The 144,179-nt window shown below is 37.5% G+C and overlaps 2 protein-coding genes across 8 annotated transcripts in view; one reads left to right on the top strand and one right to left on the bottom strand.

Moving 5' to 3' along the window:
- Positions 1–967, bottom strand: part of HDAC9 (histone deacetylase 9) — a 440,456-nt gene extending 439,489 nt beyond the window's left edge. For both annotated transcript variants that reach the window (XM_015853723.2, XM_015853724.2), the window contains exon 1: positions 710–967. The gene's annotated coding sequence lies outside the window, so the exon portion shown is untranslated. The remainder of the gene's footprint in view (positions 1–709) is intronic.
- A 48,040-nt stretch (positions 968–49,007) lies between these two features.
- Positions 49,008–111,116, top strand: SNX13 (sorting nexin 13). 6 transcript variants are annotated; one of them, XM_015853807.1, is made up of 26 exons: positions 49,008–49,275; positions 66,884–66,996; positions 71,550–71,652; positions 73,338–73,427; positions 73,804–73,925; positions 76,204–76,325; positions 76,478–76,579; positions 77,233–77,321; positions 77,749–77,832; positions 81,650–81,788; positions 82,409–82,497; positions 83,582–83,681; positions 84,646–84,839; positions 87,241–87,345; positions 89,016–89,148; positions 91,354–91,391; positions 94,062–94,131; positions 96,721–96,860; positions 98,850–98,957; positions 99,852–99,962; positions 101,126–101,287; positions 102,451–102,522; positions 103,940–104,085; positions 105,311–105,379; positions 106,476–106,588; positions 107,524–107,994. In XM_015853807.1, the coding sequence occupies exons 1-26, from the start codon at positions 49,264–49,266 to the stop codon at positions 107,769–107,771; spliced, it is 2,874 nt and encodes a 957-aa protein (XP_015709293.1). In that variant the 5' UTR covers positions 49,008–49,263; the 3' UTR covers positions 107,772–107,994. The 6 variants fall into 6 exon arrangements, 5 of the variants coding, with proteins under 5 accessions (XP_015709293.1, XP_015709295.1, XP_015709297.1 ...); XR_001553114.2 differs by having other exon boundaries at positions 49,035–49,275; positions 96,688–96,860; positions 106,459–106,588; positions 107,524–111,116; XM_015853806.2 differs by having other exon boundaries at positions 49,036–49,275; positions 96,688–96,860; positions 107,524–111,116.
- The last annotated feature ends 33,063 nt before the right edge of the window (positions 111,117–144,179 follow it).

Genomic DNA, 144,179 nt, shown 5'->3' with positions numbered 1-144,179 from the left:
TGACAACACTGGAAGACAGATATGTTTAGAATTCCCTGCCTTCTCTGCTCATGCTTGTCCTGTGCTGTTTACGACAAACATTCTCAGCATCTTTTGCACTAGAAAAGAACACTCACGTTTTCACGTGTCAGAAGGGCTCCACAATTTGCTTCCGTACTTCAGCATCAACGCTAGGCTTGTTTCAAACGCTCCCTCCCTACTTCATTTTCATGCAGTTTGTCGATGCTCTGAGACCTCCTCAGAGCACTTAAAAACACAAACAGCGGCAGTCTTTCTAAGACGAGTACACATTTTGCGCGCCGTAAGGAGCATCTCTCTTTTTTTTCACGTTATAACGATAAGCACAAGCGATCAGGTCCTTCACCCCGAACCACCCCACGCTGCTGCCCTGAAGTCCCCCTGCAGAAAGTCAACACGCCGCTCCGCCACCCTCTGAAACCGCCGTTCGTAGAACCACGGCTCACACCGCCGCGCTGCCCCGCTCCCACCTGCCCGCGGCCCCGAGGCGCAGCGCACAAAACTCCCGCTACAGGCACGTTGCAGCTAAAGGAAACTTGCCGGAGAGGGCTGCCCGCGGGCTCCCACCTCCGCAGCCGGCAGCTGCACGGGATGCCGGCACAGCGCAACTTCCCCGACCTGCCGCGAGCAGCGGGGCCGAGAGCCGGGCAGGGCCGGGAGCGGAGCGGGGCAGCAGCCCGGTGTCACTCACCTTCCCTCGCCGCCTCCTTATCTCTTCGCTCTCGGGCTGTAACTTCCAGTCCTTCCCCCTGCTGCCATCTTCCGCGGGAGCGGACGGGGAGTAGGAGGCGAGGAAAAGTTGGCGACGTTGGCGGTGGGGTCAGGGGGCCATCCGGGCGGCGGGCAGGGCAGGGCAGGGCAGGGCAGGGCGCGGCGAGCAGCCGGCGGGGCGAGCCCGAGTCCGAGCAGCGCCGTGCTGAGTGCGGCCGGGCGGGCGGGGCGCCGCGCCGGGGCGGCGGCAGCTGACGAGGGGCTGAGCGCTACGTTCGCAGCCCGTGGCGACACGAGGAGGATTTACTAAAAATAGCCGCCCGGCAACGGGAGGAGGCGGGAGGGGGGGGGGAGGCCGCCGGGCTGCAACGCGCTCCCCGCCGCCGCCGCTGGGGGGGCCAGCGGGCCGGGCCGCAGCGGGCGGGTAGCGCCTAGGCCGGGCGGCGCCCGAGAGGAGAGTGGGGCACCGCGGCCGACCGGGCGCTGCCAGGGCTGCGCGGGGCGAGCGGGCGGGGTCGGCAGCGCTGTGGCTGTAGAGGCGGCCGGGCCCCGCCTGGGCCCTGCTTCATGCTCAGCCCCGGGACGGGCTCTCGCTCCGGCCTGAGAGGGCAGTGCCCGCGGGCTGCTGTGGTCGGGCTGAGCCTGGCCCCGGTGGGGCTCCCGTGGCCTGTCTGGGGGGGGACTGCTGCTGGGCTGGGTGCGGGAGTGTCACAAGGTGGCACTTTCCAATTGCGACATCTCACAGCATCTCTAGGGGGAAGGTGCACCTGCGAGTTGCCTCTCCGATAAGACAAGGGAAAGGTGTGCTGGAATACCCTGAGGTGGTGTCACCCGCTATGTCCACCAGGCCTCTGGCGTTTCCCACTGGGATAAACCTTGAGGTCTTCAACAAGAAGATTCAGCCTGGAGAAGAGGAGGCTCAGGAGAGACCTCATTGCTCTCTATAACTTCCTGAAGGGAGGTTGTAGTGAGCTGGGGATTGGCCTCTTCTCTCATGTAATCAGTGATAGAACTAGAGGGAATGGTTTTAAGCTGCGCCAGGGGAGACTCAGGCTGGACATTAGGAAGTATTACTTCTCAGAAAGGGTAGTCAGGCATTGGAATGCACTGCCCAGGGAGGTGGTGGAGTCACCGACCATGGGAGTGTTCAATAAACGTTTGGATGTGGTGCTGAGGAATATGATTTAGCCGGGAAGTATTGGTAATGGTTGGACTAGATGATCTTCTAGGTCTTTTCCAACCTTGATAATTCTGTGATTCTGTGAAGATGCTCATCTTTCTGAATCTACATGAGATCTCTCCTCTGGGAATGCTTGATAGTCTCCAGAATTCCCTTTATTCTAATGCTATTTTAGAGGACGTTTGAAGCACTTAAGTCTATGGAATGTTTTAACAGTTGTAGATGTTAAGAAAGAAATCTTCTCAGAAAGAATGGGGAGGTATTGGAGCAGGCTGCCTCAGGAGGTGGTGGAGGCACCATCCCTGGAGGTGTTCAAGAAGAGGGTAGATGTGGCACTGAGGGCATCATGTGGATGGATCCATGATCTTAGTGGCTTTTTCTAACCTCAGCCATTTTATGATTCTGTTTCTAATCTAAATTTGTGAATGGATTCATTTATTGGGAGAGAAGGGAGTGTCTCCTTTTATTTTACCCCTTCTAGGAAGAGGTTATCCCTAGCATAGTTTTGTTCTTGGAAATCTAAACAATAAAAAAAAATTGCTATCTTCTACCTAAAGTCTTCAGAGTTTGTATTTGCATATTTTCCACTTAATGTTGCCCAGATTTCACTTTGTTTTTACTCAGTGCCTTCTATTTTTTAGGTCTTGACTGTCCTTATACTTCGCACTGTATTGTTTTCAAGCATTAGGTTAGTACCAGGTGACAGGTCTGAGTCCAAACTGGCCAGTGAATTCACACCATGCTGTAACAAATTGATGCTCTTCAACCTGATACATCATTTTTCTCATTACATTCTCTTCTCCTCTGTCTACTCAAAGGAAGCATGAACACTGTAATTATATTCCATAAGAGTAGTAGAACTTACTCTGGAAAATGAGAGGTGTTTTGAAGTCACCTTCAAGTTTTGGTTACTGCTATATTTGCCCTACTTGTTTCCACTCTGAGCTAAGAAATAAAGTGTTGCATGGTAATCTTCAGGCAGTCTTCATCTTGCTTTTGTTAGATTCAGCGTTCCTATTCCATTCCTACATTATCAACTCCTAATTTTACTGACCAAAAATGATTTATATGCCTGGCTGATTTGCTGAAGTGGATATGTGTAGCTGTTCTTCCAAACTTAGTGTTCCCCATTTTATCACTGTCTTTCTGAGTTATTGCAAACATTTACTGAAAGTCATGGGGGTGAGAAAAGAATGCGGCAGGCCTGCATTATAATTTATAAGTTTAATTGATAAAGCCCAAGGTGAGCTGCTGAATCCCTTAAAAGATTTTTGTCCCTAAAAGGAGACTTGCAACATCCTTGTAGCAGCTATCCCTGCACGTTGTGTACTGGTGTCTGCCAACCATTAGAGCTCTGATGCCCATCATATGCACTCCAATTTACAGTAACTGGGGTTTTGCATGGAATAAAGCTTGTATATTTATCACATAGAAAATGAGTAAGGTCGTTTTTGAAAGGGCCCCAAAGAAACAGAAAAATGTGTCTTCCTTGTGGTCCTCATGAGATCAGAATACTTTTATAAGGGACTGAGAGAAAGGCCATAATGAAAATGTCATGCTTCATCTTACATTCAATTTTATGCTCTCTCCAACTGTTTCCTCACCAGAAAAGGCTGAAGGACCCATACATGGAAAAGAACAAGCTTTTATTCAATTTGAAGCACTGGGTAAAAGAACTGTAAATAGTGGAAAAAACAATGCATACAAAATTTTGTACCTTTCAGTAAATTATTTCTGACAGTGGCGCATTTTAGTATCAGTAGCATGGAAAGTATTTGTCTGAAATTCCTTTACATCACTGGGAACCACCTTAGGTATTAAAAAGCCACTGAGGAGGAGTGCTTAAAACAAGGTGAGAGCTGACAAAAGCAGTGACAGACTGAACAAATCACAGGCTCTGTCCACACGATTCCCTCTCCATAATACCACAAGGAAATGTGTGGGATATTCTGTACTCTGCAACCACTAAAATTAAGACAATACTCAGCTATTCCAATCCAGTTCATAGTTCATCACTTCACAAAAAGCAAAACCCTGATTTTAATAAACGAACAGAAAATAATCTGTAACATTTTAACAAGACCAAACTGCTCTCCCATTGTATGAATGCTTGCTGATGTGGACCTAAAAATGCAGTAATGCTTGCCCATGCAAATATGTGTTGAGGAAAGAACAAAAGCTAAGTTTGATGCATTCTTTGCTATTGTATGCCAGCTCTTTCCTGAAATGGTTAGTCTTTCTTCGTGTATTTCTATTCCTTGACTGTAAGACAGTAGAACCTTTTCTTCGACAGTCAAGTCATTTTGGTTATTCATCCCTGGTGCAATCTTGCAACACACCTGTGCTTGTAGTCACATTCAGAGCAGACTAACAGGATATATATTAAAGAGATGGCTCTTAAATTCAGCATGAAGATCAAAGAGGCAGCCACTTACTTAGTGAACAAGATGAATTCGCATACCAAAAGTTAGCTGATGTCTATTCTTTAAGTTCAAGTCCAGTTTTAAATTGAACTTATTGCTCTGCTTTTTATCTTCAGAGTCCTGAGAAGTTCAAGTCACGTTGCACTCCTCTGTAGAAATCAATACCTGCTGCCTCTCACCTGGCCCTTTTTTGAGTTATATCTTTTCAGTCACTTCTTTGTGGGTATTTTCTTTGTATTTTAAGGGATTTAGATCTCTAAAAAGCAAAAATCTACAGGTTCTTCACATTTTGTAAAGAACACCCATGCATCACGTACATAAAAACTATAGTCACTTCTAACCATCACTGTGCAGTTCTCGATATATTCTTTGCTGCTATAGTCATGCATGCAAAAGTATCTGCTGTTGAATTTATTTGTATTTTACAAAAAAAAAAAAAAAAAAAAAAAGAATCAAATAGACTGGAAATTTTCTGAGGGTCTAAATTATTGATGATGTCTGTTAGTCTGACAGAGCTAGTTAAAAAGGTCTTCTGAGTAAGATTGTTTGCCTTTTAACAAGTATCTTGTTTAGTGGCTCAGAAAGATGAAAATCGGATTTTCAGATTGGATGTAATTGTCAATTCTGTTTACAGAAAAAGAACAGTGGTTTGGCTGATCAGGGAGTTTTACCTGATTAGTAAATAACCACTCAACTGCTGCAGAAGTGGGCAGTGTGAAGAAACCAGCCCCAGTGCCAGCATTTTAAATATAACAGATTTTTGTATTGACATTGAAAAGAATAGTTTTATACACACTTAAATGTCTCATGAAAATGTATTTCTTGCACAATAGAGATAGCTGAATGTGTGATTAGTTCTTTCATTGTGGGAACCTTCAGGAATGTATACACATACATACATTTGATAGCTTTATTAAGGTGGTTAAAATGAAACATGTTATTACCCCCTTTTTTTAGGGCCAGTGGTTAGCCAGTATTTGGAAGTGTGTGGGTTGTTTCTCAGAAACACGACAGAGTCAAGTATTTTTTGATCCAGACCTATTTGCATGCAGAGAATGTAAACAAATCTTGTCTCCTTGAACACAGTAAGTATGACATGAATGACAGGATGCAGCCATTTGTTCAGAATGCCAAACTCTTACATCACCTGAACAGAGCAGTGCTGTGCCCCCAAAGCACTTCTTTCACTCACATTAAATAAAGGCCTTTAAGCATCCCCTAAATATGTGGTGAACTGCGCAGCTCTTTTTGTATACAAAGAAGATCCATGTCAAAGTCTTGGGTGTCTGTTCAGAGATTTCTTGGTAGCATTAGTCTGACCAGTGCTGAACCCTTTCCTTGCTTTTCAATGCTGTTCATTTTTGATCCTGATTCCTCTTCTTTTCTGATCCTAAGCATTTTCTGACTCTAACAATTTTGCATGCTTTTTGTCCAGATCCTTATTCCATTCTTCTGCTGCTGAGATACTGTATTTTCTAAACTTTGTGTTGAAAATATTGGCATGTCTCATTATTTTGATGCAGGTGACTTCTAGGGTGTTCTAACCCTGACCACACCTCTTTCTCATTCCAAAATGGTCTTCTCTGAAGTCCTTTGATGACAGAATCCAGCCATTGTCTTTACCTTCAGCCTTATTCCTACCCAGCAGCAATTTCTATCATTCTGTTTCCTGTCTGTATTACCTAGTGCTCTTTTCTTCATGATTTTCTGATGTCCTCACTTCCTCCTGGCATGCAATGTACATTTCCGCCAGAGGAGTACAGCTGGATTCACACTTCATTCTCAAAGCTGAGTTTCAAGGTCTGAGCACCAATTTCATCTTGCAGTGTTGATCCATGCTTTGGAAGGTGGTTTCTATTCTTTCTTCCATTACTAAGCTAGGAGACATTAAATTAGTCCTTTACCCTGAATAGAAAATGGATTTTATCCAAACAAGGACAGATCATAACTATATAAAGAACTGCCCACAGATCATAAATATATCTAGCTTACAAAATTCCAGTATGCATCAGTCTTTGTAAAAGTACATAGTACTTAAATAAAATAAAATAAAAATCTGGTCTTTGCACTTGGTGTGTCTCATTTGACACTTCCTAAGCACTGTTAGAAGACAAATGATGTTGTACATGAATTTCTTTAGTTCTTAACTGAACTGCTCTTTCAAAACACAAGCTGCATTTAAGCTAAGAGAAACTCTCTGAGGAACAAATTGACATTAAACCTGACCAGATCATGCTTCTTTCGGTGGACAGCTGCATCTGTTCTTGTCATGAGCTTACTACAATTAACTGTATTAGCAGATTTAATAGATGATACTGAAGGAGTGAGCCTGAAATTATACATATCTTTCTTACAATAATGATTCATTAGGTAGGATTTGTTTCAGCTCTTTGCTTAATCATTATTTTTATATTATCCCACGCTCTATAGTGATGACACAGAGTTGTGATGAGGAACAGGCAGGAGTTACTACCATGAGCCTGTGTCAAGCTTTGTTCAGACTGCCTGGGCACAACGGTGATTCACTGATGATCAAGCACATCAAACAGCTGTATGTGAATATTTGAGCAAGTTTTTTGCCATTCTGGGTGAGAAGAACAAAAGAATTTGATGATATTATTATTCCTTCCTATGATTTCATGCCTTTTGTTCTGAAACACCAATACTGTTTATATTCCCAGAGTTCCCATTGCTCAGGATGAAGGCAACGTGAATCAGGATGTTCACAGAAAAAGAGCTTTTCCTGCACAGTTATCAGCAATGGGGAGAGACTACTGTTGATGTGGTCTTGGCTCTTCTAGATGAAGAAGGTGAAATGTGCAATAGACATTGCTGATAGTTAGAGTCACCTTGAAAGACTTCAGTGTTAAACATTCCCTCTTAGATCACATAATCATAGAATCATTAAGGTTAAAATGACTTCTAAGATCATCTAGTCCAACTGTCAACCCATCCCCACTATGCTCACTAACCATGTCCCTCAGTGCCACATCTCCACAGTCCTTGAGCATCTACGGGGATGGTGACTTACCACCTTTCTCAACAGCCTGTTCCAATACATCACCACTCTCTGAGGAGAAAATTTTCTTCATATACAACCTGAACCTCTAATCACAGAGACAGAAGATAGGACAGTTTTGTAATAGCATTTGATATTAAGATTAAAATATGTATTTTATATTATCACTTGACTTCCATAACTATGGAATGGAAGGCTATTAATTAAATAAAAATGCCTTGTCACTGCTGGGCAGGTGAACATGAATGAGAGAGGCTTAGCGCTCTTCATCTGTTATGAACTTTTGCAAGTGCAGTATGTAGCTTCCTCTCATAGGTATTGATGTCAAGCTGCATAGATACCCTTTCAATTTAAGGTAGAGCTGCAGGCAGCCTGCTGTTATCAGTTGCTATCTAGTGATAACCTTGTCAGCTCCTTTTTGGTATTCACATATTATCAACCAAATAACACTGGTTTCTGAAAATGACCAGTTCCATTTACATTTCATAATGTGTTGAAAGGAAAAACGTTTGTGACTGAGTATGAGAAGGAAGGAGCTGTCAACCCTGTTTTGTGATTACTGCCCACAAATGTTCTCACATTTTACTTCAAAAAAGTGTTCTGACAAAAATATTAGCACTAATAGTACAGCATGCATATGTTCTCATCGTATAAATAGTGCAACTTCATCTCATGAGATAGCTGAGGGCTGTATCCAATGACTTCAGTGAAATTTGAGGTTGCTCAGCACCTCACAGGAGGCACTTGGAGTGCTCAAGAAAGGCAACATGTTGACCATGCAGCCACATCAGGTGTGAAGAACCATCAGTTTATGTGAAACCCAACAGGAGGCACAGAGCATCAGTGCCTACAGCATCAAGACTCTCCCCAACATACAGCAAGAAGTTTTTCTTGCTCTACCACACTGTATCAGCATCCACCAACAGACACATCCTACAAACAGCAATCTGTATCATCAACTTGCTTTCTTTCACAAAAGGAGTGGAACTCATTTTCCACAACTTAGCAGACTGCATTACCCTAGGTTCCCTCTTCAGGCAATAAAGAGAAATACTCTTCATTAGGTGCCTAAAATGAGACAGAATGAATCCCACCCAAGGCATTTGCTGTTTTTCATTTGTTCCTTATGAGGTTTCTTTTTATTATTTGAAGTCTGGTAGGGGAACTTTTGTCTATCTAGTGGTCAAAAAACAGATCTTCTCACCTACAGAAGTAAAGGGGACTGTAAAGAAGAGACATTTCTACTCTACTGTGCAATCTGTATTGTTGAAATAAATATGCAATTAAAAATACACATACCATTCACGTTTGTACGAGATTCAGTGTTTTGTACAAAACTATCAAATGGCCGCATTTTCTAGAATTTCAGCATTTTACAATTTTAACACCTGAATATGATCTCCAGACAAACCCTAGAATGGCCAAAATTATTTCAGTGAATAGGGGTGTCTTCTACAAGCAACAAAAGAATCCTGTTAGCGATTACTTTAAATATTCCAGTCTAATTTTCTGTGTCCTCCATTCTATATCATTCTTTTATTTTTTCTTGTTTTCCACAGTTACTATTTCTCAGCTAAAGGAATTCATGAAATGCTGCTAACAGGAGGTCCCCATTTAACTTTTATCTACCTACCATTTCTTTTGCACCATTATTTTGCATAGATGAGTACCTTTGTAGAGGTCAAACTTTTTCTGTGTGAGTGCTTGGTTTTGAAGAATTCTACACCATGTTGTACCCTGAAGAGAAACATGTACTCACTTACTGAATACCACCAATTCTGTAGGGGTGAAATAGTCAGTTTTGGAGGTTTTGTTACTTCTTTTTTGATAATGATTATTAAAGAGAATATTTACGAATTGAACAATGTAGACCTTACAAGGTCTACAGTGTGTGTTGTATGTCTGCAGATCTATTACCTAACATATACACATATCATAGGTATATCATGTATACACATGTATGCATTATATTTATACATTATGCATATGCACATTGAAAGTTACAGTTGAGAGCTGGAGTGCATACATGTCTATATTAAATGTGAAATTTTATCTCAGCTCACTGTGATCTTTTTCCTGGAAAAAAGGGGATTTAAGAGTATAATAGAATTCACCCATACATAACCTCTCAAACTCCTCCTCTTCCACTGAGATACAATAGAAGAATTACAGAAGCAGAAGAAATAAAGAAAATTTGTTCTTTCAATAGTTCTGTCCTTTACATGTAAGGCAGAGGTTCTGCTTTCTGCTATAAATCTTCTCTTCATTCAGTATAGCTACTAGAGAATAATCAGATCTTTTTGGAAATAAGATTAAAAAGTAACATTACTGTTGTTTGTTAAATAACTCATTTTACACACACAACTATTTGTGTAAGCTTGTTTCAATGGGAAAAAAATGGTTTGGGTAATACAACTGTGCAACTTCAGCAGTCGTTCCAACTAAAACTCCAGAAAATCTTAAACTCATCTGAAAAGTTTTGTATTAAGTGGAGATATCTTGATTGGAAAGTTTCTATTCAATTACTCTTATTTGTAAATAAAAAACACAATTATTTGTCCACGAGTGTTCAGCTTATATAGCTTATATATTACATAAATTATCAACACTACTGCTAAATATAACAATGATTGTTTTGCTTTGTTTGTGGTGTATGTATAAAAGAGAATGGAATCTCTTCAGTTTTTAGTATTCCCTTCAGCTGCTTCCCAAATAGGTTTGGATTTGTAGAGTCCTACAGTCGGACACCAGGAAGAAAAGTTCCATTCTGCAACAAGTCACCTTTTGGCCAACTGCCAAAGCCAAACACAAGTATTTACAAATTTGTTTTACAGCTGTTTTATTTTTCGTATTCTGATAGTATGATAAGCATTACAGTTCTAGAGTACAGACACAGGCAGACTCAGCATAAGAAAAATATCTCTTTTCATAGGATGGTTGGAACTCAGAGGGCCCTAGATCCAACACCTCAGCAAAGAGGACTGACTGAGACTCCAAAATCAGAAGTACAATTTTAGCAGTAACTGAAGTTTAACATCAGGTTTAGCATCTCTGTACTTTTTCATATTACAGCCTGCTGGCTACCTCTGATTATTTGTGAGAAAATTATCAATAATAATCTCTGTAAAAACTAAGCAGAATGTACCAGGTCTGCTTGTGCCTGCTGGCTGAAAAAAAAAATAAAAAAATAAAAAAATCAGTTATTACTTTGACCACCGTAAGTTCCAATTAAGTTGTGCTTTTTTTGTGGTTGTTTTGTTTCTTTGTTTGTTTGTTTCTCCCTGTTCTGTCTAAAATCAAACTTCCCAAATACATTCTCCTGTGTTTTCCCTGTTGCTCTTTCTTACACCGAGGTGACCTAGCATCTTGACAAGTTTAAGATGTACCTCTATCCTAGAACAATGCAAAGACAAGGAATGGCTGTTACACTTTCACCCAGAGCCTGAAGAAAACTAGCAAGCTACTCTTAAAGATCTGATTACATAACAGGCATGAGTATCTACAAGCACCCTATGTATTTCTGGGCCCACTCTGTTGGCAGTGATGTAGAAGATTCCATTTACCAGCAATTACAGGTAGCTTTCAATGGCAGGCTGAGAAGCTGAAATAAAAGCATCCCCCAAATCTCAGCTGTGGGCAGCTAAAGGGTGAAGAATTACACAGCTGTTTCTTCAGTATTGGGTACTGCTTTTGTTTGCAACAAATCCATTAAGATGCTGGTACACAGCAGAAAGTATCCAAATCTACACCAACACATTTTTTGTCTTGATCTCATTGAAATACAGAAAGTTTAGATCAGATCTCTTCTGCTCTTGGTTTCACAATTCAGCCCATGTGAATTTCGCTGGAAGTAGACGTGATTGCTGGAGATATAATCTCTCATTTTGATGATGCTTCACCATTCAGATTCCTTTACCCAAAGGATGGCAATTTTCAGATCAAGTGAGGTGGGAACTGAGTCCTGGGAAGAAGGGGCAGTAAATCCTGGCAGTGTCCTGGCAACGTAAGAGGATTTCTATACATCCATGCCTTCACTTACCTTAGCACTGACATCAGGAAATGAAGTGAGGGAGTTAAACTTCTGCTTCTCTTTGAAAAATTGCTTTATTTTATTTATGAGGGCTTTGTCCCCATCTTGACATTAATAGCAGAAATAGTGACAGAATATCATTACAGCCTTTCCCCTCCCTGGCATCAAAGACAGCATCACTATCTATGACCTGGCACTTTTTTAGATGTGAGAATTTGGAGGTCAAGATTTTGAGCAGGTACAGTGTAGGGATACATATTACTGTGTGCTTTAAAAATGTCTATTTAACCTGAAGGACAGACACTTATTGAAAGAAGCCTTAAAGATCCCCTATTTAAACATGAATGTTTTGTCATTGCACTCACTCAGTAGCTCCATTATGTAGATTGAAGAATATGTTATTTATTTTTTCTTTATGAAGAATATCATTTTCCTGTAATTAGAAGTGACAGTCCTGAAGATTCATTTTCTGACACTAAAAAGGGCTGAAATTGTGGGTACTTCTGATTTTCTGTGTGCTTCTCACAACCCGAATTACTGCATTAAACTGTAAAATAAGATGGTGTATTCCCATCACAAACTGATTATTTGAACACTATCTTCTAAAGTTACCAACTCTTTATATGACTCTTCCTTTCTTCCTTCAAAGTATTCCAAAATACTTTTCAAATAGGTAAACTTTTTGTAATATTTTATTACCAGAATGGTTTCACTGCTCAAGTGATTGAGGAGAAAGATTGTCAGGCAGAATTTATTCACACACAGTTAAGTCGATTTCTGAAATCAAGAACAGACATAAGAATTTGTCTGTTAGGAACTGAGCAAATAAAAAATATTGTGGCTATGTTGTATTTAATCAGCTTGCAGGTAAACTAAGGCTGCATACTTAAGACATCCTACAATCCTTTGTCCCCTATTTTTCATACAAGTGAGTAGAGGGGGAGATATAGTGCTGTTCACAAAGAGCTCTGAGATGCAAGATGCTGGTCCCTGTCTTGAAACACTGTTTGGATAGAGTATAAATGAACCAAGTGAGTCCACTGATTTCACAAATGAGCCAATAAGTGTTGATAGAAACAATACATTTATTTTCACATTTGTGAAATAGCAGGTTTTATTTGGATGCGTGTCATTAGGGCTAAGTGAATGGTCTGTAGCCAGACAGAAATGGGAGAGCTACCCCATTCAGAATTCAAGGGCTTAGGCTGTTTTACTCAAGACAGACTTTGACAAATATTTCTGAGTATTTTATCATCACAAGTTCATCTATCTGCTAGTTACATAACACTGTCACTCTTACTAAAATAGAAAGTACAAAAACTTCAGCTCTGCAAAAGGTAGAGCTGCCCACAGTGTTCCAGTTTACGGGCTCAGTCCTCCAACACAGCAAGAACTTTGGTCCCAGTCCAGCAAGCTCAAGTATCTGCCTAGCAGCATGCACATGAATAACTCTGCTGTGCTAAACTGCTACTATAGCTAAATAGAGGAGCCACAAGGTCCTGATATCATAGATGACATCTTTACTGTCTCGTTGAAATGCTAGAATTACTTAACTCACTGGGTTTGCATACACCACCATTCATAAAAATTAGTCTATAGCCTGCCGTATTCGAGTGTGGGAGGACTACAAAATGGGCAAACAGATTTTTTCTTCTTACTAGTTTCTTCCAGGAGCTTGAAAGGCTTATTAGAATTTGGAGTGAGAGTTACAGCAGATATAGCTTCCCCCTCTCCACTAGCTGCATACAGAGTAGCATACGCTGTACATCGCCCATCTGGGAGATGCTGCCAAGCCCTTTCCCGCCTCTATTGAGCTCTGCAGAAAGGGTGAATGCAAAGCTTGTCACTGTCTGTGCTGGTTAGCTGGGTGAGGCTGGTACAGTCAGAAAGGCTTATGCTGCACTCAGAAATGTGACATTTAGGCTGCAGCAGCACACTCTCCAAAAAAGTTCTGTCTGACCGTGTCAGGACACTCCTCCATGGCAGCATGATTTCATTTCCATCTTTTCTCTTTATGCAATTTGTGCTGTTAACATCAGGAGCACTTTAATATCTATGTCAGGCTTGGCTTTAATGGCATCTGTGCAGTTTGTCATCACATGAATTGTACTTCGTGATGCACGTTATTATTCTTAATACTTCATCAACATTTTACGTGAATCATGATGAATGTGGACTACTGCATTACCCCTTTTCCTGTGCGCATCATGAAGCTGCTCCCTTCAATCACTATCGTTACTGTCTACGTTATTTGCTTTCTTACTATCTATCCATCCGTGTACAATATGACACATTTCCATCTGCAATCTCAATACAAAAACATGAAGAGCTTTAAAAATTTCATGCATCTCCAGAGCACTGAAGGTTACTTTTTACCTAAAACAATGCTCAGATGGCTGTCACAGGGAAAGTTAAAGTGAAATGTCAAAAGCTGTAAGGATGAAAAGCTGCACATGGCAGATATAAGATTCAGCGCACAGTAACTCCCTCTTAATAAACAAGCAAAGATCTATTGGAAGGAAAATTTCCTTGCATTTGAAATTTAACTGCCAACCATCCACATCCTACACGTAACTGTCATAAAGGATGTCTAAATCTGTCCTCGTTTATAACATGTGTTGTGACAAGATTTGACAGTCTCCGAAAGAGCTATAATTGCTACCTAAACATCCAGCATTTTGTCAACTGCGATCGTGTTTAGGGAAAGCATTTATTTCACTTAAAAAAAAAAAAAAGAAAAAAAAGCATCTTTTTCTTTCTGAATGAGATGACAGATTTGTTTTTCTTTTCTCATTAGAGGTTGCAAGTCAGATTTAAAGGGGTTTTTTTTTGTGAGTGTGTGTGTGTGTGTTTTGTTAATCCTTTTTACTTGTCAGTAATTTTCCAGTGACAGAAGTTGAAACTTTTCAAATTGAAAGAATAATGATTAACTTGCGGAAACCAATAGCAATCGAACAGAAATGCTGTAAGCACATCTACAAAGATGTTGACACCATTGAAAAGTCCTGAATGTCAAACTGATTTTGATAGATGCTCTTTTGAATATCACCACAGGAACCAAGGTGAAGAAGAGGAGCAAATATCCCAGTATTTGCCAATTCTGTTACTCTCAACAAGTGTTACGTCAATTTCATCCTCTGCCTGTAGGCCTTCTGATGCACACACAAACATCGGTGCAGGATGGAGATGGGAGCTGTTGGCCTAAGAGCAAGGGAAGCTTTGGGTGAGGGAAACAAGATGCCTCTGGGCTTTAACAGCCTCCACAGCTGGGACTGCAGGTAAAGCAGAACTTCTCATTCCCTGTGTGGTTCATAAGCATCCAAAACCTCACCAGGCCAAAGAGTTCACCTTAATTGCTTTCTTGAAGTACTGAACATTAAGTCACTGCTACTACATCAAAAGCTCCCCAGAAGCATTTTTTTCATGTGTCTGGCAGCATTCGTGGTACTTCTGTGTTTATTTACCACAAACAATCCAGCAATCAAATCTGATTCACAGGAATGCTTACAAGAGGTAAACAACAAGCTGTGCTTTTGAGAGCTTTTGTGCCAGAATTGGCACTTTTTCCACATGCAGTTGGTGTCACGGTGACAATATAGCAGGAAAGCACACAAAGGGATATACCCAGACCCTAGACTGAACTTGTATGCCTATACACTTGCCATGTGTACCAGGGCTGAGAAATGTGTCCCTGGGTCTTGTCTGTGCTTTGCAGAGATAGATAGGTCTCTAAAGATGCTCAGGGCAAGCTCTGTCTCTGCCGGCTGGAGGGGTCAGCAAATGCATGGAACCTTCCCTCCTCCCTGGTGTGCTTGACTTGGGAGTGCATTAGGAAACCAAAAGAAAAAGGGTTGCTGTTTTGTTCTTGTTTTGCACCTTTCTCAGTTTATGTGTAGGTTGCTCTGAAATTAATGCCTCCTAATTATTTCCACAGAAACTACAACAGATGCAAAGAGAACAATAACTCTACTTAACAGTGCAAATTCTCATCTATAAAAAGTCATTTTTCATTGTAGTCACTACCTTTAATTATGCATTTTCAGCAGCCTTGAACAAGAGCCTGAATGCCACACTCATAAAAATTTGCACCAGCAGAGGTGACCAACTGTCACTGCATCCACTACTAAAGCACACCTCTATGCACTGCCTCAGTGAGCACATAGCCACAGTTTGGTCTCCATGAACATTCAGCAAACATTAATGAATGTCAATGGGTGCCATTTTTTTTCTGCCTGAAGGGATTCAATGACACACCTTTGCTTCATATGCACTCCCATGTCAGATGTCAGACTGTCCTTCTGCTGCCATCTGTCACATGGCAACAACATGTAAAGTAATATTGGTGGGAAGGTTTAATCTCTATTGTCATACTACCAACATCCGACTCTAAAATCATGGGCCAATATTATGAGGCATTATTTCCTCACTGCTGTGGCTGCTGTGCTCAGTGGAGACTGGAAGAGAAAATTCGGCAATACAGTACACTGGTGAACACGCTGACAATGTGCTCAGATATCCATCAGCTTCAGGTGTCTGTAACTGGAGACAGATGAATGCTTCAGTTATTTGCCAACTAGTAACACCTTCAAGAGAAACAATGGGTTCATTATCTGGCTACTGCACTGTAATATGCAGTTTTCAAGCATCCCAAATGAACTAAAAAACTGAGCAAGGTAGAGGGAAACTGGTAAAGCGAAATTAGCGTAAGAGGAGCAATGAAAGAGCTTTGGATGAGAGTGAGAACAAGGGGCCTAGAACATATACAAGAACTTTGTCAGAGGGGAAAAATAAAAGAAAAAAGAAATAAAAATTCAAACACTGAGATTCTGGGAATAAGGGTAGGGTGCTCTCCACAGGGCTGTGAACAGGAGGCTGCATAAGAGTTCAGGAAATCTTTAGAAAGGATGGGAGTAGAAAATGGCACACTGAGACCTTAAGAGGATGCAAAGTGTCTCTGATGAATGCTCAGCACCTACTGCAACTAGAAAGGGAACGACGGAACCCTTTCCATTTTAGAATTCAATAATTCAGATTTAATGTTCAGAAGTACTGTCAATGAGTATGTATAAGGAGAAATGATAAACAATACTTTCTGTATTCTAAACAGGCTTCTTTAGAAGAGAAGGAAAGAATATTTCTGCTCTTTACTGGTAAACAACAGCTTCAAAATGATGTTAAGTTCCCCTGTAATGGGAAAAAAATCCAAGAGATGACAGTCTGCAGGAGGACTTCTTGTTAGGTCCTTTCTGAGAGCATCTCTCACATGGCTCTGTTAGAGCACACCATTAATATCCTATATCATACTTCCAGACCTTCCAGGTACTTTGGCATTTTTCCTGGGATACCTGTTTCTGGTTAGCTGAGTACACAGAAAGTCTTCGGTGTGTGAAACTCTGAAGCCAGGTCAAAGGACACTGCTGAAAGAAATTCTACCTGTCCTAAAATAATGTCCTAAAAACTTCTGAACTTGTAATGGGAACTTCCATCAAAAGAAGCCTTACAAATATAAATAAATAAATAAATAAATAAATAGAAATGGAAAATTCCACTCCCTACTCCAGGGAAGATTTAATGGCTACAGCCTTCACAGTGACAAGGTAACTGTGTTCCAATGTAATGTTTATGTTCTTTTTATTCCAGTGTAAGAGACTTCAGTAATCACTATTTGCATTTAGCTTTCTGGATCAGAAATGCATTATGCCATTTCTTTGGAGTGCACTTTTTTCCTCACACCGAACAGCAAGCATTTGGTTTAAAGAATAAGACTAAAAAAGCTGTTTTGATGTTTAAATGGATGGAGTTTTGTGGCTCTGAATGCTAATCAGCTGCAGGTAAAGAAAGTTCCCTCTTGTGAAAGTTTGCTAAATGTGCTAGCTGGAGCTAAAAATAACCAGCTGACCTGCCTCCATCACTGCAACCTTGCAGAACTTGTTTCTCCTTGTGTGATTGAAGAACAGGTGACATAGTCACGTACTCTAAGGCAGAAAGAGGTCATTTTGCTTATTTGGAAATTGGTTTAACATTAGAGCATATTTATGTACCTGATGTGGGAAACCTGTGGGAAACAACATTTTCTCATAAAGATCTTTTAAATGTGAGAGTCAGGAATTCTCCAATTGTCTTTGTAGCAAAACACCACTGTATTAAATATGCTTAGCATTCTTGTATGTTGCTATGGTAGAAAGACACTAACTTTAAGCAAAATGGGGCCGGGAGGCTAATGGCCATCAGAGCAGCACCCAGGCCCTGACACAGCTGTCTGCTAGGAGGTCCATGGGAAAGTGTTCTAACACTTGTCAGAGGCCTCAGCTAAGTGGCCCTGCAAGAAATCTTCCTCATGCAAGATAAAAGCTGGTCTTGATGGTAAGGGAAAGACTTGCTCTCTAACACCCACAAAGATGTTGCAGACAACCAAAAGAATTAAGAAATATATAAAAGAGACGTCAATAAGATTTTCAGATTCAAACATATATACACTAGAATGAGCCAGTAATAGAGTAACAAAGAATAGTTATAGAATCATAGAAAAGAATCATTCAGGTTGGAAAGACCTTAAAGATCATTGAGTCCAACCACAACCTAACCATACTATCCAAACTAACAGCCCTCTGCTAAATCATGTCCCTGAGCACCACATCCAAATGGGTTTTAAACACATCCAGGGATGGTGACTCAACCACCTTGCTGGGGAGCCTATTCCAGTGTTTAACAACCCTTACTGTAAAGAAGTGTTTCCTGATATTCAACCTAAACTTACCCTGGCACAACCTGAGGCCATTTCCCCTTGTCCTGTCACCTGCCATGAGTGAGAAGACACTTGCCCCACTCTCTCTGTAAGCACCTTTCAGATACTGGAAGAGAGCAATAAGGTCTCACCTCAGCCACCTTTTCCCCAGACTAAACAGCCCCAGTTCCTTCAGCCTCTCCACATAGGCCATATTCTCCAAGCCTCTAAATATGATTACATTGCTTCCCTTCTACTTCACAGCTTACTAAACCCTCCACCTAGTGTGGACTTGTCTAATGGAAGCTTTACTCTGATGCTTTGCAGAAGGACCTGTGCAGTAAGATGTCTGACTGCAGCCTAGAAGAGGCCATTGCCTTACGCCTAGCAGAAACATTGCAAAGCCACCGTCAGACTGCACAGCCTCCATGGTGAGACTCTGAAAACTTTCAGCAAATTCTGTGCTTTCTCAGTTTATGAAGCATAACCTCTATAGCTTAGCTCCTTCTATACTGCCACCACTCCATTTACATACTAATTATCTGTCTCCATGAAGACAGATCACAATTAGTTTTCCGGTTGTAACACAATCCACTCACCGTGTTACATAAGGAAAGAAAGAGGTGATGGTAAAACCATGTAAACAATTGCACACCATTCAAAGCTGAAAAACTGAAACTCAGACTGTGCTTTGAAGGAATGAAAATAAATAAATAAATAAATAAATAAATAAATAAAAGAGCACGTAAATTAAACAGAAAACAGAGCTGACCATAGATATAAGAATACCATCTTCTAGTTGTACTTTTGACTTCTGCATATTTCCATAGGAAATACAGAAATATGCAGAAAATATAGAAAAAAGATCCCAGTTTCCATTTTCCATAATGTTTTGGATTCAATCAGGTAAAATCTTAAAATTATTTCAGGTATTTAATATACCACTTGCTAAATATTATAGAAAATATTAATTCTAGATACAACTAACCCTGACATCATCGGCGCATCCTTTGCAAAAGAACAAACACATCATATTTAGGTCCCCTGTAATAAAAGTTACCAGATAGACTTTGTCCAGGCACATTTGTGAAGAGAAGCTCCTCCTCCCCATCTTTCAGGTAGGCACACATTTCTGAGACGTATCTCCCTTATGTTCTACGCCCCAGAATTCTTGTTCAGTCACCAGCAGACATAAAGAACAATGCATTTCTTTCCTTTATGTGAGTCTTCTACATCTTCATAGAGTTCAGCATCCAGTGATTTCTGAACTTCTCTATTCTTTGCAGGTTTTAATAATTCTAGCCATTTTTTCACCTAAGAGGCCTCGATCCTTGATTAGTTAAGAATTATATTCACTAAAATCAGGTGTCTTGAACAGAGAGACTATGAAGTCCCTAAATCAAGTTCCCTGTGAACAAAAATCCTTCTCCATCTTTCTCTACGTATTTACCTGCTTCATATAAAACTGCACCTTTTGATTAAATATTACAGGCTTATTTGAGTTTGACATTTTTTCTTTCCCAAGCTCATTTCTGCACTCTTCTGAAGACTAGGATTGAAGCTACTGGCATTTTCTTTTCAAAATTATAAGGGCAAATAACAACCTTGACCACTCAGCAAGCATGCCCTGTTCTCCTTGATCCATTCAGACTCCACAGGGATTGCCTCTTGCCAAAGACATTCAAGATTTCTTAGAAGGAATCTTGTACAATGACCTGTTTAAGTGTGAACTCTTGCAGGAAAGAAATAATATAATTCCCAGACTTAAACTGGAGCTTTCTGCAAACAGTGCAAATGTTAAAGAGACTGATTGGAAGAAAATAACGTGGTGGAGATGTTGTGGTTCAGTTTTTAAACTATTTGAAAGAGAAAAGCACCTGCCTTCCACAGTCAGATACAATAGTGTCTCTCACTTGACATGGAGCTTAGTATGCTTTGAATTATTTCTGTGAAGAGAAACATTTTTTAAATACTGCAAACACGTATTCTGATGGACTAATTAGTCATGCAATACAGCACAGCTCTTCCATAGTTTATCTTCATCAGTAATATTAATCACTGCAGAGAAGATATATTAAGAATGACCTGAGGTTGAAACAAAGAATGCAAAATAACGAAGCAGAGCAGTATCTGATAATCTGTGGAACTTTCCAATTTATAATTCTGAGAGTGGCTGTGGGTTTCTGCATCAATGTTCTGCAAGTCTGTTTCCCCTTTAATCGGCCTCTGATCATGGTGATGTTTACTTTGCATTAATTTTATCTGCCTTTGGAAGTAATCTAGCTCTGATAAGAGCCAATTAGTTTTGCACCATCAAGAAGGACAATGAATTGTGACTTGGTAAAACAAAGACAAAATTAACCATTTGCCTAAATGATGCCATTCATTGTTGTTTTCTCATAAGACTTGTTCTGTTATGTTCAGCTCTGTGAACAAGATAGCTCAGGATATGCAAGTTTACCTAAAGTAAAGCATGTTCTGAAACAAACACTACACTGGCGTAGCACCAGTGCCCAGTAATTCCATGCTTATTTTCCACAAGCCATTGGATCTATCTACAGGTTGTGTTTCACGCACATGAATAAGTGATGCAGTGAGAAATAAGCTAGCATTTCAGTTCTTGTGGCTAAAGCTTTTTGTCTAACAAGTAAGAAAAGTTTGCTTGGAGATGCTTTTTCTACATAAATGTAACATTGCCTTTTAAAAATTATTACTGCGAGCCTTTTGCAGAGGAGTAAGCCAAATTGGGTGCTGGAGTGAAGCAAACTTGAACCTATGGACAGAAGATTTTCAGACATTTTTGTATAGCAACATTTATGGAGCAATCTAATGCACAAGTATCTTCTCAGAATTATAACCATAGCTGTAATACAGGTAAGATGTTATTCATATTTTCAGGAAAAGGACTGCAATTGAGAGGTTAATTTAGGGCAGTGTCATATTTACAAACCACACTGGGGGAGGGATACTGCAAAACATAGATTTCCTAGCAAAGTATGGGAATGTGTTTCAATGGTTTTTTAATACAGGAAATGGAGAAGACAGCTGAAGGGAGATCCTTCCAAATGTAATTCAGACTAATAAGAATACTAAGGTTTCTCTCCTCATTAAATTGGATGGAAAAGATGAAATTGAAGAGTTCATAATCCCTAGAAGAATGGAAACTAACAGCAACATATATGTCCCAGTGTATGCAGAGATGTGGCTGATAAAATTATAGTGACCTAAGGAAACGTAAAGACAGATCAGCCTAAAGATTAAATATAAATAAGCATCTAAGGAAAAAGAAAAAAGAAAAGCAGAACAAGTGCTTCCTCAGATAAATTATATTAAACCCAAATATAACCACACACACATATTACCCCAAAGCAGAGGAAATACAGAAAGGTAAGAAAACATACTAGTCTAAATAATGAATTCTTTGAATTCAAAAAAGTGAAGGGAGCGTACTGTGTAAGAAAGGGAGAAAGTGGTAAGTGTGTTACTTTGTAATTATCAATACTAAAGTGCACTGATATGCAGGGCAGAAACTAGGAACATAAAATGGAGGCAAATAAATAAAAAGAGAAAGCCAAGGTTACAAGAACTAATAAAGTGATGAGCAAGCACCGTAATATTATTATGATGAGAAGTTCAAAATATTTTAAGTCTTTTTTAATTAAATGTTTTTACTAAGACAACCAACTGATAAAGGCCTAGGACATTAATACCACTAGCAGAGCAGTAAGTTTTCTGTTTTAAAAGAAATAGGTACTTTAATGTAAAAAATTTCAGATTAGCTCAATCTGATGAACTTCATCATCTCATCAAATGCATAAAGATCTGATCAACATTACTGCAGAATTTAACACAAGTATTTAGAAATGCATGAAAAATAGAGTATTTCTCTATACTGGGATACTGGGAAAAGTATGCATAATATCTATGTTTAGAAAATAATAATGGAAAAGGCTGATAAACTCTAGAACTTAATTTAACCTCACTGCTCAGAATAATAATGATATAAAGCAGGAAAGTAAACTTTAGATACAGAACTGTACTTTTAAAGCCACACAAAAATCCAGAACAGAAAAACCCCACAAAATTATCTATAACTGAAGCTTTTATAAACAACTTATATCAAACCAACCTGTTTTCCTTTATAACAGGCATCATTTCTTTAATAGGAAAGGAAACCAGTTTCCTAAACCTTGAAGCAACAAAGTAATCACAGTGCTTAGCACAATTTTATATGGAAATGGGAAACATGGTCCTGGTAAAACTGCTATGAACTGGTGCAAATTGGGCACTATACCTAAAGATGTGTTTTTACCTGGCAAAAGGGAAGTAAATTTAAAGGTTCCTGTCTTTTGTTCTAGTCAGTGTTCTGTGCAGCTTTGATGTTTGAATAAAGTATATTGAGAGCTATTTCACCTGAAGAAAAGACAGAAGGAGCAGTCTGAAGTCATAACTCATAGAGTTTGACAAATTACTGAGCAAGTCTGGGGGGAAAAAGTTGGGGGAGGTGGGGAGGGGGGCGGAGGGAGGAGAAATACAATGGTGAAAGTGAAAATATGATGCTTGGGTGAGAGATAAAATATTACACAAATTTTTTGTAACACTACTTTGAAACAAGAGCTAAGAGATATGTACTTTGAAAAGGATGAGTTAGCAGTTTCACACTGCTGTGAAAAAGCCAAATATCACACTGAAATCAATTAGCAACAACAGAAGCTATGGGAGAACTGGCACAACATTCCTACTCTGCTCAGATAGATTGATTATATTACTTCCCCAGGATGTATCTATTTCTCTTCATAATACTACTGGGTGCTCTGCTATAATGCTTGCTTATTTCAACAGAGTAATTTCCCTGTAAATCTTTGCAATTGTGATTTAAGGCTGAAATTGTCAGAAAGGCCTAAAAATTACCAGCTACAACTGAGCACAAAAATGTTCACATGCTGATGGTTACCAATAAGTTTCCAGAAGAAAAGATCTACTTTTGAAACAGAATCAAAATATTTCAATAACTAATATCTGCTTTACTGCAGGGTTTTTGTTTGTCTGTTTGTTTGTTTGTTTTTCTTAATTAGTGCTACTAGGACTAGAGGGAATGGCTTCAAGCTGTGCCAGAGGAGATTCAGGCTTGATGTCGGGAAGTACTACTTCTCTGAAAGAGCAGCCCAGCAGTGGAATGGGCTGCCCAGGGAGGTGGTGGAGTCACTGACCCTGGAGGTGTTTAAGGAGCATTTGGACTTAGTGTTGAGAGACATGGTTTAGTGAGAACTATTGATGATGGGTGAATGGTTGGACTGGGTGATCCTGTGAGTCTTTTCCAACCTTCGTGATTCTAAGATTCTACTTCCGATATACTCTAACCAAGTTCACAGCCCATTTTTCTCTTTTGAGAATCTGTTTTTGTGTAAGAACACAAAACTGTGTTTGTGTAACTATATATTCAGGCAAGTTCTTTTCTTTTTTTTTTACATAAAGCTGACATTTCTCCAGTAAATCCCATTGCTTATTTCTTTATTTTCTATATTAGTAGCAAGTTTGGAAATGCCCAAGTCCATCATTGTTAGAAGAGCTGATGTTTAGAATAAGTTATTTTTCAGAAAATATTTTGGAATTAAACTTTTTCATATTTTCCTTGAATTTTTATGTATTAGAAACTCTCATATCTTCCAAATAGTTCCAAGACCCTTCAAAGCTTTAGCTACTAAAAAAAGTACAGTGAAATTCCAGAACAATTATTAAATATAAGTAACTAATTTACATCATAAATAGCTTTATAAATGCAAAAACCAATCCACGAAACTATTATAAGCTTTTTGACATAAAATATTTTTATCTAAAGATAAAAGATAACCGTCTTTGCTTAGTCACAGAATCACAGAGTAGCTCACGCTGGAAGAGACCCCAAGGATCATTGAGTTCCATCCCCCTGCCACAGGAAAGGCCAGCAACCTCCAGATCTGGTACTATACCAGGATGCCCAGAGCCCCATCCAACCTGATCTTCAACGGCAGTCCTTCCATACTGAAGTTTCAGCACATAAAACTGTGTCAGGTTATCAACTTCAGTACATGTTTCAGAAGAAATACTATTGTAATTATTTATTTTTCCCAATTTCCATCAGAGCCATGGAGAATGAATCTGCTCAAAAAATGAAGTTTTTTATTAGCACATCTGGAAATCTATTTGAGGATGTGAACCTTGGGAGGAATTCTGCAGTACGGGAAAAGGTGAGTACAGAGTAAGAAAAAGAGGGACCTGAGCTAAGTTTACATTCCATGTATTTCTGTGTATCAATGGCATACTCCTAACGCGTGCTTATATAGCAGTGTGAAGTTAAGGACATCCCATGTTAGCAGAATGACATATAGGGGAAAATGCATGATAGAGGAAAAACAGTATTTCAAGTAACAAAGTAGTTATTTAAAATAATAATAATAATAGCTTTTATTAGATTCATTAATAGATTCATGCCTACTATGAAAACAAAATTCACTCTGTTCTTCATGCGGTAGCAAATGTACTGCATCTTAAGTTGTCGAACCATCACTGCTGTGATGTGACACATAGTAGTGATAGAGAAAAAAAAAAGTTATTAATATTAATGCTTAGAATTGTTATGACCTGCAACTACAGTGCTTTAAAGTGAGACTGCATTAAACTAAAATAATTTTGGGCCCCCTACTGTATTCATATTGCAGAGAAATCTGGCCTATGATAAATCACTTTACATTCATGCTTTCTGATGAGGGCAGAAAGTTTAAAGGACGTTATTATATAGATGCATACCTGCCAAAACTGAAAAGACACCACTTCAGACTTGCAGTCAATAGTCTGAATTGGCTCATAGTCTTTCTTAGAGCATGTCTTTTGGAGAAAAAACGTGAGATGACAATGCATATACTTTTGTGAGAGGGCATTCTTCTAAGGAAGCTAATTGAATTGAGGATAAGAGATAGAAGAAGCCTTAGTAATGAATCCTTTTTGAGCCAGAAGCCTGTGAGTTTGGATTCAGGTATTTTTGTGGCAAAAATAGAAGAACAAAAATGGAGAGGTCAGTGAACTCAGAAGTGTTATATACCATATGAAGGTCTTCAAAAAGCATTGGAGCTGAACTTGCCAACCCTGAGATTCCTCACATTTTCTAATGACTCCAATGCAAGAGCCTCTGTGATTGTACTTAACATTCTTACTGTCAGATAGTTTAGTTGGTTATAATTAAAAATAGGATTTGGAAGAGAAAAGTAGGTAGCACATAAAACATTAATGACGAAAGCAGACTGTACATCCTGCCTTGATTTAAATTGTATTAAGCGAGGAAAAAGGCAGGAAAGCAGAGCTCATTAGGATGAGTTTTTGGAAGTATTTCATCACCTGTAGGATGTCTTTAACTGTCTTTTTTTGAGAAACATTTCATTTACTTGCACTCTTAAGAACTTCAGCAGTGACACAGTTTCTTCAGCAAATGACCGACGATGATACTTCACGTGTCTACACAACCTTATCTCCTGCTAAGCAAACCCACAGGGCAACATACCACAAGGGTCTAAGTTGCTTTTTTATCAGCAAAGCTTATCACATTATGATCTACAGTTTTACTCTGGGTACTGAGACATATACCCACTTGCTGTGGGGGAAAGAACTTTCAGAGCAATTTGCTAATAAATATTTTGTTAAACAATGGACTGAATTTCTTAGGAAATTTTGGGGAGAATAAAGCATGTTCCACAGATCTATCAGAATTCAGGCATCATACACTCATTGTACAGAATTCAAAGAAGGCAGAAATATAGCTAATAGTTAGAGAAAAGAACAAAGATTGGGTAAGATTTTAGGTTCTTAGTGTGTTAGCTTGGTGTGAGTGATCCACAAGTTAATTAAGGTTGAGTACAGTTCTACTAGGCTTTATTCAAAATCAGTATTCATTAAAGTGAGAGTATACATTACTGTACAAAGTCATTAAATAGAGAATGCCCTTATTTAAAGCACTTGGATTACGTGCCTGAGATAAAAGGATTACAGTGGTTATCTACAGAGTTTCACACATGAAGTGAGAAAAGCACATACCCTTGGAAGGCCTCAAATAGGCAGGGAACTCTAGAGCGATACTCTTGCTTCCAGTGCCAATCTTTATTTGAGCTTCTATAAATACAGAATACAGAAGTCTTTTCCAACTTAGGGACTATCATGTATATCCTGGTGTTTAGGAAGTCTGCCTGAAAATATCAACATTCCACATTTTATGCAAATACTTTTTCTTTAAATTAGATATGGCCAGATTTAAAAACTTATTGCTAGCCTGCCTACAAGTAAAGCAGTGCTGTTGTTTTGTCAGTCACCCAACAGAGCTCTGCTTGTCTTCATATAATAGTCTGAGTACTATTGTACTAAAATGTACTAAATGTGATATAGCATCCCAGTAATCAAACACCTAAAATTACCCACACTCATCTAGGCTCACAGGAAACATCAATTGGATCTTTAGTATCAACAGTAAAAACATTCCAGCAGGTGTAAAACATTGCACAAAAAGAATGGTTAGCATGACAGTGACATTTAAGTCTAACCTGGGGACTTTTTCCAATTAACTCTAAGCCAAACAACTAGCATATGGTACACCCTGCACAAGGATTAGACAGAGCACACACATCTGTTCCCACCTCATTTACAGGTGCTGCAGTTAGTGAGCCTGATCCGGACACAGCTGGCGCCACTGAACTTTTTTCACTGTCACTGATAGCAGCAGGACGGGTTCTCTTGTTAGTGAATCAATAAAAGGCAACACAAAGAAGCGCATATGGTTTCCTTCTTTGTATACTTAATTCCTTCTCCAGTCTCTGCTTTTAAAGTATGCTCCTCAACCTGACACTGAACATTTTCTTTTAGCTCTACTTCTCGCCTTTCTAAGCTCTGTACTATTTATTTCTTCTTTTTCCCTCAGATATCATCTGTTTAGCTTATTCCCTTTGGTGAACCGTAACAAGATTTTGACTATTTGCATGTAGTTTCTGTGAAAGTAATGGTTAATAATCTATAACCACGCACACACAAAAAAAAATATGTCCAAGTAGATCTATATATTTTCGTCTTACCAAATGTTTAGTGTTTGAAAACACACCACGCTGTATTCAGTTCCACCCCTTGGTAAGCAAACAAGGTCTGAAGCTCATTGACTTTATTTTATTTTATTTGTTTCTTCATTTATTTATTTGGAGTCCAGAAGAGACCATCTGGGATGATCTTAGCTGTGCCAAAAAACACTTTGTGTCCACTTTGCTTACATTTTATGTTAGTTCGTGTCTTCATTCAATATCTTGCTTAGCAGAGAGGTCATAGCCCAGTCCGTCCACAGCAACTGCTGTAGACTTGTTTCTGACAGGTTATGCCTTTCCTGCTTCTTACCCGTCTGTATATCTCCTATTGAACTTTTCCAATATCATGGTTTCACAAGGGAGGTCTGTAGTGAAATTCTCAGCTTTACATTTTAGATTTTCCAATCAAAGAAAAAAAAAAAAAACAACACAAAACCAACCACCAGCAACAAAGAAAAGTTCCAAACGATGGTCCTTGCTCTTGCTGCCTGTCAAATATTTATGCCTGAAGACATCACACGAGACACCAGAATTCTGTTGAGGTATATATGGCCGTGAATAAGGGTAACATTTTTTCCTTGTAACACCCAGTAGTGCCCACTGACTCTAGAAATTACAAGGTATTATGTCAGTCTCAGAAATAACTTCCTGCCAATGTGAAGGATGTGCCTTCCTCTCCCTTGGCTTTCGTTGCATCCGTAATACAACACTGATCATCCTGCAAAAAGAACCTCTTGGCAGAGATTTGAATAACCCAGTCCGACTCCTACCTCCTGCTCAAAGCAGAGCCAGATGGGACTAGAACCCCCCAGAGCTCTTCCCTTCCAACCTGAACATTATGGTGTTATGATTCTCTTCTTAACATGAAAACGTCCTCTCTAAAATCACCAGCCCACCAGTGCTTCTACAAAACCAGATTGGTGGCAAACCTCTGAGACTGAATTAAGCATACCAAGCTACATGAAAGGCTGTGGAGCTTAGCATAGAATATTTTTGGCTTTGCACATACGTTCAGTGACTTAATTCAATTGTGCAACCCAGACTGATTAACTCCTTAAAAATCTAACTTTGAGCAGTAATATCTGCAGTGAACTAAAACTCCAGAGAAAACCTGAGTATAGCTTTCATCTACTACATCAGTGTATTAGCATTGCTTATCCAAGAATATCATCCTCAATGGGCTCTGAAGACTCTGCCTGTTAAATGATAAATGCTCACAATTGCCCCTCACAGTCAAAAGGCAAAGAGCAAAATTGAAATATCCAAAATTGTGCTGAAAACCTATTATCTTTTGCAATTCTAGTGACTGAGGAATTTGCCAATAACTTTTCAGAGTGCTTACTTATTGAATCACTCCAACATGCTCTAACAGTTATCCACTTTTTCACACAATATGGGTGTCAAGATTCAATAAAACAGATCTGATTAGAGCTCCTGGAGACCTGCACTGGTTTAACTGCATATGGGACCAACACAGCATTACTAAACTACTGCTTGTTGATTCTTCTTTCACTCGTGTTTAATTCTTTATGAATACTCCATATTGTATCTGATTTATTTTGAAGAAAGATCGGGAGGTCATATACTTAAAGGGGAAGTAGTTTTACACAGAGTTCAGCAAGTGCAAATTGAAAAAGGTAGCTTGCTGTGAATGCACAGTGTTGGTGCAAAAGGTTTGCAGAAGGCAGAAGGGTTGCGTTGCAGCCGCAGAAGTCTCAGTGTGGGGCAACAAAAACAGCTGTGGTCTGCTCAGAAGCAGCAAACATCAAGCACTTAACACGGCAACAATAAGAATATTGGAGACAAATTATTAAGTAGCTACCAACCAGTTTGACACCACATTTGGTAAAAGAAGCTTCAGAGAGTTTTTAGGATCAGGATCAGGCCATTTCCAATCATCTCAGATTTAGTGATAATTGCAATCAGTTGGAAGGTAAAATTTCTGAGTCATACCCTCTAAAACTCATTCACGCAATGATCTGGTTCTAGGAAAGAATACATAAAAATCAGGATAGCTGTTATCATAGCTTGACTTGCTTTTTCCTTCAATATTTGTAATGATGCATTTAGAAAACCTTGCTAATCAATATGCTGCTGCTAAGCCTACATTTAAAAAAATAAAAGATGGAATAAACTGCCACCTAGAGTTAAAATTTTGATCTTAATGTTGGTTATATTTATAGAAAGCTTTAGTATTTCAATATTCAGGACCTAAAGAGCACCTGTCAGAATAGTGCTCGAACACTGACAAAATAGGTACAGATTTGTCACAGATTACAAGCGGGATGTGATTATGTGCATGATTTCTTGACAGATATCAATCAGTTTAAAATCAGTAAGGAACTGGAGATCATTATTAGCATGTTATTCTCACTCCATTTGACAGGAATATTCTGAATATTAATGGAGATTAATAGAATGAGCAAGTATAATAGAAAATAAGGAACTATTTCTTATTTCTTGACAGAATTTCAGTCCATCAGGACTGGAAATGCACATATAATAAGCTTCTACAATTTCATTATGTTATCTAGTAGATATTTTATAATACCTACTGCCCCCTACATACTGAGCTGAATTTTGACATATATGAACTGAACTATTGTATTAAATAAGTACTGTAAAACTAAATTATCCTGTAGAAAACTGATCTCTACATGGAGCAATTGTGACAGCTGAGGGCAGCAGTTAGTCTTGCACACTGTCCAAACAACACAGACTGATGAGTCTCAAGGGTCCCTGGATTCTCTAAACATGACTTTCTATAGCACTTCACAAGTAATTCATATGAGCAAATTAACTCCTTGATAGACATGCAACAAGTCTGAGACAGAAAGCAAGATGGAACTAAGTAAAACTTCCTTTACTCTACCACCTGTCTCCTTTAATGTAGGACAGGTTTATTATGTGTTCTTTTTTAGACTCCAAAAGTAATGCCTCCTATTTCACTGTGTTGACCTATGATGTCAGAAGTTAATATCAGTGGTATAATGGTAGAGGTTGAACCATCCCACCAATATGAAATTGGCTTTACTTTCATGTCACTGTCACCACTGCTGAAACACACTACCCACCAGCTCACTGTGCTCAGTTCCACTGTTTGGTCTCCATAAACATTCAGCAAGCTCTAATTTGCCAGTAGTTATAAGCACACAGACTGGATAATATTATCCCTTTCTCAAACACATCAGATTTTTTTTCTTTAGCTTCTTTTGAAGAGTGCTAAGCTCTTTTGGCTGTTTGTACCACTTTATTTAATATCTATAATCCTGACCAGATTGCGAATCCTCCCTTCCAACAGTGAAACTTAAACCACAGGGAGTTTGTTTTTAAAGTTGCATAGATATTAACTACTTTAAAGTAGGCTCATTTCTGCATATCCTCTGTACAACCACTATATGTTGGAAGTAGTGTCTCTTCTACAATAGCTTACAGTAGAACTTAATGTCACCTATAAAATCCATTTCATATAGTACTTGACTTGTTATAACCATGTTAGCTCCCCTTATAAAGCTGTTATGCAGCCTTATGTCTGTCACCAACGCTGCATAAGTACTTGCAGAAAACATGGTCTTTCTGTTGCTACATCCATGGTTATGATTTGTGAAGAACTGACATCATCAATAACAAGGCAGTTACTACAAGTCATTAGATGTTCAAAAAGTTGTACCTGCTTTCACAGCTGATGTACCGAGCTCCCACGGTACAGGAAAACTGTGCAGTTCAACTCACATCAAATAATTATTGTTTATTGAGCTGCAGTTATGCAGTAAAAGTAAATGTTTTCCCTGCCTTAAGCCTACTCTGCTTTTAAGCTTTTCCTGCCTACTTCGTATACCTTCCTTTACTTTTAGTCCTTTTAGTTTTGTATTAATCTGGTAACACTGAACAGGCGAGAGTACATGCTAGCAGAAAACCTTTTTCACACACTGGAAGTGTTTGCTGGGTTTCATTATCAATATTGTTTTCAGTATCACTAGCATAATTTTTAGTATCAGTAGTATTTTTAGGTATTACTAGAAGGAATATTTCTTGTCTCCAGTGATTAAAGGATCCTATTCTTCCTTCTGAGTATACCCTGTATATATTCAGAATTCTATCATAAATCAGTATTGTATGAGAGTAACACTGTGTAATATTTTCTGAGAGGTTATGAATACATAATTTTTATTAGAAGTACAGTTATCTTTGTATATGGTCTACTTGGAGGTCAAGCTCATACCTTACTTGGTTACACCACAGCAGTCAGTCCTGAAGGCCCCAGATTCCTAAGACATAAAGGTAGAATACCTGGACTATCCATAAATGCATGATTCTTCCCTCGAAGCTGGTCAGCATCAAGATCTCAACTGCAGAATTACTTTCATCTGCAGTATTTGCATACATGTTTCTTCAAGTATATGTATACTTCTATACTTAACCCCAATGACAGACAGCTATCTAAGTATTTAAAAGCACAGTGGAAAAGCGTATTTATTTTTCTTCAGATAACTGAATCCCTACTAAATATCATTTTCTCCCTGGTAATCTTCCTTTAAAACAAAACAACACAAAACCAGAGGATGCTGGGTACCAGCTCTACCAGTAGCCCAGGCAGACTTTGGTCAATAAGCAATCCAAGCACTTTCAAGATGTAAAATATCTTTTAAATTGCAATGCCTCAATTCTACATTAGGGGAGACAAAACCTACAACCAACTCAGTCTGTGAAATTTTGAAACTGAGTCCCATTTGGGAAAAAGAAATGGTGAAATATCCCTGCTTTTTCTTGCCAAATACAATCCATGCTTTGCTGTGTATTTAGCTATCAGATATGGACAAAAAACCATTAAACTTTTATTGCAAGTCATATCAAAGGAGTAAAAGGGAAATAAAATAAAAAATACCAACAAAACTACCATTAGGTTAACTTTAACAGCTGTCGAAGTTGTAAGCTGTGAGTTGATTCACAAGGTATATACACTTTGCCAGCTTCATCTAGGAAGAATGATATAATTTGAGTGACATTTGAGACAACACTGCACTGAACAGAAATGCTTGTTCACTATGTCTCTGTCTGCAGAAATCCTCTGTATTGTTGGAAGTCTAATTGCAGAACTAAACTATAAGCATCAGTTAATAACCTGTTCTTATTCCAGGTGTCACTGAATGGGTAAGAGATAAAGACTACAGTGAAGGAAACAATATCTGAATACATACAGCTATGCATCCCTTTGAAACATTCAGAAATTCAGACACTTTCAGTGCACGTTTCAAAAACAGATGGAAATGCAGGATTAAGTTGGACAGAATCCTTGCTTAAGGACAGAAGTTCTTATATGTTACTTAATAAGCAAAGTCAAGCTTTGTTTCTCCAGGCATCAATGAGTAAAGTGTTCCTGACTTTACCAGGCCAATAAAGCACGCCTGAGTTACCTTGACCTGGAGGAGGAGAGGCCTGGAGAGCAGAGGCCCAGGAGGCAGAGGAAAAAGAGGCAGAGGGAAGGCTGGGCAACTCAGTCCATGGCTCCAGTCCTGCTGATGCCCAGCACCCATTGGTGCTAGCAAAGGCCATGGCACTGTCTGGGCTGAAGAATGGAACCAAGCCATTGGGAACAGTGTTTAGCAATAATTAAGCTAGATTTCTAAGAAACAGAGCAATCATGTTTCCCAGCCCTTGCCTGGCATTTTACAGGTTCAGAATTGCTGCACACAAAGCAAACAATTAAAAGACCATTGTAGGGAGTTACACTATTCCCTAGAGAAGGGATGTGTAAAACACCTTTTAAATTATAATTCATGGACATTCAGCTGCAGTTCTCAGCTGCACCCAATCAAAACTTTCCTTTCAGGTCTTAAAAGTCCTTTTCCATTTCTTTTAACCTTTAAGTTTCACACTAGAGTAATCCATCTGTGACAGTGATTATCTTTGGTATCTACAGAGCCCTTCTGCAGGAAGTAGAGCTCCACCCTCAGTCACATCAATGATTCATAGAATCACAGATTGTCTTAGGTTGGAATGGGCCTTAAAGGCCATCTAGTTCCAACTCCTCTGCCATGGGCAGGGTTGCCACCCTGCAGATCAGACAGCCAAGGGCCTTGAACTCTTTTAGATCTATAGCTTATCTGGGCAGCCTGCACCAGCGCCCCACCACCCTCTGAGTAAGCTAGGCTCAGCAATTTCATTTGCTTTCCCAAAGTGGTAAATCCATCTTATGTTCTAGCATATTCCGTAATAAAAGCTTACAGTGTGTTCTCTAGCACTTCTTGCAGTACATAAATATATCAGTACTACAAATCATATCCCTAGTATAAAACCAGCATCATCTGTCAGTGAGTGACAAAGTACTCAAGACATTTTGAAAATACAAGGAAGCATCCAGTACCCTTAATTTTCCCCTCAAGCTGTGGTCTTTCTTGCTTTAGTCACATTGCTTTCTTCTCCCCACAGGTGCTGTGGTAACTTAGGTCATGCAATAAATTTGTCACACACTTCTACGGAGAGAAATTGTTTTATTAGCTCTAATCTGAAGTGTCAAGCAAGAGAACTTCAAGAGAAATAGGCTGGTAGCATGCAGAGAGAACTGATGATTTTGGCATAACTGGGCATCTAGTACAGTTAATGGTAAAGGAGTTTAGTTTCAAGTAAGAGATGGGACAACATTATGCCAAGTTTTTCTTTCAGTGCTATACACACTTAATGAAGTCAGCAGGCCAAAATGAACACTTGCTGTTTCTGGCATATAGAAGTTGTACATTATGCAATCACTCTGCTGGAAAATACTTTCCAGCTTGTTCAATATATAGTAATAGGCTTGAGAAAAGAAACACTCTGTACATTAAAATGGTACTGAAATAAATAGGTGAGTAATCATTACTGAGTAAAGGTTACTGGCTAAGTCTACTAAGATTTCTATGTGTATTAACAACTTCTTAGGTAAGCAGAAAATTTGCAATACTTTTCCCAAATTAGAAGTATGCCCCCTCTTCCTATTCTTAAGTGGTATAATGAAATCAAAGAGGAAGGTTTAGCACCTTTTCCTTTTATAGATGGACTTTGTATTCTAAGAAAGGAAAAAATGCAAGCCAGGAAGTTACAGTCAGCAAACAGAGCAATAAGGTAAGAAGCAGTGATAACAGGGCTATGCCGTGAGCCAGGGAGCTGAGGGTGAGCACAGCACAGGCAGTATTTCACCCACAAGGCATGGTCCAAACATTTCACTGCAAGGCAGGCAGAGCAAAAAGAGGAGGAAAAAAATAAAACATCTCAACAAATAGAATTGTACTTGCAACATAACTCAGGCAAAGAGATTTAATGGCCTAGAGCTTAAATGAAGGGCCTGGACCAGCAGCAGCTATGTAGGTAAAGGTCCCAGGTGAGACCTCTCCTGGCATTTGCAGCCTCTTATTGCACTCACGGCCTGGATATGGAGTATGTCTGCATTCGCCAGGAGAACTGCCCTGGTTAAAGAATTACAGTTATCTTACTAAAAAAAAATAACTCAAAAATGTTGCCTTGAAAGGCTTAACTGATAGAATTAAAGAACCAAAAGTCCTGTGATATCCTCTCAGTAAGAAAACTATCCTAAAATGACAAATGAATGTAGATATTTATTTGTAAACAGTGAGACTAGCTGGGCTAATATTTTGTCACTTCTTCCCTGCTAGGTATTATCTGCCTTGCAGCAGAGTTTAGCCTTTAAGAGAGCTTGTACCAAACAATTATCTTGAAAACATTTTGTCCCAGAGTTTATAATGATTGTGCTATTTTGTTATTTTTGTCAGTTTGGTAGCAATTGTAATAGCTATACTTTCAGAACTTTAAATAACACTGTGAATGCATGCATCTATTAGTAGCTTACTCAGAATTTTATCTTGAATTTGTAGTAAATTTTTAATCTGAGCTTGAAGGCAGAGCCATCCCTGTGGAAGATATCAAGTATCAGTTAGGTCTACAAGGCTTCTATGGGGAAGTGAAAGAAGATAATGTGATTAAGAAAGGAAATTCAGATGGATTGTTATAAAGTTGGCAAAATAACGAATCTTAAGGTATTTCTGCACTAATGTTAGAAGGTTGGGAGAGCTGTAGAAACCGCTACAGATTTTCATGAATAAACATAATTATAACTGGATTGACAGAGGCAGTGTAGAATAAACTTCACAATTGAAATGCTCACTGCTGACACCCCACACTCAAAATCCAAGGACAGCATTATGGTGGAAATGGAGAGCTTATTGTATTACAGCCTTGCCTCTATACATAAGGGGTCATCCCTGAATACTAATCTGGGGGATATGATCTGACTTCACATTGGAAATATTGATTCAGAAACTTCTTCTGCATTTGTTGGCCTACTTTTGTACTAATTCAGAATCATGATCTGGGATCACTTAGTGAGCCAACACACTATGCTGAAATGTAAGGGCTTTAAATAAAAAAGATGCTCAGAATTACTTGCATGTAATTGCTTGTGTTTTCTCTACAAAGTTGCATAAGAAAATGCAGAAGAGAATCAAAGGGTAATCTGAATATTTTAAGCTTGAATTTGGCTCTTTATTGCATGTGTCCTTTCCTCTAAAAATGAGGGTTGTGAAATTGTTCTGTTCCCCTTCCGGTAACTTGCAATCCAGTAAAAGCAACTACAGAAAAGATGCTGAGGTTTCACAGTCAGTGTATGTCCCCAGTTTTAGAGGAAAAAATGACACCCAGAGAAGAGGGATGCTACTAATGGTACTTCCAAAGACAAAAACAAAACAAAACAAAAGACGTGAAGAATGTTAATTACAAAACTTGACATTTTGTAACTCTATGTTTTATGGACAGGCCCTATAACATTTTATTTTGAAATTTCATACATATAGTGAAATAGCAAGAATCTGTATCTTCAATAAGGCCTCTTTTTGCCATAGTAAATTTTAGCCTTTGGGTTTAAGTAGATGCATATTCAGTTATGACACAGAAGTTTTTACGTTTTCATAATCACACTATGGAACGTATTCAAGGAACCTTGAAGTTTTGAACTGAACCCTGACTTATATATATCACCAGTGGTCTTTTGTATGAGTTTCTGCAGTATACTAGTTTAAAAAAATCATTATCCCATAAAATATACACAGAAATTAATTACAATTCTTATACAGGCAGGTGATAATAAAAAGGCAAAATAACCCACTTATTTCTTACTGCTATTTACATTTAAGGTGACATTTTAATACAGGGATGGTGATTATTTACCAAAACATCCTCTATAATTAATTTAAAAGGCATAAATATGTAAATATCTGATGTTTTCTTAGCCTTCTAGGACCTGGAAAATCTTCTGCAAATCAAATGCCTGTCAATTAAAATAGGAAAACAATAAGCCAATCTCCCAGTTTCTATTCTAAATAGCTTCATAGAGAAGAATGTTAGTTCTTCATCATGCATTCTGAATATATTTACATATGTAATAGCTAGAAAAGATCACATTACAACTTAAGATACATTTTTATCATGGAGATATATAACCTATGCCAAAAGGAGGCAAGACCTTTCATAGGCAACAGAAAACAAACAAAAAATGAAAGTAGACTGTAGTGCTGTCATTCTTGTGGGTATTCAGAGTGGCCCCTTTTGGCTCCTTTGTCAAGTTAAAATACACTGTTACTGTGCAGGGACAGTACAAAGACTTTAAAATCATGAGTTAAAACCATGAGAGTGGTCTACAGTTTGAGATTACTGTTGTGTTTTCCTTTTTTATTTTGTTTTGCTTCTTGGTTACTAGATCACATTTTCAAGGTTTTATTGTCAATCGCAAAATTAATCAATCAAGGTCAAGTAAGAAGAAGTAAATTTAAGAACTTTGACAAAAGTACATGAGACCTGTGAGACTCATGAGACAGGATAAAGTTTTATAATGCCATATAATCCTTTTGATGGAGTATCAAATTAATGGGGAAAAAAAAAAAAAAGTTACAAAATATCAAGTGGAACATATCCTATAATTTCATGCACTTCAGGTTCATGTAAGCCATGCAGTCCAGTGCAGCACTATCTTGTTCAGGTGGACTGATCTGTGACTTCACCTTTGAAAATGAAAAGCAAAGCTTTTGCAATTTTTTCTTGATATATTTTGGTTAGTTGTCTGATTACAGAGCATTTCTACAAACCTGGAGGGACCGCAAAGGGTGGAAGACAGGGTAGCAGGGCAAGATAAAAGTTTCCGCAGCAGGCTTTTCCTTCTGGCCCTACTGTCTGCAGGTGATAAGCAGCTACACAGGCTGGCTGCAGGCGCTAAGTATCCTTTAACACTCTTCAAAAAGTAGTTTCATGAAGCTGAGTATTCCAAAGCCATTTGTCTTTAACATGAAGTGTAGCATCTGAATGGAGGATTTGGAAATACTCCTGGGAATGGCAAAGAAAGAAAACATAAAACCAGACAGCTGTGAATGTTGAGTATATCATAGCATGCACCATACAGTTTAGGTATTGACCAAGAAAATGCCTTTTTTCCCACATCTGAGACATTTATGCAGGCTGCCCTGTAGACAGACTCTCCAGTGTCAGTGTATGCACTTACAATACAACCTTTCCTATAATCAGGACACTGACTAGATTTCCTTCTTTTACTTGGCTATTTTCCAAGCCTTGTAGGAACATATTTATTTTTAGTACTCTGCTCCTAAGTTAATTTGGTTGGAATTAGCCTAAGGGCTCAAAGTTATTAATGGAAAACAGAAAGATAAACATGCATGCATACTCACACACACTCACACATGCACCCCTACACACAACTTCGATATCACATCAAAATGAAGTTAAAAATACAGTTTAAAACAAACCCTTCACTAGTAATATGCTTGTCATCCAACAGCAAGTATAAAAAGATCAGCTGACTATTTATTTCATTTGGAAAATTTCCCTATGGCTTCTGAAAAACAAAGTTTGACTATAGCATTAACCTACAGGAAGAAAAAAAGAGTATTTTTGCAGTCCTAGCAATGAACTTTGATAGTACACAAGTCCAATTTACTTCACTTGCCAGATAACATCATGGTGGTCTGTAATAAGCACTAATATGACACAACATGCCAAAGTTCAAAGCCCCAGCCCTAAGAGACTGAAGTCTCATGAAATAAGCTTACCTAAAGCATTGAAAAGACATTCTAGCATGTCAAATTCAATAGCTTTCTAAAAGCAAAATTGGAAATCATCTTCTTCTCTGTCCTTTACTCTTAACTTTATGGCACACCTATTTTTGATATTGTATAAAAAGCACATACACGACATACTATTTCCCCCATCACAGTTTACCTTCAGTACTACTGTCAGCTGTACCATATTTAAGTGAAAACAGACACATTTTTTCATATGCCTCCTGTTTTATACTTTGTATCCCATAAGATGATTAAAATGTGCAGCCTTTCAAGATGCAAAACTTGAACTGACAGTTCTGCAGAATCAGGTCATGATTATACCGCCAGCTTTATGTGACAAAATGCCGCTGCCAGGAGGGTGGCCTGCAATCCCAGACTCTCCTGACTGCACCCTCCTGGAAGCCTCAATGCTCTTACCAGCAAGAGGAAGATGATGGGATTGAGCAGTTGTGCAAATGGGAAGGCAGAGTCAATTTGTGCTAGGTTAACTTAAGTGTGTAGCCATTGCTGCAGGCCTCTTATTTGCAAGATGTTAATAATACAGATGTAGATTTACTTATTTCTGTGAGATATTTCCCACAGCTGGAGTAGTTTAAAGAATTTGGCCTACCTGAAATAATATTGAAGTCTGAGAAAAAACTAAAACCTACAGCTTCCTCAATAACCTGTGAATATGTAAAAACTGGAACCATGACTAATTTTGGGGTTGTGTCACTCATCACAGTAAGCACAGGCTTATGCATTAAAGTTCTGAGCAGGTAGTCAACTCTGTGCCTGAAATCCTGAAAATTATAGTTGGTAGTCACAGTAGTAGGCAAATACACCAAGAAAAATGTTATCTTGAAAACAGTTCAGCTCTGAAAATTAAATGTCATTCGTAACTGGAAAACAAATCACAAATTGCCACTCAAACTGTTTCATTCTATATGCTTAGAAGGATGTTTTCCATGTCTCTCTTTCAATCTTTTAATCAACACCTGTGTACTTTACACACATGATGAGAATAGTAAGTACAAAAGGAAAAAAGAAAAGGAAATGTTCAGTGGAGACAGATGTAAATTCGCTTTCTCTAGCTCCAGTGCAGCAATTCAGCTCATTCCAGACTCATTTCAATTAATTGTAATTCATTCACTGAACATTATTTCTGCAACTAATGTAACGATTTAAGGAGTTTACAAAATATGACATGTTCAGTGTAATGAACCCAGTACTAGCTATGTGCATCCCTGTGAATTAATGCAATTCTGCTCATGCCTCTTACCTAAGGTAAGAGAAGAAAAACATATTTCTTTATTATCACAGAAATAAATGTTCTGTGGAACAGAACTCCATCTCTTTATAGTTTGTTTTGGAACAGAGTGTGATAAAGAAGATACCTGCATTCTGGAGATCTCCAGACTTTCAAGAAGACTACTGATGATTTGTCCTTACAAGTCACAATCTGTTTATAGAGCACGGCTGGAACTGGAGCTATACAACCCCGGTTGATAGGGAAGTGTCAGAAGACAAATGAACGTGTTTTTGTCAAAACCCTACAGGCACTTAAACACATTTTCTTTAGTTCTATGTGTAAAGCAATTGTACAAGTTATTCCAGCAACAAGTTTGACTGATACAAAACTGTTGAGGAGTAGCAAAGAGAGGATTTAAATTATGGGGTTTCTGTATCACAGAACAAAAATGTGTTTTCTGTCCTTCCCTGGTTTTCTAAGGCTGTAGGATTCACATGTGTAAGCAATTCTGTGTCAAGAGGAAGGAAGAAAACTTGCTGGCCTAATGCAGAATCTTTTATCATCACATGGCTTAAACACATGACTGCACGGCTGGTGAGTTTAGGTACAAAAAGAAAACTAATCAGAGGACCGGCTGTAACAATGAAGTATAACATTTATTTGGTGTGTCTAATTAAAGCTATTTTACAACTATCAAAAAAAGCTATACAGGTTAAAGATGCAGAGATGACATTTCCTTTCCCCCATTAGCAAAGTATATTAGTTCCAGGAGTGCTTTGTGTAGTTAGAGTCAGCCTTATCCTAGAGAGCCTTTTCTCTTGTAGAGAGAAGCTCTTTGGCTTGAAGGAGATCTGTAAGATGGACAGCTTGCTCACCTCTTGAGGTGAGAAAAGGAAAGGTAAAAAAAGGAAAGGGGAAGGGTAAGCGGAAGGGAAGTAAAAAGGAAAGGACGGTGCTAAAGCCAGCAGTCACATATATGAGTAGGACAGAATATATTTTCTTCTGTGATTTTCTTCTCCTTTTTCACCTCCAAAGCACTAGTGAGTCTGGAGTAAAACAGGCTTTTTCTAACAGCTATTTCATCTCTCAGCCAATGAAATTTTGATCCTCATGGGAATCTAGCAAAAAGTGGTCTGTAGAATGCTGTTAATCAATCTGCATCAATCCAAAATCTCTTATCAGTATGATGACTTGGCAGTTCTGAAACTCTACTCAAAACTGCATTGCAGACTTCTGTGCAGAGCTTCTTGCATTAATTTAGCTGTCTGTAACTTTGCAGTCTCAACTTTGACTCCAGAGTAGTCAGGATCAAGTGATGTTTATATTCAGTGTTTCCAAATAAAACCTATGTGATCCTATGGTAGGTTTAACACAACAATATAATCTGACAGTAGCATCTGTACTGTTTGTAATATGAGGCACAGATAGTACTGTATGCATAGCCAGAAAAAGATGCGATATCCTTTGCACAACCAACTGACGTCAAGGAGGAAGAGAAAGAGGAAACAAGCATTTTAGGCTTATAAATCCTTTTTCAAGTTAACATTTAAAGAGGATCTATTTCAAGAGAGAATGGAAATTATCACAAAATTATGAGATTTTATATGGAGAATTTCACTGTCCTACTTTAGGATATGCCTTTTCCACATGGATTAATACTCACGTGCGTAAGCCACTGCAAAAGCTCAGATTATGCCCTTAACTCCATGACCTTAGGTGTATTGCTGAAGTAATCACGTCAGTGGCAGTGGGATAAGCTGTTCCAGTTCTTTCATAATAGAGAGTGGATACTTGTCTCTCAGGAAACTGGATGTAAATTATGAGGATGGACAGGTGGCAATTATTCCTCATAATAAAGAGAAAGAAGAACCCACATGGAGACCTGGGTTCCACCTCACACCTCCCGGTCTCAGTTTGTTAGATGAAATGCTCTTACATTAAAAGGAAGTATTTGCAACATTTGAGTAAGAATTGAAGATAACAGTGTAATGAGCCTTGATTTAATCCTGAAGAGCTTGCAGTGATCTTGCAGAAAGCCCTCCAACTTATAGAGGGACTATAATCAGAAGGATTTTATTTTTTTTTTTTCCCCAGAAATAATGATTTAAAATAATAATTTTAAAAAGTGTTTGCTAGACCAAACAAATCCTAGAACTATTTCAAGACATCCAATCTTTCATCAAGGACATGTTTTGTATACAAAATACAGCCAGCAAAAGATTCTTCATAATGGCCTCTCTGACTCTGCATGCAACTATGAGGAACACGAGTGCCCACAGAACAGGTTTTTCTGGTGTAGGAAGGACCTGGTAATTATTGTGCTATATGAAAAACAGTTTGGAATTGATATAGAACCAACCCTTCTCCAGGGGAGCAGCAAACAACTTGTGCAAATTATGTAGAAGAGAATACTCTGAGTATGAACTTAACAAAACAGAGAGAAATGCTGTCATTCAGAAGTTATGCCTGCTGTACACCTTGGTATTATCTTCTTCCTAATGTATTACCAGCAGTGCTTCATTTCAGGAGTTTGGATTTCCTGATTGAATGTCTACATTATATATATATAGTGCATATATATATGTATATATATATATATACATACACACACATATACATATATATATATTTTTTGCATCAGTCTTTTTTATAAATGTTATCAATAGGCAGCAAAACAAATAACCTGAAAATTAAGCCAATGTGCAAAGCAACCTCAAGTGTGTGAGCAGTGAGAGCTTCAGCTATGCGAGCATGCACAGTACCAGTAAACTTCTCCACATGTACAGAAGATGCAGAGAGCAGTGATGCACAATGGAAAGTATGATAAGCTCACAAGATTCCTCACGGTTTTGTCAAGTCCAAATTTTTTGCCTAATTATTCAAAACCTAAAATGTTTACCTTCTTGTATTGAATTTGTGGAGCCGTGTTATAAAACATACATAGAAATACCTTTTAAGAGTAGCTTAAATAGCTTTTAAGAAGAGTTTGTAGTCTTTATGATTGCAAAGAAAAGCCAAAAATTATGAGTTTGCCTGCTTCTTAAGTGTCCAGGAAACACAAAAAATGTAAACAACTTTCATTTCCAATGTCAAGATTCTTACAGCCTGGCTAATGCCTCTGAACACCTAAGATTGGAATACAACAGTCAGAATATTTATTTCACTCATAACAAGCCCATCCTTCTCATTTTCTCCCTATGCCCCCATAAGCAGATTATCTGTTTTAGAAAAGTAGTTGATTATGGATTTGGCATTTAGGAATTAATGTAAAACATCACTTGCACTTAAAAAAGGAAAACGTTTTAAGGTCACTTCTAATTCCCTTCACTATCCCTAAGATACTGCACTGAACTACAACAATATTTATCCTCTATCCGGCTTTTGGTTTTTAAATACATTTCCTAATTAAAGAACTTCTCACGTCATCTGTGAGCTGCACATAGTCAGATTTCTCAGACTTATCAGGATGATCTTCATCTAGTTTTATGTGAAGAAGACCTGTCAATCCCAGTTTTGCAGCACACACACACTCACACACACACACAAATACAGTAAGCAGAGCTAATTTTTGTACTGCATGGTGAATTGTTTTGATTCTTATTTGGTTTTCATTCAGTAGTTTCTAATCTTATTAAGTGGGTAGTATCCATCTAAATGTATGAGATATAGATCATTTTGTGATCTTCACTGGATATCTTCATTTGGGCCTTCATTGGGCCTTCATCAGAACAACTGGCGAAGTTCAATATCACTGTAAAATTTTATCACAAAGTCAGTACCACTTTAATAATGTTTAAAGCAGTACATTACCTGAACATTCAGGCCTAAACTCCAACTGATTGTGACAAGAACATAAATGCCTGGAAAAATAAACATAATACAACAATAAAAACAGATTATTCATAACAGAAGCATAAACTGAGTCCACCAGGTCTTCAGCACTGGGGAAAAAAAGGTAAAATTCATAGATACAAATTCTGTTTGCATTATATTCTGAAAATATCTATATTGCATGCTTAAGAAGATAAAAAGAATAGCTACTTTTCAAAGCTGAGGGCCCTTCATCTGAACTGATTTACCTGTCAGTCGCATTCAGGAGTTCAAGCATCAAAAAGAAACCATTTAACAAACCCTTTCATAATTGCAGATGCTGACACAGGTCAAACAGGAGTAATAGCAAATCCTTCAAAGAGCAACAGAAATATCTTCAACACATGGATGGACATATGTTCTCATGACTTCTGACCCAATTGAAAGGAAGAAATGGGATTGTTTAGCATATCGCAGGATCAGTATTCAGTTACCAGTTTTATCCTTGAATTAGTGCATAATTTAGACAAAAGTTTGGATTGGTTGCTTCCAAAAGATTTTTATGAATTAAGCTGGCTTTTATAAAAGTGCTGTTTCTTGCTTCCCTCCTTAAAGGCAGTGTGTAAACAGCATAGGAAGCCATCTATTTGTGTGCACTATTTCCACAGAACATCAATGGCCAGAAGCTAAAAAGCTGATGACTAACTTCTATATTACAATTCTGAGATGACGCTAGTCATCTCATTATAGACTTCTGAAAGAGACACCAGTATAATTTTGAGGCTGTTTCTTTTGTATTAAGAACTATACTTTATTCAAACAACTACTTAGACAGAATTAAAATGCTAAGGCAAAAAGCATCTAATCCAGCTGGAGACAGCTTTTTGAATAGCAGAAAGTTCCCTACAGTGAAGAAATGTAGCAAGAACTTTAAAATGAATTTCAGGGTCCCATAAATAAATCTGAGAACCTGAGCAACAGGTAGATATTGCATTGGTACCACAAAAGACAAAGCAGGAATTGGATATGATGCTTTTCTGGTAATTGTCTGTCTAATGCCCAGTATTCACATAATATTGTTTAGATTGGCCCTTTTGCATATACCCTTGCATTTTTATCTGTGCTACACTAAGCATATGCTGAGAAATTAGGAAGTGAATGAGACCTTTAACTGAATGTTGTTGAACTATGATTCTGACCAGAACCAAATCTTCTGGAAGCTCACATCAAAGAGTATAGAAAAGGCAATGTCCTAAAATAACACAACATTCAAATGTTATGCATTAAAGCCACCGAGTTCCTCTTTCAATTATGTTGCCACGCAGACTTTTGAGGTCATTTGGGACTACTTGAAATGCAATAGAATTCAACTACAAAGACACAGAATTGCTTTTAAACAATGCAGCTGAACACCTGAAACATTTAATGATTACACATTCCTCAGATCTCTTCCATTCCACTTTCTTACCCCTCAAGAAAACAATTACAAACAAAAAAATCCATAAGCATACTCCAACCATACTGCCAGGCTAAACTATAAGCAGCTAAAACAAGAGAACAGAAGCTAAAATTTGGTTTACATCAGTTGATTGTGGACAATGAAAGCTAATTTACAGTATACAGAAACTATGGTATAAAGATCTATTACAGGCTTTAGCAAAAGATGTGAAACATTAGACTTGCTGATGAACTTGGAAACTGTCTCGTAACCATTCTAAAGAACCTGATTGGAAAGCAAAATTGGCCTGTTCATTCAGTCTGTTCCTCCCCCATTGCTGGCTGTTGCTTCTTTCTTCCTTAGTCTTCACTTGTCTCCTGGTACAAGCCAAGAGGACATATTCCTTTCCCCTCCAAATGGAGGTTGCTCCTTTCTCAGAGGATATCTTAGTGCCAATTAGGTCACTGATTTCACATTTCATTAGCCAGTGTGCTAATAGTTATTTAGGGTTGGGACTGCCCTCCTTTCAGTAACAGAAAATAATTGGTGTTCTTTTGAGCTTCTCTGTTAGTCAGCAGAGTTGCTCTTTTTCTGCTAAACCTTGCCTGTGCCGCTTCTTCTGCGTGTTGCATCCACCCCCTCAGAATTATATTGTTGTCTCTGAACCTGCCTCTCAACTGAGCATACTCACTGTTGCACTTTACAAAAATCTTTACAAACGTATAGCTTTCTCCTCCTGATCTATTTTTTGTTTATAATACTGCATTCACTCATAATTTCAGTAGATACATATGCAGTGTCCAGTCTCTGCAGCAGAATTTCAAGATGTAGATCCAGACTGGTAAGACAACTGACCTAGTTTATAGTCAGTGAAAACTGTAATCATTGTAAAAAGCACCAAGAAATTTGGTAACAGGTAGAAGCTTAGTCATCGGCCTTAAGGTGCTACAACTCCTTCCTTGAATTAAGCACTTACAGCGCTATGAGAAAAAAAAATCTCCAAGTACTTTAAGGAATGACTGGTTGCAAAAGCTTCCTGCCAGGTTTGAATTTGATTAGAGATATATAAACTTGCTGTAACACAATTTTTTGCAGTGTGTGTGCAAGTTTGTGGAAGTGACAATAAAAATAACGAGCATAATGCTCAGCCTGAATAAGCATGGTGCTAATGGGGCTACAAAGCTTCCGGTAGGTATGCAAGTTCATTACATGATCATTCCCGTGATGTATCTGTAAAGAATGCAGAAGAATAAAACACAGGGAATATGGCTCCATATAGATGAATCATCAGCTTTAATAGCACTATAGTCACTTGAAGATAGGCTCAAGAAAACAGTAAATGTTCAAATGTTCCTGGCCTACCAAGTACTATTGGTAATCCTATCAATCACCACTGAAGCCTTGTTTCCAGACCTGCTGACACTAATTCAGAAATATCCTCTTCCACAGAAGGAAAAGAATTTCTTCCTACAATTTTTCCAGTTTATTCCAAGAATGGGAATAGACAATGTAACTGTTTAATTCCTCAGCAATGGAGAATTTCTTTTCCCTTGCTCATTTGTGCTACTCCCAGCAGAGCATCACATCAAGAAGTCCATCTTAACCTCTTTCCAACCTGCCATCACATGTCAGTTCTCCTTTACAGTGCTGCCTTCTCTTCTGCCTCAAGTCTAACGTGCATGGTTCTGTCCTTTTTGTCACAGCTTTATTCCTGCTGTTACAGTTACACCACCTTTCACTTTTCAAGATAAATGGTTCTCACCTCAAATTAAAATAATGGATTACACCATTTATAACTATTTTTGCAGCAACACTGAGATTATATCAACAACTGTGAAAACAGGCAACAGTTTTCAGTGCCACCATTAGTAAGTTTATTCCAGAAACATAAGAAAGTGCCTCCATAACTACTTTCCTGTAAGAGCAAAATTTTTGTGTTTTGTAAAATATTCTCTTCTTCTTGCAACTATCACATTTGGGATATACCCAGTTCTAAAGTAAGTTTTAAAAGCGGATTATACTTCTTTTGAATACCTCACCTGATGTGCTTGAAAGTAACGAAATTCTATGCTTAATGACATTTCCTTAGCTATACAATCATCTTAGTTCAACTACAGAAAAGTTATCATTAATTTATATTCATGAAAATCATGAGACTTCCGCATCCTGCTTACTTCTTTCATATTGTAAGCTGGGTAATTTATGTTACTGCTCTTCCTTGCCCAGAGAGTGCATTTAAGACTAAGTGACGTGGCAAATGGTAGATGTTTTATATTTTGATTCTACTCATGCCTAGGTATGTGTTTTTGCATAATTACACGACTGATGATTTACTGAGCTATATTATGGATTCCTTCAGGGTTTCCTCTACCACAGACCTGAGCACACAGTGCCTTTTGGCTGAACTACAGTGTGATGAAAGCCATGCATAGAGAACCATAGTTACAAATCTGTGTGCTTTCTAAACAAGCATCCACAGAATCACAGAATTGTAGGGGTTGGAAAGGATCTCTAGGGATCATTGAGTCCAACCCTCCTGCCAAAGCAGGTTCCCTACACCACGTTACACAGGTAGGCGTCCAGGCGGGTCTTGAATATCTCCAGAGAAGGAGACTCCACAGCAGGCTTCATTTCTGTATATAAATACATGTCAGGGGCCCAAAGCAATACAGTAGGTATTTCACAGTTCTCATTGATCAGTGTTTCCAAACAACTTTGAATTTACCAAGATGGTGAAATACTACACGGAAGGCCACTGCGTGTTAAACTTATTGTTGCAAATAGATGTGTCTGCTGTGAAATTTGGAATTTCTCTTGGCAATACATTTGAAGAAAATTATAATGCTAAAAGAAAGCATTCAAATGTGCAAAAGTAGTTCAAAAATACAGAGCTTATAAGATACTTAAAAAGAAAAAGCTGATATTTCCATTCTTTTAGAAAAGGCAAATAAACTACATTGAATATCAAGAGTCTACTTTATTATTATTTTTATTTTTATTTATTATTATTATTATTATTATTATTATTATTATTATTATTATTATTATTATTATTATTATTATTATTATTATTATTATTTGGAAAGTTCAGTTCACATGACAAACAGCTGGGTCTCCGACGGGGGAAAAACAGTCGCATGAGTAAAACTGAAACTTGGTAATTCTCATGAATAAAAGTAAGAAGTGGGCAACCTTGAACTGACAAGTATTTAAAAATCCCTGGGGAAATGAGAGAACTTCTACAAAGCCCCGCAGCCGCAAAAGCAGTCAACCTCCCCACCCTTGTAGCTTTACAAGAAACAAAAGAGCAGCTTGGTGAGAATATGAAGTTGTTGGCTTTTCTTCCACATCATAGTAGTGTTGTTGCATTTATTTCATCTTCACTGTTAACCAATATATTATTTTTTTTTCCTTTTTTTTTGTGCGTTTTCTGGTATAGGTAATGCAGGAAAGAAATGTATCTCGGTTCTAGTCCTATCAAAGTCAGGTGCCTAAGTATAAGTCAGTAACTCCGAAACCCAGTTAAGCAACAAGACCAAAAGAACAGTGTTTAAAGGAGAAGAAACAAACTTCAAACAGGAGCCTGAAGATGCATTGTAACACTGAGCTTCTGGAGAGTGCTGGCTCAAGAGGGGGATGGGCCAGTGCCACACAGGCTCAGCTTCTGAGACGTATTCCACAATTTGTGTCTTAACAAGGACATAGGTAGCAAACATACAGATGTCTCTTTCTAAATAGCTCAAGCAGGAAAAGATGTACAATGCTGTACACCTTACTGGTACATCAGACATGATGCTTAGTCAGAAACGTAAGAAAGCATTTAAATGAGCATTTGCAAAACTGTTGTACAGAGCTCGAAGGAAAAAAAAAAAAAAAGAAAAAAAAAAAAAAGGGAGAGAAAAAGCAAGAAAGAAAAGCTCCGAGTCTCGGCAGAGACGAAGCCAAAAGCTGCCTTGAAAAACAACGCCCCAAGTTCTGCGGCCCTCAGTTTCTCCCTTCGGGATGCACAGTAGTGCAGGCCGCTCTAACCAAGGCCTTGCTCTGGCACCCGAGCCCTCCCGACCCGGATTCATCAGGGCCGGACCTTGGTAAAAGTCTGAAGGCGGTCATGCCCGCCCCGGCCCAGGTAGGCAGCGCAGCACCAGGCGTAGCGAAGGGCCTGGCCGCGGTTGGGCGGGGAGAGGATGGATCCGGCCCCGGTAGAGGCGGCCCCGGGGCCCGCGGCCCCAATGGGCGGGCGGGGAGCGGCGGCGGCGCACGTAGCTCTCCCAAGATGGCGGCCTCTCCGGACCGAGCTGCCAGGGCGGCTGCGGGGCTGGGGGCGGCGGGCGGCCGCTAAAGGAGGCGGCCGGGGGCCGGCGGAGCTCGCTTCGCCTCCCCTCCCCTCTCTGCCGAGTAGGGGGAGGTTTCCGCGCGGCCGCCGGGCTTCACCATGCTGCGGGGCTAGAGCCGCGGAGACGCCGCAGCGGGGTAATAATGTTAGCAGAGGTAAGAGCCCTGCTGAGGCCGGAGTGCTGCGGAGGGGTGGGAGCGGCGCTCCGCTTGGCCGTGAGAGCGGACTTGGGCCGAGGCCCCACGGGAGGAGGGTCTGCCCTCAACCGGGGCCTCCCAGCTGCTTCGGTAGCGGGCAGCCCGCCTCGCAGCCGTGCAAGGGGCAGCGCCGGGCTCCGGTTATCGCCCTGCTCCTCCCCAGCTTGCGCCCTTCCTTAGCCCGGGGCCGGCAGGGCGGGAGGGGCAGCGCTCTTGAAGTGCCCCCGGCCCTCCGTGCTCGCCCCGCGCGGCGACATCGAGAGGCCAGCCGGGCCGGGCCGGGGTGGGCCGGGCCCTCCCGGTACGAGGCCGCGGGGCCGCTCCTCCGCGGTGGTTCTGCGAGATACCTGGGCAGTAGGCCTGCCTAGGCCTCGCAATGGAGGGTGTGCCCGGCTACCGGCTCCTGCTTCAGCCCCCGGCCGAGGGAGCATGGGGCAAAGCGCTGTAAAGCCCTTCTGTCCTACCCCTCGTCAGTGGCTTTGCTTAGTGTTTTCTTTCCTCTTAAAGGGCTGAAGCAAAGCAGTTTTGCCTCTGCTGGGTGTAGGCATTTGTAGAAGTGAGTTGTGTCTCTCTGAAGGGTGTCAGTCCTGAAGCAGTGGGACAGACCTGAGAGAATGAGTCCAATTGTGTGTCTGAAGGTCTGTGTGGATTGAGAGAGGCCGACTGTCAGAAAATGGTCTGGGGAAAGCTTGTGTGGTGTCAGCTGTGGTAGATGGGACTTTCCCTTGTACTTAGCTTTGTCTACACAGGCTGATTGATTTTCTATTTTTAATGTGTCAATAAGGCGCCTGGCATACAGACACTTCTCAGACATGGTGATTACATTGCCTGCATTACGTGTTTTAGGTTTATCATTATATCCAGCAGTGAAGGTTATCTGTCCAAAGTTGAATTCTCTTAAGCCCTAAGAGTCTTAAGGGATGAAGACTTGCATTCTGACACCTGAGAAATTCAGCTTTGCTTTCCTTGATGACAACTAAAAAAGGTATCCTGACACCTTCAATTTGCATCAAAGTTTCAGAGCATTAGACTGGTTATTCTACATTGTGCTGAGCTCTCAGTTTCCCCAGGACGATAAAATTTGCCAAGTGAGTTAAACATGTGAAAAATACAGGACTCATTTTTGCACACAGGATGTTTATTGAGTGGTCAGCATTAATGATCTGCTTGAAGTGTTGATAGGAGTCATCCATTAGCAGTGCTAATTTAGATTATTTTAAGGGTAGCATAGAATGTTCTGGGTCATTGCCTCATTCATCTGTTCATTCTGCTTGGTAATGGCTGTGTACACCTTGTCAAATGGCACTGGTATAGCAGCATGGATGATATTTCACCCATTGGCTTTTGGAGATAAAGCCTTGAGCTTATGCATGTAATAACCAGTGGTAAATAGCCTTGATACCTATGTGAAGAACTGGATTCTGGTGTCCTTCTAGCTTCCGTATATAAACTCACTGTAAACGTGATGCTTTGAGATGAAGCATTCCAGGTTTGGTATCTGCCAAGAAGACAAAGTTCTAAAATTTTGGGGTGTCCAGCAAAGTCGCAGGCCAGAATTTGGCTTTGATTGGCCAGAAAAACAGTTGTGGGGAGGAGTTCTTTAAACAACCAGGCAGCTGTGCAATGGCAACAGTAATGTTGGCAATTTAAAAATGAACAAGAAAAACCTTCTGACATATGAACTGGAAGGAGTCCTTCTCATCATGCTTTTTTTGGCTGTTCCAATTGTGGCTTGGAAGCAAAATCATCTTGTGAAAACTGTGTACATGCCTGCAAACTGTTTCACACTTCGCAGGGAGGTGCAGATTGTTTCAAGCCTACTGATGCACATACAGTATTCTGTAAACTCTTAAATCTCTTTCTTTTTAATCACTTTATCAGTGGAAAAATTAGGTGGAGTAAATGGTGGGCTTACAGGTAGCACAATTGTGAGGACTGTGTGAGTTGAGGCCAGATAAATCTGTCTGAATATCTTAATGCAATGCCTCCTAAAATCTAGAGACTATGTGACTAATTTTAGGGAGGAGGAACACAACCATTAAGTCTTTTTGATTTTTATTGTTTTCTCTCAAAGTATCTAGTTATTTAAAAGCAATACACAGTAGAATATCAGAAAACCTCATTTGTTGGATGTTTGTGGACTTGTATAGTTTGCTGCCTAAAATGACCAGGATTGTTTCTTGTTTTGAGTCACTAGAAACTTGGAAAAAAAATCCTGCAGTTACTACTAGTTTCATAAAGTAAATATTTAGGAAAAATATTGTCTGCATTGCTGAGCCTGAAGAAGAGTCAGAATCTGGTTCTACGTGTACTTTTATGTAACGTAGTTTCTCAGAATCAGTTTCCTACATCCTTGGACTGTTTCCACATATGCAAACTCCAGCAGGTTCAGTCCAGTTCTGATACAATTAGGATATAATCAGTAATTTCAGGGGAAGATCGCAGTTCCTGTCCAGAAAAAGTGCAGGGTTTTATTTTTTGTTTGCAATTTTTTTTTTTCTCCTTATGTACATCCTATTTTAGTTGCATCAGAGATCTCGCTGCTGGGTGCTAGACAAATGTATTTGTTTACCTACCTGAAGACCACTTCTCTGTTTTTCATCTTGGCCACTGGAACTCAGTTCTGCAGTCATATTGAATACGTTCTTTCTGTGGCATTTAGAGTGCTTCTGCAGTGGCTGCTTCTCCAGTTGGCCAGAGTGTTGACCCTTGTGACTTTTCACTTGTTTCCTTTTGCTTGTTCATCAGATGTCTTGTTTGCTTTTCAAGACCTGCTGTGTCTTGTTTCCATGTGACTTCCAGCTTCAGTACTGGTTTTCTTCTCTGATGAAGCTGTGATGGACGCAAGTTGCCCTCATCCAGCTCTTGTGTCTTCACAGCTGTCTTCACTAATCTTGACTTCTGGGCAGTGACAACTGTACTGCCATCGCCACAGCGAGGCAGCTGGTGTTCAGCAACGCTGGTTAATGTTACCTTAAATTCAAACAGGGAAAACATTAAATTGGCTTTCAATGATACTTAGTTTACAAAGTGTATTAAAATTAAAAGTGGCAACTTGCAACCAAGTGGCCGTCAGTATTGCCTCTGGAAGCACAAGCTTTAGAAAAATGAGGATTATGTTCCATCTCCAACTACTTATTAAACTGGCAATTGCATCCTTCTGAGTTTGTCAGCATTTAATTCTTAGCAAGCGAGGACTGTGTTGTGGTCACTGTCTATTGACAGTTGAGGAGCTTCAGAAATTTGACCGAGTAGGAAAACTTAGTGTTTTTTTTCTTGTCTAAAACTGAAAATGAACCATTCAAAATAAACTCTGAGATGGTGGTTATTTCTTGTTGCTGCAGATAACTCACTAGCAACAAGTAGTATGTTTCCGTCCGGTGAAACTGTATTTTATAAGTAGAAGTTGCAGAGTGAATTTGTGTTAAACTTTGATAGCTGCTAAGCCCTGAGAGATGTTTTCAAGGGAGGCAGCAAAGTGGCCTGACTTGTAACAGTAAACATTGACCCAGCAGCTTGTTTTAACTTGCTTTGGAATAATAATGAATTAGCCTGATTGAAACAGTAGCACATTGTAATGTATATGTTTCTTTGGCCCTGACAGAGGTAGGACACAGTGAACTATACTATAACATTGTTATTTTGTTGTTGTTCTTTGATAAGTAGCTGTGGAAGGCTGCTCTGATGCTCTGTGTAGCTGAACTGTGATTTGCCAGTAGGGACAATTTGCAGTGTGCAAGCAATTAACCAGGACACAGAATTAAATTAGTTTTCTGTCTTTCTGTGAAACTTTTGTGTTGGAGTGCCTGTGGTTTGTGACACAAGATCTATCTGGAGGGTCAGTTTGCCTTTGGGAGGTAAAAATCCTGCCTTCCTCCTTATTATTATTCTGTAAATGAAATCTTCCCTGTCACTGCTCTGCTTTGGGTCCCTAATTGTTGTTATGAAAGCTACTTTGATAACTGAGTTCTGTGGAGCCTCAGTTAAATTTAGTTCAGGAATAGTAAAGCTGGGAAAGGTAACATTATAAAAAGAATGGGTGATGTGTGTTCCTAATATAAGTTTTTAAATGTTTTGTTAACTATTAGTAGAAGATAATGTTTAAATTCTCAGGACTGTTCTTCTTTAGGTTGAATGCAGAGTTGTGCAACAGTTCTAAAATGTCAGTCTGTACAATTCCCCAAAGCACTGTGATAAAGGAGAAGTGTAAATTTCCTTAGTTCAGTAAAAATAGTAACAGCTTGTCTGGTTAGATAGCTGGAAGAGCTTCAACGTTGGTAGTGCTCTCAGGGAATTAACTCTGGTTTAAATGTGTTTGTTCCTTTATCTCCACCCTTACAAAGATGACAAAGCATGTTTTCATTTGTACTAACATCAGGAGAATAGCTATTATTAGAAATGAGAAACCGGTGGTGTAGCTTGTAAGTTATTGGTAACACTCGAGAATTAATATTTCGAAGTCCCATTAACACTTTTTACTGTCACTTGGCTGAAAGCATCAAGGCTGAAATAATAGAAAAATCAATTGTAATTGGCACTTCCAGTTACATGAGAGAGAAACTTCAGGAAGTGCAAGACATCATGATCTTGGACTTAATTGCTTGTTCTGTCTTTAAAATTATTGTTCCATAAATAGTCTTTTTGATTTCAGAATTGGAGAAATGAGGCATTATTTCATTATGTAAACATATTAGAGTGTTTTGACAGGAACATTCTAACCTTGTTTACATAAGTTCTACAGTTTCACCTTAGAATGATGACTGTGTAATTATGATTTTATTTATGAGCCTTTTTTATGCATTTACTTCTAATGTGAGTAAGTGTAGGTGGTGGGTATGTTCAGCCTGGGCATTCCTTTATTACTGTCATTTATTTTGGATATATGTCAATTTGTATCCTCCTGGAGTTTGGAAATATCTGTCAAGCCCTTTATTCTTATTCAAAAGCAGAAATAGCCATAAAAACCTTGGAGATGGGAGGTAGATTTCTGAAGACTTTGGTGTTGATTGGTTTGTTGAAGGGGATATTTTGCAGGGAAAACACTGTGGACCAACTTTATCTGTGGATTTAATCAATTGACATACCATGAACATTTTAAATGCCTGATGATTTTTTTGACTAGTTTTATTCAAGGGGGACTTTCTGAAAATGCGGGGACTTCCTACAGCAGAATATGGAATTTAACCATAGTGGTCAGTAATATGTTAGTTTAAGGGGCACTGATAACATGGTTATCTTACAGTTCTGTGAATTCTGGTGGTCAGGAGACCAGGTGCCAGCAGAAGAGAAAGCCTCCTCTGCTTGCTCACTTCCTATTGAAGTCTCATCTTTCATCGAGAAGCATGGATCATACACATGCAGCATCTTGATGGGACTGGAAGAATTTTTAGTGTATGGAACTATGAAGTATCAAAACCTGATTTTTGTTTCACAGGTGGGAGAAATTATTCAAGTGAGGCAGCCTAGTAAAAGTTGGCAGGTACCTGTTTTTGGTATCACTGGTGTCAAAAGTATTTAGTTCAGTATTGCTGATAGAGCTTTGGGTCAGAAGATGAACTAAATGCATTTTCTCTAAGAGTGCTCATGAATTTGGAATCTCTGACTTAGTGGAGAACAAGCTGCTTGAATGCAGTTCTATTCTTTTTACAGTGTGATTTATCTGGATGCCTGTTCCTGTGTCCTTCTTGCTTTAATCCCATGTTTCTGGGAGGAACGGGGTGATCTGAATTCTGTTTCGTCTAAGTCTGTGTCACAGTGCTATTATTCCATAAACACTGCCATCTTAAAATCATTTATTTCTATTTTTCCATAAATGTTTGCAATCCTAAGAATTAACTCTACTCAGCACTTGTGCTGGTGCTTTATAAGGTGGTGTGTTTTAGTCTGTCTCCAGCAATACAAGCAACTGGACTCAAGCAGGAAGTCTGCATTGCTACATATCTTGTAGGATGTTCTGCACTTCCACTTTTCCTGTTGACACTGTCAGACAGGAGTAAAGTAGAAAATACTCTAGAAGCTGATTGTGTATTTCTTCTTGCAGCTAACCGATGATGAAGCAGTGCTTTGGATTTGGGATATTGTCTATCATAGCTCTTAATCAGCACTGAAAGCTTGGAAAGAACGTGCCTGATATTCCTGGTCATCCTATAGTTAGAAACAGACATTCTAGATCATGAGGATGAGTTAGAAATCTGGTGACATATGGGCCTGAGGAAATAAGTATCTGTCTTGTATAGCTGTAGAAAGAATGATTGCTTTAAAGCTTTGCTGATTGTAAGAATGATCTTGGAACTGTTTGACTTCAGGGTGTGATGAAACCTTGCTCGCTGCTATTCTAAGAACTGCAGCTGCAGGCTGAGGAGCAGTGTCTGCAGTTAGTGCTGGATCCATTCTTCTTGGAGAGACTGACACCTCTTTGTTTAAACCTTTCTTTCTATTCTATTAAAATAACCCCTCACCTTGTTTATTTTCAGGGTTTTGCTCCATGCTGCAGTATAATATTACGTATGCTTCAGGAAAAGACATTATATAATCATTTTTGTGATGTCTTGAAAATATTATGTTCAATAATGCTGAAATAGTTCTTCAAGCAGATACACATTCCTTATCCACCTGCAGTTGCACCTGTATTTTCATGTGTGTTTTTTTCCCTGAATACTTTGCTGAACATTTTTTCCAGTGTAAGTTCATATGTTTGTCACTGGTGCATAACTTGGCTTCTAATACTGAAATCTGCTTGTGGTAGCTAACCTCATTTCACATCATTTGAAGGAATATGCTCTGGGTAGTGTTTTGTGTATTCCAGTTTGTATTTCTGATCACTTACAATGAAACGTCCTCATCTTCTGTAAAATGTAGACTTTTAATATGGTAACGTCTGTCTTGTGATTCAACACTTCAATTACAAATCTAATCTGACGGTACATGCAGAGCAACTAAAATGGAGTTATGTATCTATTATGGTTCGCTTATTGCTTATCTGTGATTTTAAGTTTCTTGGGGAAAATAAACGTTTTGGGATGTGTGTGTGTGACTTTCATTGTTTCAATAAGAAGGTATTTCTTTACAGTGCTACACTGAAGGAAGAATAAGGCTTTATTTTAAATTTTTATTCTTGTCACAGATTTCCCTTTCACAATCAAGATTCATTTTTCTAAACTGAGTTCAGTTGTTGTGTTAAATAGGTACACATAGAATCATAGAATCATAGAATCACCAAGGTTGGAAAAAGACCTAAAAGATCATACTGTTCTCCTATTACTAATAGCTCCCACTAAACCATGTCCCTCAACACAACATCCAGTCTTTCCTTGAACACTGTGAGTGTACAAGTATTGAGTAGTGGTGCCCTGCTTTGTGACAATATACACTGTGTTTCCTCTTCTGTGTTTCATGCTTGTGTGAGTAAAATTTATTTCAAAAGTTTTATATGTTCCTTTACGTTATTTTTAAAGTTTGGACGTTGGGTAGCATTGCTCCTGTGTCTTCAGTTGGCACTTGGCCTACTACAGCTTCTTAAAGAATTCTTGAGAAGATTATGAGTTAGAAATAGAGACCAAAGGCCAACTTAGTTTAAATAAATGTTCCTAAGTGCTTCTTTTACTTTATTGGGTATTTTCCTTTATTGAATTGTCCAATTAATGTTGGTTTGCTCTGGCCAGTCACTGTTTCTTTTAATTTTGCATTATTTTACTGATACCCTTTTTTCTATTTGAAATTGTTTTACTTTAATAATCTCAACATGTTAACATTGGCTTGCTCTCTTCTTAATTTTTCTCTTGGCTTTTCAAGGTTCACCCTTAAATGTGTTTTCCAGGGACTAAAGTAACCACATTATCCTTGTATGGAACAATATGAGTTGGTCTTTATTTCATACAAATCACAGAATCGTAGGGGTTGGAAGGGACCTACAGAGATCATAGAGTCCAACACCCCAAAGGCTTCCATCTTGCTGCATAGCACTTCATTTGTTTATTACTTGTCACTGATGTGTTTATTCTTCATTTTTCTTCCTTATGTATTTATCTTTGTGTTCCTGCAGGTGTCACTGAGTATTCCATATATTTTTCTCTAGATGTGCCTTATGCTTATAGAAATGTAAGACGCTATGTGTTGTTTCCCATTAGAACTGACTAGATCTGGTCTAGGTTGCTGCTCAAGGGACTGTTCCACTCCCCTAGTTCAGATAGTGTGACACTTCTCCTTGTATGGGGTCTGGCAGTTGAACAGCATCCCCATGAGGAGTGGGGTCTTCTAGAGAGAGATGAGGAGGGAACACAGAAGTTCCCCTGTCAGTGACTTCATGATCCAGAGGGAGGGAATTGCCCAGGGCCTGCCTACATTTACTTCAATTTAGATTTAAAATAGAACTAAATCCCTAAAGAATTCCTGTCTTTTTGTAAATGGGGATCATCCCTGTTCCTTAAGTGCTTCTGTATATCTAAAATCGTTACTAGCTAGATCCACTTTGCTTAACATTTTCTTTTTCTTGATGGTGAGCAAGTGACAGTGGCTAAGGTTTGTAGATGCGTTCCATAAACTTGCACTGAGAGCTCTATACTCCAATAACTCCTTTTCATGTGCTGGAAATATTCCATGCCCTGATGCTTATTTGAGAATGAAATGTTCCAGCAAGTTCACAGAATTATCCCTCTGTTATCTGCAGATTGTTATTTGCTGTCCTCTACAGTACTGCCGTCTGTGCACCAGGGAGCCATCAGGGATGTAGCTGGCACAGTGACTCTGGACCTACATTGTGTATGAGAAAGGAGGGTGAGATTGAGGCTAAAATACTCATCAGGGTGCACAACAGGCTGTTTGCATAATCAGAGGCCAAGTGGACAGAGGGTATGGGGTAAAAGAAATTGGAAGAAAGTGTTGGAGGCATTTCTCTACTTGCATGTAGGTTTGTTTCTGAGCTATATACTGCAGACTGCTAACATAGCAAACCATGGCACATCATTTGGATAAACCTTACGAAGCTTGAACATTTTGAATACAGCAGGCAAAATGGTTTTGTCAATGATGACATTCAGGAAAAAGTGAAAAGTGCACAGTCAGGGAAGAGATGATCAGAGTGACCATGGTTTACCAAAAGGGTTTGTGAATCAAATGCTGCTTGGAATTAAGAAGGTAAAGCAGACGAACCATAAGGACTGAAGGAGGGACTGGAAAAGAGGATGCTAAACACGTTGGGAAGAAAGATTGGGAATATTTCAAATCGGCAATTCCATTATGTTAATCCCACAGAAAAAAAGTCAATAATATTCAAATACTTTATTTTATTCTCTCCTCTGAAATAGGGACATTTTTGCCTTACCCTAAAAATGCTGCTTTCCCCTCCTCCCTCCCCCACCCCCCCACTTTGGTCAGGCACTTTCCATTCTGTATCAATTGCCGCTTAAAGAAATTGCAGTCTTCTTTTGATGTTGAAGAGTGCTGAATGATTTGGACACACGGATCTGATTTTTTTTTTTCTTCTCTTTATGCAGCTGAATTATATCCTGTCCAGAAAAACAGTTGTAAGGAATTGAAATTTTGGACAATTGCTCAGGCTTTGTAATATGTTCTGTAAAGCATCGCTTTTCACAGCTATTTTGTCTTCATCCCATAAGCGTCCTTCATATGAAATTTGGTCTTGTAAGAGATCAGATGTAATCTCAGAGACTACTGGTAAATTATACTGCTTGTATCTGTTTCTTTTTTGTAACTGGGCAAGAAAATGTAGGGCATTTGAAGAACTACAGTAAGTTTGAGCTTTAGAAAGGAATAGTGATGTAACAATAAATGTTTAGGGGAAGGTTCTATTGCTCAGTGGATTTAAGCTGCTGTTTAAAAATGCACTGTATTTGCAGCTGTTTGTTATTTGTGTCTGCACACTGTTTATTTGAAGTTCCTCTTTGTACATCTGTTCAGTATTGCAGTTTAAGCAAATATCATCTTAGTGTGAAAGCAGAAAAAAGAAGTTGGGGGAATTAGTTCATCTTTGAGAAACAGTTTATGTTGAATGTTCAGAGGTTTCATCCACTGTTTTCTGTGGCCTGTCCCTCTGAACAGCAGCACTGCCTTCAACTGTGTTGTGCACTTAACTCCATTTGGTATTGCAGGAGAACTTGCAACCCAGGCTGTAAATCAGAGAATCACAGGTTTGGAAAAGACCTACAAGATCACCTAGTCCAGCTGTCCTCCCAATATCATTGCTACCAGAAGCCACTAAACCATATCTCATAGCTCCTCATAAACACAGACATTAAACAGTGCTCTCCTCATATTGAACTCTGAAAGTCTACCCCTAGCTGCTGATATTTACTGGTGCTGGACTTTGCACCACTGATGACATCTTTGTGTCCCAAAATCTAGTCAGTTTTTTACCAAGTCTGTCATCCACTTACGAGCTGCAGCTGATTGGTTTGGTAATAAGAAGACTGGGGGGGTATTCTGTTAAAGGCTTCACCCAAAAGGAAGATATACAGCACGTGAGGCATTCTCTTGTCCTCTGCATCACTAACCTCACCATAGAAAGCAGTCAGGCACGATCTGTCCTTGCTAAATCCGTGCTGGTTATTTACAGGCTAGACAGAGACTGAGATGAGGCTGACTGCCCTGTAGCTTCCTTCCTGGCCCGACTGTTCTTCTTGAAGGTGCCTGTTCACTGCCAGTATAATCTGAGAAATCATCTGTGTTGGCTTTCAGTTGAGCTTTGGCATTTCTGACTTCAACATTTCTTGCAGTCAAGGTGCAATTTGGCATTACAGCTCTAGCTCAAAGTTTTCCCAATCTGAGCCATATATTACTGTTTATGATTCACATCTTCTTTAATTTTATTTATTTATTTATTTATGAATTGTGATGGATCTTTTAATCACATGGTTTCCTTTAAGCAAACAAATTCCACAAAGATGTGACGTGAATGATGGTAGAGGTAGCAGCCCTGCCCACCAGGGACAATATAGAAATTAATTCTTGGTCTCATTGTGTGTATCTATTTCTGGAGGAATCCTTCTGGCAATTACAGTAGATAATGTGAATTATCTTCTTTTGCTTGTGTTCCTTCACATCCTTAACCTGACCTAGTAAGGCCATTAGAGTACCTCATTATATTTAGCCCAGCCTCAGATATAATACTGTAAAGTTATGTTACTAATTTAATGTTTTAAAGTAACTTTTCTCATTTTGATAAGGAGTGTTGCTTATTTTGGAGCACTAGATCGTATTATATAATTTTAAAATAAAAATAATAATTAAAAAAAAACAACAAAACATCAAATACAATAGTACAGTACTACACTGTGTCCAAAACAGCTCCATCTCAAAATAAGTGTTGTAAGTGAATCTATTTTAGTAGACTCTGACAATTGTGTTGCTAATAGCAGATACAGAACAGTATTACTAGATAAACAAAAAACTCAGGTGATTAATTCTATACCCAGGGTACTAATAACTCTATTGTTCTACAGTAAGCAGAAAGAATTGGATTGTATATATTCCCCTATATAGACAAATTCAGTATTTGCATATATGAAGATTACAAATACAGTAGTTTAAACATCAGGAGACAGCCTGTCAAGAGATACATTTTCTGTCAAGGTATACATTGAGAATCATAAGTGGTAGAAATTGTACTTGAAGCAAAGTTGATGATTCTTTGAATTCATTTAGTAGGATCAGAATTCTTCAGCAAACGAAAGGGAACATTCTAATAACTCCTTGCTCCAATTTTAGACAAGAAAGCAAAAAGTAGAAGTAAATTCTGCTTGAGCAGTATTCAAAACTGAAATATGCAATAAGATAGTTTCTTGATGTGTCGCTTCATTGCTTTAGCCACACGGGACAATGTGTGTCTACTTGTATAAGGCCTCAGACTCTCTATCTCTTCCTTCCACAGAGTTTTGCACTAGCAACACGTGGAATAGAGGTAATCTGTTAATCCAGAAGCTGAACATAGAACAGTCTAGATTATCTCATTGGCTTGAATTCAAGCTTGCGTTAGATGGATTACTTTATTTTCTTACTTTGGATCACCTAAGATGATCCTGTCAATCAATAAGACTTCCGTTTGACTGACCGTCTTTGTCCTTTCTTACTTGTTTTCTGTCTGCGACTTTGTTTTTGATCACACGTGACTTTTTTATTTTTTAAAGGAAGTTAAAAATGAGTTTGAGAATGTCACTTCTTATTAGATATAAGGAGGTAGCTGGAAATGTTCTAGGATCTTCTGTTTCGCATTGGTATCCAGCATGGTGAAGTGCTTCCATTAAACACGAGCATGATTCCCAGATCTTTTAATAGAATATGGTTTAAAATTGGGCTTTCAATGTGAGCGCATGATCAGAAAACGTTTGTGTCTATGAAGTTGGCCTCTTGTTTTTCCTACTCAGTTATGTATCTGTTCCACTTTCAAAATCTGGTTGTGAAATATGACTTTCTGTCCCTTGCAGTTAATTCCAATGTTAATAAAAGGTTTTAAACTTTTTAATTACAGTCTATAATTAAATTTGACTGCAGTATCTACTTTAAGAAAGTGTCAGGATGTATTTACATTTAAAGGTTTGCACTTTGAAAAGTGAACTTCATAAATCAAGTGAAGAGGCCGCACAGTAATTGTGCTTTCTGAGTATAACCCAAAAGTTATCACCCGTTCTGAGGCAGTTGGTTAAACCAGCTTGTGTAATGGAGCGCAGTAGGGGAAAGCGTTACCCAAAATTCTTCTGTCTTGAGCAGAGTGAGAAGCAGCAGAGAAATCTCAGCTAAATGGAGTTAGGCATGATTGCTCTTGCATTCATACAACTGTTAACCAATTAAACCATTTGACATATAAAGCATGTCTTGAGCTGAGGTGGAGAGGGGACAAATGGGATCATGGTTTGCAGAGAAGAGGAGTTTCCAGCTGCGTAACCAGGAAGAATCAGCAAGAATTCTGCAGTTACTCAGGAGAAACCTAATGGGCCTAACTTTTGAAAACTTAATGTTGCAAAATTCTCTGTATTTACAAGGTGATTTGTTTATGTCCTCTAATATTTTAGGCTTGTTTTGGGAAAGAAAAACAAACTTACTAACTAAATTTAGAACAATAAAAGCAAAACAGACTGCCCAAAAATCCTTCTCTTTAAACCTTTCCCAGGAGTTTTCTTGTAAGTACTACAACAGAGAAAAAGATGTCACAACGATTATTTCTTTTTTACATAGTCTGAGAAGGAACGGATTGTTGAGTATTGCTTTATCTATCCAGTTGGGCTGAGGTGGGCAAAGGGCAAAAAGATAAGGTGGAAAAAGTTAAAAGACATTTAGTGATATGCAGAAGTCTTTTCAAAGCTCCATGTACTATGTCTTTCACTTGGACTGCTGTAGTTTAAGCATATGGTAAGACTGTAACTGCCGTGATATCAGTGGTTTGTTTTGCACTTGTTAAATATGAGATTGGTACTCCAGTTGATGCTGCTTTCCCGTCCTACTTGTCATGCTAGTGAGGGCACGTTAATTTGAATCCTAAAATAATGTTTTTAATCACTTGACAAAAATGACACTTGCCTTAATTATAGAAAGGTCTGTACGTGAACACATTCCATTTACACTTAAAATTGAAGTGAAAGTGCAACCTGACATCTACTCTTGACAATTTTTTAATGTGAGCCCACAGATGACATTGAATACATTTAGCAAAACATCATATTGGGAAAAAAAAAAATAAAAAAAAAAAATGGAAGGGAAAAAAAAAAAGATATTAAAAGTGCCCCAAAGACTGGTTTGCTTATCAGTGTCTAGCTAGTGACATAACAGCTGCTGCCATTTGAACGTTGCTACCAGACAAATACATTTGGATTTACACAGTAAAAGAACCATGGGTGAGGAAGTGTGATTTTCTTTGGAGTCCACAATATTATGTTGTAGGACTTCAGTGTGAAAGCAGTCACAAAGGGTGCTCAGCAGCAGTGGTACAGCATCCGAAGTGGCCCTTTGGGTGCTGCAGCTGTAAGATTTCAGAGTTCTCTGCTGAAGCTTAAGATGCACAAGTAGATGATTGCTGAGCCCACGCTTTATATCTTACTGTTCTGTTCTTTCTCCCTTCCCTGTCCCCAGACTTGGCAGCATGCTTACAGTTATTCTGGGTCTGCGAGGCCAAGTGTAAGGAGTCAGGTGCTTGGGTTCTGCAGGGGTGCCTGCACCTATGGTTGTAGGAGTGTGGCTGCTTGGGGGTGAGGGGAGAGCTGGAGAAGGGGAGCAGCTGTTTGAGGGGACACCTGGGGCTGTTTTTGCATGAAAGGAGAAACTCTTCTGTATCTGTCAGTTGCTGTTGCAAACAACAATTGGCAGCACCAGTTTGAGTCCAAGCAGAGCACAGCTGTACTTTCCTCAGTGTACGTTTCCAGTGAAAGCAGTATCAGGGCTGAGCATTTTGCTTAAAGATGGGTTAGAGGCAAAGCTCTGACAGCTTGTCTGCTGGATTATGTGAAGGAGAAGCCTACTGAAGCTACTTCAGTAAGGCGTAGTTAGTTATTGGAGTACCTCATTGCTGTTGTGGCTGCTGTGTTAAATCCTTGCTATGTTCCTGCTGACTTGTCTGCAAAATAATCTTGCTAATTCATGAGTAGTAAGCTATAATACCACATGTCTGTCTGGCCTATAAACTGCACACAGTTTCAAGGTAGTGAATTCTGTGGATTTACATAGGATCCTGTGTGAGTGGTGATGAATCAGTCAGCTCTGCTGCATCAGCCAACAGCAATATGCAACAGAAACCATCAGAACGTGGTGTTAATTAGACAGCAAAAGCCAAAGAAAGGGAAGGCAGAGGAATGTAAGAAAGCAGATTTTTAATGTGTTTCTTTTAGAGTCTGTGTATTGTGAAGAGGAAAAACAACCTGCAGTAGGAAACACAAAAAAGCCTACTAAAAAAAGAAATAAGTGTCATCACGAGGTGATATCTTGTTAATTCTGTCACCAGCATCAAGCCTGTAAATGTTCACCACTAGTAGTTGATGAGGCTTTTCACTGTGCTGTTTCAATTTACTGACAGCCCTATTCTGCATTTAATACTTTGCTAAAGCAGTTCCATACCATGGGAAGAAGGCTACTGAATCTTATGTGGTGCTGCCTTAGCTCTTCATGTTTATGGCCTTACCAAGAAAAACTTCGGCAGTGTATTTGTAGGACTCGAGGCATGAAAAATGGATTGTAGTAACAGCAAGTTAAACATATGACATCTGAAGTGATGGTAAAACTAATGAGGTGGAACCACTGCTTGTCTGGAATGCAGAGCCTTCATCTGTGAGTGTGTCTGTATACATTATATACATCTGTGCATCCTACAGGACTGAGGCCTCTTTGGTCCTGAATCACTGACCATAGTTGCTTGGAATTCAGTAACCATTCAGTTTGGAAGTTCGTCTTTTAAAAGGTTTGGGCAGCTGCTACTTAAATGCTGTTATGCCATCTCTATGGGATAACTGGCTTGCAATTCATTTCAGTAAAGACTGAAATTTGCTAGTTTTAAAAATACAGCTTATTTGTCAAAAACCTTAAAGTGGTAGGCTTTGATTTGATTGATAGTTCCACATTCCTTCCTAGTAAGTACTAATTAGCTGCATAGTCATATTTAAGTAGTAGTTGGTCTTTCTTTGCTTTTTTTTCTGATATGGCAGAGGAGACTTAGTTTTCAGCTTCGTCCAGGAATTGTACTGCTGGAAATTTTAAGCACAAAATTACGGGAAGTCTTATTTACAGCCAGCCTGAACTGAACTGTTCTGATCACTCCATCATTCCATCCTTTTGAGTGTCTCTCTCAAAAACCTAAGATTATAAACCAGAAGCATATAAGAATTGGGCCAATATCTGTTGTAGTTACTGCAATGTGCTGAGTTGTATGAGTTTTAAGAAATCCTATTAAAATACCAAATGAGATTTGAATCTCTGTAGCCATATGCTAAATTGCAAAACTAGAGTGTAGGACAAAAGGTCACTGTTCTATCTGTTATGGAACTTTCTTTGTTAATTATGCATTCACCCATCTCTGAATATGCATCCCGCTATCTAGTTTAATTAAGTTTTGTTAAGTCATTTAGAGTCCTTATCCCATATTTAGAATTTCAACTTTTTTTTTTTTTTAATTATGCTGGTATGTAGTGGTATTTTGATATAAGAAGATAGTGATTAAATGTTATGATCTGTGTGCACGTCTTGTTGTTGTGTGCAGTATTCTGTAGAGGTTTCATTTCCGAGGGCATGAATTTGAGGACTCATCTTCTGTATTAGGATATAGACACACACAATGAGAGCTCCTGCCACTTCCTTATTGTATATAGCTGATATAGATTACTTTTCATTGTACATAGAATTCTTAAAACTTTTTTGCTATTTTGTAGGGTTTTCTGAGTTCTGTGCCTAAGAGGAAGAGCTGAAATTTAAACAGTCCCTTCAGAGGGATAAGAAATGTAGGCAGGTGCCCCCCATTCCTCACATTAAAAACTAAAGAAGAGCTCTCTGCAAGTATGGTGCTTGATCTTTGCTTGTTTTCTAAATGTCAAACTGCAAGACAAGTTTATTTAAATGCTTTCTTAGTGTTACTTGTTGACATTGCAGTTGTCTGTGTTTCCATCAGGGTGTCATTTGATCACTGGTAAGAGAGGCGTAAATTAGACCAAAAGAAAAAAAAAATAAAAAAATAGAAAAGTTGAGAACCTTGGAGCTGGAACAGTTTTCGTGGCCTATAAATTCCTGTCAGCTTCAGTTTCGCACTTTTGGGATTTGGCTGAAACACACTTTCCTTATTGAACTATAGAATAGAATGAATTAACATTATATAATCTTTGTTGGCTGCATTGCAGCATCGTGAAGGTCCAAAACTGTGATAGCTCAGTGCAGTCAGGTTGTCACTATGTTGCTTTTTTGTTACATGTGCATGCGTGCATACACACACATATATATGTGTACACATATGTCTATGTTAAGGTACTTGCACTGCAATGTATAGCAGCACAGTTACCTGCTTCCTTCAGGCTGTTTTATTGGCTGAGTTATGTGACATCTCAGCTCTCAAATCCACCAAACCCACTGCTGCTCTTTCAGTTGACTTCAGCTACATGAAGTACTTTCATAACAGTGTTTGTCTTCCTCCCCGTCATGGAGAGAATGTTAATATGGGATTTCTGTCATCTTTTTCACATTAAATTTCTGGATTTTAAGACTGCTATATTTAGATGTTATTTTACCTATTCTGTTGTTTGGTTTGGATTTGTTTTTTTCTTTTTGAAGTAGTGGAGAACTTTGTAGGGAGAATGTGTTTTAGGAAACAAAAGTGTACAAAAAAGAAGAAAGCAGTGGCTTTTTTATGGGTGATAGTTGCATCTGAAATGAGGAACAATGATTAAAAGAGGTAAACTGCTAGCTCACAGCATAAATTGATAGCAAAATGTGTTTTTTATATTCACAAAGTTTCTATTTCATCAAGGAAACATCTGTTTTCTGCCAAGTTAAAATGCATCAAGCTTTTGAGTAACTACAAATACTGCTTTGGAGGTTTTCAAGCTGTACATGTATTAATGACTCTTTTTCTATGTGTTCTTGTTTGCAGACCAGTCTTTCCATATGGGGATGGGGAAGTCTTGGTGTTGTGCTTTTTCTAATAACTTTTGGACCCTTCGCTATATTTTACTTTGCGTTTTATATCCTCTGCTTTGTGGGTGGGTAAGTATGCTACTTACTACTTGTATATAGTTGAGGTAAAATTTTTACATGTCTGTTAGCAAATTGCTCTGAAATTCTGAGATGACTTCTGTGTAATTATGTGTGTGTTTAAGCAATTTCTTATAACCTAAGTATTTTTTCTTGAGATCTCAAGTGTATTAAAGTTAAGATTTATTTTATTTTATTTTATTTTATTTTATTTTATTTTATTTTATTTTATTTTATTTTATTTTATTTTATTTTATTTTATTGATGTCATTGACTTGTCATTTTCGATCTTTAGTCTTCGGAGTTTATTACCCCTATGTTAGATTCGTTTGGTTAAATGGTGCTTATGGTATCTTTGCCAAGAAGGAAAAATGACTGATTTTTAGTAAACAGATCTAAGTATTTTTAATAGCAACTAGAGGATGATATATATTCATATAACACTGATGTTATCTTCAGTACATTACTTTCTATTATTGTATTGGTTCTTATCCCAGGTACTTACTAAGAAATTATGTCCTCCTTCCTTCTCACTAGCTCATTTTCCTACATAAGACACTTCATTCATGAGGAAAGTGAGCTGGTGTTTTTCTGCATATATAGAAATGTCTTCATAAGAGCTCCTTTAGTAATTACTTTGGAGCAAAGTAACATATTTGGATCTGTTTGTTGTTTTTTTTTTAATGCTAAAATTCTAAATTGTTAAACCAATTTGGCATCCAGTTTTTTAGCTTCTTGCGCTTATTTGTGAAGGTTTGTATCAATGGTTTGGGATTTCAACAAGCTGGAAGTCTGCTTCTGTCCCATTTTGCAGTTCAAATGGGAGGAAATGTTGAATTGTAGTTGACTGCATCCTGAATACCAACCTGAGTGTTTGTGGTGTGTGCCAGTGAGTTGTGAAGAAGAATGCTGTAGCTCTATCAAGATAATCTGTTTCTACCATTTTACTTTGGTTTTGTGCTATTTAGCTAATTTTTTCTCTTCTTTTAAAATGTACGGTTCTTCCTACAAGCACAGTTAGCTTGTAGTAAGTGTGTTATGAAACTGATTTTGTTATGAATAAAAGATTTAAACCAAAAGTCATCTTTGTTTAATTCTATTATTTTTTAATCAAGACTGATTTCCAAAATATTAGTTTTTGTTGTTTGTGTGTTTTGTAATAACCTCTTCCTTCAATTTGGGATTTGGAAACTGATCTCTTAGGGAATTTGCTTAGCTCTTTCCACCAAAGGAGAAGAGAGATTGTTTCTTTAACCTTTACAGTCAATACTGTTACAAGGTTTTAAGCTTTGCAACATGTTTTTTTTGTCTCTGCTTCAAGTATTGTTGCAATTTCATTACAGAATCACAGAATGACCCATGTTGGAAGGGACCTCAAGGATCATGTAGTTCCAACCCCCCTGCCTAGCAGGGCCACCAAACATACACCTTTACCTAGAATCGGTTGCCCAGCGGCCCGTCCAACTGGTCTTGAACACCTCCAAGGACGGGGCAACTCCACAACCTCCCCTGGGCACTGTACAGGACCTAACCACTCTCCTAATAAAGAACTTCCCCCTAACATCCAACCTAAATCTTCCCTCTTTCAACTTAAAACCATTTCCCCGTGTCCTGCTATTGTCAGCCCTTTCAAAGAGTTTACTCCCCTCATGGGTGTAGGTTCCCTTCAGGTATTGAAAGGCTGCAATGAGGTCACCCCACAGCCTTCTCTTCTCTAGGCTGAACAAACCCAACTCCCTCAGCCCGTCCTCACAGAGGAGATGCTCCAGCCCCCTGATCATCTTCGTGGCCCTTCTCTGGACCCTTTCCAAAATCTCTCTGTCTTTCTTGTACCGAAGGCTTCACAATTCATTAATGTTAGTGCTGAGCCTTTTACCTGTCCTCTCTTTGTACCATCTGTGTTTCTTACCTTACCTTACTCTTTCTCCTTCTGCCTTTGAAGTAGTAAAATAAAAACTATGTTATTTGCAGTTCTGCCAGCAGCCTTAAGCTTCTGATGTTGTCAGAACTAAAATTTCTTAGACCCGCAAACATTGACATTTAAAGCAATTTGCTCTGTTGTAATAAGTATTATTATCAATACTTAATGATATGCATGTGTATGTGTCTGTCTGCCTACACTTAATTCCTGGCCAGACTGAGAATGACAGACTGAGAAGCTGCATTTTGACTTCCACAGAGCATTCAGCTGAGGTTGTTACTTTTCACACTTGATGGGAAAATGATAGATCTGTTGCCTTCATTTTTCTGTCTTTCACCATTGTTCTGGTGTTAATCTGTCCTTGTGAGAAGCTGAACTTTGGAAGTATCTTTGGAAGAACTTCAAACTGGGAACTACAGTCTTGTTCCAATAATTTTTAGAAAAGACTGAAATGATTTTGCATTTATTGCATTTAATATCCTTTTGCTTAATTGGATTAGCATTTGTGCTGGAAGCTTCTGATTAGCTAACAGTTATACTAAATAGCGAGGCTATGGCTACTTCTCTAATGTATTCAAGATTTTTAAGCTGAAGAAGAAAATATATCAATTTCTGCTCCAAAGGCAGAAGTTCTTAGAATTTCTAGCTTGAAAATGAAAATACTTACGTATAGGATGATGGACATACATTTCAACTATATTGGTAGCATATGAAGATTTTTGAATGAGTGTAAAAATATTTTTGACACTTGAAATGTGTCAAAATGTTTGAGAGAAAAAAAGATTCATAATCTATAGCTTGTTACTTGCAAGGCTCCAGTACTTTTGAATTAACAGAATTATCTCACCCCTTCTTTCTCCTCCAAGTTGCTGATAACTTGTATGAAGTTAAAGGTATTTCTTAACCTAAAAGAGAATACTTTTTCCTTTAAAAGCAGATATAGATTTCTAGTAGGAAATTGGTAGGCTACAAATACATCAAACATTCAGATGAGTGGAGAAAAAAAAAATAATTTAGCATAATGAAACAAGTACTGGGAAGGTTTCTAAGCAAGTTTTTGTCCTTGAACTGAATTGAGATGATAATAGTGCTGTCGGAGTTATGATTTCAAAGCTACCTGGGAGCATCTAGAGCAGAAAAGCAATTAGAACTTTTTTTTTTTATTTATTGTCCTTCATTCATATGTAAAAAGTGTGACTGGCAGATAAAGCAGGTGCTGTAGGCCATAAGGGAATCAGAGTATTGAGTAGAATATCCTTCTTTATGAAGTTACCCATAATAATTTTGTGTAGCTTTTTAAAAATTTATTTATTTATATATAAATATATTTGGTCCTGAATATATTAGAGTACAAATGACAACCTCCCTATTTCTGAATTACTAACCACTAAAGAGCTTGTAAAGAATGGTTCCCAGTTTACAGATTATAACCTTTAAATGGTATATTTCTGTCTGCTTTAGATAAATTGGTTAGAAATTACATTCTAATCATACACTAAGAATGTTGTATAACAGGAAAAATCTATGCTAAGATAACATTATTTCAGAACGTTTTTAGGCTAGGACAGCTTTGTGAGATCGTGTGGTCACAAGTGTTACTCAGTTGGCCTTTAAATTGAATAGTTAAAAAGCTATGTGTGCTTAGCCATCCCAAGGCTCGTTCTGAGCAGCAGTAACTTCTCACTGCTTTTCATGCTTAACTTTTCAAAGGCTGCTTAACTTTTCAAAGGCTATTTACTTCAGTTGTGCTATAATTGGCACAGCCTTTATGTTTGCAAGTGTTTCTTATTAAAACAGGCATTGTGTTTTTGTGTCCTGGTGTCATAAGCCATAAATTATTTCTGTTGCAGCAAAATTGAATTTCTTGTAACAGTTATTTTCCCTTGTGCGTTCATTATATCGCAAACGAAAAAGTAATAAGAAATAGCTGTTGTCCTGCTTAACTACACGTCATGATTTAAATGTCATTGTGGAGTTGTGAGGGTGGAAAGATAATGGATTTCTAATATAAAATTAAAAAAAATAAAATAAAATAAGTGGTCCAGGAGTATGTTTGTCTTAGAGTTCATATGCTGACTTAATTAAACAAAACAAAAACCCCAAACCATCGTGTTTAATTTTTTTCCTCTAGTGTTTTTCTTGTCTCTCAGTCCCTACATGCTTTGATGAGACCACTTGATTTATTTATTTTTTCTTTTCAGTTTAATGTAAGTTCTGATACTTTCTACACTTGATATATGTGCTCTTGCTGGTGGTTTTGTGGTTCTTTAAGGCTCTGGAATAGGTTGCCCTGAGAAGCTGTAGATGCCCCATCCCTGGAGAAGTTCAAGGCCAGGTTGCGTGGGCAGTGGGGGCAGCCTGGTCAGGTGGCTGGCAGCCCTGCCCATGGCTGGGGTTTGAAACTAAGTAATCTTTGAGGGCCCTTTCAACCTAAGCCATTCTGTACTTTTATGGTAAGACTGCGAAACTTTTGTTTAGCATTGTATTAGTTATTTTGTGTAACAAGATGCACTGAAAGAGTCTTGCCTATGATAATCAGCAGTGAAAGTCACCATATATTGGTATTTCATAACTTGCTGAGTGATGTTTTCTAGTGGGGAGAGGCAAAAGACTGTTTAATTTGGTCTTTCTTTTTCAATTTTAGGGGTTTTGTGGTTACGCTTTTATTTGGGAAAAACAGCTCAGAAAAGTATCTTGAGCAGTGTGAACATTCATTTCTTCCTTGTACATCAGTTGGTATCCCTAAGGTAAGGAGACTTTAATGGCCTTAACTTGTAGATCAGATTTTATAGCTTTGAAACTATGAGTTCTAAGTTAGAACTGAGTTAGTTCTAGAAGTTATGAATTTTCCAAGATTAAATGATTGTGTTCTTTTGTTTTCAGTCAGCCGTAAAAGTATTTATGAAAGTGCAGTGCAAGATTTTTCCTTCTAGAAATAAAAACATTTTAAGCAGTTTCTTTCAAGTATTGTTTCTGGCTTCATAATGTTAAGTGACTTATCTCTTGACTATCTTTAAGGCTGAAGTAAAATAATGGAAATGCATATATGAATGTGGAGGAGCAGTGTGATCCCCTTTCCCACATTGTTTCTGAAATGTTAACAGGCAGATCATCTTGGCTAGTAGTTTTAAATTCAGGCTTCCTAATTGCATGAATATGCATCTGTTTAGAACAGGTTCTTAACAGCTGACTAAGATGTGGAATTACTATAAATTCCTGGTTTATGAACTTAGGTGTCTTGACAGTTATATCTTGCCCTAATTGGTTTGAACTCCTCAGAATAGAGAAAATGCATGAACCTAAAGATTGCTAGTTCTGTTATGATGATTAATCTTCCAAATGTTTCACCTGAGACATTCTTCAGCCATTAGATAGTCAGTCATTATAGTGTTTGTGGTGGGGTGGTTTCAACTTCATTATCAATAGCACATTTAAAGAAATGTGCTTTGTAATTCAGCAGTATGCATTCTAATTGCAGTGGGGTTTTTTTGTGACTCATTCATAGCTCAGTTGGTAAGTTACCTTTTTACTTATGTCCCAGATATATCTCAGACACAAAAAAACTCAAGTATATTCTAACCTGAGAGCAAATTTGTTGGTCTAAATGAAAAGTTTAAGGCTTAATTGCCATTATTCATAAAGGGGTAGGCAAACAAATGTTTCAACTTTCTGTTCTATTTAATGAAATTTCATTTTAGACTAAGGTTCTTGGTGCTATATAGCTTTCAGTGCTTATGTTGATTATGAAGTTTTGTCTATGTCTCATTTATTTTTTTATTTGGAGATCAGGCTTAGAAAAGATGTTCTGTCTTTTAAACTTACTCTGGGCATATGAAACTTTTTAATGCTCCTTCTTTGATGTCCATATATATCTATACTCCAGTTGTTTTATAAATGAATGCATTTTTTTTGTGTGTAATCCTTGCCGTTTTTGTGCTTCTGGTGTGAGGGTGGACTGTTGATACACATATGCCATTTTTCTCATCTGACCAACCTCATCAGTTACTTTTTAAAGGACCGTCTGTCAAGCAATGGTGGTACAAAAGAGTAATTTCTCTATCAGCGCATACATAATAATCGGAAAAAGATAAAGGAAGTGTGTAGGGGAACCTAAACTATCACCTGCATGAGGCTATAGACAAGTATAGAAACGGAGTCTTACCCGCAAACTATCTTTTGCTGCTTTTCTCCTTTACCCTTTTACTGCTGTTTGAGTTTTATTTCCTTCTAAGCAAAAAATAATGTAGATCAGTTTCTCACTGTAGTATATAGTGAAAAGTATGAATATTAACCTATATAGAACATTAGATATAAATGTAAGAAAAAGGTTTCATTAAGTTGCTGGAAAAAATGTACAAATATCGTGAATAGCTATAGTTAAAAACCAGCTTTACTAAAAAGTATGAAGTTAAATTTCCTGATCTCTTTCAAGTGCATAGAAGAAATGAAACGTGAAGCCAGACCTATTAAGATTGACAGAAGGCTGACAGGTGCAAATATAATTGATGAGCCTTTGCAACAGGTAAGTTCTAACCAGTAGTATTTAATCTAACTTTTCCAAGTATTGAGTCTGTAATATTGAAGTAGTTGTGGTGCAAATAGAAGTTGAAACTTGCAAGTGAAAAAAAACCAACATCTAGGATGAGCCAGGATATTAAAAAATATTTTTTGTCTGTTTTCTGTATATTACAATTTTATTCTTTTTTTACCATAGCAGTGGGAATGTATGTGATTCAACAAGAGAGCTTTCAGTATTTACTTTTTCACTCACAGTATTATATTGGTAAATAAGTTAATTTATGAACCTTTTGAACAGATTGATATTGTGTTATCGGGCACATATTTTTTGCCCTGTTTTGTTCATTATTTCATCTTCCTTTTTCCCTTTTCCATTTCAGGTGATCCAGTTTTCCCTGAGAGACTATGTGCAGTACTGGTATTATACACTAAGTGATGATGAGTCGTTTCTCCTGGAAATCAGACAAGCTCTTCAGTATGCACTTGTTCAGTTTTCTACCAGGTAAGATTATTTTATCAAGCAATTGGACAAATATCTCTGTTGATAATATGGTAATAGATAAATTATTTTTAGTTTATCTGTTGGCAGAGTTTGCTATATTATACAGAAAGAACGTTAACATGCTCTAAGATCATAATCTAAAAGAAGTAAAGCCTTGCTGATCGCTTAGCAATGAGAGAAAGTGATGTTTATTGTCACGGTCTTTTTCAGATGTTGATTAATGACTAAAATTACTGAATAGCTATTTTTCTGCAACTTAGACACTGAGCAGTGTGAATCCTCATATTTTTGCATGCAAGTCAGGTTCGCATAAAAAGCAGGGTTGTTCCCAAAATGAGTCTATCTGAAAACCTTAATTTAAAATACTTGCATAAGCCCAGATATCTTTTAAAACAGGGTCTTCCTGTTCAGTATGTATAAACAATGAGTATTTTCAAAAGGGTAGTAATGTGATGTGTCATTTCTTTCTACAGATGTAATTTTGTCTTAAAGGTACTTACTTATTACTTAGTTCATAACAAGCTGATGGTTTGTTAGTTGTCCCTTGTTTTTCTGTTGTTGCTTAATCGAGTAGCAGAAAATCAGGGAGTGAATGAGTAGGAAATTGTTTATCTTCAGTCTGGATGAAGCCACGTATATTTATAGCCACGTAAACTTCAATGCTTCTTTATTAAGTGATGATTTCAAGCATTTGTCTCACTTCATTAATGATCTGTTTTCTCCTTAAGAAGAGTTTGTGGGTCACCTAAGTGTAATAAACTTCTCAGCAAGTTCAAAGGCTTTGTTGTCCTCTCTCCCTTGAAAACATAGGTCAGAGCGCTGTCTGACAAGAAAGTTCAAAGATGGAGAGCTAGGTTTAATACTAGGAAAAGTTAATGATAATAAAATCATGTTGATCATGAAATAATGGAAAATCTAGGAAATAAGTATGAAAATAGTGAAAACTAGGCTAAATGAACAATATCTTAAGGGAAACAATCCTGTTCTTACATATGAAGTGGATTTCACTGCTCAAATTCAAAGATTTTGTCTATTGGATGAAGTTACTTCATTGAATGGTATTGAGCACTGGTTTAGTGTCAAAGCAGGTCAAACTGTAACTACCTTAATTTTTCCTCCTATAATATCACATTTCTTCAAAAATAGCCACTACTCCTGTGCAATTTTCTTCTTCCTGTACAAATCCTATCATTTTCCTAGGGCTGCAGCAATTGATTATTATCAGGAGAAAATGATCTAGTGTATTTATAATGGCTGCAGTCAGTTATAGTCATAGCAGTCTTAGACTAGTTCCGTAATCTCTAATTTCATATACATTATGATTTTCTGGAGAGAATGAGTACAGTAGACTTTTTTTCCATCTCTTTTGGAGTTGCTCTTTCAGAACAGTGCTGCGAGGCTGCCACCTAGTGTTTTTGTATGACTTAGTTGTGTGGATGGTGGATCTGTATTATCGATGGTTTTAATTAGCTGCCCTTTGAGAAAGTTCCACTGCTGAATCCCACATCTAGATTTTGAACTGAGCTTTCTTCTCTAACAGAGCCCCTTAAATCTTTTTCTCTTCACCTTACGTTGGTGAAGCTGTGCTGGCTAACATGGATCAAGCACTTCATATGCCTTAGCATGTCTTTCAGGAGGATCTGTTCTATAATCTTCCCAGGCATAGATTTGAGGCTCACCCGCCATAGTTCCCCCGGTCTTCCTTCCTTCCTTTCTTATAAATGGAAGTGATGTTTCCTATTTTCCAGGGACTTCATCTGGCAGCCACAACTTTTCAAATATGATGTAGAGTGGCTTGGCAACCACATCAGCCAGCTCCCTTAGGACACTGGGTTGTACGTCATCTGGCTACCCATAGATTTGTACACATTCAGTCTCATGAGATGATCCTTATATCCTACCAAGAGATGCAGGGATGTGAGGTTTGTGGATGTGAGAAATATGAGAAAGGAGGAAAGAAAAAAAAAAAAAAAAAGACTTGGGCATTATTTTAGTTTTAAGTTGTAGGCGCTTGTAGATGGTTTGCATTAGGGTTTTTTGGCAGATATTTTAAGGTATTGTGAATCAGAACACTACTTTAGGTATTGCTGTTCACTTGAAAGTAATTCAAGCATAAATATTTATATGAAGATATAAGAACAATATTTTACGAGGAAGCTTTTTTATTTCTTCACTTTCCGCGTTTGCTGTTGCTGACTCTTGGCAGAAACGAGAAATAAAAATTTATAATTGATCTTTGTATTCAGGATAAACTAATTTTCATGGGTCATTTTGATAGGTCAAAGGAAACAGACTGGCAGCCTTACTTCACTACACGACTTGTTGATGACTTTGGCACTCATCTTCGAGTTTTCAGAAAAGCTCAGCAAAGAATAGCAGAGAAAGGTGATCAGATGAAAGGTAATGTAATGACTGAAACATTTTTTATTTTAAGTCTTGAATTGGCAAGTGTTTTACATGTGTGAAATATAGTTAACTTTGTAATTCAAGTTTACTCTCAAGTTTCTGATCTTTACAGAAAAGTATATTTGCTTTTATTTTCTTTTGTATAGACCAAGCTGAGGAACTTGTAGATACATTCTTTGAGGTTGAAGTTGAAATGGAAAAAGAAGTCTGTCGTGACCTAGTCTGCACTTCTCCCAAAGATGAAGAAGGTCTCTCAATATTCTTCTGAAGCTATTGTAGTTTAGCAGACTAAATTAAATTGCTACCGATTGATTGTAAAATATTGATAAATACTGAAACCTTAGTGTGTGACTTTCAAAGCATGATTATCTACAACACATGTATATTTCCTCTAATTTGTACTTATTAATATTATGAAAGTGTATGTACATCTCCATTCTTCTTCACACTGGAAGAAAAAAAAAAGTTAGAAATGTTTTCTGGCACAGAGGGAGGGACTTTGCAGATGATAATTGTTTTTTATTAGATCTATTATCCTTACCACTACTGAATAATCTTCATTTAATAAAAGAAGTCACTGTTTGGGTAAAGTATGTAGAAGGAAAACATTATATATATTGAAGAAAATAAATTGGAGCTACTTGTTTGATTCTTGGAATTTGGCTTTCTTTTGACTTGGCTTTGGAACTGTAGTTAACTTAGTTGGATTATATGTCAGTGCTGCTTATATTCATTCTGTAAGCCGTTACTATGGTGCTTAAAACTGTAAGAATATATATTACTCTCTTTTAATTTTATTTTAAAGATTTATCCATTGGTTTTTATGAGATCAGGTAAAATGAGAAACAAAGTAATACCAAACTGTGCTGAGTGTTCTTTTCATTCTGTTCTCTTTCCATAGGATTCCTAAGGGATCTGTGTGAGGTCTTACTGTATATATTGCTACCTCCTGGAGACTTCCAGAACAAGATCATGCGATACTTTGTCAGGGTAAATGCAAACTCTGAAAGTCATCCTAGTTCTTCAGTTTAATGTCTCATAAATATTTAGAACTGTTTTGTTGTTGTTTTTCATTTATTTTGCTTTAGAAAAATTAATCTAACTTGGAATTGAATTATTTTAAATGCAATGCAATCTTTAAAAGTACTTAACAGAATAAGTTGGTTTATATGAAATCCTTATGGGTGTTGTTTGTTTTTTTTTTAACCTCTTGCAATATTAGGAAAATGTGATAAAATGAATATTGTTTGTCATGATATATCACTATTTTCTGATGTTAATTGGAAAGATAATGTGCTGGTGTCTGTGGAATGATACCTGTTCTTACATGTTTTCTTTAACATGTATACAGTGTTACTGAAATTGTCACACTTATTTTGTGAATAACTACTTGAAAATGATGTATCTTATTTTATAGGAAATCCTCTCCCGAGGAATTCTTCTTCCATTAATAAACCAGCTCAGTGATCCTGATTATATTAATCAGTATGTCATATGGATGGTAAGATTTATAATTATTCTGTTTCTCTATAAGCCTTTGCTTGTGTTCCCTTGTTTTCATGGCAAAAAGGTATTGAGTAGAAAAGTTAACCAATGGTAATATTGGCAAAAATAACTGGCTGACAAGTGTGTATACATTAATACGTGCGAGTATATGCTGTCTTTATTAGCTGTACCTTCTATTGTGGTTCTTTGGCAAAAGTCAGCTGGCTATTCAGGAGGCATGGTGGTAACCTTGAAAGTTACTTTTTCCATAACTCTTTTTCACTGTGTACTCTGAAGTTTAAGAGACCTGCAGACTGACAAGTGGTAAAGTGGTTTTGTGTGTGTGTGTGTGTTTGCTTCTGCTAAGCAGTCTCAGGATTTGTTTAAGGATATTTGTGGTGATCCTTAATAGTTTAACCAAACGGGAAGAAACAAAACTTTTACTTTGATTACTCTCTAATGCAAGGGTAACCTGTGAAAAAAAACCCTCCATAAAGTAACAGTATGTACAAAAAGCACACATAGAACATTTTCATTGTAATTAATGTTATTGTCTGATAATCCAAGGTAAGACTTAAGTTTATTGCTTTTTTTCTTGTGGGTCATGACTCACATTTATTTTTATCTTTTCCTTCTCCCACTTTTCTCTACTTTAAATTGTGCATTTTAATCTTGAGTGCACATTCCAAGATGCTGAGAACACCCTTGGATTTTTTTTTTACCTATGAAATTGCTTCAGGTGTACATGATATATTGTTTCCTTTGACCTCCATTTTATGTAAAAGTTTGCAAGATGCTTTTCTAAAGGAACCTTGCTTTAGTATGAAAAATTAGTGCTGCTTCTGCATACTAAGTATAACAATTTTTGTTTCCCTTTTCCTCCTACGCATCTTCTGTTTTTAGTAACTTGGCCTCTTTATTTACTGAGCGCTGCCCCCGGCTGCATCCAAAGATAGAATTCTGAGGCTTTTATAAAGCTTTCTGTTATGATGATGTCTCAGTTGTTAATTTCGTAATTTCTTTGAGATAAAGAAGTAAAGATTCTAGGGGAAAATAAGGCTGGTATATAACAGTAAATGCTTTCAAAAATTTAATACATGTCTTACAAAGTGAAAACTCTTGCAGAAATTAAGGTTAAAAGAAGATAGAGCAAATTTTGATTTTTTTTTTTTTTATGGGAATCTTTGACATCAAATCAAATCAGATTCAAACAAAAAAAGAATTGATTCTGTTGTTAATGAGAAGTTTAATGCTGCATTTCTAGGCATTTCATAGACTGTTACTAATTCTTCTATACTGAAGCTTTGTTTTGTTTTAAAATTAGAAGTTAATCAAAGCTTGTATCTTTGTCATAATTTATTTATCTATTTATTTTAAATAAAAGTGTTTAGAATTCAACTATTTATTGTACTATTATATGGAAAAAAATTCAGGTAGTACCACAAAATGGTTTGGGCTGGAAGGAACCTGAATGGTCATCTGATTGTAACTTTTAAGAAATAAGTTTTAAAATCAACTTTGGTCAAAAATATCCACCATTCGTATTCTCCTTTCTGTGCAGCTCATGTCAGTGTGCCTTGGCAGTGCAGACCAACTGCTACATTTCTATGTATTTAGAACGTTTATAAAGCGAGCGTTTATGATAGGCATGAGTGATGAGGTTTTCTCTCCAACATTGCCTTGGATATAAAGGCAGCATTAGGACTCAACTGTCTGCACCTGCATGCACATGCTGTAAAGCCTCCAACATTCCTGAGATGGTGCTGCATTCATAACACAGTTTCCAATGATCTCAACAATGTAGTAGGCTTCCTTTACTTGGATAAATTCCTTCAAGTCCTTGTAGCAGACCGTGGTCATCCCATGGTCATCTTATGGCAATATTAGGACAGCAAGCCTTGGGGTAATATTATAGATTGAAACTGCTTGATAGTACTATCAACAATTAGATTTTCACAGGTAATATTACTTCAGGCATTTCCTAGTTCTTATTCTACTCGTTCATAGTTACATTATAGAATGCTTTATTTCTTATCTTAATTCTGTGTCTTAAGACACCATTAGTTTGGGAATGTGTAGAGGTCTTTGACAAAGTTTAAATCTTTTCAGTGGTCTCCTAGAGTTTCTACCTACATTTTTAGGTAAGATCTAAATCTAAACCAGTATTGCTTGCTGCTTTGTAGGTCTGGCTTTCATCAGTCATTTGGTGTTGTCTATCTGACCTGGTTCCTTTTTTTTTCTGCTGTGTAATCTGGGCATTACAAGAAGATCCCTGGAAAAATTTCCTTCTCTTTTCAAGGCTTAGTGCAACTGGTTGTAAGGGTATGGGGCAAAGTGAGATCAGTGTGGAAAGTACATTGAGAACAAGCTTGAGCAAGCTTATGTTGTGCAAGATTCTATACCTTTAACTTTGTCAGTGTTCATGTTTTGCTTAGGAGAGAGCTTGTGTCAAATGTATGGTATACTATAGAACTGCTCAGCTTTGTGGGTGAGACTAATAGTTGTTCTAACCTAAGTATTTTGTTATTCTAGTTGCAGGGAAAGCAGCCTTTCCTCTAAGTTTGTATTTTTTCAGATTAGTGGTGTCTAATCTCAGTGTGAGATTGTTGACTTTTATTTTTATTATTTTGTTTTTACTGTTTCTGCATGGAAAAGAAGTGAGTCAGATTGCATTCAAGTTTTTATGTTATTTAGTGGGAAGACTATGAACTGAATGCTGATTTGAGCAGGACTTAGATGTTCAACAAAGACAACTTCAAACTGTTTTTTTTAATAATACTGTGGAAAGCTTTGGGTTTTGTATTGGAGAAAAAACAGTCAGATGTCTAGGAGATTATATCCTAAAACTGATGAGATTTGAGATCATTGTATGAAGTGCAGGAGGGAATCATCTGGCAGTGCTGGCTCTAGCTTAGAGACAGGTTGGATATGTTTGATAGACAAGGCAGTCAGGTGGAATGTTACCATTGACCCACAGAAATGGAAAGTACAAATAGAAACTGGACATGAGCCAGCAGTGCATGCTCACAGCCTGGAAGGCCAACTGTGATCTGGGCTACATTTAAAAAGGGGTGGCCAGCAGGGAGAGGGAGGTGATTGTCCCCCTCTACTCAGCTCTTGTGAGGCCCCATCTGGACTACCAGGCCTGGGGCCTCCAGTACAGGAAGGACATGGAGCTCTTTGAGCAGGTCCAGAGGAGGTCCACCAAGATGATCAGAGCACCTCCCCTACAAAGACAGGCAGAGGGAGCTGGGCTTGTTTAGCTTGGAGATGAGAAGATTCCAGGGAGACCTTATTGTGGCTTTCCAATACTTGAAGGGAGCATATAAACAGGAGGGGGAACAGCTGTTTACAAGTGTGGATAGTGATGGGACAAGGGGAATGGTTTTAACTGTGAAAATGGAGGTTTAGGTTAGATATTAGGAGGATGTTTTTCACCTGGAGGGTGGTGATGCACTGGAACAAGTTGCCCAAGGAGGTGTGGATGCCCCATCCCTAAAGTCATTCACGGCCAACTGGATGTGGCTTTGGGCAGCCTAGTCTGCACATAGAAGGGGGCTGAAACTAATTGATTTTTGTGGTCCTTTTCAATCCAGGCCATTCTGTGATTCTGTGATATATAGAGGACTTACAGATGTCCAGTTTCATTTATCATTTGGATTTCTGAAAATCTTGTGTTTCTCTCACAGTATAAAATTTTAGCATTAAAAGAAGACCTAGAAGTATCAGAATGTTTTCAAAATACCACTTTGCATCAAAGTAATTCATAATGATTCATAATGGTCTTGCTTTTATCAGTTTTACATTATTCATGCTGTAAAATTTTGTTTCAGATTCGTGATTCCAACTGTAACTATGAGGCCTTTATGAATATTATTAAATTAAGTGATAATATAGGAGAGTTGGAAGCAGTCAAAGATAAAGCAAGTGAAGAACTGCAATATCTTCGATCTCTAGATACAGCAGGAGATGGTTAGTACTGTGTTATTTTACAAAATATGAAATGTGTTTACCAGCATGATCTATGAAGAACATTACAAAAATTGAGAAACTGATATAACTTAGTATGAAAATATTTTCTTCTTAACAACAACAATGACAAAAGTGTTAAAACTTGGATTTTCTTGTGTGTTTCAAAACAATTCACTTTTACCACCTGTATTTTCTTTGTGTGTGTCTTACCTAGAACCTGTGCTTTTTGTTTGTTTAGTTGTTTTTGTTGTTGTTTTCTTTTTTTGTGGGGGGAGTTTTTTGTTTGTTTGTTTTTCTTCTCTTTTTAGTTTAGAAAACTGATTAGATATGTGTACTTCCACAGAACTGAAACTTACCTGGCAGACGGTTGTGAATTTCAGTAATACTCTAGATATCAATAAGTAGTCAGCTAACAGTATGAAAGCAGGGAGAAATTCTTTTCATTGATTTCTATCAGTGAAGTATTTAAGCTGTAAACCTCTGCAAATCTGACGTGCTTTTTATGTGATATTTCACTTCTTTGTTTGACTTCTACTTAAAGTATATCTCATATTTCAGGACAAGAGTTTATTTACTCATCTGCACTAGTTAATCATCTTTTTTTTTTTTCTTACTTTCAGATATCAACACTATAAAAAATCAAATAAACAGTTTATTATATGTTATTAAAGTATGTGATTCAAGAATTCAGAGGTTGCAGTCAGGAAAAGTAAGTATTTTAGAGTGATTTTTCATTCTGAGAGAGTGAAGTTGTGAAAGACTTAATAGTTCAGTCTAACTTAATTCTTGCTTTTTAATACAAATTTGAAGTGTACAATTACAGGGATACATAAAATTCAACTTAGTCTTTAATTTACATGTTTGGAGAGTTTTAGAATGTGTTGTTAGTAGTTTAGATAGGTCAGTACACCTTAAGCTATAGGTTCAGTATAAGAGTTAAACTGAAATGACGTATAGGTAATACATGAAGCATCCTTGTACTTATGCACCTAGATTCAGGTCAGGTTTTTGTTTGTTTTTGGTGCTACAGTACATACCTCTGGAACTTTAAGTTTAGTTTTTGGCAAAATTCTCCTTATCTTATTGATAAAGATACCACTTGATTATTTTATGGTGCCTTATGGACTCTCTATGTATTGTATTTTGTCAGACATGTTTGCTGCTTTAGTTCATAAAAATCCTGAGGCAGACTGGATGTTAAATTTGAGAACCTAATGTTGTTCTGTTGACTTGTTTGTTTTGATTTATATTTATACAGAGGTAGTATGTTTGCTTTGTTTCATGACTCTCTTAATTGGACTTTGGTGTGTCTCTGTAATAATGTAATGTGCGTACTGACTGTTAAAACTGTTTAAAATATTCTGTGGCTGGATCCTGAAACACAGCAGTATTACCAGTTAATGTCATTTTAGCAGGATACAGTTGAACAGACATAAGTTCTAGTTGTAATGATCTGCGCCCCATAAAATTCTGAAATATTCTCATTACTTTATTTTCATGCTATTGTAAGCAGATAAGAGAGATTTGGTGTTTACTTGACTTGTATAGCATCACATGAATGACAAAGCTAAAAGCAAGCCCCTCATATAGCATTCAAATAGCCGAAACCAAATGTTTATTAGAAAATGACCTTGTTATCTTGGCCTTATTAGTGACTGTAAAAATAATCATCCATAGAGAAGCTGGTTTATTGTGTATAATATGTTTTTGGTTTTTATTATGATGCCTACTTTATGGTAAGGGGAAATTCTTAAAAAATTTAAGAAACATCAACACTGAACTGTGTCTTATAGGAAATAGATACTGTGAAACTGGCAGCAAACTTTGGAAAACTTTGCACAGTCCCTCTGGACCATATCCTGGTAGACAATGTTGCACTACAGTTTTTCATGGGTAAGTATCAGTTTATCTTGTATTTCTATTTAGAAGCAATACACTGACTCACAGCATTGTATAACTGTACCGAAATGTAAGTATTTACTGAGAGGTAAATATGTCCTTGCCAGAGGTGACCAGAACCTTTTTTTGCAAATGTATGTGTAATTAACTGTTCAGAACACCATGCTCAGCACTTCTAAATACCGTATTAATCTTGCTTTAATACTGATCTCTCCTTAAGATGCAGTCTGTCTTTCTTTCTTTGTCAACAAAGAAATCTGTTCTGTTTAGAAAAGAATTGCTTAGAATTTTGTAATTAAAATATCTCTGAACTTTTAAATCATTCTTGGTTGTCTTTTGCTGGACTCACTGAAGCTAATGGAGCTAATGACTGGAGATGTTAGATTGATCTTTTGAGTATTATGGAACTTCTGAAGGTTCTCTGGGAACTTTAAATACAACAGGAATCTATGTACTGTTTTAGGTTTACTATATAATCAAGAATTTGGTAGATTAAATCTTGAGTAATTCATATTTATCATTTTCTGGTGCTTGTTGCTGGTCTGTAAATAACTAATGTACCTGATGATCATCAATAAGAGTATCAATCTTTTATTTTTTGTTGTTATTTATACTTTTTTTTTAATGCATTACATGCATGTGATTCATTAGTTCAGTTTGAACTTCTTGTCTACTTATATCGTGCTATACAGCCCTGTTGTCTCCACAGTAATGACTGATTTAATTTTTACACGTGCATTTTAAGATTAGCAGCCTAGTTCTTTACTGTCAGTTTTGTTTACTGATTATCACCAATACACAAATAGCCTTCTTTATTTTTTTTCACCCTGGATTGTTCCAGATATTTAACATGCTCTGGAGTTCAAATTTTAGTTAGCATTTTAGAGGATTCTTACTTGAATGTGTAGAATAACCATGCTCGTTTGCTTGATGTTTTGCATCTGTTTGTTTTTTATAGATTACATGCAGCAGACTGGTGGCCAAGCACATCTGTTTTTCTGGATGACAGTGGAAGGATACAGGGTTACGGCACAGCAACAGCTGGAGGTACTTCAAAGCCGGCAAAGAGATGGAAAACATCAGACTAATCAGACCAAGGGTCTATTAAGAGCAGCTGCAGTTGGAGTTTATGAGCAATATTTATCAGAAAAGGTAAAAATAATGTACTTCTGAATTGTTTGAAACTTACTGTTTTGTCAGATGGTTGTCTGGTAGTTATGACTACCTTAATGCGAAATTGATTTGATACAGCACAAGTTGTTTACAGGCTAACATTTAGGGTACTACCTGCATGTCTTCTTTCCTTATGTCAAGAAGTAAGAAAATTCCTTCAGTTTCTTTGGCTATCTTACAAAAAAAATTGAATACGTGACCTTCAGGTGCTTTCTCTCTATAATAGTATTTGGAAAACTAGAGAAAATGTTAAGATATAGTAAGAAATTACTTCCTCTGGTGCATGAGTCCCCAACCTTTCAGCTCACCTGGTCTGCACTGAGTGAAGAGGAACTCTCTTAGGCTATGTATATGTAGGATGTTCTGAAAGTAATGCCTCCTATTTATTTCTATGCCTATACAGAGAGCGCAATAATGCTATTCTGCAAATTCTCAACTACAAAATGCTGTTTTTCTAACATAGTCACTACCGTTAGCTGTGCATTTTCACCACCCATGAATAAGAGTCTGAATGCCATGCTTGTAAAAATTTGCACTAGCAGAGGTAACCCACCATTCTGCAGCTTCTATATCCACACAGTTGCTGAGATGTACAACCCACGGCATCACTGTGCTCACATCCGCAGTTTGGTCTCCATAAGCATTCAGAAAGTGTAAATGAATGTCAATGGATGCCTTTGTTTCTGCTTGGAGGAATTCAGTAGCATACCTTTGCTTCATATGCATATCCGTGTCAGACACGATTCTGTCAGACTACCCCTCTGCTGCCATTTGTCATACAGAAAGAAAATGTAATGGGATATTGGTGGGAAAGTCCATCCTCTACAGTCATACCACCAACATCTACCTCTGACTTTTTGGGCTGATGTGATGAAATAGAAAGCATTGCTTTTGGAGCGACCCTTATAAAAGATAAACTACAGTTAGTCTATATAGGTAGCAAAACTTTGTTTGTTTGTTTTTATAAAAACATGGAAAAGAGGACAAGGAAAACATAAAGTTAGTGGGCTGTTTGGCCTCATTTTTTGTGAAATCAGTGCATCACTCTGGATGAATAGAAGTAGCTGCAGTTAGTGAATTCTCAAGGGTTTCTTCTGAGATTTTTGATGAAATTTTACTCTTTGTGTGCTTCATACTTGAAAAGAGTTGTTCACAAAAGTGCATACTAACAAAAAGCCATAACATGAATAAGGTATAATTGTGAATCAAAGGGTATTTCTCTCTGTGTTAAGATGAGGCTTATAAAAGTCTGGTAGAGGACATGCTAAGATGTTTAAGTTGAATTTCTGATAGCAACTCTGTATGTTCTGTTTGAAAATTTGTAGTTCATGTATTAATGTTGACTGAAAAAGAAACAGCAAGTAAACCAACAAACAATCAAAATTGATTTTCTGTCAATCTTGAATCCTGTTTTTAGACTTGTGAACAAAGCATCTGTGTTCTGAATTTGTGTATGCATAAAAATGACCTTTCAACTTACTCAAAAGCTTCCCTCAGTAAATTATCCCTCATATCTATTGCAGTGTTTCTGCACTATTTCTTTCACTTTGTTTTTTCACCTCAAAAGCATATCAGCAGCATTTCTTCAGTTAGATATTGCTCTGCTGATTGAACACTCACCAGTTTGAGATCAGGAGCCGTGTAATCCCAGAGCTATTCCAAATCCAACCAACTCAGCCTGTCAGCTGTGCTAAATAGATCAGTTGAGCAGCTGTGTTGGGTCTGCTTTAGTGCTGGTTCCTGTGTCTGTTGCTGAAAATGGGAAATTATGTGAGCTTGGGCCTATATAAAAGAATGTTTAACTGGCAGCAGCTTGAAATACGTCATACCAAGGAAGCACTGAGAACCTGATGGCTGTCTCTTTTGGTAGCTATAATACTGTCTGTGTAAGAATCTGTGCTTACAGCTCCCTGGTAGCCTGCAGAAATTAGTAAAATTGACAAGCTGTTAAGTTTTTTCTTTACCACTTCAGAATTTCATCCATTCCCTTTTTTATTTTTTTTAGTGAGTTGTTCTTTATTTCTGAACCTGAGTCTTTTTATTAATAAATAAAACTATGCTTATATCTGGATGGTGTATTGTTTCATATTGATGTGCTTAAATTGTGTTTTGAGGTGTTTTCTAGTATTCTGAAATTTCTGAGTTTTAATACTCTAAATTTCATCATATATATATATATATATATATATATATATATATATATATATATATATGTTTTCCTTTTCTTTTTTTCTGTCCAAGGCAGTTTTAGATCTAGAAACACTCATCACGAAGCCATATATTTTCCTTAGATACTTGGCAGAATTGTTTTGGATTTATTTGTGAAAATAGAAGTTTTTTATTTTTATTCTGCACAAATTGATTTAGATCTCTGTGACAGGCATCTCCAAGAGTTAATATTGATGACAACTTGGTAGCAAAACTGGCAGAAACACTGAACCATGAGGATCCAACGCCTGAAATCTTTGATGACATTCAAAGAAAGGTACACTTTGTTCTTGCTGTATTTCGTTAGCATTTTTAAGACTACGGGATATTGAACTTCACTGCAGACAGGGGAGGAAGAAAATCAAGTATAAAAATCTAAAACCTATTTTACCATTTTCCTTTTCTATAAAAATCTTACTCTACATTGTTACCTTCTGCTTAGTCATACATAGCTCATTATTTTCAAAGTAATGGCCAGAAAGAGGTGGTGACCTCAACGAAATTAGCTATGAAGCATGGATAAAAATTATGGGATTATTATTTGTCTGCGCACCAAACTCAGAAAATGGGCCTGTGCAAGTAACGTGTAAGTGTTGCAATTTTCATCTATCATTAGCTCTCTGTTTTCAGAACTGAGTAAAGTATAAATGTATTACTGTATTAAATTTTATCTATTTCAGGAAATTAATTGGCCAACTCTATTCCTGTAGGACTTCACAGAAAGCAGCAAATACCAAAGATGAAACTATCTTTTCAGTGCCTGCGTACTTAGGCTTTGTCACTCAAGCCTATTTTTTTTTTCTTCAAAAAAAATGGGTGATTTATTTTTTAGTCAGTAAATTACATATCCAGTCTGAGAGGTTTCTATGTTTTCAGTCACCAAGTGTTCTCATTTGTACTAAAAATTAGTGATATGAGCGGCAGAATTTAGAATCACTGTTGTACACTGTTGTACATGAGGATAGCATTTAAAACCAATGAAAGAATGTTACAAAATCTGCAAAACCCTAAGTAGGTTACAAGGGCCTTATGTTCTTGTTGAAGACAGCATAACATTCTCATGTATTAGGAAAGAAGTAGACTTCCTCAGAATGGCACAAAATTTGGGGGGACATTCTTACCAGGTGATAGAACTTGTACAGATTCTTTCACATTTGTGAATGTATGTATATGCATGTTGATTGCTAGTAAGTATTGCTTAAAGAAACAATGAGTAACAATCTTATTATCCTAAGGCAATTTTGTAGGGGATTAAAGTGTCATACATTGTGTGTTTCTTTTAAAACCTATATCTTCTTAGATTACTAGTTACCTTCATGATAAAATTTGTGTAACTGGAGGTGAGTAGATAGTAGTTTGGATGTGATGGCACTGAGTTAGTATAACAGGAAAATGATATGTCATTGTTCAGGCTGCATGTTTTGAGACGATGTGATTAATTCTCTGTGATGTAAGATGGTACTGTTGTGGCTGAACTGAAAATCTTCAAGAAAGTAGTATGTGGTGTCTTCCTCCCTTTCCTTTCTCTTGTCCTTTTTCCCATAAATGTTTTCAAGTTTATGCATAAAGATGGAGAAATAATGAAAAATCGATGAAATAATGAAATCGATGAAGACTATATATAGAGTGTTGCTGGAATGGTTAGTAGAAGAGGAAGGAAACATTTACAATTAGTTTACTACTTGTATTCCTATAAGTACATACATTAGTAAGTGAGAGTCTGTTAATACTGTTATGCTTTTAACAAAACTAGTTCTCATAACTCTTGTTAAAAGTAAGCCTAAATCAGAATCTCTCAGGCTTGCTGCAGAGTTTTAAAGGCAACTCATAAATACTCATAGAATATGATGATACATGTTGTTCAAATGGAGTTTATGAAAGCTTGTCTAATGAAAAAAAAAATGATAACGTTAATATTTCTAATGTTGGTATTTTTATTTCAATAAGGTGTATGAATTGATGCTGCGAGATGAGAGATTCTACCCTTCCTTCAAACAGAACGTTTTGTATGTCCGCATGTTAGCTGAGCTAGATATGCTGAAGGATCCCAGTTTCCGAGGATCAGATGACGGTGAAGGGGGTGAGCTCTTTTACCTGTTTGGGAGATTTTCTGGAAATAGTCTTTTTCTTCTTTAAAATCAATTAAAATTTCAAATTTAGTGTTTTCTGTTTGTGCTTTCCTGTAAATTGTTTGTAGATGCAGAGAGGATTTCTGTAGTAACTTTATTCACTTCATGTAGGGTTTAATAATTATGTATGTTATTTACATGGCAATAGAAAACAAAAGTACATAGATATGGGATTTTAAAGCGTATTGAGAACTTAAAATATAGGAAGTCATTGGAAAATTTGGGAAGCCTGTTTTTTTTAATTTTTTTTTTAAAGCTATGACTTGACCTTGAAGGTTCAGGGTTTTTTTTTCCTCTTGCTCTTATGCTGAGCAAGAGAGCTTCCATTTCTACAATTTTCATTTTGTACATTTTTCATCCTATTTTTTAATCATCTCCCTGCAAACTTTTAGTTTACAGTAACTTTCCTCTTTTTCTCTACTCTCTACTCACAATATTACTACAAAGAAGAATTTTAACCCAGCTCTTTTAACCCATCAACTTTGTTCTTCCTGCTTAAGAACTGCCTCCAGTATCTGCAGATCTTACATTACTATACAGACTACCTAATAACACTTCTACAGCCTTTTTTTTTTTTGTGTGTTCCCAAGCTAATCTTGTCTACTTGTTTTATTGCCTGTTATTTGTTTAGTGGCTTTATCCTTTGTATTACTAGTTATATTCACAAAAATTGGTCTAAATAATTTTCAAGTATTTTCATTTTATAACATTTATTTTCTTTGCTTAACATTTTTTCTCATTTTATTTTAATATGGACTTGCAAATTCTTTAACAAATCCAAGGGAATCCTGGGGATATTTCTTTTAGGTCAGATACAGTTTAGATCCTTCCTTAATTAACATATTTGAATTATTAAATGTAACAAAACCATCAGCATGTTGGATGTAGTCCTACCACTAGAAGTTACGTAAATTGAATAAGAGAAAATTTTAATATCAGATTGAATAAGGATGAAAGTGAGTCCATCAAAGAGCATGGACATTTATTTGTTTAAGTATTTTGGAGATTAAGCAGATTTCGTGCTGAAGAATGCCTGGTGGTATTTTGTAATTTCCTGTTAGCATTTGGTATTTACCAGCATTTGGTTGTTTGCTAGTAAGCTGTAGTGCAACACTGCCCATTCAACCTACAATGAGAAGCTATTTTTTGTTGGGCTTGTGTGAGAATGATAGAAATACTGGCTTTATTTCACTTTGAGAATGTTAAAGTTGCTTTCCTTAATATCCACATTCTCGTGGAGGGGGAAGAGTGTTTTCTCTGCTGTTTTTTATTGTCTCCTCAGTCTTCAATTTTATGAAATGTTGCTGTGTCTTCTGAAGTAGTATGATACCTGCTCCTCTTGGTAGACATATTGGTTGGGACATCAAAATGAATTATTTTTGAGGAAATTATATACTGACCTTATGTTAATTTAAATTGTTTATGTATGATGTGAGAGTTAAGGTAAATGTAGTATCTTGCCTTTTTTTTTTGTTGTTGTTAATTCAGTTTCTTTGAGCATTCTCATGTCTTAGTGCTATTTCTTACGAATGCTTTTGGGTCAAAAGGTTGGCTGCTTTCAGTTCTGTTGAATGAGATGAGAGTACAGTAATATTTTTATTTAAAAATCTCTTGAATTAGAACATTTTAATATCCAGTATGAATACATACTGGTATTTATATTCTAATACAAAATGAACACATACATATATGATAAATATATTCTAATTATATATATATATGTATATATAACATTTAAGTGTTTAAATATTTCATAACATTTAAGTCTGATTTCTAACACAGTGTGGCCCCATGGAAGTTTGCAATTGAATTGTTCTCCTTAATTTTATCTCAAATCTAGTGGAAATTATTCAACATTAAATTGACTCCTTAGCAAAGTAATTTCATGTGATATGTGCTTAAAATAAAAACACATTCTTTGGAGTATTTCTTTTGTATCTATTGCCATGGAAACTTCCGTACATTTTCATTTATATGCCATTTTTGGAACTGGAAATATTTATGTGTTGCATACAAATGTTTCACAATACCCCAACAATAATTTTTCACAGAAATAAAACTACAACAACTTATGAAGAGTTTTATTTCCTTTATGCAGCCCTACATTGGAGGAAATCTAACTTTCTTTTTCTTTTTTCAATCCTCACTGTTACCAGAATCTTTTAACGGATCTCCAACTAGTAGCATAAATCTGGTGAGTGCTCTTTTTTCCTCTCTCCCCAACAGTTGAGTATTGTAAATTAGTTTCAATTATGTACATGTTAGAGGGGTTAACTCATTGCAGTTTAATTTCTGAAAAAGTCTGCTATGCTCTTGAATGATATCAAAAGACACATTAAGACTCAGTTAATCTTTAAGATGAAACTCTGTTTTGTACTTTGCCTGAGTCTAATGAATTGCTTACGTGGTTTCTCACAGAAAGAGTGTATTAGTAGACTGCAGTTAATTTATGAAAAACATGCATCTTTATGCCCATTCCTTATGTTAAAACAGACATAAACTTTGATTTGAGTAATAATAGGTGAAGTCAGATGCTTTGAAACTAAAGTCTCAAATAAGCTGCAAAACAAAGCGTTTAATTTTAATGCAGTGGGGTGAAAAACAAAACAGAGTAAAAATCAGAGCAATGTTGATGCATTTCCTCCCCTCCCTCTTACTTGTTTTCTTCAAATTATATCTAACTGAACAAGATAAGAAGACTCAGTAGTTCTTTTGAGAGTATTTTGTGATATCTAGTTTTAGAAAGGGTTGCAATCAGCATGCGCCTTCCTGGCATATGTGACTCACAGACTCTTCAAATTCTTTCTTGGAGGATTCTGTACCTCTGTAAGAGCTCCAGTGCATTAAACCATATTCAGCATACAGACGAATAGAATTTACTTTTCAAAAGAATACTTTTACAGCAAATAATAGCAACCTTCCATGTTGATTTTGTTGTTGTTGTGATTTCTATTGTTTTCATCTTGTTTATGTTTTGAAATATGAAGAGAAGGTTCAGCAGGTGGAACTTGCGCAAAAGCCTGTTAGATACAGAAGTAAAACTTAGGAGTTTTTAATATATTTCAATTTGCATACAATGCTGATAAATTGTTGTAAGAGATTCTTTAAAGAGAACTTACAAATATTGGAAGTATTCTTGTAAACATAACCTGACATACCAGAATTACACTTCAGGGATGGGGTTTGTTATAGATCATCTGGTAGACATTTATGTGCTACTTTAATGCTATGTGGGTTTTCCTAGCTAAGCTGGAAAATCTTAAAGCCTTTATTAGGCATTGTTGCAAAACAGATATGTGTATGCGATTGTACTGAATCTTGTTTTTTTTTCTTGTTCTGATAAGTATATTAGCAGAATTCAACATTTCTTCTTTTTATGAAGAATGAAAAACATTCTTTATACTGAACGTTTAATTAAACAGAAATGTTTAATAAAACTCTTAGGCAGAAGAAAATTTGCTTTCTGTGTTCCTTATTCTTCAGGGCTGTTTGGGGCTTTTGGTGCTTTTACAGGTGTTTGAGTACTGGTAGATTAGTTTTTCCTGGCTGAATTCCATGGCAGGAGTACATTTCTGTACAAATAATATTGCTCCCTTGTGCTACTTTGTTGCATGAAGTAAAATAGACCTTGGCAAGGTTACTTTAAAGGTCATGGAATTTCTGTACTTTTAGCTAAGGACACTGCATTAAGAAAGATGAGGTTGTGGCATGATGGTTTTACATTTTAATTAACTTGTGTTCCTCTCCTTTAAGATTATTTGAAACTTTTAAGGAGTAGTTATCTTCTTAATTCCTGCCTCTAATTTGACACCCTCAACTACTACGCTAAACCAGTAGGGTGCGTTTTGCAGTATAAAACAATTGTGGAATATTTAGGCTGCTGCTGATATCATCTAAATGGTTCCATGATCTGAATTTTGTGTATTCCTTTTGCATTGAGAAAATAGAGGAATTTACAAAGCTAGTATATATCCAAGATCTTGAATAGCAGCAGAAATACCTGAGTTGATCTTCTGGATGTCATTAATATATATTAGTCTGAACTCTGTTAAGGAAAAAGGACAAAGTCAGGTTGGTGATGTAGGGAGGCAGAGAAACAATAAGTAATGATGCTTTAAAAAAATAAAATAAAATAAAATACAACAGTAGTTTAATGTCAGAATTGCATGGCATGTGAAGTATTGGAGTTGCCTAAATTAGCTAGGATCCAAAAGCCTATAATTTCTGTTTCAGTAGCTCGGTCTTCAGCCCTTCTTATTAATCTTAAATAATTAAAAAGCATCTTTCAAACATCTGTTAAGCCTCTTTTGATCCCAATTGATTACTGACCAGGGAGATAGAACATTAGCCTGATGATGCACATTTATATTTTACAAAGGAGAACGTGTCAGAGAAAATTGCTCACTGTTTTTTACAGAGTGTAAAACTACATTATTCTAGTTGGCAGTCAGTTGAAAGAAACAAATGGTATAAAGATGTAAGTAATAGTGAGTAAAACCTCAGATACACCACAACTGTATCTCCATAGCTGTACTGCTATTCTTGTTTTTCAAATACTCGATGAAGGACTGTTTGTGGCTGTACTTCTATTAAACTGAGATATCAAATGAAAGTGGAAAATACATTTGAGTGGTCACAAAAGTATGTGAAACTGTGTGTGTTTGGGGGGGGAATTACTTTCGTAACCAGGTAACAAAAACATGATTTTGTTGTTACAGTGCATTAAGCTGTTCTAACAGTACAAGAGAACTAGAAGTTTGAAAATGAACTAGATTAATCAAAAAGTTTCTCTCAAATGAGACATGTCTCTGATTTTATTCTCTGTTGCTCATTTCTTCCTTCTGCCCTCTGTGTCTCCCTGCAGTCCTTAGATGACCTTTCAAATGTCCCTTCTGATGAGACAGTTCAACTCCATGCATATATCTCAGATACTGGTAAGTTAATTTCTTGCAACAGCTGCTTACTTATTTTTCCAACTTTTGAGTGGTTTTTTTTGTTTGTTTGTTTTTTATATTACAGACCCATGAATTCCTAATCCTTTCCTTTTTTTTAGTATCATAAAACATTGAATTCATACTCCCTATGAAGTTCTTGTAATGGAACTCCATACAGAATTGTTGCTATAGCTTCAGACTATATATGTACCTAAAATGAGATATAATTCTTGCTTCTTATAGCATTATTATTTTTCCTTTCTATGGGTGACAGGAAAAAGTTAATGAACTATTATTCATTAAGTTTAATATTGAGTATTTATTTTGACAGTTATTTAAAGAAAATTTCTGAAAGCCAGCTTTTTCCTTCTAGTCGCACAAGGTTGATTCTTAAGCATTCACTTCTCTTGCTACAATATATTCCCCATTTTCTGTGCTTCCTGATTGGCTTAGCTCAATTTAAGGTAGTGAATTCAGTTTTTACAGTTATGGAATTCTTGATTATTTTAGCAAACTTCTGTTTATTAAAAAGGTAAAAAAATGTATGATAGGACAGCAAATAGTAAGGCTCAGGTATGATTTCCAAATACTGTAGTTAGACAAGATTCCACTGGAAAATCATTTTATCAGCGAGTCTTTGATGGTGTTTACTTTTTAAACTGTGATAACTTTTTAACTATGTATTTATATAGCACGGATGAAAGCTGTGAGTAAGAATTCAGCTAGCTGACATTTTAATTAAATTTATGGCAACCCAGCATGGTACAATCCAATAGTCACATGTAGCTGGCCCTCAGAGAAGGGGAAAAATAATTTTAAAAGTTAAGAATCACAAATTTTCTTGTACAAAAATTGCAGGTGTTACTTGCTTTCTGAATTACATTTAGGAGTTTCATTGTTCTCATCTCCAAGGAAAATAAAACTCTTGTGAATTATGTTAAATTTATAGTCTGATGCCAGCAAGTCCTGATTACTATCAGCTTGACTCCATCATTCCATAGTAATTCATATGGACCGAGAAATATGCGCAGGTTCATACTGTAAGGATTAAACTAGATGTCTCCTTTCTCTTTACCTTGTATTTGAGCAAGACATAGAAGTCTCCCTGCCTTCTGGGTGCATCTGTGTGCAGGCTTCTTTCCTGTTCTGTCTGTTGCCCTTTACTGTGCTTCAGGGAGGTTACAAAATCTTTTCCATGGTCATTAAGGATTCATCTTCCTTTGTGTTGCAAAATAAGTGTTTGTTATAATAAGATATGATGTAGGGCATGGTGGGAGCTCCTTTCTTTTTTGACTACTCCTGGCTGGCAGTGGTCCTCCTAGAGGTCCATGGGTTTTGGTACAGTGGCTGTGTGTCAGAGTGGTCTGTGTGTGCTTAGGGGATACATTTTGTGCACACCCATGGGGCAATGGCTTCCTGTCTCTTTATTCTTGGATTCAGCACTCATCATTCTACTAAAGGGTTGATGCCAAAGAAGACTGGTGGCGGTCCATTCCCACAGTGTGTTTTACTAGAGGGAATCCTTACCTTGTTAGCCCCTGTCCTTGAGCTCACTTTGCAGCTTAGACATCAGCCTTGTTCTTATGAGATAGAAAGGGGTTAGAGCTGATGATTTGGCAGAAAAATGTATTTCAGGGAGTTTGAACGCATTAAGAAGCTCATAGAACTTAAGTTCATCTAGCTAAGAGCTGTTTGTTGTATTTGGAGTTTAGAACACATTAACAGTATAAATGTGTGCAGTGTATACAGTGCTGGTTTTATGATATTCTGTAGTTTAGATGGGAGTTTATGAAACAGTTTTCATATAGTGATGGAAAAAATATAGAAATTTCCTTTCGAGATAGCCATTTGTGTACTTCTCAGTTATAAATTGTCTTCTCCATAAAATGTGTGTATACATACATAGAATTATGTATATGTGTACACACACACATAATATACATTTTCTAAACAGGTTTTTTATGAAGACAATAGCTAAATATCAGGATGATATTTAGTACAATCATGNCAGACAGAAAACATGCACTTATGTATGTCTGTGTGTATATAATTTTTGTTGACTGAGAAATAGTGTGGGGGCTGTTTTTTATCTTGTAGCTGGTAACTTCTAATGCTAAAGAAAGGAGTGAATGCTTATGATGTTATGCTTTCTGTTGTATTTGTAAGCTTTCTAAAATACAACTAGAAGGTACTTTGGAAACTGGAACTTCTTCTGGGTTCAGTTGTCTTTCACCTCTATCTTGAGTTCCTTAGGTTGAAGGTATTTTTTAAAATATCTATTCAAGTTGGAGCCTTTCCTATTTTGTTTTATTTTTCGTATGTTTTGCATGTGAGTGAAACTTGCCTATCTTTAAGGCTACTTAATCTCTATGAATTAAATTTAAGTTCAAACACTTCTGGTGTTTTGGATAAAGGGATGACTTACTCTTCTGCTTGCATGTCCATTTTAGTTTCTCAAGTCTGTCATTTCAGACATTTCTTCACTTTACGTTTGTGTCCTCTCGTCTTCCTTCTTTCTGTTTGTTCCTTTTTTTATTTTTGTTTTTAAACTACTAGTATATGCTGACTATGACCCATATGCTGTGGCAGGAGTGTGTAATGACCATGGCAAGACGTATGCGTTGTATGCTATCACGGTCCATCGGAGAAATGCAAACAGTGAGGAAACATGGAAGACATATCGGCGCTACAGTGACTTCCATGACTTTCACATGAGGATCACCGAGCAGGTAATTCATCTCGTTGAAGATTTCTTTGAAAGAGATGTTTTCATTATCTGTGTGTGGTGCACAACATTGGCTTTCTCAAAGTGGATTAAGATATGGAGTAATTGCACTGCATTTTGCATTAATGTGTACTTTTCCACCATTAATGTAACAGTTTGTATTGAGCTGCTTACAGGTGCAACTATTTACTACACAATGTCTGTGTAAGTTGTGTAATGAGAGGATATGTACTGCTGGACCGCACTTCTATTGCTATACTTGTATGCTCAGCCTCTTAAACCTCCTAAAAAAAAAAAAAAAAAAAAAAAAAAGGAAAAAAAAAAAAAATGAGACATCTTTATTAAACACATGTAAATTTTACAATCTCCTGACCTCAAGAAGTCAGTGGTTTTAAGAATAGTGGTCATAAGAGAGTAAAAAAGTTAGATTTTACTGCATAACCTTGGTAGTCAANAAAAAAAAAAAAAAAAAAAAAAAAAAGGAAAAAAAAAGAAAAATGAGACATCTGTAATTCACTCAAGTAAATTGTACAATCTCCTGACCTCAAGAAGTCAGTGGTTTTAAGAATAGTGGTCATAAGAGAGTAAAAAAGTTAGATTTTACTGCATAACCTTGGTAGTCAAGAGTTTGATTTCTCTAATGCTCAACAATATTGTTCTGTTTTGAAAATAAAATCAACATTCCTACTGAGTTTACAGGCATGAGAATGTCTCTGGTTCACTGAAACCTTTTTTGTGTTCATGTCTGATGTTCTTATTGACATCTTGTGGGTGAAGGTTTGAATCTTTTATTTAAAATCAGTAGGAGGGGTAAGGATTTGTAATGTTATAGTATCTGTATGGACTTTAAAGAAAAGTGCTGAGTTGATTCATATCCAATTTCTTTAGTTAGTAGAGTTATTCAAAGTAAATATGTATAAAATAGAAGCTATTCTTTGCTTACATGCTTCTGTTTGATGCAGTTATCTAAATAAAAAATAGACTACATTCCATTCAATTATTTCCCTGACACATTGCAAGTGAGTGAGATTTGTAACATGGGTAAGAAGTGTTACGCAATGATTTCTGTAGGCCATAAATGTTATACAACCTTTGTGTCCTTCCAAGGTTAATGACGTCTTCACAAAAAGTCAACGTGAAGGGACTGAAACAGAACAAAACTCTCATTAAATGTATAATTTTATGATCTTCTCTAGTGAGGAAACTATACAGTCTTTTAGAGACCAGATACTATGTACTGTCTTTACCTCTTAAAATTATTTAAGCTCTAGAGAAAGTATTTGGATTCTGTCTATGAATAATATTGAATCTTCAAGTTCACTTCAAGTTCACTTCAGTTCACTCTAGTGAACTGTAACAAAATTTTCAACATTCTGATATGTTAGAGCCACATCTTTCTATACTGTTTCACTGAAACAGCTGTTCTTTATGTAAAACTGGAACAGTGGAAGAAGTCAGCTGGTGCCCATCTTCAAGATAACCTGTGTAAACAGGGTGCAGCCATATATTCTAGTGATTAAAAATTTAATTTCTTCTTTAGTAAGTTTATAAGAAAGTATGAGAAGAAAGGGAAGATGTTTTAGAAAGATGTGCAAGTTCTCTTGATGTATAGTCCTAACCCTACTGACTTCTACCGAAATAATAATGATAAATCTTGAACCTAAGTTTTCTGAGCAGACATGTGGACATGAATAATTTGCATTTGCAAAGTATACTAATATAAGTCTGTATTCCAAAACTCAGTATCGCTTGATGTGTTCTGAATTTAAATTTTGTCCTTGACTATCACCTGAGAGTTGGCATGCACTCAATCTTTACAACCTACCTTTTGGCTTCTCCAGATTATCTGAGTTTTGGACTTCACATAGACATTGTTTATCAGGTATGATTTGGTAAATGAGACGGGAATATAATGGCATCTGTCATTTCTGAGGTAACATAGTGGTTTCAACCTCCATGGAACACAGAGCAAAAAAATCTCTTTTTCTTCTAGTTTGAAAATCTGGCAAATATACTGAAACTTCCAGGCAAAAAGACATTTAACAATATGGACAGAGAATTCTTGGAGAAGAGGAAAAAAGATTTAAATGCATATTTGCAGGTAAGCTGTTACATCTTTTGTTTGAGGTTTTTTTTTTTCCCTGAGGTCCAATTTTGGTTGATGTTTTATAAGAACAAAACAACGTGTTGTGAGCATCCCAGCTGAAGTGCCACATTTAATTTTCAATAATGTAAGTAGAAATGGCATAGGTCTGTCATCAGTACTTCCTGGTGTTAAGATAGGAAGTGCAGGTGCTCTTTTTTCTGAGATTATGCTACTCAAACTGCAAACTCAGTTCATCCAAATGCTATGCCATAAGTTTAAGCATTATATTGTCAAGTTATTTTGCCTTTTCTGTGCTGCTTTGTTTTATTCTCTGCCATTTCTGCCCTTGCTTCTTTGAGCTGGTGAGATTCCAATTGTATTGGTTTTTTGTTTCTTTTGTTTTTGGTTTTTGGTTGTTTTTTTTTTTTGTTTGGTTGGTTTTTTTTGAGCACTACCCATTTAACTTTCTTACATTACACTCATTTTTGTGGTTACTTTCTCTTGTGGTGTTGCATAAGGGTTGGCGTGGCACCCAGTCTGCTGAGTACCACAACAGCACAACTTCCCCATTCAGATGAGAACTGTGCTTTATTTCACAGGGACTTCCCTGTCACTTAGCACTGAAGTTTGTTGACTGTCTTGATGTGTGTTTTAACAATAATGAAGATGTATTTAATGTGTTTTTCTATGAGATGCTGTAGTTAATGTATTAGTTCAGAATTATAGAAATTACCTGTCTGCAGATTGTTTCCATCTTTAGAACAGTGTTATGTTGCAATAAAATTTAGAGGATTCATGAAAAAATACATTGCAAAATATGCTGACTTTGTGCATGGTAGACCTTCACTAAACTTCATGGTCCTTTTCAAAATTAATTAAAAAATGCCTTTCAAAAAATATTTTACTCAGCTCCTGTTAAATCCTGAAATGATGAAAGCTTCTCCAGCTCTAGCCCACTATGTGTACGACTTCCTGGAGAACAAGGCCTACAGCAAAGGGAAGGGGGATTTTGCACGGAAGGTAAGGGTGGTTTACAACATCACTGAAACTTTAGTAAAGCATTTGTTAGTGTGAACGAAGATATTGATCTGATATTAAGCAGCAATTTCATATACACTATGTATGAATATGTGATATTCACTTTAAGGTGAGACATAATATTCCACATATAAAATATTTCATATATTAAGCCATGCTTTCAAAACACAAAGAATCTGAGAGAATATAGAACCATAGACTGCACTAAGAATTTTTTTTAAAGTTGTGCTTGTTGTAAATTACTTTCAGAGACATCTCTGATATTGTTTTTGTTCTCATTTCTTATATCTTTTTTCAATTCTTTCCTTTGTATTTGCTGTTGTTACACACTGTCCACTCTTCAGCCCAATAAATGAAATGCATTTTCCTTCATAAGCAGCTGCTGTCTTTTAGTTGTTGTAAGCAGTGCCAATGATCAAATTCAGAGCTCTCAACTGTGCATTTATTTTATTAAGCCACCAGAACTCTCTTCAAAGAAATGATTCTTTGTTCACTTGACCAGTCTTTGAGTGCCTGCTTTGCAAATATAACTATTTCTAAGCTTCTAGTGATCTTTTTGTATAAAAAGCATCTAAAATTGTAAGTTGAAGCTTGTTTATTTCTCAAGTACTTAACATCGGAACATGGTAAAACACTTCTTTTAAGTTTATCGTTATTTATGTAATAATGACTGAGTAAGATTTGCTTTAACTTAGAAATTTTCCATAATATTTTGAGCATCACATTTGTATTTGTACCTCTGGATTGAATATAAGGTATATGTGAAAGCCATGTTTTAGGGATGGTCAATTGAAAGCAGAAGTGAAGTTTCTGGAAGCAGGAGTCTCAGAGCAAAGAAATGGCATTGAGTGGACAAGAAAAGGAAAGCAAATGCAAGGAAAGAAAAGCTAAAGAATATTAAATGGAAATGACTCAGGAAGAAGTTCAATTCTCGAGAGATGTGAAGGCTTGCAGCAAGGATGTAAAGATTGAGAAATAAATGAAAATGAAATTAAAACTGTTTGCTGCAGTATGTAACGAGCTTAAGCAATTACAGTTGTCCTTCATATAATGCTCTCCAGAGTAACATGATACTTCTCATAGTGCATTAATTTACTAGTGTCCTCACAGATCATACAATTCTGGTTCAACATCTTCCCCTTTAGATGGACACATTTGTAAACCCACTGCGTAACTCTATGAGAAATGTGTCAAATGCAGTCAAGTCTCTCCCTGACAGCCTGGCAGAGGGAATGACTAAAATGTCAGACAACATGGGTAAAATGTCAGAGAGACTGGGACAAGACATAAAGCAATCATTTTTCAAGGTAAGAAAAAATTTGGTAGTTAATATGCAACGGTGAATTAATAGGAGACTGTCAAGTCATTTTAACTTACATTATATATTATAATGAAGAGTTAGGTCCTTGGATAGGAGAGCTGTCTGTTTTTATACCCATACCCTTCTTTCTAAGGTTCAGTAGTCATTATACTGCAAATGTGGAGCTCTTTTTGATGTTATGTAACACACTGGAAGATGGAATCTATGCAGGGATCCATGTTCAGTTCACTGCAGCCACTTGAGAAAAATGTGGAAGTGTAATCTATTTACCTTCCATTATCATAAAGCTAGGTTGCTGCAATCACTACTTTTGTTAGCCAAAAAAATGCATGTATTGAAACTAACTAAGGAGATAATATCTTCTCTGCTTATTCCTTCTTGAATTCTGTTTTTAATTAATTTTTCTTTCTGTGTGTTCTGCCATGTACTACTGCTACCTTTTCTCATCTAATGTATTCCTAAAATACAACACCTTAAATGTGTGGAGTCATAGCAAGACATGCTATCTGGAATTCCTACATACTAGAAATCTTTCTAGTGTGTCTGCCTTACCTTCCTTTCCCTTGCATTTCTACTTTTGTGTCTTACTGTAAGTCCTTTGGTCAGAGATTATTCCATTTTATACTAACAAAACAGTTGTGTATAGTAGGTGTAGAAACAGTAACCCAGATGAACTAAGCATAAAAGGGAATAATAAATCTAAGTTGTGGGGTTTTTTTTGGTCATTGTAAGGAGTGTGATTTTTATATAATTTTTTTTGTTCTTATTTTGTATATAATTTTTTTTGTGAGAATTACTGCCTCTGGATTTTCTCCTTGCTGGCAGCTTCCCTGATGTGTGACTAGCAAAATATATGCTCACTGGGAAGACTGTGATGAAGCAGAACTTGAGATAAAGGGGAAATAACCTCCTGTCAGTCCCATACGTGCTTATGGTTTTTCAGCTAAAGCACAGAGCGCTTGAGATAATGTATGTGATCATACTAGATGTGATTTGCTGGAATATGAAAAGCTGCTGTAGTGTGCAACTGACTGTTGACCAAATGTTTGATTTTTGTTTTCATAATCATCTTGGGTATGAAAATGAATCTAATTTATTGGTGTTTTACAGTATTGTCCTTCAAAAAGAGTACCTTTTCTTGAATTGCAGGTGCCTCCTTTGATCCAGAAAACCTATTCAGATCCTGACCATTGCCGTGTTGCAGCAACAATTGATGACAGTGTGAGTCTGACACTGATAAATAAACGAGGCACTTAGAAGCAGGTGTTTAAGGCGCTTAAATTTCTTTTTAAAAAAAATGATGTTTCCTTCTAAAATTAACTTCTTTCTTATTACTAAGAAGTGCATTCAAGTTCTCATGAAAGTACTTTGGTGTTAGGGGTATTTATTTTTTTTCTTTTAGACTAAGAAAAAATTCATATAGTTCTGAATAATGAACTATCAGTATGTGAATACCAAAAATAAATGAAGTAGTAATAATAAGAAACTTGACAGTGAAGTTGACGTTGTCATGATGCATGTTTTTTTGATGTTGTTTTAATTGATCATATACATGGAAATAAAACAGCAACAAATAAATGAAACCACTTTCATGTTTAAGTAGGACAGAAATGCCGTAAGATTATCAGTGATTATATGCAGTTTACCACGGTCATAAGTCTGCACCTGTTTTGCCTTTCACATTTTAGGTTTTAGAACACATCAAAGCATTCCTGTTTGTCTTCTTGTGCATAATTGCAGTGACAGTTTGGTAGATGTATTTTTACTCAAATAACAGACTTGAGCCCTTCTGGGTTTTCCTTTGCCTTCATTGTTTTTCATTCTATCAGACTGTATCTGTAAATTTGTAATTACAAACATGTATCTTCTATCACCCTTGAGGCTGCTATTTTTGCACAAGCAAAACTAAATTATATAGCTTAAATGTATGAGCGGCTTTTTTGCAAATACTTCATTGATCTTCTGTACAATAAATAGAAGCTACAATTCTTGGTAGCTTCTAAGGTATATTTAGCTTGCTATTCTATGAAGTATTAATAATGAATTTAATATCTAGGCAACAAATCAATCAAAAAATGCATTTGTTGCGTTTGTGATAAATAACAGCGTTCTCTTGTATAATACAACTGTAACTCCAAGAACTATCTTTTATGCAGTAGCTTAACAATTTATAGGCTTAAATTTTGGTGTATGCCAAAAAGCAGGCCATGAGAAGCTATTCTTATTTCTATAGGGTAAAAAAAGATGAAAATGAATACTCTTAATAAAATGTAGTAAACTCTTCCTCAAATTTAATACTTCTCAGTGGTTGTGAATTTATCTACTTAAGAAAAAGCAAAGGGACAAGTTCTCTCCAGTTCATGCATACTTATATTAAGTTTGCTCCACTTGAGTACAGGAACAATTTCCTTTTTTCTTACATTAAAAAAAAAAAAAATTTTTTTTTTAAAAAAAAAGGTGTAAGACTTTATCCTTATTTTTCAGTCTTTCGATGTCTTGTTGTTGGTAATGTTATGGAAGATTTCTTATTATAATAAATAACAGATCAAAGTGTTCCGACCCTGTTGTGTTTATACAGGATCATTTGGACTGTGAACTGAAATATGCTTACTGATTCTATCTTTACACACTTGATCAGGTGGATGACAATATTCCACTTCGAGTAATGCTCCTCCTTATGGATGAAGTCTTTGATTTAAAGGAAAGAAATCAGTGGTTAAGAAGAAACATAAAGAATCTGCTTCAACAGCTTATTAGAGCAACTTATGGCGACACAATTAATAGGTACTGCTTTTCTTATATAGAGCTATTGTGTGAATGAGTTTATGTAGACTGACTAGAAATCCTTTCTGACATTGCTAAATTGCTACATGCTTTTCCCCTTTAAAGGGAATGAAGAAATCTAGTGTGAATTTTATGTAAAATTTGATGTAAAAATTTGATGTGGAATGTTGCTGAAAGACAAATTCTGGTACTGCTTATGTGACAGAGAACTGCTTTCACTGAGTCAGAAGCATTCATGCTTTCATGAACGTAACTTAATACTGATATTATACATGCTTTTTTACCTATGTACCTAAAAAATACATTGTATTTTTTGCTGTTAATCCTATTTTTTTTTCTGCCCAGTTTCTGGTTTCATCTCTTTAGTGTTACAAATGATACATGAACGCTATCAAATTAGATGAACTGTAATTATGATTAGTTCCTTAATTGTCAATTCAGCATAGTGCTGTGGATCAGAAACTTTATTTCTGCCAGGTGAGAAGTAGCTCGCTATTATTCTTCCAGGAATTTCCTCATTGTACTTTTTAACCTTCATGAGTATACTTATGTTTTCATCACCAGTGGTCAGATATAGGTGGCTCATGTGGTATCAGTAGTGATGCTACTGTATAATAGGAATAACACCGGGTCCTTTAGAAATTATTCCTAATGGCCAGATGAGAATTATCTTGAAACCTGTCCTTCCAAACACGTTTTGTCCAATTGAATAGCTCTGTGAACACTGCTACTATTTTCGTTTTGTAGTATAACTAGCTGAATTTGTGCACAGGAGATTCTTAAGGTTTAATGATGTCATGTTCAAGATTACAAGGTAACTTCATAAATAAGTACAGTAAGTTTTAAGTAGATTCTTTGCTTATATAAACAGAATTTGAACAGTGCTTCATGAAGAGGAGAGCTGTGCAAGCACGACATTGATATCACGTTGGAAGGAGATGTAATGTCATTTGTATTACCTGCTTGGTCATCATATATTTACTGTAGTAGAAAAATGACTTTTGCATTAGCTTCAGCTGTGCACTGAGAGTGATAGTGAACTTCAAATTTTTATCTTGAGAATCGGTCTTTGTTTTCATAGTGTGAAATTTTCAGAACCTACTTGATACCATTGGAGAAGAACTGAAGTTGCACTCTGCACTAGAATGATCTTTAAAATGGATTACTTGTTTTTCCTTTCCTTTGTTGAAACAACAACATGAGACTTTTTTTGCTTTGTTTATAGGAAAATAGTTGATCATGTTGACTGGATGACATCTCCTGAACAAGTAGCAGATGCTGTGAAACGCTTCAGGTATATGTTTCATGATTCATGTTAAATGCAGAGTACTTGTCAATCGATGTCTAATATATGTGCATCTTTCCTGTTCTTTCTGTGTGAGGAAATTTTTATGGTACAGAAATCCAGTTTGACCAGGCCCAGCATTTTAGTTGCTTTAAGTGAGAGAAAGTGTCTGTCACATAAAGAACAATATTTGGGAATTTTCTCCTTTTCCTTAAAATGTTCTTTTTTAAGTAGTTCTGAAGAGCTGTGGTATTTAGAATTCATCATGTTACTGGATGAAGTGGCTTGTTTACCTTGCACATCCAATCTTAAAAAGCAAACAGTTGTTATTACTGAAAATCCTAGCTCCATGCTAGTACATCTTCAATACAAGGTCAAACAATTGAACTGAATTCTGAGTTTGAAATTGTCAGACCCTGTTTAGAAAAATCTGTATTTCATCATTCTGTTTCCTAAGATGCTCAATGATTTCAGCAGTATTTGTTGAACAAAACACCCCCTCATGACTTTTTATTTGAATGGAGGGAAAGATATTAAGTAGATTAGCCAAAGGATCGTACTTCAGAGATATGCTATTATTCTTTAAGAAAATGAGTTAAGAGCATGCATGTCTTACTCAGAAAAAGAATGCGTCATACACTGATGAAAAACAGCTTTTCACACTGAGATTTGTGTTTTGCATGGGGCATTACAATAGACTGAAGTGTCTTCATCTTACCTCTAGCTTATTAATAGTTTAACCTTCATCAAAGATCTATTGAAATAATTAGTAGATCAAAGTCCGTCAGTGACAATAAATAAAGACTGATGCAATATGTGATATTTGGATGATTTGCTGTGTAATATATTCTTAAATTTTTCTTTCAACTGATTCCATTCTAGGTAGCATGAAGCAACTGTGAATAGATTTAGTGCGTCATAGATGTTACTTCTGAATATGCCGTTTTTCCCTTTCTTTTCCCTTCTCTAATATTTAAAGTATATGTTAGGTTCTGTACAAATTGCTTTCATGTATTTATTTTATGAGAAAATTTGGAGAGATTAAATATAACCTTCCATTTGATTAAAATTTTAATGTATTTTGACAGATTTGCTTTTGTTACAGAGATGCTTTTTGGCCCAATGGCATTTTAGCAGAGACTGTTCCACGGAGAGACAAAGCTATTAGAATGAGAACAAGAGTAGCAGGGAAGACCAAATTACTGGAGATAATGCCGGGTAAGGGGATTTGAGATTGAAGCTAAATCATCCTTGCTGTGTATCTGTGCTAGAGTTAACGTTGATTTGCTGAAAAAATGAAAAGAAATGCTGACTTTTGAACTGTATTCAAATAAAAGTGGTTTTAATTATTAAAGTACTGAAAATTTTCACATGTCATGTCCTTTGGTTCTTAGAACCAATCCTGCATGTAGTTTCTCTAGAGAATTTTAGTTAAGTGCATGAAATTCATATATTCCAGTGCAGCATGAGGCCCCACCTGGAGTACTGCAGTCAGGTCTGGGACCCCTATACACAAGGAAGATGTGGAGCTTTGGAGTGGGTCCTGAGGAGTGAGAAGCTGGACTTGTTCAGCCTGGAAGAAGAGGCTGCTCTAGAAGGACCTAATTGTGGCCTTCAAGTATTTAAAAAGAGCTTTTAAACAAGAGACCAACTTTGTGTATGGTCTGATAGTGATATGGCAAGGGGGCAAATCATCCAAGTATTAAATTCAAAGAAAGGAAAGTTAGGCAAGGCGTAGGGAGGGAATTATTTTCTCAGAGGGTGTCATGGCGCTGACACAGGCTGCCCAGAAACACTGCAGATGCCCTGTCCCTGGAGGAATTCAAGGCCAGCTTAGATACAGTCCTGGGCAACCCTGTCCATGGCAAAGGGTTGGAAATAGATGGTTCTTAAGGTTCGTTCCAACCCAAACCATTCTGTGATTCTGTATACATTGTAGAATGGATGTAATTTTCAGAGAGAATTTCTACTCTGAGCGAACATTTAGCTTAATCATACTATCTATAATAGAGTCACTGTTACATCCAAATTTCAAGCTACATAGTTTTTGAAAGAAAGTCTGGAGAAATTACTTGACAGACTCAATATTCTATGTATTATTAACTGAGATGAGGAATTAAGTATAACCTTCCATATGCTTTTCATTTTTGTAGATGAATTGAAGCACATCATAGGCGCTGAGACAACACGTAAAGGTATTCTTCGAGTCTTTGAGATGTTCCAGCATACTCAACTGAATAAGAGAATGGTGTATGTCTTTCTGGAGAGATTTCTAGAAACCTTATTTCCACAAAATAAGTTCCATGAGCTCTTCAACAAACTGCACTCACGGTCAAAGCAGATGCAGAGGTATAAACAGAGACTACATTCTACTCAAGCGCCTTCCTTGCAGAAAAGGTGACACTGTAAACCTGTTAAGCTGGTGTACATTTGTCCAGGACTAATTACTTGGGCAGATTCTCTGGGGCTTCAAACTCACATGCTGTTATTTCTGCACCAGTCTTTTAGTGTCACATAGTAGATTATTAATGCATCTGTAAGACCTGTGGATCTTCTCATCGTCACTTGTAATTCAACCACTACCAGAAGGGTTCGTGTGTCTTAAATGATTTGGTGCGTCTTCATGCAACATTGAGAAGAAAACTGGCCCACTGTATAAGAATGCTGATTCCTTCCGTTCCTGAGGCGATGTTTGCCAGCAATGAAAAGTGCCAGACTGAGTGAAACATAACAACTATGGTGATGCGGTAGAAGAAAAGAAAGTTTTGGCACTGGGAGATGGTGCAATGTGTGAGAATCAGGTGGATTTTTTCTATATTATGTCTGTTGAGGCTCTGTAGGGCTTATTTAACATTCCTGTAAAGGCTGAGCTAACATGAAAAGCAATCTCTGGAGCAGCAGATTTATAGAGGAGGGGAGAAATAGTTATACCCCCATCATAAAAATATATTTATTAAAGTAAATTTGAGAAAATGTGAATTTTACGCCACACAAACTTCACCTTTTATGTTTTGAAAAATAAACTAACATTAGATCTGTTGGGGGTTTTAGTAAAGATGCGGTAGTTATAAAACCTTTATTCTGATTATTCTGTAGCTCTAAGGGCCATCTTCTGCTCTTATAGCACCTGGCATATATTTTGCATGTAACTTCAGTGAAGAAAGGGTGTTGTACTTATGTTCAACTGGTGCATTTGAACATACAACAAGATCATAGTTGCAGAAGGAAGGGGGGAGTCCATGTTTCAAAGAGCACAGACATCATACTGGGCGATGAGGAAATTGCACTAAGAAACAATTCTCACACAATTCCCCACTAAAATCTGAAACATTTTGGGGTGCAAAGGACTGTCCTACCTAATTGAAAGATTCCTTTACCTTTGAGCGTGAAAGGTTCATGGGAAAAAAATGTTAGAATTAGTTGGTTCCTTACAGATAAAAGATTTCATTAGTCATATGCAAACATTTGGGAATTCCTGAACGCATCTTAGTGTATATATGAAAATAAAAAGGAGATAAAATTACAATATTTTTTTAAATAATTTTTTTATTTTTTGCATAGTGTAAAATTTTAATAGAAATTTGACATCAAGGCCCCACATCCATCTGTTTAGTTCCATCAAATAATTTATGTCCAATTAAGAATAAAATAACAAATAATTCATTTAGGCCACAGCATTCCTCAGTTTGTCTTTTCTTTTTCATAGTCCCCTACTGTTATGAGCATTACTATCTGAGTGAATAGAAGGTAATTTTGTGGAGTCCATATTTCTTCAGAACGCTTAACGGGATGTGATACAACTGTTGATCAAGGATCCTTATAGCAATTTGTGTTCAAATGGGAACAAATCCTATGTGAGAGAGGAACACAGACCTTTTATTAAAGCGTTCTAAGAGAAGATAGAAGGCTCTCAAAGGACCTAGTTAATTTGACTGAAGCATCTATATATGTCATTTTTTCTTATGGACTCTATTCACGCAATGTAGCCTTTTATCATATTACTTAATGATACTTAATGATCATATTGTACTGTTAATGTTTTCATACAGTATGCATGGGCTCAAGTGCACTTGGTTTTTTTTTTCCTTTATTGCAGAATTAAATACTGTAAGTTAAATCCCTTTCTTTTATAATTACTAGGAAGACAAGTTGGAAAATATGTAACAACCCTTCCCTCTTCTTCTCTGCTGATTTTGTAGAAGTGTGATTAAGTGCTGTTGAATTTAACAAAATTCTTGAGTTCCTGTGTGGAGTAGTCAGCATAGCCAGCTGCTGTTGTTTACATGCCTGTATCTTCCTCTGATGTCAGTGTACACTCTAGCATACCTGACATCTAGCTGATGAAATATCGTTCAGCAATTGTTCTTGGTGACATAGTAGTTACATCATTATTACTACCAAACCTAATTTATGTATTTTTAAATCATTGAATTCGTTATGCAGTATGAAAATGGGAAGTTTAAATGCTGTTTTTGTCAGATCTGTGGAACCTCTTGTCTATCTGCAGGTACCATGAAAAATTCAAGAGAATGGTGATTGTGTGCAAATTGGGATTTTCTTAATTCTCTGGTACATTTCTGTAAAAAATGAAATAATAATATCTCTAGGAATGTGAACTGAACATAATACAACATGTTTGTTAGTCATTTTACTTAATGAAATTTATTACATATACATATATACTTATACACACACTTATATGCAGGTGTGCATATATATATATGTACTAAGTTTTGTCTTCTGTATTTAGTTACAGAATGTGGCTTCCTAATTCAGTTGTGCCTGTTGGCTGGCGAGATTGATCGGAAATTAATACTTTTGGTTTAAAAGTTTGTACTTATCTTTAAAATGGTTTTCCTTTTGTCAATTCAAAATACCTGCCCTGTCAACCATGCAGCCTGTTATCCTATGAAGTCTCCGAAACTGAATGTTAACATACAGCACTTAAGTGTCTGGGTGTATCTTCTGGCCTTTGGGTGCTGTGACTGGCCACTGAAGATTGTGCCATTGTCAACAAATGCACTTGTTTTAGCCTTAATTATTTTTAAGAGAAAATGAGCAATTGAGTTTTTCATTTGGTTCATCCTCAAGCTTGTGCTGCTGGTGTTTGCTAGAACTAAACAGTAAATTTTAAGTGCTACCAGAATGTGTACCAAAATAAAAATATATGAAATCCACAATCTAAATTTTAATTTTGTGCAATATTTTCATTTAATGCATGTGTATTTGAGTAACTGTAAAATAAATGGATTTTTAATGTTTTAATGTCTAGGTTAGAAATGTCTTCTCAGCTGAACAATTCATTCTGTTGTTGCATTAGTTTATTTAAGGACTTGTTTTAAAAGTCTTATTTGTTACTCCGCTGTTAATTCCCTTGTTCTTAATGGTCCTTGCTCCTGGGAGCATAGCTCATACATTACAAGGGGAAAATCTCAAGAGTTCATCTCATGAATATAGCCGTTATGAATTACTTGTGCATATCATTGTACAGTAAGTGTCAGCTGTGTGCCTAATTGTTCTGTTGATGCTTTTTACCTCCCTTCCCCATCCTCTCGTTTCCGTAACAAAGATTGAACAGGAAACAGACTGCCAGGGTCACTTCTACTGGATGGCAGAGGACTCTGAATGGGTTTTTTTTTCTTTTCTTTTTTTTTCTTTTTTTGGAGTTTGCATTTATGTTCTGTCCAATAGAAAGGTTAAAAAAAAATAAAAAAATTACACTAATAAAGTATTAATGGGATTGTTATGAGTCTCTAACATTTATTTTTAAAACAACTTTCTCACTAGTGGGTGTGAATGTTTCTGTGGCTGAGGATGACTGTTGGTGTTATGTGCTACTTTAAAAACAGAACGTCACTCCTTGATTTTAAATGCTTTGTGAACTAGTTTTGCTTTTAACAAATGCCATCACTACAGTGATTTTCAATCAGTGTTTTCATTGTTCTGTGCTCTAAAAAGATATATGTAGAAACTATGTAATTACATACTGTATGCCTCTTTATTGTTTGGATTTTGTTGGTTGTTTTTTTTTTTTTTTTTTACTTCACTTTTTTTTCCCCCTGAGTTCATTTTGCAGCAGCTGGATCTACCATGGGAGCACAATTGTTACCCTTCATATATTTATTCCAGCTGTTTCACATTCATCAAAACGATGTCCTGAGCTCCAGAGATGTTAGTTCTTTGACCTAGGGGTAATGTTTACTGTTCTCACCAACTTGCACACTTCTGCTACAGGATATATACACATCAGGAATTTCATTACTGACTCTGAAGTCTTGTTTGTTGAAGCTGTTATCCTAGAATAGTTTTACGGCAGGAAGTTCACTGCATTATTATTTCTCTTTAATGAATTTTTATAAGTATCTGTCATTTCTTAAATGAGGTTTGTATGTGCCTGTTTTGAACTGTCTACCCACGTTATCTGGTTTAAACTTTTTGATGTTTAGTGAATGTGTGAGGGTTATTGAAGTTTTTCTGATCTTCTGTAATCAGCATCATTCTGCATGTGATTTATTTAACTACAGATTTCATGTTCTATCTTCTGGGTGAAATAAGTTCATTTTTGTAAAGGATTTCTGAAGGAAATCTTCTTTTCATGAACAATTTGAAACATCTATGCCTATGCAGTTCCCCTGTCACTCATACTCTGAATCTCAAATAATTCTCCCATGCTGTAGTTCTTTAGATTCCTGTGGCATGTTGTTGGGGTTGGGATACGGAAAATGTGCATGCGTCAGTTAAATTGTTTGATATCTAATTAGAAAGGGCTAACTGGAATTCTCAGTTGATATTTCATAATTGAACTGGTACCTAAGTTAATTCTGAGATTAGCTTTAAGTACAGAACTGGTCTACATTTATTAGCGATCAAGAGCTATTTATTGGGAGTAAGGAATATTGCTTCTTTAAAATAGACTGACTTAGCAATTTAAAAGCAAATTCCAAGTAATCTTTTGTACCTTTCTATTCTGTGTTTTTCTCAGCTTGAAGTCTAGGGGGGTCTGGTGAGGGATGTGGAGTACAAGTTATGAGGAGTGACTGAGGGAACTGGGATTGTTTAGTCTGAGGAGGCTCAGGGGAGACCTTATAAACCTCTATAGCTACCTGAAAGGAGGTTGTGGTGCGGTGGGGGTTGGCCTCATCTCCCACGTAAGTAGTAATAGGACAAAAGGAAATGGCCTCATGTTGCACCAGGGGAGATTCAGGTTGGATATTAGGAAAGATTTATTTGAACAAGTGATCAGGTGCTGGAATGGGCTGCCAGGGGAGGTGGTTGAGTAATATCCCTGGAGGTGTTTAAAAAATGTTTAGATGTTGTACTGAGGGACATGGTTTAATGGGGAAATACTGGTGGTAGGTGGACAGTTGGACTAGGTCATCTTGGAGGTCTTTTTCAACCTTGGTGATTCTATGAATCCATCCTAATTTTTTCTCCTCTTGATATATATATATATATATATAGCTATACCTCTGCAAGAATGCAGTGTATAGGTGTTGTCTTGAACTGTAAGAAGCAGTGATATTCAGTATAGAGGTCTCTTTGTATAGACAGTCTTTCAACTGATAGTTGTAGGGTTTTGTAAAACTCATGCTTCATGCTATATAGAATATTGAATGGTCTTTCCGACAAATTCAGGAATTTACTAAAGTAAGAATACATACAGAGAATGACTTGAGCAGTCATTTGACATTGCTAAGGCTTCTGTTGTGGCGGAGAGTGTTCTATGATCAGAACCTACCACATGGTAATCACAGTGACCTACAGCAACAGCAACTGATTTGTATGTACTTGAGTGCAGGTGTATACTGGACAGGAAAACATTTCAAAAGCTTTCAGATTATAATTAGAGACAGAATCTGTGTCTTATAGGGGTGGGTATTTGCAATGGCTTGTTTGTTTTTTAATGAAAAAGAAAGGTAAAATATCACAGCAAATAAAACTATACCCAATGTATGGATAGAACTGTAGTTTCACCACTGTATGCACTTCTTTGCTTGCAGCCTACAGTACAAGAGAGGAATGATTTTTAATGTGTTTTTTAATGATCCACTGGCTTTTACCACCAAAACTTAAAATCAAGTTGCTTGCTGTAAAAACAACATTCAACAATTCCATTATTTTGTTGAGAGCTGCTTGCTATAAATGTTCAGGACCTGTCCTGGGTCCTGCTACTCTTGAAGTAATGCTAACTATGCATCTTCATAGTTGTGCATGAGCATGAAAAATCATAATGTTTTGCTCTTGTATGAAATATAATGAAAGTAAGATACGTAGTGGTGAGCAGTTTCTGCTTGTTACTGTAGTCCTTAGAGAAGGCAGACACAGCTGTATTTTGTACTCATAAAATTAAGTTATTAAGAAATCCATATTTGAGTACCATTTTGCACAGCAGTAGCAAATCTTAAGGTGGGGGGAAAAAAAAACGTGGCATAAACGATACATTTTTTAGTGACACTGAGTTTTCAAAGACTTATAAAAATGCCAGTAAGTTGCCCTTGAAGAATGGACAATGCAAACACCTTTATGATTAACTGAGGTCATGGATCCATCCATTTCTCCAACATGATTGGTCTGGCTGTAAGACAGACAGCTTGTATCCCTAGGGAAGGTGTGAGCAAATGTTAGGTGGTTGTGAGAACTGCGCATGTTTGAAAGCATGAAAATAAGCTGCAAGTTGTATTTCATTGTAGACTGAGGTATGGAATGAAATGTTGGCTAGTGGAACTAAGAGAAGTTGCTAACAAAATGCCAGTGCAAATGCTAAATCATTTGGCTTACTGTCTTTGAAGCTAATTTGACCGTGTGTGCTTTTTGCTCCTGCATGGTAGCAGTTCCTCTTTCAGTTGAGATGGAAATTGCACTTAGAACTCTTGGCTTACATCTTTTGGGCCTGGAATAATTTTATTCAAAACAATCTTTGCTACCAACATTTCTATATGCAAAATAAATTCCATTGCTTAATTTTAATAGTCTGCTGCATCTTTTAGGTCATCTTAATTCACAAGACCTAAGATTGAAATACTGCAAGTGTAATATTGCCCAGAGAAGTGTATGCCCCATTCCTGGGGGTGTTCAAGGCCAGTTTAGATAGGGAGAGGATAACAAAGAAGCTGGGCCATAATCCTGCATCTCCCATCTCTTCTCTCCACTCCCTGCAGAAAGTTATGGTTTATGTCTTCAAAATTCAAAGAGCACATCTACTGGCTTGGTTTTGCTGCTGATGCTTCACAAGAAGAGTTGGTGGTAAGAGATGAAAGCAAATACCTCAAATATTTAGGAATTTTGATCCAAAACTCAATGACAATATGTTCCAGAACTCTGTTCTCATTTAATCTAACCCTGAACCACAGGGCTACATTCCTCTCTCTTTATAAAGTACTTTATGTACTTTATTTTCTGTTGATGCAAGCAGTGCTAAGGATCTGCTTTGTGTGAGGAAGGTGATTGTGTCAGTCTGAGCAGCACATGTGGTGGCGTGGCTGCAGTAATGGGAAACTGACATGCAGCAGGTGTGCAGGGAATAAGCAAAAAACATTTTATTATGATAATGATCATGAAACTGAAGGCCAGAGAATGTGAACTATTTGTAAGGCCCCTGACATTTTTATCCAGAGGTCTTACGGTATGTGCTTGCCATCATCTGGTCAGCCATGGGGAGTGTAGGGGCAAAGATGAGACTGAAACACTTCTGCGTTTCAGAGTCCCAAAATTTCATGTTAACACGTAAAAGCTCAAAAGGAGTGGAAGGAGTAGCTTGAAGAATTTTTACCTGAAGCAACTGAGATCACTGCATGTTTGGGGTTGTGTGGGATGACAGCCAGGAGTGACACATGGGTGGTGTATTCTACCTCATGTTGCTGATGGAAAGTAGCGATGACAACGTTTTTTTCTGACAATTTGAGTGGTTTGGGGAAAGAGGGGAATTTCTGCTTTGCAAATTGCTCTGGGGCAACAAACCCTACCTAACAGACCTGTAGAACTGTTTGTTTCAAAGGGTTCTTTTCTGAAATTATTGTAGCTGAGGTATGCGAGGAGCTTGGCCCAGCTGTAGCAGGTGGACCTGGCACATCTCCATAGCATTGCTGTCCCAGAAAGGTTTGCCATGCTGAAGACATCCTTGACACCAGAACCAGGTCAGTAGAGAACGGCAGTTTGCCTGCAGGTCCTTTGCCATTTCAGAGGTCCTGTGAGAAGGCAATGCTGAGAGATTTTATCCGCACTATACTTGGACTATTAGATTCTACTACTAAATATTTGCCAACCTCCCATTCCATCTGAAGTTCGATATATGTCATTTATCTTTTTTATCTCAAGCCTTTGACTTTTCACCTTATGCAGAGATTTAGTAATGACTCCTTAGGGAAGGGCAGTTGGCAGATTTTACCCTTAATTTATCAGCTTAGTAGTATTTGGACACTTTTACCCTCTTGCAAAAAAAAAACAACCCTTCTAGCTACAGGTGTTTTTCTTTTTCTGTATGGGGATTCTGGAAGGTCACAGAAGCATGAAATCTATCCTAATTCAGCTTAGCTGCTAATCACATATAGAGAAAGGAAAGTGTGACTGAGTACTGAGTAAATGTCAGTTGGCACCTGTTTTCACAATCTCAATTTGTTTTTCTTCTCACAGCATATTACACCTCCTAATTTAATTTGTGGCTGGCCTTTCCTCCTCCCAGCTGTCTGGGGCCGTGCCGCATACGTTCCAGCTGCTGTTAGTGGGGCTTAGCAGGGCTGAGGACCGAGCCGAGCAAATTGCCAGGCCCGGAGACGGGTGGATCTCAGTACTCTTGCTGCCTCATCTCCCTTATGGGCTGGTAATTTGATTCTTGGGACCTGAAATGGGGTATGCGTATTTCAAATTCCTTTAAAAAGTCTTTCCCATCCTAACTATGTTGTTTAGGGATTAAAACAGACTTTTGGTAACAGAGTGGCCCATTCAGTAGCTTTAAAATAATTACAATGCTGATGTTGATTTCAGTTAGTTTTTTGAGCAAATTGTTTCTAATGGTATTTGCAGCAGGGCAGGGTGCATGGCAGCCACATTGTGAGCACGTCACATGTCAGTGCTTCATTCTCTTTCCCTCACATGCACACAAAAAGCACTGGCTTTGGAGAAATCCAACTTCCCCACCCCTGTGCCCCAGAAAAGTTTAAGGCAGTCCCCAAGTGACGTCCAGAGAAGTAGCAAATTTAATTTCTTGGGCTTCAGGCTATGATAGCTTAATCCTTCCTCCCTGTAAGAGCTATCTTCAAAAATAAGATGCATGGCTGTCTGGCACAGTTAACAGGCAGACGGGAAGATGATGAATTTGCAAGATACAGAAGCAAGTGTTATCTCTAGTGCTCCCTCAGAGAGGATTTGGGCGTTCCAGGTCAAGAAAGAAGAAAATTGCCCAGCTCAGTTCTCCCTGAACAAATGTTTCATTTCTTCTGTCAGCTCTGTGAATTTCTAGAAGTGACAGATTTGGTATGTGGTGGTGCGTATTGTCAAATAGGCTGTTAATTTGTTCTGCTGAATCTAATCTAAATTATCAGCTCTGAGTACTGCAGAAACCTGTTAGCTCAGAGTCTTTCCATCCCTACAAGCCCACCGTTCAGCATCACTATTGCTAGTTCACTATTCTGTATGGTATTATATTCCTTGTATTAAATTATCTTGTTTACCTTTTCATGCTTCCCATAAGATGATTCACAGACTGAATATTAGCAGTTGTCTGAGTAGTAAATCAGATTGAAAACACATTTCTGAAAATGGATCCTGAACTGAGGAGATTTTATTTGTTTCTTTATTTTTGTACACACGAGTTCACGGGAAAACATGTTCCTTGAAAAACATTAAATTCAGAAGGAACTCTGGGCAGTGCACTTTGTTGGTTGCTGATGGTGTCAGGCGCAGGATCTTGTAGGTGGGAGAGGCAAATTCTGGTCTGGAAGCTGTGGCTGAGCTGCCAGTCCTGCCAGGTCACGGTGGCTGTAGGAAAGGCAAGATCTAGAAACCCTTCTGCCATTCCCAAAACAATTGCCTCATTGGCAATAATAATGACTCAGTGTCCTATTTACGTGCAGCAAGTTGTTCGCTCTTGCTCTTCTTTATCTGTTTCTTGATTCCATCTGTCTGTAAAAGCTCCTGCTGTGCTAGGGCTGGATGTATTAAAATGTTCCTCTCATACTGCGTGTACTCTGTGTATGTGGGACTGATATTTGAAGAGAAACAGTCTTCAGATTCTGATTTGTCATTGGTCTCTGCTTACACATGATGTCTAAAGAGGAATTTTTAGAAAAGTCAGTCCTGTCACAGCCAGTTACTGCTCCAAGTTTGAACCTTAGTTCACATCAAGGCTATCATCACAGAGGTTATTGTGGCTTGCTTTTCCCGCTGGCTTTGACAAGTGCAATCTTATCTCTTCAGAGTGCTGTCACAAAGATCATATTTTTAGCTTAGGCCATTATCATTCTTCTACTCTTATGCTGTAGCTGCTTTCACAGTGCATCATTTTATAGCTCCCCAAACCTGTAGAAACATTAATTGTGGCAGGAAAAATGATGGTGTAACAAAGTCTGCAAGGCCACCACTGCCAGATTATTCTTTTATTAAAAAGAACCACATGCTCATTTTGATTTGCAGCAGAGGTTTTCAAGGATTTCTCTCAGCTCTACTTCCTCATGCTCCTCCTAGTTCTTCTTTTCTATATACAGCACATGTTTCTCCCAGCAGGGTATGGGGTGTTGGTACAGGGCGGCTGCTGCTGGTAAGAGTCCTGGTGCTGCTTTCCTGCACCACAGAGTGACACATCCCTCTGCCACCTGAAAAGGCTCTTGTGCTGACATCTGCTTCATGCATGGTGAAGTATTTGATATATTTTGTTCTAATTTCCACTATTCTGAGTCAAAAATGTTCTCATGATAGGGCTCTATCTCAAAAGATTCTCAGCTAACTCAAGAGCGAAAGGTTTGCATAAAATATTGGAGCAAATATTGGAGCTCCTGGCAGCTTTTCTTCTTCCTTGCCTCACCTTTGTGTTCATTTCAACCCTTCCAACAAACCCCATCCCTTCTAAGAGTTATTGCCAGGCTGTTCCAGTAAATAGTTATTACACTTGCCAGCATATCAGTAACAACAAGTCAATGTTGGTGGAAGTCTCACGTGGGAGGATTCATCTGTGAAGGCAGCTGCATTTCTCTTCTGTTTGTCTTATAAAGGATGCTGATATTGTCACACTGAAGCAGAGGGGGAAAAAAAAGCAACAGATTGGAAAGAAACTAAACACTGGGGAAATGCACTTGCCTAATTAGCACTGTTGAGAGAGATCATGCCTCCAATGAACTTTGATTTTAATAAGTATAAAAATAAAATAAAATAAAACATCCCCATTCGGTTGAAAAGTAGAACCACTTAATAATATGCCTTTTCTCTTCCCTTCAATAAAAGAAGTTGCTGTCCTTAGTGTTTCACCCCCATCATATCTTGAAAATTGATGATGGGTAACTCCAAATACAGTTTGTCATGAGGAGCAGGGCATCCTCTTCCTGTGCAAGAAGCGGAGGAAGAAAGATTTAGTGTAATGTTTCTCTTGAGAGGAGCCAAACTCCTACATTCAAGAGAAGCAAGGAAGTTTCACGGCTGAAGGTGCAGAGAGATTCTGTACAGAAGAAAATAGGCATTTATTCTTCTACTTCTGAATAATTTACCCAAATAAATCAATGAAATGAGACCTGAGAAAGAATTGCCTCCCTGTTACAGAATGTTCCTACTACACAGACACTGCAGTGTCTATATGACTTTTATATTTCTTCCTGACATGAACAACTCCTGCCTTGTGTTTCTTAAATTACTCACATGCAGTTCTGCTGCCCAACTCAGTGTGTTGGAGGTCAATACAGCAGAGCTTCTCAGAGCAGCAAAGTTATCCCAGATGTCTGTTGAAGTGAGTGGCTGGGGCAACCCTGGGCAGCTGTTGCCCACTGCCTACCCTGATGGCAGATGGGAAACCAATGTCTGCAGTGCTGGGGCTGCTGCCTTGCCTTGACTGTCAGTGCCCTCCTGGATGGATCTTACTGCATGCCCAAGTTACAATCCACATTTAAGGTCTTCTGATGGCAGCAGCTGATAGTCACTGTTCAAGCAATCATTGCGGTCCATTTCCTGTTTGTTGCCTGGGAGAAGAGGCAACTTTCAGAAAGAAAGGTGTGGCTGTGGTTGCTGACTGTCTTGTACCTGCCTTTGTAATGGGCGAACTGTCAGGCAAATGAAATGTTCAGATCACTGCATTTATCCTAGTGCTCATTGCAGAAACAGGGAGTTCAGATTATTGGTAATGTTCAGGTCCCTTTAGGCAGAAACCTGTTCTCTTCTTGTTTGATAAAAATGCTATTAATAACCTCAAGTGCACTTATTAATAACTTAATATTTAATGTAAAGGACCTTTTAAATAAGTAATACTTCAACTAATGGATATTTAGCATTTACTGGAAAGAGGTCCAGGGCTTTCCAGACACAACTTTGCCTAATCTAAATCCTTTGAAATATGATAAAATAATACTATTTTTCATACCAGAAACACATATACTACACATTCCCGAACAATATGCTCGTGAAATGTCTTGATACATGTGTGTATGACTTATCATACACATCTCATTTTATAGATGAAATACCGTTTGGTAAATATTCGTATGGCTGCTTACTTTGGTGTATTTGATCAATCAAGACAAACTTGTTACTGGTGTTGACCCTCATCAGGTGGCTCATTAGTTGAATGGTTCTAAAGAAAATATTGCCTTATTTGCTTTAAATTTCTAAGTGATGTAATTTAAATGCAAGGGAAGAGTTTTTTTTTTGCTTTTTTGTAAAGCACAGCACAGTGATAGTGCACCCAAACATTTCCCTTTGCAGAGGTAAATCTGCACAGCTTTCTGGCGGTACAGGACATATTGCGTTTACTGTGAGGGAGGGGTTCTAGCAGCAACCATATCAAACCTCAGCAGAGGGCATTTCCTGACAAGCTGATGACTGACTGGTTTTAATGACCCTCAGCTTTTTTCTGGGCCATTAACTCTCCGTGGTAGTTATTAATGCTCAGGAAATGTCCTGGGTCTCAGCGTTCAGTGCTTAAAGACAAGACAGGCTCTTGAAGATATTTTTCCTACAAAGCATCCAAAACACACATTCTACTTTCTTTATATTTTATTTTATTTTATTTTATTTTATTTTATTTTATTTTATTTTATTTTATTTTATTTTATTTTATTTTATTTTATTTTGTCCAGATGTTCTCTTATCTCAGTGATTTATTTTAGACTTATGTGGAGATGGGTGATTGCTGCTGCTACAGGTCTGCAGGAGACTGAAGGTTTCCACACCCTTTGGTCTCAGGGCCTTCACTCTCTCTTCATTAAGATAACTGAATGCCTGTGCACAACATAATGATGGCTGTGCTTTGGCACACAGGCTTTTTGGCCTCATTCTTGCTTTCCATCCATTACAGTTACTGCACTGTACTACTACTGCCCATTGCCCCTCATAGAGAGCAGGGAGGATGATACTCTAATAGATACCAGCACGAACAATTAACCCAGTATTTCCAGAACTAGACAGTGAAAACTTCTCTGATTCAGCAGTTACAGCTTGACTTGAGTAATTGATGCTTCAGAGAACCAAATATATTTTTAGCTTACTTTAGTATGTTCTATTTTCTTTTAGAATATGACTATTTACAGTATCAGGAGGGACTCTGAAAAAAATGCATGTAATGATGACAAAGCTTCTGTCACAAGCACTACTGGATCCTGGGGAAAACAGCCCATTTTACTGTCCCTGTGGGTACAGAAGTGTAGCTTCACACTGAGGCCTGGCTTCTGAGGGACAGCCCTGAGCAGCCCTGGTTGTGAGTACATTGCTGAGTGCCCCTGAGAAGCCCCCACTTCTGGTACTGTTTGTAGACAATTTAATGTAAAAGGTCCAAATCTGTAAAACCTTGAATTATTTATCGCTCCTCAATGAGACATTTACAGAGACTGATTTCATTTTCATAAGCAAATTGCAAAAGGGAGTTCTTTTAGCAAGAGGTCCTCAGTCTGGAGAAGGCTTCTGGGATGCAAAATACCAAATTATGTTAAGAATTAAATGTGTAATCTGTCTGCAGATTAACATCAAGTTTTAACCAGGCCTGCAGCTGTGACTGGTATGAAAGATCTCAGTGCAAGCCTTTTCTGTGACATAGTTATGTGCCTGGGAGCCTGGTGTGTCTCTGCCCAAACCTCAGAAGGGCAGGACAGCCTGTGTCCTGAGACACACAGGAAGGCTATAATAAATAATAAATAATAAATAATAAATAATAAATAATAAATAATAAATAATAAATAATAAATAATAAATAAATAATAAATAATAAATGGAGAAACATCATGGAATTATGTTACTGCCAGTCCAGCAGGGATCACAGGCTTTGCTATGGTAAACCTCCCATTTACCTTACTGAGGTTTTTCATCAGAGCAGTGCACGCAAGACCGAATACAAGAAATAGTTCTTTGTCTTCAATTATGATACTGCAAACTGGGACCGCTCTGCTTTGTGGAGTGCTCTGTTTACAAATGCCTATCTAAACAACTTCACGTGTGCTCAAACACCTATTGCTATTGTACTACCCCTAGGATCTTCCAGGAAGTAAAATGCATGGACTCAGTCCCATACAAAGCTGCTTTGTACTCATTTGTTGAGGTAGGCAAATTCAACTTTTGGTAAAGAAACAAAGACTTTTCATTCCTCGTGCTTAAAACACCCAGCCTGTGAAAATAGGTCTATCAGCTTTTCTGTCCCAAAAAGTAATGGTTACAAAACAATTATACCAACCAGGAACAATTTTAATAATAGTCTTCAGTCAAAAGGCTGAACTTTAAAATATCTAAATTAAAAAAAAAAAAAAAAAAAAAAATTAAAAAAAAAAAATCTATATAAAAAAGTCTTTAGAAATGAGGAGTGTTTCTTTTTTCTTTTCTTTCGATTCTGTGCCTATAATAAGCCTGTAGCTGCCAGCTTAAAATCTACTTGTTTTTGTGGTTCTTTATTTATCCTGCAGGTTCATAGCCTGCGTGTCAGCTTCCAGTTCTGGTGGAAACAAACGTGAGACAAGATTGCCACAGCCTGGGCAGGCTCTGAACTGCAGTTGGGTGGACGAGATACATTGCAATTGGGATGACATTAGCAGGTCTGAGTAGCTGGCAGCCAGTATTGATGTCCGCCTTTGCAGTGCGCGCTTGCTGACTGCGTACCTGAATGTCCTCGCTGCGCTGAGGCCCGGTACCCCAGGAGGGTGCCATGGGCAAACCTTTGTGTGCAGTGCTTGGATGCTCAGCATCAGTGTCAGCTCAGTGTTCCCTTGAAACTCCCACAATGCCAAGAGCATTTAGAATAAATCATTTAAAGATAAACTAAAACTGGCTTAAAGACATGGGTAAGACTTTCTTTGGCTTCTTAAAATAATAATAATAATAATAATAAATAATAATAATAATAATAATAATAATAATAATAATAATAATAATAATAATAGTGCTTTGAGTGTGAAGTAGGAAAAGATCAGCAATTCATGTTTAATTTCATTATATTAACTCTTAGCCAATGCAGTGGTGAGCAATGCAGACGATTTCCATTAACAATTTGTTTTCAGAATTCCTGTTTAATTCCTGATCGTGGCTGGAAATGTATCCAGCAAACACTGTTTGAAGCACTGTGATAATGTCTCAATATCAAAGGTATAGATTTGCAATTGATGCAGTTGCAGTCACAGTCAGCTCTAAATGACAGAATCACACATAATCCAAGGTGACCTCTTTAAAAATCAGAAATATCACCATCAGAACTGAATCATGCCAGTGACCATCTTGTCAAGTATTTCTGCAATAGAGCAAACACCACCACGTTTCCTTCTTACCACAGATACCTCTTTTTAAAGGCACATATGTATCAGTGGGAGTATGTGAGGCTACAGATCTGTTGTAAATAGACTAGAGTAGAATCGTTCTGGAGAGAATGTTTTCAGATGTGCCTGACTGAGACCCTGCAGATGGAGAGAACTCCTTGATGAGTGCCTTCACCATGCGCACAGGTGCCAGTGTCCAGTTCCTTCCCCACTTTCCAAATTGCATTTGTGCTGTTGGTACAGTCAGTGTTCTGGAGATCAAGCGTGGTACTCTAATATGTGTTTAAACCAAATCAGCAAAGGTATAAAATAGCATTTTAACATCTTTCTTTGAAAGAGACCGTGATTAGAACCACTTGAGACAATTGCTTATTGCAGATAGCAATTCCATTTATATAAACAGACAAGTAGAAAATATCAATTAAATGTCTCCATCTTACTATTTATTCATGCATTTGGCTGAGGTAATGTAATGAGCCACTAAAACAAAATGAAACATAGTAGAGAGCTGTTTCCACATTTACGGAGCTGAGTGTCATGCCGGATGCTGTTCATGTTTCCTCATGGCTGTATGTCAGTGGCACCCAGCTGCTCTGTGGCGGTAGGGTTTTGGTTGTGGGGTTAACCTCACTCTTGCTCACTGGCACAGCTGGTCATGCACAGCCACAAGAGGATGAAGCTCATATGCAGCATTTCCTTCCCAAAGCTGGGTAAAATAGCTGATGGGTAGATATATCTGTCATTATTTATCTACTGGGAGCTCTACTGAACCGACTGATTCATTTAGCTGAGGTCATTACTGGCTTTTTGCAGCTGTCTCAATTATATCAGTGAAGGGAAGACTTTAGACTCAACCATGAAAAGCTTGTGAAGTAATGCATTAACTCCTATTAAACTTAAGGTTTGTTCTCCTTTTTACAGGATTTGCTTGGTGAAAAAACAAAATGAAAGTGTACGCCTGGAGACAGCCCTATAGAACTAAACACTGCTGCTGAAAATTTGAGGTAAGCTGCCAACTAATTAACACATCCAAGCAGCTTAGCTTTCCTGCTGAGTTACATCTGCAGAGGGACTATTCAGAGAGCTGCTTGTGAGTACAGTGGTGCTTTGTGTCTTTTTTTAAACTTCTGATACGCAAGTGACAAACTGGAAGAAGAAAAAAAAATTATTCACATAAATACTTATAAAAGCACCCGTTCCTGTAAGTCTTAATATCTGACTCAATAAAAAAATGATGATGCTTGAAGCCACTAGAAGGAATAAGGGATGAGTCAACATAGTTTTTCATCTCAAGTATTTAAAACTCAGACGTCTTCTCAAAGACAGATTTAACCCAGCTTCTATTTCATCACCTGAGATCCAGATTTTCAGAAGTAATTGATAAGTGCCTCCAAAAACTTCTTGGTCACTTGGAAACCTGGTGCGTGTTTGGAGCAAGGATGGAGTTTGTCCTCTGGGAAGTCCGAGATAAATGTGTGAATGGACCTTCTTTCTGTGGCACTCCAATTAGACAGGAACTGTGGCCTTCACAAGCTTTTCCAAGTGCTCTTGCCTGTGTATGGGACATGGGTCAGGCCTGCTCTACACTCACCAGGATTGATGTACATCTGCCCTAGGTGGTAGTTCTCTTTGTGGCAAGGTCACAGACTACCTCTTAAGAACTTCTCTTTGTGCATACACCTTGTTAACGAGACTTTTCTCATCTGACTACCAGCCCCCTCTTCTTCAGCCACTCTTCCTCGGCCATCTCCCTGAATGGTGTGATGCAGGGACAGCTGCACCCTGCAGGAAGCTGACAGACATGCCCCCATTCAACGATATTAGAGAGGTGCCAGAGGGTGGGCAGCTGTCTCCCATAGGGAATGGGCACTGCTCTCGCAGGAGCAGCCATTGGGTCTGTCTGTAGTGAGAAGCACTACAGACATTTCTTATTTTGGCTCTTATTCAGTTTTTCCTTCACAACAGTCTGGTGCTGAGGACAGACCATGCTGTCTCTTGGCTGTGCCCACCATGCCCATGGCCCAGGGGCAAGCTGTGGAGATCTCAAGGAAAAGTAATCTACCAAGAGTATTCAAGAAACATTACAGGCATGCAGCAAAGTCTAAAAACAAGCTGCTGCTTATCTTTACCATCTAGCAAAAGCAGCTTTTTCTTTCCACCTTCCTTTTTCAAATCAGCCTTGCAAATTGTTGAGTACCAACCCAACCAACATAGGAGGCCATAGCTGGGTTTCAGAATGTTTTACCACACATTTAGGACTGCTACACTCCTTCATGGGAAAAACTGTGGCTGACACAGCTGCCATGTGTACTGGTTTATAGTTCTCAGTAGAAAGCACTGGGTGCTTTAGTCCTGCGTTATTAGCTTTGCATATAAAGCTGGCTCTAAGTTTCAGGTACCTTGATTTTCACATTGTTTTCTTGATGAAGAAACCTCTGTTACTTCATCTATTGCTTTAAGTTCTACTAATCAAGAACTAAATGGCTAGAAATAAAGTAAATATCATGTATAGTTAGTACAGCCCATTATCCACAGCACAAATGAGCACTTAGAAATGGATGAAATTTTAATTTACTTTTTGTTGGCTCAGATGTTTTTATTTTCCCATTATTTCTTTTCCTTCATTCCTGCTCCCCCGCCTCCTCCCCCCTTCTTTCTTTCTCATTCCCTTTTCTCCCTTTATCCTCTTTCTTCCTTTTTCCTTTTTACTTTCATTACATTTTTTCCTTTTTATTGTTTTATTTCCTTTTTTCATTCTTCCTTTTTTGCTTTGTTTTTATTGTATTTTATTTTTCTCCTTTTTATCTCTTCTCTCTCTATTCCCCCTCCCCCTTCCCCACACCCTCTCAATATTCTCTTCACAGGACACTTAAGTGTAATTCTTTGAAGTCAATCTTCCAATACAGATTAGTTGCTTCTCCCTGCCTCGCTAGATCTTTATGTGGTTCTATCACCATCCAAGTCGATATAAATATAAGATAGATGCTGCGTTTTGTGGTTTTTATTCACACACGCCAAGTTAAAACCCAGAAGATCCCATAGAGAAGACTTGAAAACATAACACAGCTTTTCAGACAGACGAGTGAATAATAGACCGCTGGGCTTTGAGTTCGTTAGCAAATGAAGAACGGACTAACAGTGCCACCTGGTGTATGAGACCGAGTACTCTCGGATTTACCCAAGAACAGCACGTGTTTGTAATGCTGGTCCTGCATGGCAATTTCACTGCCAGGGTTTAAGGATATGACAACAGGAAATCAAAGAAAGCTGGATTTATTTGTTTGTTTGCTTGCTTTTTGCTGATGAAAAGGAAGTTTTAAAATTCAGATTTAATTTGAAATGTAAGCCCAGATGTTGGATCCACCATCCCTTTGGTGATCTAGGGGGATGTTCTGTTCCTAGAGGGACTGGCTTTAAAATAGACAACTTCAGATGCTGTCTTGACTACTAATGGCATGCTCATCTGGTGTGTTAAACAGAAACTGAGTTTCTCCATCACAGCCTGATGCCATTACTTTGCAGAGCTGTGCACTGCAGCCACTGCAAATCATTAAGTCTTACAGACAGAGGGAATATATAGAGCATTCAGTGTTTTGCCTTTCTTGTGCTTCACAGCCTGGGTAAATACAATTGACTCTTGAAGATAGTTACTTTAAAACACACACACCAAGAATGACTCAAGTATCATGGAAAAAAAGCAAGGAAAAACAATTGCTTGTTTGTAGTAGGCAGTTTTTTTATTTTATCTAGCTTTTTTCCCCCCTTTCTTTTACTATTTAAGCCATCTGAAACACATATTTAAGGTCAAAATAGTTGCTGGAAACAAGAATACTTATCATCAATAACTCTGCGTCACACTGCTTGCTTCCTGCTCTGATGTATTTATTGCTCTTTGGTGAGGAGAGGGATTTTTTTTGTTGCTGTTTTACTCTGCTGAATGATTTAGTAAGTAATTTTCTCTTTTTCTTTCTTGTAGTTCTGTTGATTTTGGTAGGATTTTTGTCATTCCTTTTTATATAGCCTTGTTCATAAGCTATCAGATGTTCTTGCCCATAGTCAAGAGAAAACTAAGAGAGAAATGGTAGGCTTGTGGCCCAGCACATGTTAACTAGGCCGTGTTGTGGAATGGCTGATTTAGTTGCATATTATTATTAGTTTTAATTTTTCTCTGAATGGATCTCCTTGGTTAGTTTTATGGGGATACGAGGATCACAGAATCACAGAATTGTAGGGTTTGGAAGGGACCATTAGAGACCATCGAGTCCAACCCCCTGCTAAAGCAGGTACCCTGCAGAAGATCCCACTGTGACTGCTCAGCTTAACAGGTCTGTCCCAGCCAAAAATTATGGAGCAGGCTTTGTCTCTGGGTTCCTTAAAAAGCAATTCCAGTTTGAGTGAGCCCCTTCTTTAATGGGACCATGGTAAATTGTTCAAAAAAGGAAATGTGATTCGGTCAACGTCAGCCCAAGTGTTTAGATGTGAGTCCTCAGGGAGACCAACCAACAACAGATGCACAGTCTGTTGCTGACCCCCGAGGTAAAAACAACTTGCACAATTTAAAGGGAAAAAAGTGCTGGTGACTAATGGAGCCCTTTAAGCAACATCCTTTCCCAGCCCAGGAGAGCAGACATTTAGTATTCATCAGAAAACTGACTGTGAATTGTGTCACAGTCTTGATACCCAACCCATTCAGAATAGAAACAAATTCTAAAGCCTTCAAAAGGGTCACCGATGTTTTATTCACACTGTGTTGTGAGTGAGAGAGCTTGTGCACTCTGGGCATGTTGAGAATGGGGAAAGAGATCTCATTTATTATTAGCAGTATGTGTGCTGATGGCTAATTTGTTCAAGCTTCTTCCATTTAATGCACTAAACTATACTACTGCCAAGTTATATTTCTCATAGAAAACCCTGAAGTGGGAATTCAGAGTTCATCTGCCTCGTAGTTACCTTAATAATATTTCCTTGTGAATACTGAGCATTTCTTTCATCAGGAAGATCTTTCATGAAGCAACCATGTAAAGCTGACCAGTCAGACGTACTAATATGATTTATGAGCTTTCTCTTCACACAACGTTTTCCTGTCAATGTCTGTGTTTAGAGAGATCACAGAATCTCAGAACTGTGGGGTTTTGAAGGGACCTCTAGGGATCATCTAGTCCAACCTGCCTGCTATAGCAGGTTTCCTACAGTAGGTAGGTATTTGAAAAGAGTGAGATAGAAAATTTAAGCTCTGTTCAGAAATTCAAAATTAATACAAGAATTTTACTTTAGGCTTTAGTAACAGTTTTCTGAAATCTCTTGTACTGAGGTATTTGGTAGAAGAAAAGCAATCAAGAAAGGTGAGGATCCCAAGTTGGGGTCAAATTTCGGCACCCACCACTTCCATGTGCAGCACAGAATAGGCAGCTCTGAGAAAGAGAGATGCCTTTTAAACTTGTTCTCTTTTTGAGAGCCAGCACAGGTCTCAGAATGGAATCACGCAGCTCAGAAACATCATATTTGTTTGGCTGCATAGTGAGAGGCTTTTACTTGCTGATTAATTAACCAAACCAATGACTTTCCGGGTTCAGATGAGTAGAGTTTCCAGGGGGTGGATGCAGTTTTTTGTGTCATGTTCCTGACACAATACCACTCCTGTGCAGTCCTCCTTGCCTGTTATACATCCCTAAGCTACAAAACAGTTGAGGAAAAAAGTGTTTCAGGAGCTTCCCATCGTGGCCCTTATAAAGAGGAAAATCTAATCTGCTTCCTTTTCTTTGTCTTATTTGCCACAGTTGAAAGTCTCTGTGTGTCTCTCTTGTCTGTATGCATTCTGTGGCTCTTTTCTGAGTGAATGAACATGTTTATACTTTAGTAGTACTGCATTTACTTGTAGCTCTGTTGAAGATAATATTAACAGCAGAAGAAATCATAGTTTAGACTGACTTTCCTGAGCAGCTTTTATCAATCTGTGTTTATGCTTTGGTCTCCAGGAAGTCCTTTGATTCATGGCATCCGTAATAATTCTAAGGCAGACTCCCAGGAGTTATTCCCACCCAACCAGGATTTGCAGAGAGATACAAGGAACTATGGCTTGTTGATACCACTGTTGTGCCAATGCCATGCCTGTGTATGCCTACACCAGCTGAGGGCTGAACAATAGCTCCTTTTCCACTGCTAGATGGCATTGTGTCTTAAGGAAGGAAATGCTATATGACTGATTCTGCTCAGTTCTCTCAGTTGTTTTCATCTGAGTGGAACATTTACTTTTTGTATTTAGACACAAAATCCGTATTCGGTTAAAGGAAGTGTGTTTTCACTACTTTTCAGAATGTGTGGGGGGGAGGATATCTCAGATGCTTGATTTGTAATCACAGTGTCGTAAAGGCAACTTGCAGCCTAATGTTTAGAATTTGGTTATCTAATGATGTGCTGGTGTGTGGAGCTGTGAATTTGGAAAAATTACATTCTGTTGCAGTAAAAATTCATAAAAGATGCTCTTTTGAGATGTTCAGTGAGTGGAAAAGATGGGTTGGGTACTAGAACACGTACCTTCAAAGTGAAGTCACCCACTCATACATCTTAGCAAGCTCTAGGAGGCGAATATAAAACCACATCTAGTTCCAATCTAACCTTGCTTCATTTGGGGGTGTGGGGGGAAGACAGAAAAAGTTACACAAGGAGCAAAGACGGAAATTTATGCCTTCAACTGACAGAGGCTTGGCACAGTAGGCTAACTTCAAAGTGTGCTAATACTCTCCAGAGATCAGTAAACTTGATTAATATACAGTCTGTGGGATTTGTGTGTGTGTGTGTGCGAAGTTACACAGACTTCTAAAAACAAAAACAACTTTTATAGTTAATGTCTAATGTGTTCCATCTGGTGGAGTGCGTATCAATATGTTCCTATTAAGGGCCAAATTAGGGACATAATGCACATGCTGGGTAGTAACTTAGTCTGCAAATAGTGCTATGTGCTATTCTAATGAGGAAATCATCAGCATATGATTTTCAGTCTCCCTTATCAGAACGTTTAGAAAAACGGAAACATGCTGCTCAGGGTTTTCTCTTCACCATACATACTGGCTTCTTTTAGTATGCAGCCAAGGGAACGTGAAGCTCTGATAATACTTTTTATTCTGTGATAGGTCTGCTCTGTGTCACAATCTGTGATCTGTGCTGCTCATGACAGTGTGGCTTTACTGGAATCTCTTCTCCAGAAGCCACACTTACAGTGTGCCTCTTATTTTAGCTTAAGGGGTGATACATCTCATCAGCAGATGCTGTGGGTATAGAGCTGTACTAATGAGTCTTGCCCATGAGTCTTTGCTAATTGTGCCCTGATTCAGGTTTCCTGAATCATCTCTTTGTATGTAGAAAGGGCAATGTATATCTAATGTATTTTCTTTCTTGCTGCATTTCTCTCTATTTGCACCAAAGCTATGTGCTGTTCAATTGTAAAGTTCTCCTGTTCCTGCACTTCTCTACAGATGCAGAACAGTTGGCAGACAGCTGTAGCACAGAAGAGTGGTGAGAGGGTGTGGGATTTTCTGCTGGCACTGCTACCTGCTCTCCTGCATCCCCACTTTGGTTGACTGGACTTTGTGCATGTGTGTGTGCTGCTTCTGCTCTCCCACTGCATGTGCTGCAAGCTTGGAAAGGAAGACTTTCTGGAAAGGTGCTTTAGTTTTCCATGTTCATTTTATTACTACATTGGATAATTCAACTGTATGGTGTAAACCTGTTAAAACTAAGCTAAAATATCATGTGTTTCAACCCAAAGTCCACAGAACACTTGGTTAGATGGTATGGATTCTCCTCTTCATATTAAAAGGCAAGGTAAAATTTCATCCTTCCTGATAGGACGTGGTGCAGCTGGTGGCTATGCCTGTGGTGAAGGCAGGGTGCCTTTCCAAGAGGAGAAGTGGATTTGGCTATGAAGAATGCTCACTGACAAAGCATTTCTTTTAGGTCATCCCCTTCTCTTTATCTTGTTCTGGGAACTAGCTCCAAACATTCAGTCCTAAAACATGACAAATAAGGTGGCTATGGTGGTGCCAATCTCATGGCTTTTCTGGAGCTGCTCTGTCATGTTTTTCTTTGTCTGTGTGTATTTGCCTTCTGCAGCCACACCTGCTATTTGGACAGACATTAGCAGTAAAGAGAGTGACTTCCTCATTTTACTTCATGACACTGCAATAGGTACAGCCAGCACAATTGTCCATGGTCAAAGCCAGCTATGCAGAGTTCAGACCTAAGGCAGCTCTTTACTAAGGCACATAATGGAAAAGCAAAGTTGTGGTTTGCCTGTTGTAAATATGTGCTAACATTATTTAAGAGACAGCTCAAGACAGCAAGGAAGTAGCAGGTAAAGTGGAAATTTTAATTCTTATTATTTTTTAGGCTCAGACACATGATTCGCTATCCAGGTATATTTGTTTTTCATATCTTCTAACACTTCACAGCCTAGACTGCTGAGATGGAAACAAAACTTAATGGATTTTTGGAGGACAGTGACAAAAGCTGAACTCCAAAAGTTGTTGTCAGTTTCCTGTAAGACCTATTGGATTTGCTCTCCCTGCATATGCAAGTGTGACGGTGAAATACCCGGCGTGATCCCACAGTCCAGCTGCCATGGAGACAGAAAATGTCCACTTAAGGTGTCTTTACCGTGTCTATCTCCAAATACATACATTTGGAAGTAGGAGTACACACGTGGTTTTAGTATTAATGCTCTGCTTCTGTAACCTGTCACTGCAGAATTATAAACAGGGAAAGGCACCCAGAGCTAAGTTTCTGGTGGCAGATCCCCATTCATCAGGTGCAGGATTGCTGTGGAGCATGGTTTTCTTAGAGCGTGGAGAGAAAGGACTTTGGGTGTTTCCAGCATTGTGGAGTTACCACTATTTCTCATGAGGATTTAACTGATGCTATTGAGATATTATATTGGAGTTTTTTTCTTCTGATCCATGGTATGAAATTCAAATAACAAAAGCTCAAAGTGCTCACAAAGATTTAGATTTGCTACAGTTGATTTCATTTTTTTTAGCCAAACTGTGAAATTTGCAATTGTATTTTTAAAGTGTGACTTTATTGTCATGTAATTTGACTGTGGGTCAGAATAATAACACCATGTTATACAAAAGTTCTTGGCAATATGTTTGTGTTGGAAATCTGTTTAGACCCCATTCAGTGTGCTGAAGTCTAATGAAAGTTGGGTGCTTTTCTAGATAACGACTGACCATTATTCCGTAAACTTAATTACGCAGCCTTTTTAAACCAGATGCCTTGCTTTGGATTGCACAGGCACTGGTTTGATTTAATACACCGTGTGATCAAGGTATGCAGAATGCAGATATTTAAGGTTTTCAGTGAGCCTTGAAGAGGAAATAACAATCTTTTCTAAGGGCTCATATTCTATCCAAACAGGCATACAATATTTATATAATCAATAGGTTCTTATTCAATGAAATTCTTCTCCTGGGAGTAAAATTAAAAGATGCAAGACACTACTAGTTCTCCACAGCCTGCTAGATTGAAATTAATGCAATTTTGTCATCAGCTATACTACTCTTGATTTCAAATGCTTAAATCACAGGCTGCAAAAAGTTAAATATTGAAATGTTCTCATTAAGCCCCCCCCCTTTCTGTATTTCATGGCGCTTTATCAAAGAGTAATACCACAATGGACTAAATATTTTTGAAGATATTTCTCCTCTGGGAAAGAGACATTTACAGAAATTCCGGAGATGAAAATGTCAAATGTTACTCATCCTCTCTGTGGCTTTTTATTCCTTTTTGAAGTATGTTTGCTTCCACTTGGTAGCTGAGGGTGTCACTGCTTGTTATTTGATATCTGGAACTAGGGCACACAAAAGGATGACTAATCCCATTTACTGGAATTTTACAGTTTTCATCAGGCCACAGTTTCCATTTCAAGCTTTATAGTAAAAGCAAAACACTGGCAAACTGACTCCTGTTATTGTTGTAGTAAATTAATATGGGTTGCTATTACAGTAAAAGAGTCTTTTCTGGAGATTATTTCTTGAATTGAAAAGAAAGTTGCATTTAAATATTTTATGAGAGGCAGTTTACAGTAACTATATATACAGTACAGAAGGCTCCCTGTCCTTTCCTGGTTAATGCCAGCCAGCATACTGTGCCCTTTTCCAAGTAGGTGCTCTCTCTATTTCTTTCCTCATCTCTGAATCTGTCTCTCTTTACTTTTTGTGATTTCAAGGCCAGTGGATTAGATCTCTGTGAAATATCTTCTTTTTATTGACACGACTCTAGTAATTACCAGGGAAAAGTTGCATGCAACCCGTGTATCTTGACTAGTTTTTGTTTAGTATTCAACTGATCTCAAGGATCTAATAGTCACTGTTTTCAGCTGTTCTTTACAAAAGCATTTTCTTCCAGTTTCTCCAGCACTCCTACTAAGGGAATTTTTCCAGAGCCTCAGTGAGGGCAGCTACAGCAAGCCTTCAAAACTGGTCTGAGCTCATTGCGATAAATGAAGATAAAAAGAAGAAGAAAATCTAATTCTAAGATAGCCATCTGTTTGCATTCTAGCCCTAAGCCCTTCTGTTTCAATCACTGTGCTAGTCTCTTCCCAGGTATCAGTTCATTTCTGTTAGTTTTCCCTCTTTCCCTTTTTGCTTCCATGAATTACCATCAGTAAATAATATGGTTCCTTCCATCACACATTCTCCATAATACACGTACTAAACCGAACCTTGTGATCTTCTGCAAAGTGGGCAGCTACAAGAGGGCACAGATTTCAGTGCCTTGAAGTCAGACTTTATACAGAGAAAGAAATAATATCCGCATTGCCTGCTATTTGCTTTACTGCAAATCCTATGGTACCTGGTATTTTGGACCCCTAATTTTCTGATCTGTCACCTGAACACCTCACCTTCAGATGAGACAGTAAGAGCTAACCAAGGGAGATCTATTGGCTGAAAATAAAGACAGGAGATTTCATGATTTTTAGACCTTGTGATCAATGCTGATTATGTGAGATTTTTCTTTTATTGCTCTATAGATTTTTCTCTTCTTGTCCTCTGAAAAGTGTATCAGCAAAGCAGAGTTTCTCAGACTTTTGTAAAGCAAGTAGCGCTAGAGTCCTCTTTCAGATGGAATCAGAAACATGAACTACTGATACACAGAGGAGTTGGGTTAGACCCTTGAAGATTCAAAGTTTGGCAGACTCCTGAGAGTTCAAGTCTCTCCCACAGATAGCACTTGGATGATTTTCAGTTTCCTGAAACCAAATGCAAGTTTAAGGCATGTGCTGGCTCTATGTTGGGTAACATCGCATAAGGCCAACTGTGCAGCCTGAATGACTCTGGAGTTCAGAAAACAAGGATGTGTCCATGATGTACATCTGGGCACAGTGCCTAGGTGATGGAACAAGTCAGGTTTTATCACACCATACAGCCAGCCTGCCAGATTTCTCAGAGGTTCAGTGCTTAGCATGTTGTGCTCTGGACTGTGTGAGTGCCAGCCAGCTTGGTCGATTTGGGTATAAGATCCATATGCCACAAGTACAGCTGAGCTCACTTGACTGATGTTTTGTTCTGATATTTGTAATAGCTATTTTCCATATAATACAGTTTCCTCTCCTACATGATTTTGCGTCCAAACTAAAGGTCAGTTCTTCATCTGTTTTAAATCAGTATGGCTGTGCTTATTTTATGCTTACGTATACTAACATGTAAGCTGGAAAATTTATAGCCAGTACTGTTACACAAACACACAGAGACTCATGGCACTGGTGTCACCTATGACAACATTGGTAAGGATGTTGAGACATTTTGGAGTTCCTATTTGTGATGTCACTTCTGAGAATGTGAAAAATCGCTGCGTTTCAGTCTCTGAGGGAGGGGTGTAAGGGTGGAGTAGGCCCAAGACTCTGCTTTGAGTGGGATTTCAGCTTTTGGAAATGTACCATTTTTGTTCCTGTCCTTTTTTCACCAAAGCGATCTTCAGAGCAGTGCTGCTAACAAACAGAATATTACTATCCCAGGATACCAGACATTACTTGCAAAACTTTTATTTGTTTGAACAGCAACCAACCTCAAAGCTCTTCTTGCTTGGAAGTCTCGTCTAAAAGTCTAGTGAGAAACAGCACAGACACTCTTGCAGCAGTTTATAGTGAATGGCCTAAAGTGCAACTTTCTTCTGAGTTAACCCTGAACATCAGATGAAGTTGGAGCTGTGCCATGTTAGTGGATTTTCAGCAGCTGAACTACGGTCTAGGAAAGGAAAATGAGTTTTTATGTCTTCTGCTTTGCTCCTCTAAGATACTTTGAGGATTGTTTTTCCTGTTTTGCCTACTTATCCAATCTGGAAGTCTATACACTTAATTCTTTAAAACAGAATAGTAATTTAATGCTTCTAGTTAAAGCTTTTAGCATTAACATGTGCCCCTTTCAAATTACAGAAATATCCCTAGAGAATTTGAAAGCAAAGAACATTTTATACATTATATTTTTTTATATTTATTTCTATTTCTATTTATTTGTTCACTTTTACCTCTGCAAGACTCTAAGCAACTGCTTAGATGTGATACTGATGCCCTATATTTGAGTATTGCCTTATGGAGTACAATGAATATAGACAGGAGAATTTATTCTGGTAGATTATTTTTCTTAAAGAATTCTAAAGCCATAAGCCAAAAGCTATGAAGCCATGAGCCATAAGGAGATTGGAAACTGGCGTGGCCTTGATAGTGCTCAGCACATGTATTTTAACATCCAAATCTTGACCAAAACAAGTGCTTCAAAGCCATCTCGTGCCCCATCCTACACACTATTCTTCTTCACTCCTAGCTTTTTCCAGAAGGTGTCACTGTTAGGCAGTGGTGATCAGGAGGCCTGCAGATTTGCATGAAAAGGACTTAGTGGCTCTTTTTTTCTTGCAATGATTATTCAACTCCTAATAAATCAACATCAACAGTTTAAACCATTAGAATTGGGAACATGAAATAAGAACATCAAAGTTTTTCCATAATTTGAATTTACAGTCTGTCTGAGAACATTTAATCCCAAAGAAAAATTGGCTTCTTAGACCACTAGCTTAATAGTTGAGAGTGTGAAATTGCCAACATGATTGGGCAGTGTTAAAGGCCACACTTCTAATGCTCATATTCTTTGCACACAGGCACACATCTGAAAACCACGTGCATACCACTGGACACTGTTTCATAATGAAAAGCTGCAATTAAAAATATTTCTTCTTGCAGGTATTTAGTGAGATTTGATTCATTTGCAGACTTCAGCTTGCACTGGGCTGTGGGTCTCAGAACAACAGAGGCTATTAAGAAATAAACAGATGACACAGATTTGGAAAATATTATTAATGGGGTCAAGAATCAGAACACTGTGCTGCAAAGGTGGACAAGTATCTCCAGGTCTCTGATCTGGTAATGTATATTAAAATGAAATGCAGAGCATCAGATTGAGGAACGATAAGCCAGAAGTGCATCTGTAGGCAATAAGAAAATGGAAGATAGCTCAAATTATGAAAGTAGACTAGAGGGCTATTTCTATGATTTGCCATTGAAAAATATAAGTATGGCCTAAAACAGAAGAGAAGAGGTGTTTCTTGTGAAGCCTTGGTACCTCTGACCCAAGGCTGGCTGAGCATTCACCTGGAAATTTGCACTCAGCTCTGGCTTTTCACCTTCAGTTGTGGTGGGCGTAGGCTGAAAGATGAAAAGTGCTAGTATGCTTAGGGAAGTCAACAGCAGCAGGAGAGAAACACTGCTTAAGATGCAGATAAGTGTTATCTCAAATCTAGAAGGGCCATTTGAGATGAAAACTAAAGACATGGAATTTGGGGCAGAACTCTCTATATGTACTGTAGCTACAGACTTTATCATGTCTATAGCTATAACACAAGACTAAATTTAATAGTTTAGGAGGGCCTGTTTCCTACCCGTGTTTCTGCACAGTGAGACAATCATACACAAGCTGGATGGTTCATTCATTTCCCATTTGTACTGTGCATGGGGTGGCTGCTGCTGGGTGAGGTATCTTCCATCTTACAATATTAGATAAACCACCACATAGTGTTTTCAGGAAGAAGACCAAACTTCCTAATGCAAGCCTTGCACTGGCACTGGTGCAGTGTTGTTTTCCCAGTGATGGGAAAAGGCTCATCACTGGGAATTCTTCATCTGCTGATGCCCAGGGAAGCTGTGGAGTCACTACCCATGGAGGTATTCAAGGCCAAGCTGGATAGGGCTTTGGGCGGTCCAGTGAAAGGCATCCCTGCCCATGGGCAGGAGAGATGTAGATTATATTTAAGGACTTGTCCAACACAAGCTGTTCTACAGTTCTATGTTTCTTCTGAAGTGGAATCCATAGAATAGTGCATCTTTTCTGCTCTGGCCAAGTTAGTCTTCATCTTGTGAGAAACTGCTCTGGCAGGAACAGTTCTGTGGTGGTGGGTGGGTGGGTGAGCTTCTGGACCTCCTGTAGTTGAGTGGGGAATGGGTATCCTGTGAAAGCATGATACTCACAGCAGTCCTGGTTCTACTTTGAGCAGACCTTGATGGTAGCTTCTTTCAATCTTAGGGATGACCTTAAAGAGAGGCACAAAGCCACAATCTGCCTGGGATTTTTACTTTCCTGTTACAGCCATCAGAACGGAGAGAGGAAGGGAGAACAGAAGGGAGCAAGCCAGGAGGTATGTCCCTGAAGGACCCTACTGGGGCAGAGTTTCAAGTACTCAGTTTTACAGCACATGCTCAGCAATAAATTTACTATTTAACCAATGTGTTGACAAATCAATCCTGATCTGAATTTGTATGTTGCTTTGATTCTTCAGGCAAGTATTGAATATGTGGCCAGATTCTTAATATAGAAGCAATTGGAAGTAGGTCATTTCCGCACTTCAAATACTGTTTAAAAACTCTACTTAAGCTATGGAAGAAAGGGAAAAGTTTTTCCCATCTTTTCTTCTTCCTTGATTTCTGGAACACAAATCACTCTATGAAAATAAATTGGCATGAAATAAAAATTATTTCCTTTTTTTTTTTCATCAATTTTACTCTTTATCAGGCCAATTTTAATGAAATCCATCTATTTATTTTGTGGGTTTCTAGTAACGTACCTTCTCGTTATACCATAAATAATGGTGAAGTAAAAATCTTATGACTATTACTTTAAAAGCAAATTTATGGGTTTTATAATGGATTCCATAATACAGATTTCAAAGTTTACAGTAGTTTAACCATAGACAAACATCGTGTCCTTCCCTCCTTTGTAATTCAGCTGCTCTTTATTTTCTTTTGCAGCTTTATATGGTTTAAACATCTGTTCCCTCAGAGTCGTTCCATGCCTGCCTGCCTTATTAGAGGGTTTGGTGCTGGAGTCCTCTGACTGAACGCCAGAGTCCTTCCCTTTGTTTTTCCCAGTGACGTACACAAGAACTTTGAGGTGGTGTAAGAACAGAGGGATTCGTGGCTAATAAATACTTCATCTAGTTGGGTGAGTGTTTGAGCTGGGCTGTTAACTTAATTCTAACCATAAGGAGCAATAACCGCGGCATACTTTGGGTGGGAGAAGACATCAATCACTGTCACTTTTCAACAAAGGAAAATGAGTAGAGATGGAAGAAGCTTTTGAAAACTGGGACTTAAATTTTCATCCCAGCTAATTCTTTTCTGGATCGCTAGTGTTCCTAAAAGCCATCACACAAGTCTTTTTTTCCAGTGGCAATGTTAATCCAGTTACTCAGTAAAACTGGATGATTAATATGTGCATTCTGACAAAGGCTGGCTACAGATACATTACTTGTAATAGAACATAGGAAGACCTTCACTCACATCTATCTTTGGGTATATAGGGAGGTTTTCGCTAGTAACTCCCTTGACATACTAAGACTAACATACCTCTGCTGTGCTCTGAAATTCATTTTAAATCTTTCAGCTTAGGAAGAAGTAACTGCTGTCACAAATTAGCATGCTGTCACATCAAGCTCAGAAACTTCTTTCATATGGTCATTTTGTGTTTCATTTACCTCGCTATTATTAGACAATAAGAAGATTTACTTTTAAATGATCATGTAAGATATATGGGGAGTAATGATTTCTTGATGGAATTCTTTCTGATGTGGAAATGAGTTGCTTCCTGTATAAAATTTTGCACTCGGTGTTTTTAAGGAAACAGGACTGGGGCAAATGTCTGCGCCTCTCAGAAATCAAAATATCTCAGGAGAACAGTTTTTCTTATGAGCATCTGAACTTGCCTGGCTGGGCTCTGCAGTCATCTCAATGTGAGCACAGCTCACCCCTTTGTGCTTTGCATGCTGAGGGTGAGCTCCTGGCTCTGTAGATGCCAGGAGAGGTTTTGCCCTTGACTCCAGGAATTCAAGACATCAGCTTCAGCCTTCAATGCAGCCTGTCTCCCTGCGGCTCTCTGTTTTCCCTGACAACCTCCTTAGCGTTCCTATGGTTATTAAAAAAACTCATTGCTGCTGTCCCTTCCTATTTGTTTTTTGGTTACTGTGTGCATCCAAAGAAATCTCATCTTCATCAGCAGCATCACTACTGTCACTAGCGTGGGGAAGGGGCAGCTCTGACACTGCATCACTGTCTTTGCCCATTACCAGCAAGGGAAAGAGATCTCCTGTATGTCTTATCCATTTAACAAGAGTCTTTTTCAGTTGCAGAGCTTCAGTCTCCTAACTGTGTTCAACAAAGCTGTTTTTTCTTGCAGATATATTCTGCCGCTTTCAAACAGCTGAGTCTTAGTAAACAAAATAGATTTTCCTCTTTGTTCTGGAAAACTGTTGTCATTTAGATGAGTTGCTACTTCTCTAAAATCTCTCCCGCTGCCTAATTTCTTTGAGAGCCAGTTGACTCATGTAACAATACAGAAATTAGAATGAAATTTAGAAGAGCGTTTGCTCTCTATTTTCTCCCAGTCATTATTACTCCATACATGTCAGCTTCAGATTTACACCAGAGTCAGTTTAGAATAGAAGCAGAACTGGCACAATCCTTTCAGATCTTCCAATTAAACTTTTTCAGTCTGTTTTATTTTTCAATCTGTATTATGTTTCCCTCTCTTCTTATACCTTCTTAATGCTCAGTGTCCTGATCAGATGGAAATGTTCCTTAGTTCCTTTTGCTTGTTCCTCTGGTAAAAGCATGGATTAAATTCCTGTACAGTAATGGTCCCAGTTTTGCCATTTACATCAATGGAAATTAAGGGGAGGTTGAGGGGGGGTTTGTACATAAGTAGGAAAACTTTAACACCTTTTGGTAGTGCTTTTATATACAGAAGAAAAAGAAAGAAAGAACTTCACTTTCAAGGGAAATAAAATAAAATATTTTACAATATCATCCTTCAAGAAAAGCATTTTCTATATAGAACTTTTAACTTTAAAAGGATTTTTACTTGTTATTTTGGTCTGACTGCTGAAAATGTGATTGATTAAATGGTTAATCTTACTGGTTTTGTTTTTGTTTCTTTTCACCTCTTTTAATATTTCTTCAAATCTTTCTTCTACATTCAGTTTGGTTGAAGTTCATTTTCTTTTCTTAATGGGTTTAAGCAATCTTTTAAATAGTACTATGTAGTCAGAGGACTTTTTCAGAAAGTGGGAGATTTGGATCCTAAACACTTCTCAACCAAAAAGCATCTTAACAACATTATATGTACAGAATGGACAATTTACACTTGGAAGAATGTTGTAATGATCTCCTATAAGTATCCTGATACAGGCTATGCTCTTTTGTAAATGTACTGCTTTGTGCAAGCTATCCACATATTTACTGAACCAGAGAAAAAAAAGACTTTCCAGCCTAATAATTAGATGTCTCACCTTAGGAAACAGGAAAACAGATTTCCACTCTGTGATTATTGTGGATGATTACTTCATGTTTTAATATGAAATGAAGAAAATCTGTGAGAGACTGAGGGTTTAAAGCTTGGCTGATCAGTCATTTATGAAGGAAGAAGGTGAAGTAGATTTACAACTTCTTAATAAATGGAACCAAATTCCTAACAGGTATGAGGATTTTTTTAATTGTTGAGCAATAAGGGGAAAAGGTTAATTATTCCATTTAAATCTAGTTTTTTCTTTCTTAGATTCTTAATACAAACATTTGAAATTAAATTGTCTCTCAGAATGAAACTTAACATTCAGTCTGTGATATCTTCTTTGTATACCTTTGTAATGAGCAAGAACGCTTTTCTCTCTAATAATATATCTAATATTAATCTAATAGATCTAATATATCTAATATCTAATAACTCTATACTGTTTTGTTTTCTTTGCTGGTCATCAAATAGTGAAAAGCAGTTGTTCGACCATTTCTGCTTACCTATTGAATTCATTCAATTCTTGCCATAATCAATGAAATGAAGGCTATTACTTTGAGAAATTTTATGCCTTTCTTACAGTACACAAAATCGAAGTGACTTATCAGAATGTCTGTTCTAACTCCTGAAATAGTCCTTGACTAGCAACATTTAGCAAAAAGTTGTCGATGTCTCAATGTATTTTCCAGTGAACAGTTAATATATTTGTGCTTACAGTGACAAAGGCACTACCTCCCATAGCTGCCTTGGGTCTCTAGTGACCATTATTACTGACCAGGCAGTGATAAAACATGTCACACACCTAAAAGTTGTCTGGAAGCATTTTTTGGTACATTTGTATATCTGAAGATTACTTGCTTTGTCAAAATTCCCATGGATAACAATCTCTCATCTCTTTGAACTAATTTATAAACAGTTTGGCAGGATAATCTTAATAGTCTTTCAGTTCACCAATACCTAAGATGATGAATACCCAAGGTATTCATCAATACCTTCAGAAGCACCTTCTCCCTTAAAATAATAAGGAAATAGATCTTGGCATTCAATTTATTTCTACTTATTCCATACTAGATCTCTTCAAGTGATTTCTTCAACTAATTCTTCTGTAATTCATGTCAGTTACTGCATATCTTTTAATCCTGTTAAAAAGAGAATAGTGATTATTTCATTAAGAAGCTCATTGGAAAAATGATCTAAACTGTGCTCTGAATCATTAAACAAAGCCCATAATTGAATTATGTAACACTTGGGATAAATTTCTATGCCTGTTCCAGAGACTCAGCAAGGAATATCAGTTTTTAGTGTATTAAACACTGACCAGGAGCATAAAGAAGAATGTTTCTCTTTGTCTGTTTCTTATTTTTCACTACATTAACAAATTGATTTAAAAATTTACAACTCCATAATTTATATATTAAAAAATAGCTGTCCAAATGTAGTTCTTTTCCTCAAAGTGAAACACTGCCCAACTCATTTTAATGATGCAACTTGACCACTGACCTCCTGATCAAATGTAGCCCAGCACACAATGCATATGAAAATAAAAATTTTATTCTATTTTATTTTAGAATATATAAAATTTATTGCCTTTGGATGTATAAACTGATTTAATGGTGCTCCCTCAAGACACTTTCCAAAGAGATCAATTTGACTACTGAAAAGCCTGGCTGACTTATCAACGAGCATCTGCCAAAAGTCAAGATATGCATGTCAGAGGAAAGGTAGAAATCTCAAATGTGAAGTTCAGTGTGTCTCTTAGAAAGATCTAATTAGTCTTTTGAGAAGAAGATTAATCTGTTTATCTGGTAGCAAATTACAAATCAAAACCTGTTTTTACTTTTGCTCTTATGAAGCACTGAATATTGCATGGAGCAATGAATATTGAAGCACCAAGTAGTAGTACAGAACTTGATGTCTGAATCTTTAAATGAATTAAAATGATTTTTTTTCCCCTATTTATTCTGAAAATTCTACTTCTAGAACAGTGAGTCTTCAACACATAAAAGGGAAATTCATACCACTGTTAACACTATAGCTGATGTTTAGCTATATACCTTCAATAATATTATATTCAATATGAGAAAGGAAAACAGTTTTCAAAGTACCAGAAAACTGAAAAAAAAACATATATATATTTGACCGCCCAACCTTGTATTGGTGTTTGGAAAGAACAACTTGACAAAGCTGAAAAAAGTTAAGAGCTGAGTAACATGGTAGAAGACATTTTAAAAGAAAATTGTGAATAACTGGGAGCTGCTTAGGAGTATTTTATCAAATACTCCAAAAGCCAGAATTGATAGACAAGGCCATGTTGTTGTTGTTGTTGTTTAAAAAATAAAAAATTTAAAAAAAGGAAAAAAAAGAAAAAAAGAGAAAAAAAGACACAGAACAGCCAGAAGAAAACAAATAGTCTAATAATGATAATAAAAACAACTAAACTTTTACGTGAAGAAAAGAAGTGAAAGCAGATATGGAACAAACAAAGCAAACAATCTGGAAAATATACTTTTATATACAGTGAAATTAATGGAAAATTGATAGGTATTTAGGACTTCTTTGATACTTGCTAAGAAAGGGGAGACAAACAGCTCACAATGGAAGTTTAAAAAAAATATTGAGAAGAAATCCAAGTTTTATCTTAGTCCACCATTAAAAGAAATTCAGAGAAATTTCTATAATTATAAAAAGGAGTAGAACTGCTCAGTAAACATTCTGCCCTGAGAACAGAAAAAGAACTAAGAGATATACTCACACCAACTAAATACCTTTGGAAGGTATCAGTACATTGCAGAGAAGAGTTGCACCCAAATATCACATACGTGGAGAAAAGCAGCTTTGGAATAGGCAGAATTTCAATCTATCAGAAAAAAATAACGAGTACAGATAGCAAGTAGAGTCATGGGTTGTCAACTGGTGCAATTCAAGGCAAGTGTGTTTCAAGACATAGGATATTTGGTGAGCAATACTGGTGGTATGTGGGTGGCTGGACTAGATGATCTTTGAGGTTGTAGTGAAAATGTTAAGTCATGGCCTAAAACAGTGATTGAGCACCTGGTAGGAAGGCAGAGC

The sequence above is a fragment of the Coturnix japonica genome, chromosome 2 (assembly GCF_001577835.2).
Source record: "Coturnix japonica isolate 7356 chromosome 2, Coturnix japonica 2.1, whole genome shotgun sequence".
In the NCBI taxonomy this organism is placed as follows: domain Eukaryota; kingdom Metazoa; phylum Chordata; class Aves; order Galliformes; family Phasianidae; genus Coturnix; species Coturnix japonica.
This window is presented reverse-complemented; position numbering and strand designations above follow the sequence as displayed.

Coding starts and splice junctions, on each gene's coding strand:
- SNX13 (XM_015853806.2), top strand. Junction 71,653..73,337: donor CATCAGTTGGTATCCCTAAG/GTAAGGAGACTT, acceptor ATCTCTTTCAAG/TGCATAGAAGAAATGAAACG. Junction 83,682..84,645: donor TGCACTACAGTTTTTCATGG/GTAAGTATCAGT, acceptor TGTTTTTTATAG/ATTACATGCAGCAGACTGGT.